A 123,141-nucleotide genomic window follows, 5' to 3' on the forward strand; every position below is an offset into this window, starting at 1 on the left:
TGCCACAACCTTCCTTATTTCCCCGGACGACGGGGTGCGGATAATGGCACCGCCACGCGCCAGTCCTCTGACTTCGTGTAGACGGACTCCTAGTGAAGGAGCAATCTCCTTCCGCACCTTTTCAGCCAGCTGCTGCCCCGAAATATTCGGGTCTGAGCTGTGAACCACAGCCGACCAGGTCTCGCGCGGCTTCCTCGGCATCGGGACCGGCACGGCAGGGGGCATGACAGAGGACACCGGCAGGCTGGGGTACGCAGTGGCATACACCGAGGGCATATGGGCGGCTCCATGTTGGATAGTCGGCGGTGGCGGCGGTGGCGGCGGTGGCGGCGTTGGCAGCGGCGTCCTCTTCATTTGCTTCCACCGGTCCTCCAAAATCGCATTGCGCACCGTGAGCGCCGAGATCAGGGCCTCGTACTTTGCGGCGACTCTGAGTAACTCCCTCGTTGAGCTTCGTCCCAGGCAGGTGGTGACGTCCAGCACGATCTCCGACCTAATTTTCGCGATCTCCGCGGAAATTCGGCCGAGGCCACCTCTCACGATCTCCATTGCCTCGAGCTCCTCTACGCATTCTCCTTCTCCGGTGGCAGCGGCGCCAGCAGCGGCGCCAGCTGCGACGCCGACGCAGGCATCGGCAGAGGAGGCAGCGGGGACAGTGCCAGCAGCGGGGACGATGGCAGCAACGGGAGCCGGCGGCGGCGGCATCTCCAGCGATGACAGCGTCTTCTCCACAAGTTGCTTCGGTCCACCACTGCCTCCGTCGATGGCCACATACTTGGCCTGTGAGGCATCCCTCGCAGCTGCACCTCTGCCACGCTTTCCCTTCGACCGACCCTGCCTATCACGGCTAACACTGCCGCTACGACTGCTCGCAGACTCACTGCCCGAGCATCCACCTGCCGTCTCCCATCGGAGATGGAGCCATTTTCCTCCTACCACCAAACTTACTCGAGCAAGTACACTTACCCGATACGCAAGTTTAGCCGGTACACACACCCGCTAGAACAGCTGACTGCGAGAGAGAAAGCTCGCTCTCGCCGCTTTTGCTCTCACGAAAGTTCTCGCGGCTGCACTCACCACGCGCACGTGTGGAAATTTTCCAAAAAGGAAAACGGCGATTTCCACTCTTACCGCTCACTTTTCAAAATTGTTTTTTACACAGGCGTCTTCCTTGCACTAAACTGCGAATTTTAGTCCAATTTCGAGCTCTGTACACCCAGAAATAACTTTGAAATGACCGTTTGATTGGGACCACGAGAAAACACACGTCCGTCGTTAATCCATTCATGCGCGTCACTAATTAGATGACGAGGCATTTGGCTACCTTAAGAGAGTCATAGTTACTCCCGCCGTTGACCCGCGCTTACTTGAATTTCTTCACTTTGACATTCAGAGCACTGGGCAGAAATCACATTGTGTCAACACCCGCTAGGGCCATCACAATGCTTTGTTTTAATTAGACAGTCGGATTCCCCAAGTCCGTGCCAGTTCTGAATTGATTGTTAATTGATAATCGTTATAATTAATAAGAACTAATTGGTTTAACCCAATTAGTATTCTTAAAAATTTTAGCAAGAAAGTTCCACAATTGGCTACGTAACTAAACTATCCGGGGAACAAGTAACTAACATAAATGCTAGAAACTCTATTTACCCAGAACGAGCACATAAACCATGTTATTGTTTCCCAATCAAGCCCGACTATCTCAATCTTCAGAGCCAATCCTTATCCCGAAGTTACGGATCTAATTTGCCGACTTCCCTTACCTACATTATTCTATCGACTAGAGACTCTTCACCTTGGAGACCAGCTGCGGATATTGGTACGGCCTGTTGAGAAGTTTGCGTGTCCCCACCATAAATTTTCAAGGTCCGAGGAGAAAATATCGACACAACAGTATATGTCATGCTCTTCTAGCCCATCTACCATATCTCTCTGCGAAAGACTTCCATGGTAGTACGGCTATAAAACAGAAAAGAAAACTCTTCCGATATCTCTCGACGGCTTCTTTATGGTCGTTCCTGTTGCCAGGATGAGCACGAGGCCCATATTTAATAACAAACGGATACTCAACAGGTTACGGAATTGGAACCGTATTCCCTTTCGTTCAAAATTATTCAAGTATATTAATTTAGCTAGATTTTATATAATATATATATTTGTTTGGCATTTGTATTTTACTTGAAAATTTTCGGCTTTCGCCTTGAACTTAGGACCGACTAACTCGTGATCAACCACTGTTCACACGAAACCCTTCTCCACTTCAGTCCTCCAAGGTCTCATTCGATTATTTGCTACTACCACCAAGATCTGTACCAATGGCAGCTCCATGCAGGCTTACGCCAAACACTTCTACGCATACCATTGTACCTTCCTACTCACTAAAGTTTCAAAATTTATATTACAAGTAATATAAATCATCTACTTTAGCGGTAATGTATAGGTATACAACTTAAGCGCCATCCATTTTAAGGGCTAGTTGCTTCGGCAGGTGAGTTGTTACACACTCCTTAGCGGATTTCGACTTCCATGATCACCGTCCTGCTGTTTTAAGCAACCAACGCCTTTCATGGTATCTGCATGAGTTGTTAATTTGGGCACCGTAACATTACGTTTGGTTCATCCCACAGCGCCAGTTCTGCTTACCAAAAGTGGCCCACTGGGCACATTATATCATAACCTTGAACTTCATATCAAGAAAGTTAAGGTTCTTACCCATTTAAAGTTTGAGAATAGGTTAAGATCGTTTCGACCCTAAGGCCTCTAATCATTCGCTTTACCAGATAAGATTATTTTATATAATATTAAAATGCACCAGCTATCCTGAGGGAAACTTCGGAAGGAACCAGCTACTAGATGGTTCGATTGGTCTTTCGCCCCTATACTCAATTCTGACAATCGATTTGCACGTCAGAACTGTTTCGGTCTTCCATCAGGGTTTCCCCTGACTTCAACCTGATCAAGTATAGTTCACCATCTTTCGGGTCACAGCATATATGCTCAAGGTACGTTCCAGTTAGAGGCATAAATAATATAAATATCATTATACATAACTATATAGAACGCCCCGGGATTGTGTTAATTAGCTATAAATAGTTAAAAAACTAATCCCATTATTAGTCAAGTTAATTACGCTATTAGGTTTATATCCCAATAACTTGCACATATGTTAGACTCCTTGGTCCGTGTTTCAAGACGGGTCCCGAAGGTATCCTGAATCTTTCGCATTGTTAATCCTACAAGTGCATATAATAAACACAAAAATCAATGATAATTATGCCATTATATAATTCCGAAAAATTAACGCACTGTATTCATATAAATCTATCAGCACTTTATCAAATTAATAACATTTATTCTGTGTTAAAATGCAAGCAAATTAATTTGAATAAACTATAAGTTATATTTTATGATAAATTTGGTATGCTAATAGATTACAATGTCCTTATATGGAAAAAATGCACACTATTATCATAATATTGTTTAAATATTACAATTCTAATGATGAATTTTCCATAACGGATATTCAGGTTCATCGGGCTTAACCTCTAAGCAGTTTCACGTACTGTTTAACTCTCTATTCAGAGTTCTTTTCAACTTTCCCTCACGGTACTTGTTTACTATCGGTCTCATGGTTATATTTAGTTTTAGATGGAGTTTACCACCCACTTAGTGCTGCACTATCAAGCAACACGACTCTTTGGAAACATCATCTAGTAATCATTAACGTTATACGGGCCTGGCACCCTCTATGGGTAAATGGCCTCATTTAAGAAGGACTTAAATCGTTAATTTCTCATACTAGAATATTGACGCTCCATACACTGCATCTCACATTTGCCATATAGACAAAGTGACTTAGTGCTGAACTGATTTCTTTTCGCTCGCCGCTACTAAGAAAATCCTTGTTAGTTTCTTTTCCTCCCCTAATTAATATGCTTAAATTCAGGGGGTAGTCCCATATGAGTTGAGGTTGTGTATAACTTTTATATGCAATTAATTCTTTATATATAATGATAAAACATTTTATTAAATTCGTTATATTAATAATATCTGTATATAAATGGCATTTGTTTGATTTAACGAATCAACGAAGAACAATAATATTGTCAACGGTTTTCTATTTTCTAATCATTAATAAGAGACAATTCTAGATAAATTTTTATGCTAGACATTTCTCAGTATCATTTGATTGAAAAAGAAAATATTTCTCTTCGTTTTTCACATTCAAATTATTTACTAATGTGAGATAATGTTTTTCATATATTTTTTTAATATTATGAATAAAATAATTAAATTATTATTATCCAATAATATACCATATGCTTATAAAATTTCATTATAAAATTTGTATAAGCAACTTAATTAGCATAGTCTTACAACCCTCAACCATATGTAGTCCAAGCAGCACTATAAAATTAATTAAAGTACATAACAGCATGGACTGCGATATGCGTTCAAAATGTCGATGTTCATGTGTCCTGCAGTTCACACGATGACGCACAGTTTGCTGCGTTCTTCATCGACCCATGAGCCGAGTGATCCACCGCTTAGAGTTTTATAAATTGGTTTCTTAATTTTGTCAAATATGTTTTTATTGAAAGAAATTAAAAATACACCATTTTACTGGCATATATCAATTCCTTCAATAAATTTATTTTTATACCTAAAACGAATGCTGCGAAATGTCTTAGTTTTATATAACCAATATATATCAAAGTATTTCTTTTTAAATTGCATTTATTGTAAATAAATATATATATATATATATATTAATACTTTTTTAGCGATATAAATTGAAATTTATATAAAACATTAACCTGTATAAAACCAGGTACAACATTGTACATTTTAGGTTGTTGCATTATCCAATGTATGCGCATAACTGAGATGAACAATACATATCGCAACGCGTGTATATTATGGTCCATATACACACAGTATTTTAATTGTGTTTATATACAATAATAATTTAATATTATTATTTTAATAATTCGATTTGCTTGTTCGAATTTTTATTTGTTTGTTTTGGCTGCTTATTATTTCTCTCATATGTATTAAATACAATATATAATTTTAATATTTGCATTATTTCGATTTGCTTGTTCGAAATTTCATTTGATCTATATTAGATCATATACATTTTGGCAATTCATATTTTATTTGTATTACTATAATGTATTTATTATAATATAAACAAATATTTTATTAACGGTAAGGATATACAATAATAATTTAATATTATTATTTTAATAATTCGATTTGCTTGTTCGAATTTTTATTTGTTTGCTTTGGCTGCTTATTATTTCTCTCATATGTATTAAATACAATATATAATTTTAATATTTGCATTATTTCGATTTGCTTGTTCGAAATTTTATTTGATCTATATTAGATCTCATATACATTTTGGCAATTCATATTTTATTTGTATTATTATAATGTATTTATTATAATATAAACAAATATTTTATTAACGGTAAGGATATACAATAATAATTTAATATTATTATTTTAATAATTCGATTTGCTTGTTCGAATTTTTATTTGTTTGCTTTGGCTGCTTATTAATTTCTCTCATATGTATTAAATACAATATATAATTTTAATATTTGCATTATTTCGATTTGCTTGTTCGAAATTTCATTTGATCTATAATAGATCTCATATACATTTTGGCAATTCATATTTTATTTGTAATACTATAATGTATTTATTATAATATAAACAAATATTTTATTAACGGTAAGGATATTAAAACATTAATGATCCTTCCGCAGGTTCACCTACGGAAACCTTGTTACGACTTTTACTTCCTCTAAATAATCAAGTTCGGTCAACTTTTGCGAAACAACCGTAACACGCAAGGCGTCACAGTGATCACGTCCGGAGACCTCACTAAATAATTCAATCGGTAGTAGCGACGGGCGGTGTGTACAAAGGGCAGGGACGTAATCAATGCGAGTTAATGACTCACACTTACTGGGAATTCCAAGTTCATGTGAACAGTTTCAGTTCACAATCCCAAGCATGAAAGTGGTTCAGCGGTTTACCCGGACCTCTCGGTCTAGGAAATACACGTTGATACTTTCATTGTAGCGCGCGTGCAGCCCAGGACATCTAAGGGCATCACAGACCTGTTATTGCTCAATCTCATTATTGCTAGACGCAATTTGTCCATTTAAGAAGCTAGTGTCCTTATAATGGGACAAACCAACAGGTACGGCTCCACTTATATAAACACATTCAAACACAATAAACATTTTACTGCCACCATGAATGAAGGCTATATAAGCTTCAACACCATAATCCTGAAGATATCTATTTAATATATTTGAGTCTCGTTCGTTATCGGAATTAACCAGACAAATCACTCCACGAACTAAGAACGGCCATGCACCACCACCCATAGATTCGAGAAAGAGCTATCAATCTGTCTTACACACTTATGTTCGGACCTGGTAAGTTTTCCCGTGTTGAGTCAAATTAAGCCGCAGGCTCCACTCCTGGTGGTGCCCTTCCGTCAATTCCTTTAAGTTTCAGCTTTGCAACCATACTTCCCCCGGAGCCCAAAAGCTTTGGTTTCCCGGGAAGCGACTGAGAGAGCCATAAAAGTAGCTACACCCAATTGCTAGCTGGCATCGTTTATGGTTAGAACTAGGGCGGTATCTGATCGCCTTCGAACCTCTAACTTTCGTTCTTGATTAATGAAAACATCTTTGGCAAATGCTTTCGCTTAAGTTAGTCTTACGACGGTCCAAGAATTTCACCTCTCGCGTCGTAATACTAATGCCCCCAAACTGCTTCTATTAATCATTACCTCTTGATCTGAAAACCAATGAAAGCAGAACAGAGGTCTTATTTCATTATCCCATGCACAGAATATTCAGGCATTTGAAGCCTGCTTTAAGCACTCTAATTTGTTCAAAGTAATTGTACCGGCCCACAATAACACTCGTTTAAGAGCACTAATGCAGGTTTTTAAATAGGAGGAACATATGAAAAAATACAAGTATCTAAGCACATGTAAGAACTCCACCGGTAATACGCTTACATACATAAAGGTATAGTACTAACCACAATTGTAAGTTGTACTACCCGTATGAAGCACAAGTTCAACTACGAACGTTTTAACCGCAACAACTTTAATATACGCTATTGGAGCTGGAATTACCGCGGCTGCTGGCACCAGACTTGCCCTCCAATTGGTCCTTGTTAAAGGATTTAAAGTGTACTCATTCCAATTACAGGGCCTCGGATATGAGTCCTGTATTGTTATTTTTCGTCACTACCTCCCCGAGCTGGGAGTGGGTAATTTACGCGCCTGCTGCCTTCCTTAGATGTGGTAGCCGTTTCTCAGGCTCCCTCTCCGGAATCGAACCCTGATTCCCCGTTACCCGTTGCAACCATGGTAGTCCTAGATACTACCATCAAAAGTTGATAGGGCAGACATTTGAAAGATCTGTCGTCGGTACAAGACCATACGATCTGCATGTTATCTAGAGTTCAACCAATATAACGATCTTGCGATCGCTTGGTTTTAGCCTAATAAAAGCACATGTTCCATAAGGTTCATGTTTTAATTGCATGTATTAGCTCTAGAATTACCACAGTTATCCAAGTAACTGTTAACGATCTAAGGAACCATAACTGATATAATGAGCCTTTTGCGGTTTCACTTTTAATTCGTGTGTACTTAGACATGCATGGCTTAATCTTTGAGACAAGCATATAACTACTGGCAGGATCAACCAGAATAATGTTTTTATTCATATTTCATTCATATTTTTTGAATAGAAATTAGCAATATATATGTTGTTATAGATTTTATTTCTATCGAATACGGCCATTTTTATATAGCATTCGTATACGTTTGTTTTCCAATTTATACTTGTTTCGCCACTAATAATAACAAGTTTTTATTGATGTCAAAAAGAATCATATTCTTTATAAACACAATATTTATTTTTCATATATTTTCTTTATATATGCACATTTCATTCTAAAATATCATTTTTGTTCGACATACATAATATATTGTATCCACACATGTACAATTTTTGTTTAACCAATATAAGATATTGAGTTAATCATTTGTATTTTGACGATAAATTTAAAATTTATCTATATATATCCATATAAGTCTCTGGTAATATATAAAATAGAACCGAGTGTATATATATAATTATTACTACTATATTTATTTCTTAAATAATATATACTTATATATTATTTATATATATACTCTTTATTATATATTATATAATTTCTTAAATAACTCTCTTAATAGCTATTTTTTATTATCAACAATATAAGTTGATATTAATATTGAAAATGTATTCATAATTACATTTTTATATTTCTTTGGTAGACTTTTATGTACTATTATTATTTAATAATACACATATAATATAAATCATGTTAGCCTACCTCCTAAAATTAACGATAAAATTCGGAAACAATTTGTTATTCTATGTACAATAGAAACTTGGCCTTTGTTTCAACGTTATTATCTTTGGGCTTAAAATATTAACCGCGGAGCCAAGTCTCGTATTCAAATAAATGAATAAAGAAACAAATTTGACGGATAATATCTTCTCTACTGACATATGTCAATAGCAGACGGCCGGCCCATTGACCATCCTATAGTAGTTTTTGGACACGCTGTCTCCCATTCGGGTATATTCAATTTACTTTGCCACTCACCCATATAGTGTTCTCTTATATAATAAGACAACGCACTTTTATATTCATTATATGGATATATTGCCTTCCTCATATTTGCCACACCACCTATAGTAGTTTTTGGACACGCTGTCTCCCATTCGGGTATATTCAATTTACTTTGCCACTCACCCATATAGTGTTCTCTTATATAATAAGAAAACGCACTTTTATTTTCATTATATGGATATATTGCCTTCCTCATATTTGCCACACCACCTATAGTAGTTTTTGGACACGCTGTCTCCCATTCGGGTATATTCAATTTACTTTGCCACTCACCCATATAGTGTTCTCTTATATAATAAGAAAACGCACTTTTATTTTCATTATATGGATATATTGCCTTCCTCATATTTGCCACACCACCTATAGTAGTTTTTGGACACGCTGTCTCCCATTCGGGTATATTCAATTCTCTTTGCCACTCACCCTTATAGTATTCTCTTATTTAATAAGAATACTAAAATACTTCTCATATTATAGATGTAATCTATTAACTTCTCAATATCCATACGGTTTATGTATGGTATTGACAAAATCCTATGCATTTGCATAAGATTTATTTTGCCACAATTTATAGTACTAGTGCCGCCCTCACTAGGTATAAATATCTCATTTCGCTAGTAGTGTATGGGCAAATTCTACTAGCTATTCTCATAAATATGTCACTTATATGCCATATCTATACAATTCATGCACTTTTATATGTATATTTGCTATATTATACATTATTATGCCTTATAGGTATTATACCTATAAGCCACATCCATACGATTGCTTAATATAAATATATGTATAATTTTTTATACATATTTTTTTTTTATTTATGTATGGTTTTTTATTCATATCCATATACTGTATTCACTTTTATATGGATATGATTGGCGTTTTATATAGTATTGACAAAATCATAAGTTTGACCAATACGAGGAGAGGTCCGCCAACGACCACCTCCCTATAGGTGTTTTTGGACACGCTGTCTCCCATTCGACTGCTTACTATACTAGGGGCTACCCGCTCCGTATGATATTCTCTCATATAACAAGAGAATGCAAGAAATATTCGTATTTTATGAATATAATCCATTTATTTTTCAATATCCATACGTTTTACTTAGTTTTTTGTACGGTATTGACAAAATCCTATGCATTTGCATAAGATTTATTTTGCCACAATTTATAGTACTAGTGCCGCCCTCACTAGGTATAAATATCTCATTTCGCTAGTAGTGTATGGGGAAATTCTACTAGCTATTCTCATAAATATGTCACTTATATGCCATATCTATACAATTCATGCACTTTTATATGTATATTTGCTATATTATACATTATTATGCCTTATAGGTATTATACCTATAAGCCACATCCATACGATTGCTTAATATAAATATATGTATAATTTTTTATACATATTTTTTTTTTATTTTTGTATGGTTTTTTATTCATATCCATATACTGTATTCAATTTTATATGGATATGATTGGCGTTTTATATAGTATTGACAAAATCATAAGTTTGACCAATACGAGGAGAGGTCCGCCAACGACCACCTCCCTATAGGTGTTTTTGGACACGCTGTCTCCCATTCGACTGCTTACTATACTAGGGGCTACCCGCTCCGTATGATATTCTCTCATATAACAAGAGAATGCAAGAAATATTCGTATTTTATGAATATAATCCATTTATTTTTCAATATCCATACGTTTTACTTAGTTTTTTGTACGGTATTGACAAAATCCTATGCATTTGCATAAGATTTATTTTGCCACAATTTATAGTACTAGTGCCGCCCTCACTAGGTATAAATATCTCATTTCGCTAGTAGTGTATGGGCAAATTCTACTAGCTATTCTCATAAATATGTCACTTATATGCCATATCTATACAATTCATGCACTTTTATATGTATATTTGCTATATTATACATTATTATGCCTTATAGGTATTATACCTATAAGCCACATCCATACGATTGCTTAATATAAATATATGTATAATTTTTTATACATATTTTTTTTTATTTATGTATGGTTTTTTATTCATATCCATATACTGTATTCACTTTTATATGGATATGATTGGCGTTTTATATAGTATTGACAAAATCATAAGTTTGACCAATACGAGGAGAGGTCCGCCAACGACCACCTCCCTATAGGTGTTTTTGGACACGCTGTCTCCCATTCGACTGCTTACTATACTAGGGGCTACCCGCTCCGTATGATATTCTCTCATATAACAAGAGAATGCAAGAAATATTCGTATTTTATGAATATAATCCATTTATTTTTCAATATCCATACGTTTTACTTAGTTTTTTGTACGGTATTGACAAAATCCTATGCATTTGCATAAGATTTATTTTGCCACAATTTATAGTACTAGTGCCGCCCTCACTAGGTATAAATATCTCATTTCGCTAGTAGTGTATGGGCAAATTCTACTAGCTATTCTCATAAATATGTCACTTATATGCCATATCTATACAATTCATGCACTTTTATATGTATATTTGCTATATTATACATTATTATGCCTTATAGGTATTATACCTATAAGCCACATCCATACGATTGCTTAATATAAATATATGTATAATTTTTTATACATATTTTTTTTTATTTATGTATGGTTTTTTATTCATATCCATATACTGTATTCACTTTTATATGGATATGATTGGCGTTTTATATAGTATTGACAAAATCATAAGTTTGACCAATACGAGGAGAGGTCCGCCAACGACCACCTCCCTATAGGTGTTTTTGGACACGCTGTCTCCCATTCGACTGCTTACTATACTAGGGGCTGCCCGCTCCGTATGATATTCTCTCGTATAACAAGAGAATGCAAGAAATATTCGTATTTTATGAATATAATCCATTTATTTTTCAATATCCATACGTTTTACTTAGTTTTTTGTACGGTATTGACAAAATCCTATGCATTTGCATAAGATTTATTTTGCCACAATTTATAGTACTAGTGCCGCCCTCACTAGGTATAAATATCTCATTTCGCTAGTAGTGTATGGGCAAATTCTACTAGCTATTCTCATAAATGCCTTCTTTATGCCATATCTATACAATTTATGCACTTTTATATGTATATTTGCTAATATTATACATTATTATGCCTTATAGGTATTATACCTATAAGCCATATACATACGATTTCATTTTTTTATTTATATATGGTTTTGTATTTATAACCATATACCGTATTTACTTTTATAAGGATATGATTGGCGTTTTATATAGTATTGACAAAATTATAAGTTTGACAAACACTTTTTTAAGTCTTTTAGTTAAAATTGTCATTTTTAATTGACTATCTAAACACTAGATATATTTGCACATGGAGCAAAGAGTATAAAAATTGGTCGCGTCACTAATAATATCGCGATACATTTTTACTACCATCAAAATACCACATACGTTTATATGTCCTCTTTATTTAATTTGGTTTCTAAACCTCAGGAATAGTTTTAATTATATGTGCGCTCTAAGTTGAATGAATTTCTTGAATCTCTTTACTTGAATTTCTAAGACTTAAAAATATTTATAAATAGATGTCCTATTGCATAATATTTTTTTATCGCTTCACTTATAAAATAACGATCCTGCCTTTCTACCTTTGAATAAACATTCATATAAACATGGAGAAAAAAACGTTCGCGTCACTAACAGTATGTGACGATAAAATTTTGCTAACATTAAAAGGAACATATTTTTATATGTCAACTCTTAGTTGAATTGGTCTATTGCTTAAGATTCTAGACCTTAGGAATATTTTTATATTATATGTTTGCCAATCTTCGCGTCACTAAAAAGATGACGATTCATATTGTTATTATTAGATGGTCGAGTTGTACTTATATTGATATGTTAATCAAATTGGTCTCTTACTTGAAAATCTAGACCTTAGGAATATTTTTATATTATATGTTTGCCAATCTTCGCGTCACTAATAAGATGACGATTCATATTATTATTAGATGGTCGAGTTGTACTTATATTGATATGTTAATCAAATTGGTCTCTTACTTGAAAATCTAGACCTTAGGAATATTTTTATATTATATGTTTGCCAATCTTCGCGTCACTAATAAGATGACGATTCATATTATTATTAGATGGTCGAGTTGTACTTATATTGATATGTTAATCAAATTGGTCTCTTACTTGAAAATCTAGACCTTAGGAATATTTTTATATTATATGTTTGCCAATCTTCGCGTCACTAATAAGATGACGATTCATATTGTTATTATTAGATGGTCGAGTTGTACTTATATTGATATGTTAATCAAATTGGTCTCTTACTTGAAAATCTAGACCTTAGGAATATTTTTATATTATATGTTTGCCAATCTTCGCGTCACTAATAAGATGACGATTCATATTGTTATTATTAGATGGTCGAGTTGTACTTATATTGATATGTTAATCAAATTGGTCTCTTACTTGAAAATCTAGACCTTAGGAATATTTTTATATTATATGTTTGCCAATCTTCGCGTCACTAATAAGATGACGATTCATATTGTTATTATTAGATGGTCGAGTTGTACTTATATTGATATGTTAATCAAATTGGTCTCTTACTTGAAAATCTAGACCTTAGGAATGTAATATATAAAGGATTAAAAATTCGCCACAAAGCCAAGCAAACAATCAATGCATACAAATAGATTGTTGGTTGAACTTTATATAAGAAGTTCAACACAACAAATAAATTATGCAATTTTATTATCGAATCATCAAGCAAAGGATAAGCTTCAGTGGATCGCAGTATGGCAGCTGCTCAACCACTTACAACACCTTGCCTGTTACAAAAGTCGTTTACAATTGATTCTAGGCTTTGTCATTGTATTAAATAATGCTTTTATATGTAACTAGCGCGGCATCAGGTGATCAAAGATCCTCCCAATTTACTATGTTACAAATTACATTGGCATCACATCCATTGTCGTTTAAAAAGTAAATTATAAACTTTAAATGGTTTAGAAGCCATACAATGCAAATTGCCCCTTATTTATCATTGCAGTCCAGCACGGATACGACCTTAGAGGCGTTCAGGCATAATCCAACGGACGTAGCGTCATACCACTGTTCGCTCGAACAAGTATTGTGCCATTGGTCCGTACCTGCGGTTCCTCTCGTACTACGCAGGAATGCTGTCGCAACAACGTTTTGTCATTAGTAGGGTAAAACTAACCTGTCTCACGACGGTCTAAACCCAGCTCACGTTCCCTTGCATGGGTGAACAATCCAACGCTTGGTGAATTTTGCTTCACAATGATAGGAAGAGCCGACATCGAAGGATCAAAAAGCGACGTCGCTATGAACGCTTGGCCGCCACAAGCCAGTTATCCCTATGGTAACTTTTCTGACACCTCTTGTTAAAAACTCTTTAAACCAAAAGGATCGATAGGCCGAGCTTTTGCTGTCCCTGTGTGTACTGAACACCGAGATCAAGTCAGCATTTGCCCTTTTGCTCTATGTGTGGTTTCTGTCCGCACTGAGCTGGCCTTGGGACACCTCCGTTATTATTTGAGAGATGTACCGCCCCAGTCAAACTCCCTACCTGGCAATGTCCTTGAATTGGATCATACCTGAGTAATTGGAGTTATACCAAATTTTCAAATCAAAAATACATAAATGCACCGTTTTATTAAAGAATTTGTTTGCGATTATATAACAAACTCGTGATACTTTGATCAAGAAGCTTGCATCAAAACCCAATACCATAAGATATAATAAATATATCCGTATAATGGCTAGGAAATGATACACGTTCCATTTAATCAAGTAAGTAAGGAAACAATAAGAGTAGTGGTATTTCATTGGCGATACCAAACCGAGGTCTAATATCTCCCACTTATTCTACACCTCTTATGTCTCCTTACACTGCCAGATTAGAGTCAAGCTCAAAAGGGTCTTCTTTCCCCGCTAATTATTCCAAGCCCGTTCCCTTGGCTGTGGTTTCGCTAGATAGTAGATAGGGACAGTAGGAATCTCGTTAATCCATTCATGCGCGTCACTAATTAGATGACGAGGCATTTGGCTACCTTAAGAGAGTCATAGTTACTCCCGCCGTTGACCCGCGCTTACTTGAATTTCTTCACTTTGACATTCAGAGCACTGGGCAGAAATCACATTGTGTCAACACCCGCTAGGGCCATCACAATGCTTTGTTTTAATTAGACAGTCGGATTCCCCAAGTCCGTGCCAGTTCTGAATTGATTGTTAATTGATAATCGTTATAATTAATAAGAACTAATTGGTTTAACCCAATTAGTATTCTTAAAAATTTTAGCAAGAAAGTTCCACAATTGGCTACGTAACTAAACTATCCGGGGAACAAGTAACTAACATAAATGCTAGAAACTCTATTTACCCAGAACGAGCACATAAACCATGTTATTGTTTCCCAATCAAGCCCGACTATCTCAATCTTCAGAGCCAATCCTTATCCCGAAGTTACGGATCTAATTTGCCGACTTCCCTTACCTACATTATTCTATCGACTAGAGACTCTTCACCTTGGAGACCAGCTGCGGATATTGGTACGGCCTGTTGAGAAGTTTGCGTGTCCCCACCATAAATTTTCAAGGTCCGAGGAGAAAATATCGACACAACAGTATATGTCATGCTCTTCTAGCCCATCTACCATATCTCTCTGCGAAAGACTTCCATGGTAGTACGGCTATAAAACAGAAAAGAAAACTCTTCCGATATCTCTCGACGGCTTCTTTATGGTCGTTCCTGTTGCCAGGATGAGCACGAGGCCCATATTTAATAACAAACGGATACTCAACAGGTTACGGAATTGGAACCGTATTCCCTTTCGTTCAAAATTATTCAAGTATATTAATTTAGCTAGATTTTATATAATATATATATTTGTTTGGCATTTGTATTTTACTTGAAAATTTTCGGCTTTCGCCTTGAACTTAGGACCGACTAACTCGTGATCAACCACTGTTCACACGAAACCCTTCTCCACTTCAGTCCTCCAAGGTCTCATTCGATTATTTGCTACTACCACCAAGATCTGTACCAATGGCAGCTCCATGCAGGCTTACGCCAAACACTTCTACGCATACCATTGTACCTTCCTACTCACTAAAGTTTCAAAATTTATATTACAAGTAATATAAATCATCTACTTTAGCGGTAATGTATAGGTATACAACTTAAGCGCCATCCATTTTAAGGGCTAGTTGCTTCGGCAGGTGAGTTGTTACACACTCCTTAGCGGATTTCGACTTCCATGATCACCGTCCTGCTGTTTTAAGCAACCAACGCCTTTCATGGTATCTGCATGAGTTGTTAATTTGGGCACCGTAACATTACGTTTGGTTCATCCCACAGCGCCAGTTCTGCTTACCAAAAGTGGCCCACTGGGCACATTATATCATAACCTTGAACTTCATATCAAGAAAGTTAAGGTTCTTACCCATTTAAAGTTTGAGAATAGGTTAAGATCGTTTCGACCCTAAGGCCTCTAATCATTCGCTTTACCAGATAAGATTATTTTATATAATATTAAAATGCACCAGCTATCCTGAGGGAAACTTCGGAAGGAACCAGCTACTAGATGGTTCGATTGGTCTTTCGCCCCTATACTCAATTCTGACAATCGATTTGCACGTCAGAACTGTTTCGGTCTTCCATCAGGGTTTCCCCTGACTTCAACCTGATCAAGTATAGTTCACCATCTTTCGGGTCACAGCATATATGCTCAAGGTACGTTCCAGTTAGAGGCATAAATAATATAAATATCATTATACATAACTATATAGAACGCCCCGGGATTGTGTTAATTAGCTATAAATAGTTAAAAAACTAATCCCATTATTAGTCAAGTTAATTACGCTATTAGGTTTATATCCCAATAACTTGCACATATGTTAGACTCCTTGGTCCGTGTTTCAAGACGGGTCCCGAAGGTATCCTGAATCTTTCGCATTGTTAATCCTACAAGTGCATATAATAAACACAAAAATCAATGATAATTATGCCATTATATAATTCCGAAAAATTAACGCACTGTATTCATATAAATCTATCAGCACTTTATCAAATTAATAACATTTATTCTGTGTTAAAATGCAAGCAAATTAATTTGAATAAACTATAAGTTATATTTTATGATAAATTTGGTATGCTAATAGATTACAATGTCCTTATATGGAAAAAATGCACACTATTATCATAATATTGTTTAAATATTACAATTCTAATGATGAATTTTCCATAACGGATATTCAGGTTCATCGGGCTTAACCTCTAAGCAGTTTCACGTACTGTTTAACTCTCTATTCAGAGTTCTTTTCAACTTTCCCTCACGGTACTTGTTTACTATCGGTCTCATGGTTATATTTAGTTTTAGATGGAGTTTACCACCCACTTAGTGCTGCACTATCAAGCAACACGACTCTTTGGAAACATCATCTAGTAATCATTAACGTTATACGGGCCTGGCACCCTCTATGGGTAAATGGCCTCATTTAAGAAGGACTTAAATCGTTAATTTCTCATACTAGAATATTGACGCTCCATACACTGCATCTCACATTTGCCATATAGACAAAGTGACTTAGTGCTGAACTGATTTCTTTTCGCTCGCCGCTACTAAGAAAATCCTTGTTAGTTTCTTTTCCTCCCCTAATTAATATGCTTAAATTCAGGGGGTAGTCCCATATGAGTTGAGGTTGTGTATAACTTTTATATGCAATTAATTCTTTATATATAATGATAAAACATTTTATTAAATTCGTTATATTAATAATATCTGTATATAAATGGCATTTGTTTGATTTAACGAATCAACGAAGAACAATAATATTGTCAACGGTTTTCTATTTTCTAATCATTAATAAGAGACAATTCTAGATAAATTTTTATGCTAGACATTTCTCAGTATCATTTGATTGAAAAAGAAAATATTTCTCTTCGTTTTTCACATTCAAATTATTTACTAATGTGAGATAATGTTTTTCATATATTTTTTAATATTATGAATAAAATAATTAAATTATTATTATCCAATAATATACCATATGCTTATAAAATTTCATTATAAAATTTGTATAAGCAACTTAATTAGCATAGTCTTACAACCCTCAACCATATGTAGTCCAAGCAGCACTATAAAATTAATTAAAGTACATAACAGCATGGACTGCGATATGCGTTCAAAATGTCGATGTTCATGTGTCCTGCAGTTCACACGATGACGCACAGTTTGCTGCGTTCTTCATCGACCCATGAGCCGAGTGATCCACCGCTTAGAGTTTTATAAATTGGTTTCTTAATTTTGTCAAATATGTTTTTATTGAAAGAAATTAAAAATACACCATTTTACTGGCATATATCAATTCCTTCAATAAATTTATTTTTATACCTAAAACGAATGCTGCGAAATGTCTTAGTTTTATATAACCAATATATATCAAAGTATTTCTTTTTAAATTGCATTTATTGTAAATAAATATATATATATATATATATTAATACTTTTTTAGCGATATAAATTGAAATTTATATAAAACATTAACCTGTATAAAACCAGGTACAACATTGTACATTTTAGGTTGTTGCATTATCCAATGTATGCGCATAACTGAGATGAACAATACATATCGCAACGCGTGTATATTATGGTCCATATACACACAGTATTTTAATTGTGTTTATATACAATAATAATTTAATATTATTATTTTAATAATTCGATTTGCTTGTTCGAATTTTTATTTGTTTGTTTTGGCTGCTTATTATTTCTCTCATATGTATTAAATACAATATATAATTTTAATATTTGCATTATTTCGATTTGCTTGTTCGAAATTTCATTTGATCTATATTAGATCATATACATTTTGGCAATTCATATTTTATTTGTATTACTATAATGTATTTATTATAATATAAACAAATATTTTATTAACGGTAAGGATATACAATAATAATTTAATATTATTATTTTAATAATTCGATTTGCTTGTTCGAATTTTTATTTGTTTGCTTTGGCTGCTTATTATTTCTCTCATATGTATTAAATACAATATATAATTTTAATATTTGCATTATTTCGATTTGCTTGTTCGAAATTTTATTTGATCTATATTAGATCTCATATACATTTTGGCAATTCATATTTTATTTGTATTATTATAATGTATTTATTATAATATAAACAAATATTTTATTAACGGTAAGGATATACAATAATAATTTAATATTATTATTTTAATAATTCGATTTGCTTGTTCGAATTTTTATTTGTTTGCTTTGGCTGCTTATTAATTTCTCTCATATGTATTAAATACAATATATAATTTTAATATTTGCATTATTTCGATTTGCTTGTTCGAAATTTCATTTGATCTATAATAGATCTCATATACATTTTGGCAATTCATATTTTATTTGTAATACTATAATGTATTTATTATAATATAAACAAATATTTTATTAACGGTAAGGATATTAAAACATTAATGATCCTTCCGCAGGTTCACCTACGGAAACCTTGTTACGACTTTTACTTCCTCTAAATAATCAAGTTCGGTCAACTTTTGCGAAACAACCGTAACACGCAAGGCGTCACAGTGATCACGTCCGGAGACCTCACTAAATAATTCAATCGGTAGTAGCGACGGGCGGTGTGTACAAAGGGCAGGGACGTAATCAATGCGAGTTAATGACTCACACTTACTGGGAATTCCAAGTTCATGTGAACAGTTTCAGTTCACAATCCCAAGCATGAAAGTGGTTCAGCGGTTTACCCGGACCTCTCGGTCTAGGAAATACACGTTGATACTTTCATTGTAGCGCGCGTGCAGCCCAGGACATCTAAGGGCATCACAGACCTGTTATTGCTCAATCTCATTATTGCTAGACGCAATTTGTCCATTTAAGAAGCTAGTGTCCTTATAATGGGACAAACCAACAGGTACGGCTCCACTTATATAAACACATTCAAACACAATAAACATTTTACTGCCACCATGAATGAAGGCTATATAAGCTTCAACACCATAATCCTGAAGATATCTATTTAATATATTTGAGTCTCGTTCGTTATCGGAATTAACCAGACAAATCACTCCACGAACTAAGAACGGCCATGCACCACCACCCATAGATTCGAGAAAGAGCTATCAATCTGTCTTACACACTTATGTTCGGACCTGGTAAGTTTTCCCGTGTTGAGTCAAATTAAGCCGCAGGCTCCACTCCTGGTGGTGCCCTTCCGTCAATTCCTTTAAGTTTCAGCTTTGCAACCATACTTCCCCCGGAGCCCAAAAGCTTTGGTTTCCCGGGAAGCGACTGAGAGAGCCATAAAAGTAGCTACACCCAATTGCTAGCTGGCATCGTTTATGGTTAGAACTAGGGCGGTATCTGATCGCCTTCGAACCTCTAACTTTCGTTCTTGATTAATGAAAACATCTTTGGCAAATGCTTTCGCTTAAGTTAGTCTTACGACGGTCCAAGAATTTCACCTCTCGCGTCGTAATACTAATGCCCCCAAACTGCTTCTATTAATCATTACCTCTTGATCTGAAAACCAATGAAAGCAGAACAGAGGTCTTATTTCATTATCCCATGCACAGAATATTCAGGCATTTGAAGCCTGCTTTAAGCACTCTAATTTGTTCAAAGTAATTGTACCGGCCCACAATAACACTCGTTTAAGAGCACTAATGCAGGTTTTTAAATAGGAGGAACATATGAAAAAATACAAGTATCTAAGCACATGTAAGAACTCCACCGGTAATACGCTTACATACATAAAGGTATAGTACTAACCACAATTGTAAGTTGTACTACCCGTATGAAGCACAAGTTCAACTACGAACGTTTTAACCGCAACAACTTTAATATACGCTATTGGAGCTGGAATTACCGCGGCTGCTGGCACCAGACTTGCCCTCCAATTGGTCCTTGTTAAAGGATTTAAAGTGTACTCATTCCAATTACAGGGCCTCGGATATGAGTCCTGTATTGTTATTTTTCGTCACTACCTCCCCGAGCTGGGAGTGGGTAATTTACGCGCCTGCTGCCTTCCTTAGATGTGGTAGCCGTTTCTCAGGCTCCCTCTCCGGAATCGAACCCTGATTCCCCGTTACCCGTTGCAACCATGGTAGTCCTAGATACTACCATCAAAAGTTGATAGGGCAGACATTTGAAAGATCTGTCGTCGGTACAAGACCATACGATCTGCATGTTATCTAGAGTTCAACCAATATAACGATCTTGCGATCGCTTGGTTTTAGCCTAATAAAAGCACATGTTCCATAAGGTTCATGTTTTAATTGCATGTATTAGCTCTAGAATTACCACAGTTATCCAAGTAACTGTTAACGATCTAAGGAACCATAACTGATATAATGAGCCTTTTGCGGTTTCACTTTTAATTCGTGTGTACTTAGACATGCATGGCTTAATCTTTGAGACAAGCATATAACTACTGGCAGGATCAACCAGAATAATGTTTTTATTCATATTTCATTCATATTTTTTGAATAGAAATTAGCAATATATATGTTGTTATAGATTTTATTTCTATCGAATACGGCCATTTTTATATAGCATTCGTATACGTTTGTTTTCCAATTTATACTTGTTTCGCCACTAATAATAACAAGTTTTTATTGATGTCAAAAAGAATCATATTCTTTATAAACACAATATTTATTTTTCATATATTTTCTTTATATATGCACATTTCATTCTAAAATATCATTTTTGTTCGACATACATAATATATTGTATCCACACATGTACAATTTTTGTTTAACCAATATAAGATATTGAGTTAATCATTTGTATTTTGACGATAAATTTAAAATTTATCTATATATATCCATATAAGTCTCTGGTAATATATAAAATAGAACCGAGTGTATATATATAATTATTACTACTATATTTATTTCTTAAATAATATATACTTATATATTATTTATATATATACTCTTTATTATATATTATATAATTTCTTAAATAACTCTCTTAATAGCTATTTTTTATTATCAACAATATAAGTTGATATTAATATTGAAAATGTATTCATAATTACATTTTTATATTTCTTTGGTAGACTTTTATGTACTATTATTATTTAATAATACACATATAATATAAATCATGTTAGCCTACCTCCTAAAATTAACGATAAAATTCGGAAACAATTTGTTATTCTATGTACAATGGAAACTTGGCCTTTGTTTCAACGTTATTATCTTTGGGCTTAAAATATTAACCGCGGAGCCAAGTCTCGTATTCAAATAAATGAATAAAGAAACAAATTTGACGGATAATATCTTCTCTACTGACATATGTCAATAGCAGACGGCCGGCCCATTGACCATCCTATAGTAGTTTTTGGACACGCTGTCTCCCATTCGGGTATATTCAATTTACTTTGCCACTCACCCATATAGTGTTCTCTTATATAATAAGACAACGCACTTTTATATTCATTATATGGATATATTGCCTTCCTCATATTTGCCACACCACCTATAGTAGTTTTTGGACACGCTGTCTCCCATTCGGGTATATTCAATTTACTTTGCCACTCACCCATATAGTGTTCTCTTATATAATAAGAAAACGCACTTTTATTTTCATTATATGGATATATTGCCTTCCTCATATTTGCCACACCACCTATAGTAGTTTTTGGACACGCTGTCTCCCATTCGGGTATATTCAATTTACTTTGCCACTCACCCATATAGTGTTCTCTTATATAATAAGAAAACGCACTTTTATTTTCATTATATGGATATATTGCCTTCCTCATATTTGCCACACCACCTATAGTAGTTTTTGGACACGCTGTCTCCCATTCGGGTATATTCAATTCTCTTTGCCACTCACCCTTATAGTATTCTCTTATTTAATAAGAATACTAAAATACTTCTCATATTATAGATGTAATCTATTAACTTCTCAATATCCATACGGTTTATGTATGGTATTGACAAAATCCTATGCATTTGCATAAGATTTATTTTGCCACAATTTATAGTACTAGTGCCGCCCTCACTAGGTATAAATATCTCATTTCGCTAGTAGTGTATGGGCAAATTCTACTAGCTATTCTCATAAATATGTCACTTATATGCCATATCTATACAATTCATGCACTTTTATATGTATATTTGCTATATTATACATTATTATGCCTTATAGGTATTATACCTATAAGCCACATCCATACGATTGCTTAATATAAATATATGTATAATTTTTTATACATATTTTTTTTTTATTTATGTATGGTTTTTTATTCATATCCATATACTGTATTCACTTTTATATGGATATGATTGGCGTTTTATATAGTATTGACAAAATCATAAGTTTGACCAATACGAGGAGAGGTCCGCCAACGACCACCTCCCTATAGGTGTTTTTGGACACGCTGTCTCCCATTCGACTGCTTACTATACTAGGGGCTACCCGCTCCGTATGATATTCTCTCATATAACAAGAGAATGCAAGAAATATTCGTATTTTATGAATATAATCCATTTATTTTTCAATATCCATACGTTTTACTTAGTTTTTTGTACGGTATTGACAAAATCCTATGCATTTGCATAAGATTTATTTTGCCACAATTTATAGTACTAGTGCCGCCCTCACTAGGTATAAATATCTCATTTCGCTAGTAGTGTATGGGCAAATTCTACTAGCTATTCTCATAAATATGTCACTTATATGCCATATCTATACAATTCATGCACTTTTATATGTATATTTGCTATATTATACATTATTATGCCTTATAGGTATTATACCTATAAGCCACATCCATACGATTGCTTAATATAAATATATGTATAATTTTTTATACATATTTTTTTTTTATTTTTGTATGGTTTTTTATTCATATCCATATACTGTATTCAATTTTATATGGATATGATTGGCGTTTTATATAGTATTGACAAAATCATAAGTTTGACCAATACGAGGAGAGGTCCGCCAACGACCACCTCCCTATAGGTGTTTTTGGACACGCTGTCTCCCATTCGACTGCTTACTATACTAGGGGCTACCCGCTCCGTATGATATTCTCTCATATAACAAGAGAATGCAAGAAATATTCGTATTTTATGAATATAATCCATTTATTTTTCAATATCCATACGTTTTACTTAGTTTTTTGTACGGTATTGACAAAATCCTATGCATTTGCATAAGATTTATTTTGCCACAATTTATAGTACTAGTGCCGCCCTCACTAGGTATAAATATCTCATTTCGCTAGTAGTGTATGGGCAAATTCTACTAGCTATTCTCATAAATATGTCACTTATATGCCATATCTATACAATTCATGCACTTTTATATGTATATTTGCTATATTATACATTATTATGCCTTATAGGTATTATACCTATAAGCCACATCCATACGATTGCTTAATATAAATATATGTATAATTTTTTATACATATTTTTTTTTATTTATGTATGGTTTTTTATTCATATCCATATACTGTATTCACTTTTATATGGATATGATTGGCGTTTTATATAGTATTGACAAAATCATAAGTTTGACCAATACGAGGAGAGGTCCGCCAACGACCACCTCCCTATAGGTGTTTTTGGACACGCTGTCTCCCATTCGACTGCTTACTATACTAGGGGCTACCCGCTCCGTATGATATTCTCTCATATAACAAGAGAATGCAAGAAATATTCGTATTTTATGAATATAATCCATTTATTTTTCAATATCCATACGTTTTACTTAGTTTTTTGTACGGTATTGACAAAATCCTATGCATTTGCATAAGATTTATTTTGCCACAATTTATAGTACTAGTGCCGCCCTCACTAGGTATAAATATCTCATTTCGCTAGTAGTGTATGGGCAAATTCTACTAGCTATTCTCATAAATATGTCACTTATATGCCATATCTATACAATTCATGCACTTTTATATGTATATTTGCTATATTATACATTATTATGCCTTATAGGTATTATACCTATAAGCCACATCCATACGATTGCTTAATATAAATATATGTATAATTTTTTATACATATTTTTTTTTATTTATGTATGGTTTTTTATTCATATCCATATACTGTATTCACTTTTATATGGATATGATTGGCGTTTTATATAGTATTGACAAAATCATAAGTTTGACCAATACGAGGAGAGGTCCGCCAACGACCACCTCCCTATAGGTGTTTTTGGACACGCTGTCTCCCATTCGACTGCTTACTATACTAGGGGCTGCCCGCTCCGTATGATATTCTCTCGTATAACAAGAGAATGCAAGAAATATTCGTATTTTATGAATATAATCCATTTATTTTTCAATATCCATACGTTTTACTTAGTTTTTTGTACGGTATTGACAAAATCCTATGCATTTGCATAAGATTTATTTTGCCACAATTTATAGTACTAGTGCCGCCCTCACTAGGTATAAATATCTCATTTCGCTAGTAGTGTATGGGCAAATTCTACTAGCTATTCTCATAAATGCCTTCTTTATGCCATATCTATACAATTTATGCACTTTTATATGTATATTTGCTAATATTATACATTATTATGCCTTATAGGTATTATACCTATAAGCCATATACATACGATTTCATTTTTTTATTTATATATGGTTTTGTATTTATAACCATATACCGTATTTACTTTTATAAGGATATGATTGGCGTTTTATATAGTATTGACAAAATTATAAGTTTGACAAACACTTTTTTAAGTCTTTTAGTTAAAATTGTCATTTTTAATTGACTATCTAAACACTAGATATATTTGCACATGGAGCAAAGAGTATAAAAATTGGTCGCGTCACTAATAATATCGCGATACATTTTTACTACCATCAAAATACCACATACGTTTATATGTCCTCTTTATTTAATTTGGTTTCTAAACCTCAGGAATAGTTTTAATTATATGTGCGCTCTAAGTTGAATGAATTTCTTGAATCTCTTTACTTGAATTTCTAAGACTTAAAAATATTTATAAATAGATGTCCTATTGCATAATATTTTTTTATCGCTTCACTTATAAAATAACGATCCTGCCTTTCTACCTTTGAATAAACATTCATATAAACATGGAGAAAAAAACGTTCGCGTCACTAACAGTATGTGACGATAAAATTTTGCTAACATTAAAAGGAACATATTTTTATATGTCAACTCTTAGTTGAATTGGTCTATTGCTTAAGATTCTAGACCTTAGGAATATTTTTATATTATATGTTTGCCAATCTTCGCGTCACTAAAAAGATGACGATTCATATTGTTATTATTAGATGGTCGAGTTGTACTTATATTGATATGTTAATCAAATTGGTCTCTTACTTGAAAATCTAGACCTTAGGAATATTTTTATATTATATGTTTGCCAATCTTCGCGTCACTAATAAGATGACGATTCATATTGTTATTATTAGATGGTCGAGTTGTACTTATATTGATATGTTAATCAAATTGGTCTCTTACTTGAAAATCTAGACCTTAGGAATGTAATATATAAAGGATTAAAAATTCGCCACAAAGCCAAGCAAACAATCAATGCATACAAATAGATTGTTGGTTGAACTTTATATAAGAAGTTCAACACAACAAATAAATTATGCAATTTTATTATCGAATCATCAAGCAAAGGATAAGCTTCAGTGGATCGCAGTATGGCAGCTGCTCAACCACTTACAACACCTTGCCTGTTACAAAAGTCGTTTACAATTGATTCTAGGCTTTGTCATTGTATTAAATAATGCTTTTATATGTAACTAGCGCGGCATCAGGTGATCAAAGATCCTCCCAATTTACTATGTTACAAATTACATTGGCATCACATCCATTGTCGTTTAAAAAGTAAATTATAAACTTTAAATGGTTTAGAAGCCATACAATGCAAATTGCCCCTTATTTATCATTGCAGTCCAGCACGGATACGACCTTAGAGGCGTTCAGGCATAATCCAACGGACGTAGCGTCATACCACTGTTCGCTCGAACAAGTATTGTGCCATTGGTCCGTACCTGCGGTTCCTCTCGTACTACGCAGGAATGCTGTCGCAACAACGTTTTGTCATTAGTAGGGTAAAACTAACCTGTCTCACGACGGTCTAAACCCAGCTCACGTTCCCTTGCATGGGTGAACAATCCAACGCTTGGTGAATTTTGCTTCACAATGATAGGAAGAGCCGACATCGAAGGATCAAAAAGCGACGTCGCTATGAACGCTTGGCCGCCACAAGCCAGTTATCCCTATGGTAACTTTTCTGACACCTCTTGTTAAAAACTCTTTAAACCAAAAGGATCGATAGGCCGAGCTTTTGCTGTCCCTGTGTGTACTGAACACCGAGATCAAGTCAGCATTTGCCCTTTTGCTCTATGTGTGGTTTCTGTCCGCACTGAGCTGGCCTTGGGACACCTCCGTTATTATTTGAGAGATGTACCGCCCCAGTCAAACTCCCTACCTGGCAATGTCCTTGAATTGGATCATACCTGAGTAATTGGAGTTATACCAAATTTTCAAATCAAAAATACATAAATGCACCGTTTTATTAAAGAATTTGTTTGCGATTATATAACAAACTCGTGATACTTTGATCAAGAAGCTTGCATCAAAACCCAATACCATAAGATATAATAAATATATCCGTATAATGGCTAGGAAATGATACACGTTCCATTTAATCAAGTAAGTAAGGAAACAATAAGAGTAGTGGTATTTCATTGGCGATACCAAACCGAGGTCTAATATCTCCCACTTATTCTACACCTCTTATGTCTCCTTACACTGCCAGATTAGAGTCAAGCTCAAAAGGGTCTTCTTTCCCCGCTAATTATTCCAAGCCCGTTCCCTTGGCTGTGGTTTCGCTAGATAGTAGATAGGGACAGGTGTGTCTCGGATCCCTCCGAACTTATTTAACGTGACGTGTTCCGCACTGAAGGGATTACAGCCACGGCATTCTAATATACCCACAAGGGAGTATATAATGCAAGGGTCTGGGTTAAGCGCCAAACCAACGCCCTGGACTAGAAGCTATAGCTATGTACATAGCAACCACCCCAGTAGCAATTTAAGTACTTGCTTGTCGGGCAAGCACTCCCCCTTGCATAGGGGCGAGATCTATCTAAAATCTCTACTGTTCTTTGGGTCGCAGCACCCGAGTTGTATTAACGCAACATCCACGTCGAGCCCGGGGACTCTACCCGCGATATAGGTGTCAACCACAGCCACCACGAAACTCCCACTAGGGGGCCGACCTCAATGAGTAGCCTTGGAGAACCACTCAACCCGTGGCACCGAAATTTCAGGCTCGGTGGGCCTCACCCCTTCAGCTCCGACAAGCTCGGATGGGGCAACCATGTCATATTAGTCGCCTCCTACGACAAGCAATGACAAGCTGTGGCAGTATTCTTCGCCGTTGCCACACGGCAAGGGGGTTTTGGGACTATTGTCCCGGCGCCTGCGGTTCATCCCTCGTCGCTTCCATCCTACGCCTCGAGAAGGCAGCATCAGCAAAAGCTCCTAGGAGACGCATCCGTTCTGGGGTCTCGACTACTCCTGCGACGTTCCATCGTTCTTGGACTCGAACAATGCCAAGGGCATCCAAGTCACGCAAATCGCTATAGAGGCGGCACTCACATAGTACGTGAAGCCAGTCCTCACTCTCCTCTCCACATGAGCATGCGGTTGTGGTGCTGAGGGTTCTACCATGGAGGAAAGCGTTGAACGACCCGTGTCCTGTCAGCAAGAATCCGGCTCTTAAGGTGAAGACAAAGTCCTTCCTCTTGTAGACGAACGCTGCCTCTGGGAAAAACTGGCGAGTCACAAAACCGTGAGCCGCTTGGTCCCATCTGAGTTGCCACTCATTTAGCAGACATTCGTCTAGCAGAGCCATCTTGGATTTCCAGTCCAACACAGACAAGTCCTGTCCATAGAGCCAGTCGCTCTCGTCCAGGGGAACGTGCTTTCTGAGCTTAAACTTCACTGCCATCCTGTGAGCATCTAAATCCATTGGAGGAGCACCAGCAAGCACCTGCAGTGCCACCGTGGACACTGTGCGGCATACCGGTAGGCATCCTAATAGGATGGTCCTCTGGCACGAGGTGAGGAGTCTTAAGGACTTGCCCTTGCTCGCCGCCTTGTACCAGACCGAGGCACCGAAGAGTGCACAGGGGACCATGAGTCCGCTGTATATCGTCCTCTTAGCACGGGAGCTGAGCCCCCAATCGACTCGGAGCACCCGTGCTAGCCCTCCGGCAACTCCAGCCAGCCGATCTCTGAGAGCAGAGATATGCGGGAGAAAGCTCATCCGCTCGCCGACTAAGATGCCAAGGTACCGGCATTTGGTGACGTATGGCAGGCTTGCTCCAGCAAACCGTACCGTCGGTCTCCTAGTGTCTGAAAGATTCCCTTTCAGCAACATGATTGCCGTCTTGCTGGTTGACACACTCACTCCAACCTCAGCTCCCCAGGCTCCCACGATGTCCATCAACTGCTCACCCTTTCGCTCCAGATCGGCACGGGAATTCCCATCGACGAAAAGTAGCAAGTCATCTGCAAACGCGCTCAGAGCACAATGTGGCTCCAGGCGCTGAAGCAGCACATCCATCAGTAGGTTCCAAATAAATGGACCACTGACGGACCCTTGCGGGCAGCCCCGTGTAACCGACACTGTGGCCGCTTCGTAACTGCTGATGATACTGGCACTTCGACCGGAGAAATAACTTTTCCACAAGTCTATCTCTCGACAGCCGACGTCGATAAGCCGATCCAGCACCGCGTTCCACTCAACATTGTCGAAGGCACCCTTGAAATCAACAAAGATTCCCAGCACCCTCCTCTCGCGGCTGGTGGAAACGGTGTTTTTAGCGTGCATCCACGCATCCTCAACGCAGCGTCCAGGCCGAAATCCAAATTGCCATCTGCAGCCATCCGGTAGCACATCCTTCAGTCGATTCACCATGATCCCTTCCAGCACCTTTCCGAACACTGGCAAAAGGCATATGCCACGATAAGAGGCAGGATCGCTCCTGTCCTTATCTGGCCCCTTTACCAGCGGTATCACTCTCGGGTGTTTCCACTCGGCAGGAAAATATCCTTCCGAGAGGCATCGAGAGTACAACTTCGTCAGGTGCTGAGGGATAGCACGCCATACCTCCTTGACGATCCCACCCGTGATGCCGTCCATTCCCGGCGATCGCCGGCTTCTCAGCTTCGCGACGCTGGTTGCCACCTCGAAGGCTTCGAGGGTCGGTGGAGCAGCAGGAGTTATACCCTCACGCACTGTGGATTCCGCAACAGGGAAGAAGTTGCGGAGGAGTATATCTGCGCAGTCGTGCCATGTCGTAAGTAGCGCGCCGTTCGACCTAAGACATCCAAGATCGGTTGTCTTTTTCCGGCCTCGGCATATTCGGTAGGCGTGCCCCCATGGATCATCCTTGTGCCGTCCCACGAAGTCCCGCCAGTTTTGTTCCTTTGTCATCAGGATAAGCTTCTTATACTGGCCTGAGGCAAGCCTTAATCCAGCGGCAAGTCGCTCAACATCGCCGGTGCCACTCCGACGAGCTGCCTGCAGCCTGCGCCTCAGTCTCCTGACCTCTTGGCGCTTGGTACTCAGTTCAGGATTCCACCATATTACGTTTCCCCTTGCTGCAGGTATCCTGCGCCCTATTACCCTGTCGCACACTTCGTGTACGATGGAGCGAAGGGCTGACACATGATCATCCAACGGCGATTCCTCCAGTTCCTCGAGACATTCAGCTACATCCCTTAGTTCTACTCTGAATCTTCGCCAACTTGCATTGGAGAGCCTCCATTGCGGTACCGGAGCTAGGCTCTCAACAGTACTGCTTGGATCTGGAGTAACCTCAACAGTGATGATGTTGTGGTCACTCAGCTCCCAGAAGTCAACTCTCCATTCGTATATTGCCCACACACGCGCTGCTTCGTTGGTGAAGGTCACGTCGATATCACTTCTGGAGCGGTGATTATCGAACGTGAACACCTGGCTGGCCGTATTAAGCACACAGACACCGCTTGCGATGATCCACTCGTCCATGTGCTGTCCCCGTTCGCGATTCAGACGGTCTCCAGAGTTAGCTGGAGTTTTGCTGAACCACATCGGGGAAACCGCATTCGCATCAAGTCCGAGGATTGTCGGTGTCCTGCTGGCTAGCAGCAGAACCGTATCCAGGTAGTCAGTGTAGGGCTGCAGGGCAGCTGAGTACTGGCAGTATACGGAGGACAGAAAAATGGTGCCGTATTTTCCTGTGACACTCACGCACACTCCATAATCCGTCGTCAATGTCTCGATGGGCATGCAGATGGCAGACGGGTCGTCCACGATGATGGCAGCTTTCTTCCTTTTGTCAGCGAAGATTCTCATGCCTCCAGGGAGTCCAGTGAGACGCTTGCCTGCGTCCACATAGGGCTCCTGAATGAGTGCGAACAGGTGGCCAGCATCTCTCATCCGCTTTGCAAGCTCGATGACAGCGCAACGGCCTCGACCACAATTCGCTTGGATGAAGCTGAACATGTTAATGTCTAGCTTGCACCCTGGCTAGCACAGCGCTATATATCGGGCATCCACCCGAGAGCATATAGTGCCCCGAGGGTAGCCCTTTATGGCGGCAGTTACGGCAGTCCACCGCATTTTTGCACTTCGCCGCGACGTGGTCGTTCTGTCCGCACTGGCGGCAGACCTGGTTTTCTCTAGCGTACCGACACTCGCTGACTTTGTGGTCAAAACCAAGGCATCGGTGGCACGCATAGGTGCGCACTTGAGAGCGGCAGCGGTAAGAGAACCACTTGATATACACCCTCCCGCTTTCGAGAACGGCCAACGCCTGATCATCTACTTCCAGCGTCACGTTTATAGTGGCGCTGTTAGCTGCTGACCAGGGCTTGGTCGCCAGGACTACCGCCTTCTGGAACTCCTTCAGCGACATCTCCTCGAAGTTTTTCTCTTTTAACTCCATCATGAACTCATCCGGCGTCACAGTGGTGTCCACATCCTGTACCGTCACCCTGGGTTTTGCGGCAGTGTTTTTGGACACCTTAAGGCCCACCTCAGCGAATTTTGCGGAGGCAACGATTTTCGACATCTCCGCCTGCGATGGCGTGCGAATAATCGCGCCGCCCCGCTTCAACTCTCGCACCTCATGCACTCTGACGCCCAAAGCAGGCGCTACCTCTTTGCGGACCTTGTCCGCAATTTGCCTCCCTGATAAGGCCGGATCATCACATGCAACGACTGCCGACCAGGTCTCCCGGATTTTCCGCGGTGCGGCTACAGGGGCATAGGGGGCGACAGGGGCAGCAGGTGAGGCGATAAGGTGCGCGCCTCTAGCAGCGGCGGCTGCGTATGAGACGGCCGAGGCAACCGGTGTCTGCTTCTTAAGGCGGTCCTCAAGCACTCCAATCCGTATAAGGAGGGCTGCAACAACCTCCTCGTAGCGGTTGGCTACGGACTGCACCTTCACATTTGTGGCCGGGTTGGCATAGGAGACCATGAACATCCTACCGATCTCCGATCGGATGTCCCCCATCTCGGCAGCGACGGCACCATTACCTCTCCACTCCCTATCCGAGAAGGATTTTAGAGGACTGGCTGGTGCAACGAAGGTCTTCTCGTGTTCAGCATAGGATGCAGCAGCGGCGGGGGCTGCGGGAGCGGCAGGGGCTGCGGCAAGGGCAGCGACAGGGGCAGCGGCAGCGGCAGCAGCAGGGGCAGCGGCAGCGGCAGCGGCAGGGGCTGTCGCAGTGTCAGCGGCAGTTGCATCCAGTGCCATCAACTTGCACCTAGAGGCGTCCCTCAGCGGCGCTTTATTGCGCTTACCTCTGGGTCGTCCTCTGCCCCCACTGCTTCCCCTACTACTAGCACTCTCACTGCCAGAATCTCCAACATCCATTTTGGGTGGCGCCATCCGCCGGTTATCGGCAGTTCCAACCCAAAAGCTTTTCCACCAAGGACTTACCCCTTTATTATCAGCTGGTCGGAAAGCTCTATCAGCTGATCAGCTGATAAAAGTTTAGCGATGACACAAACCGCACAGCTGTTTTAGGCAAAATGTGCCTAAATAAGCCTAACGCCTCTCTCAAGAGAGCGCCTCTCTCGTGACACACGTGGCGCAATGGAAAATTTCCAATGGGAAAAACCCAATTTCACCCGGTTTCACCACTTTTACACAGGGAAAACACGCGCACTGGGTTCGCAGGCACAAAACACGAATTTTCGTGCTGTTTCTAGCTTCGTATCTGGTCTCTATCAGTCAATATTGGCTACACTCGCGGAGCGTACGGAAAACACGTCTGTTCGCACGAGCAATCTAACACCGACTCGTGAGTAGATAGGGACAGTAGGAATCTCGTTAATCCATTCATGCGCGTCACTAATTAGATGACGAGGCATTTGGCTACCTTAAGAGAGTCATAGTTACTCCCGCCGTTGACCCGCGCTTACTTGAATTTCTTCACTTTGACATTCAGAGCACTGGGCAGAAATCACATTGTGTCAACACCCGCTAGGGCCATCACAATGCTTTGTTTTAATTAGACAGTCGGATTCCCCAAGTCCGTGCCAGTTCTGAATTGATTGTTAATTGATAATCGTTATAATTAATAAGAACTAATTGGTTTAACCCAATTAGTATTCTTAAAAATTTTAGCAAGAAAGTTCCACAATTGGCTACGTAACTAAACTATCCGGGGAACAAGTAACTAACATAAATGCTAGAAACTCTATTTACCCAGAACGAGCACATAAACCATGTTATTGTTTCCCAATCAAGCCCGACTATCTCAATCTTCAGAGCCAATCCTTATCCCGAAGTTACGGATCTAATTTGCCGACTTCCCTTACCTACATTATTCTATCGACTAGAGACTCTTCACCTTGGAGACCAGCTGCGGATATTGGTACGGCCTGTTGAGAAGTTTGCGTGTCCCCACCATAAATTTTCAAGGTCCGAGGAGAAAATATCGACACAACAGTATATGTCATGCTCTTCTAGCCCATCTACCATATCTCTCTGCGAAAGACTTCCATGGTAGTACGGCTATAAAACAGAAAAGAAAACTCTTCCGATATCTCTCGACGGCTTCTTTATGGTCGTTCCTGTTGCCAGGATGAGCACGAGGCCCATATTTAATAACAAACGGATACTCAACAGGTTACGGAATTGGAACCGTATTCCCTTTCGTTCAAAATTATTCAAGTATATTAATTTAGCTAGATTTTATATAATATATATATTTGTTTGGCATTTGTATTTTACTTGAAAATTTTCGGCTTTCGCCTTGAACTTAGGACCGACTAACTCGTGATCAACCACTGTTCACACGAAACCCTTCTCCACTTCAGTCCTCCAAGGTCTCATTCGATTATTTGCTACTACCACCAAGATCTGTACCAATGGCAGCTCCATGCAGGCTTACGCCAAACACTTCTACGCATACCATTGTACCTTCCTACTCACTAAAGTTTCAAAATTTATATTACAAGTAATATAAATCATCTACTTTAGCGGTAATGTATAGGTATACAACTTAAGCGCCATCCATTTTAAGGGCTAGTTGCTTCGGCAGGTGAGTTGTTACACACTCCTTAGCGGATTTCGACTTCCATGATCACCGTCCTGCTGTTTTAAGCAACCAACGCCTTTCATGGTATCTGCATGAGTTGTTAATTTGGGCACCGTAACATTACGTTTGGTTCATCCCACAGCGCCAGTTCTGCTTACCAAAAGTGGCCCACTGGGCACATTATATCATAACCTTGAACTTCATATCAAGAAAGTTAAGGTTCTTACCCATTTAAAGTTTGAGAATAGGTTAAGATCGTTTCGACCCTAAGGCCTCTAATCATTCGCTTTACCAGATAAGATTATTTTATATAATATTAAAATGCACCAGCTATCCTGAGGGAAACTTCGGAAGGAACCAGCTACTAGATGGTTCGATTGGTCTTTCGCCCCTATACTCAATTCTGACAATCGATTTGCACGTCAGAACTGTTTCGGTCTTCCATCAGGGTTTCCCCTGACTTCAACCTGATCAAGTATAGTTCACCATCTTTCGGGTCACAGCATATATGCTCAAGGTACGTTCCAGTTAGAGGCATAAATAATATAAATATCATTATACATAACTATATAGAACGCCCCGGGATTGTGTTAATTAGCTATAAATAGTTAAAAAACTAATCCCATTATTAGTCAAGTTAATTACGCTATTAGGTTTATATCCCAATAACTTGCACATATGTTAGACTCCTTGGTCCGTGTTTCAAGACGGGTCCCGAAGGTATCCTGAATCTTTCGCATTGTTAATCCTACAAGTGCATATAATAAACACAAAAATCAATGATAATTATGCCATTATATAATTCCGAAAAATTAACGCACTGTATTCATATAAATCTATCAGCACTTTATCAAATTAATAACATTTATTCTGTGTTAAAATGCAAGCAAATTAATTTGAATAAACTATAAGTTATATTTTATGATAAATTTGGTATGCTAATAGATTACAATGTCCTTATATGGAAAAAATGCACACTATTATCATAATATTGTTTAAATATTACAATTCTAATGATGAATTTTCCATAACGGATATTCAGGTTCATCGGGCTTAACCTCTAAGCAGTTTCACGTACTGTTTAACTCTCTATTCAGAGTTCTTTTCAACTTTCCCTCACGGTACTTGTTTACTATCGGTCTCATGGTTATATTTAGTTTTAGATGGAGTTTACCACCCACTTAGTGCTGCACTATCAAGCAACACGACTCTTTGGAAACATCATCTAGTAATCATTAACGTTATACGGGCCTGGCACCCTCTATGGGTAAATGGCCTCATTTAAGAAGGACTTAAATCGTTAATTTCTCATACTAGAATATTGACGCTCCATACACTGCATCTCACATTTGCCATATAGACAAAGTGACTTAGTGCTGAACTGATTTCTTTTCGCTCGCCGCTACTAAGAAAATCCTTGTTAGTTTCTTTTCCTCCCCTAATTAATATGCTTAAATTCAGGGGGTAGTCCCATATGAGTTGAGGTTGTGTATAACTTTTATATGCAATTAATTCTTTATATATAATGATAAAACATTTTATTAAATTCGTTATATTAATAATATCTGTATATAAATGGCATTTGTTTGATTTAACGAATCAACGAAGAACAATAATATTGTCAACGGTTTTCTATTTTCTAATCATTAATAAGAGACAATTCTAGATAAATTTTTATGCTAGACATTTCTCAGTATCATTTGATTGAAAAAGAAAATATTTCTCTTCGTTTTTCACATTCAAATTATTTACTAATGTGAGATAATGTTTTTCATATATTTTTTAATATTATGAATAAAATAATTAAATTATTATTATCCAATAATATACCATATGCTTATAAAATTTCATTATAAAATTTGTATAAGCAACTTAATTAGCATAGTCTTACAACCCTCAACCATATGTAGTCCAAGCAGCACTATAAAATTAATTAAAGTACATAACAGCATGGACTGCGATATGCGTTCAAAATGTCGATGTTCATGTGTCCTGCAGTTCACACGATGACGCACAGTTTGCTGCGTTCTTCATCGACCCATGAGCCGAGTGATCCACCGCTTAGAGTTTTATAAATTGGTTTCTTAATTTTGTCAAATATGTTTTTATTGAAAGAAATTAAAAATACACCATTTTACTGGCATATATCAATTCCTTCAATAAATTTATTTTTATACCTAAAACGAATGCTGCGAAATGTCTTAGTTTTATATAACCAATATATATCAAAGTATTTCTTTTTAAATTGCATTTATTGTAAATAAATATATATATATATATATATTAATACTTTTTTAGAGATATAAATTGAAATTTATATAAAACATTAACCTGTATAAAACCAGGTACAACATTGTACATTTTAGGTTGTTGCATTATCCAATGTATGCGCATAACTGAGATGAACAATACATATCGCAACGCGTGTATATTATGGTCCATATACACACAGTATTTTAATTGTGTTTATATACAATAATAATTTAATATTATTATTTTAATAATTCGATTTGCTTGTTCGAATTTTTATTTGTTTGTTTTGGCTGCTTATTATTTCTCTCATATGTATTAAATACAATATATAATTTTAATATTTGCATTATTTCGATTTGCTTGTTCGAAATTTCATTTGATCTATATTAGATCATATACATTTTGGCAATTCATATTTTATTTGTATTACTATAATGTATTTATTATAATATAAACAAATATTTTATTAACGGTAAGGATATACAATAATAATTTAATATTATTATTTTAATAATTCGATTTGCTTGTTCGAATTTTTATTTGTTTGCTTTGGCTGCTTATTATTTCTCTCATATGTATTAAATACAATATATAATTTTAATATTTGCATTATTTCGATTTGCTTGTTCGAAATTTTATTTGATCTATATTAGATCTCATATACATTTTGGCAATTCATATTTTATTTGTATTATTATAATGTATTTATTATAATATAAACAAATATTTTATTAACGGTAAGGATATACAATAATAATTTAATATTATTATTTTAATAATTCGATTTGCTTGTTCGAATTTTTATTTGTTTGCTTTGGCTGCTTATTATTTCTCTCATATGTATTAAATACAATATATAATTTTAATATTTGCATTATTTCGATTTGCTTGTTCGAAATTTTATTTGATCTATATTAGATCTCATATACATTTTGGCAATTCATATTTTATTTGTATTATTATAATGTATTTATTATAATATAAACAAATATTTTATTAACGGTAAGGATATACAATAATAATTTAATATTATTATTTTAATAATTCGATTTGCTTGTTCGAATTTTTATTTGTTTGCTTTGGCTGCTTATTAATTTCTCTCATATGTATTAAATACAATATATAATTTTAATATTTGCATTATTTCGATTTGCTTGTTCGAAATTTCATTTGATCTATAATAGATCTCATATACATTTTGGCAATTCATATTTTATTTGTAATACTATAATGTATTTATTATAATATAAACAAATATTTTATTAACGGTAAGGATATTAAAACATTAATGATCCTTCCGCAGGTTCACCTACGGAAACCTTGTTACGACTTTTACTTCCTCTAAATAATCAAGTTCGGTCAACTTTTGCGAAACAACCGTAACACGCAAGGCGTCACAGTGATCACGTCCGGAGACCTCACTAAATAATTCAATCGGTAGTAGCGACGGGCGGTGTGTACAAAGGGCAGGGACGTAATCAATGCGAGTTAATGACTCACACTTACTGGGAATTCCAAGTTCATGTGAACAGTTTCAGTTCACAATCCCAAGCATGAAAGTGGTTCAGCGGTTTACCCGGACCTCTCGGTCTAGGAAATACACGTTGATACTTTCATTGTAGCGCGCGTGCAGCCCAGGACATCTAAGGGCATCACAGACCTGTTATTGCTCAATCTCATTATTGCTAGACGCAATTTGTCCATTTAAGAAGCTAGTGTCCTTATAATGGGACAAACCAACAGGTACGGCTCCACTTATATAAACACATTCAAACACAATAAACATTTTACTGCCACCATGAATGAAGGCTATATAAGCTTCAACACCATAATCCTGAAGATATCTATTTAATATATTTGAGTCTCGTTCGTTATCGGAATTAACCAGACAAATCACTCCACGAACTAAGAACGGCCATGCACCACCACCCATAGATTCGAGAAAGAGCTATCAATCTGTCTTACACACTTATGTTCGGACCTGGTAAGTTTTCCCGTGTTGAGTCAAATTAAGCCGCAGGCTCCACTCCTGGTGGTGCCCTTCCGTCAATTCCTTTAAGTTTCAGCTTTGCAACCATACTTCCCCCGGAGCCCAAAAGCTTTGGTTTCCCGGGAAGCGACTGAGAGAGCCATAAAAGTAGCTACACCCAATTGCTAGCTGGCATCGTTTATGGTTAGAACTAGGGCGGTATCTGATCGCCTTCGAACCTCTAACTTTCGTTCTTGATTAATGAAAACATCTTTGGCAAATGCTTTCGCTTAAGTTAGTCTTACGACGGTCCAAGAATTTCACCTCTCGCGTCGTAATACTAATGCCCCCAAACTGCTTCTATTAATCATTACCTCTTGATCTGAAAACCAATGAAAGCAGAACAGAGGTCTTATTTCATTATCCCATGCACAGAATATTCAGGCATTTGAAGCCTGCTTTAAGCACTCTAATTTGTTCAAAGTAATTGTACCGGCCCACAATAACACTCGTTTAAGAGCACTAATGCAGGTTTTTAAATAGGAGGAACATATGAAAAAATACAAGTATCTAAGCACATGTAAGAACTCCACCGGTAATACGCTTACATACATAAAGGTATAGTACTAACCACAATTGTAAGTTGTACTACCCGTATGAAGCACAAGTTCAACTACGAACGTTTTAACCGCAACAACTTTAATATACGCTATTGGAGCTGGAATTACCGCGGCTGCTGGCACCAGACTTGCCCTCCAATTGGTCCTTGTTAAAGGATTTAAAGTGTACTCATTCCAATTACAGGGCCTCGGATATGAGTCCTGTATTGTTATTTTTCGTCACTACCTCCCCGAGCTGGGAGTGGGTAATTTACGCGCCTGCTGCCTTCCTTAGATGTGGTAGCCGTTTCTCAGGCTCCCTCTCCGGAATCGAACCCTGATTCCCCGTTACCCGTTGCAACCATGGTAGTCCTAGATACTACCATCAAAAGTTGATAGGGCAGACATTTGAAAGATCTGTCGTCGGTACAAGACCATACGATCTGCATGTTATCTAGAGTTCAACCAATATAACGATCTTGCGATCGCTTGGTTTTAGCCTAATAAAAGCACATGTTCCATAAGGTTCATGTTTTAATTGCATGTATTAGCTCTAGAATTACCACAGTTATCCAAGTAACTGTTAACGATCTAAGGAACCATAACTGATATAATGAGCCTTTTGCGGTTTCACTTTTAATTCGTGTGTACTTAGACATGCATGGCTTAATCTTTGAGACAAGCATATAACTACTGGCAGGATCAACCAGAATAATGTTTTTATTCATATTTCATTCATATTTTTTGAATAGAAATTAGCAATATATATGTTGTTATAGATTTTATTTCTATCGAATACGGCCATTTTTATATAGCATTCGTATACGTTTGTTTTCCAATTTATACTTGTTTCGCCACTAATAATAACAAGTTTTTATTGATGTCAAAAAGAATCATATTCTTTATAAACACAATATTTATTTTTCATATATTTTCTTTATATATGCACATTTCATTCTAAAATATCATTTTTGTTCGACATACATAATATATTGTATCCACACATGTACAATTTTTGTTTAACCAATATAAGATATTGAGTTAATCATTTGTATTTTGACGATAAATTTAAAATTTATCTATATATATCCATATAAGTCTCTGGTAATATATAAAATAGAACCGAGTGTATATATATAATTATTACTACTATATTTATTTCTTAAATAATATATACTTATATATTATTTATATATATACTCTTTATTATATATTATATAATTTCTTAAATAACTCTCTTAATAGCTATTTTTTATTATCAACAATATAAGTTGATATTAATATTGAAAATGTATTCATAATTACATTTTTATATTTCTTTGGTAGACTTTTATGTACTATTATTATTTAATAATACACATATAATATAAATCATGTTAGCCTACCTCCTAAAATTAACGATAAAATTCGGAAACAATTTGTTATTCTATGTACAATAGAAACTTGGCCTTTGTTTCAACGTTATTATCTTTGGGCTTAAAATATTAACCGCGGAGCCAAGTCTCGTATTCAAATAAATGAATAAAGAAACAAATTTGACGGATAATATCTTCTCTACTGACATATGTCAATAGCAGACGGCCGGCCCATTGACCATCCTATAGTAGTTTTTGGACACGCTGTCTCCCATTCGGGTATATTCAATTTACTTTGCCACTCACCCATATAGTGTTCTCTTATATAATAAGACAACGCACTTTTATATTCATTATATGGATATATTGCCTTCCTCATATTTGCCACACCACCTATAGTAGTTTTTGGACACGCTGTCTCCCATTCGGGTATATTCAATTTACTTTGCCACTCACCCATATAGTGTTCTCTTATATAATAAGAAAACGCACTTTTATTTTCATTATATGGATATATTGCCTTCCTCATATTTGCCACACCACCTATAGTAGTTTTTGGACACGCTGTCTCCCATTCGGGTATATTCAATTTACTTTGCCACTCACCCATATAGTGTTCTCTTATATAATAAGAAAACGCACTTTTATTTTCATTATATGGATATATTGCCTTCCTCATATTTGCCACACCACCTATAGTAGTTTTTGGACACGCTGTCTCCCATTCGGGTATATTCAATTCTCTTTGCCACTCACCCTTATAGTATTCTCTTATTTAATAAGAATACTAAAATACTTCTCATATTATAGATGTAATCTATTAACTTCTCAATATCCATACGGTTTATGTATGGTATTGACAAAATCCTATGCATTTGCATAAGATTTATTTTGCCACAATTTATAGTACTAGTGCCGCCCTCACTAGGTATAAATATCTCATTTCGCTAGTAGTGTATGGGCAAATTCTACTAGCTATTCTCATAAATATGTCACTTATATGCCATATCTATACAATTCATGCACTTTTATATGTATATTTGCTATATTATACATTATTATGCCTTATAGGTATTATACCTATAAGCCACATCCATACGATTGCTTAATATAAATATATGTATAATTTTTTATACATATTTTTTTTTTATTTATGTATGGTTTTTTATTCATATCCATATACTGTATTCACTTTTATATGGATATGATTGGCGTTTTATATAGTATTGACAAAATCATAAGTTTGACCAATACGAGGAGAGGTCCGCCAACGACCACCTCCCTATAGGTGTTTTTGGACACGCTGTCTCCCATTCGACTGCTTACTATACTAGGGGCTACCCGCTCCGTATGATATTCTCTCATATAACAAGAGAATGCAAGAAATATTCGTATTTTATGAATATAATCCATTTATTTTTCAATATCCATACGTTTTACTTAGTTTTTTGTACGGTATTGACAAAATCCTATGCATTTGCATAAGATTTATTTTGCCACAATTTATAGTACTAGTGCCGCCCTCACTAGGTATAAATATCTCATTTCGCTAGTAGTGTATGGGCAAATTCTACTAGCTATTCTCATAAATATGTCACTTATATGCCATATCTATACAATTCATGCACTTTTATATGTATATTTGCTATATTATACATTATTATGCCTTATAGGTATTATACCTATAAGCCACATCCATACGATTGCTTAATATAAATATATGTATAATTTTTTATACATATTTTTTTTTTATTTTTGTATGGTTTTTTATTCATATCCATATACTGTATTCAATTTTATATGGATATGATTGGCGTTTTATATAGTATTGACAAAATCATAAGTTTGACCAATACGAGGAGAGGTCCGCCAACGACCACCTCCCTATAGGTGTTTTTGGACACGCTGTCTCCCATTCGACTGCTTACTATACTAGGGGCTACCCGCTCCGTATGATATTCTCTCATATAACAAGAGAATGCAAGAAATATTCGTATTTTATGAATATAATCCATTTATTTTTCAATATCCATACGTTTTACTTAGTTTTTTGTACGGTATTGACAAAATCCTATGCATTTGCATAAGATTTATTTTGCCACAATTTATAGTACTAGTGCCGCCCTCACTAGGTATAAATATCTCATTTCGCTAGTAGTGTATGGGCAAATTCTACTAGCTATTCTCATAAATATGTCACTTATATGCCATATCTATACAATTCATGCACTTTTATATGTATATTTGCTATATTATACATTATTATGCCTTATAGGTATTATACCTATAAGCCACATCCATACGATTGCTTAATATAAATATATGTATAATTTTTTATACATATTTTTTTTTATTTATGTATGGTTTTTTATTCATATCCATATACTGTATTCACTTTTATATGGATATGATTGGCGTTTTATATAGTATTGACAAAATCATAAGTTTGACCAATACGAGGAGAGGTCCGCCAACGACCACCTCCCTATAGGTGTTTTTGGACACGCTGTCTCCCATTCGACTGCTTACTATACTAGGGGCTACCCGCTCCGTATGATATTCTCTCATATAACAAGAGAATGCAAGAAATATTCGTATTTTATGAATATAATCCATTTATTTTTCAATATCCATACGTTTTACTTAGTTTTTTGTACGGTATTGACAAAATCCTATGCATTTGCATAAGATTTATTTTGCCACAATTTATAGTACTAGTGCCGCCCTCACTAGGTATAAATATCTCATTTCGCTAGTAGTGTATGGGCAAATTCTACTAGCTATTCTCATAAATATGTCACTTATATGCCATATCTATACAATTCATGCACTTTTATATGTATATTTGCTATATTATACATTATTATGCCTTATAGGTATTATACCTATAAGCCACATCCATACGATTGCTTAATATAAATATATGTATAATTTTTTATACATATTTTTTTTTATTTATGTATGGTTTTTTATTCATATCCATATACTGTATTCACTTTTATATGGATATGATTGGCGTTTTATATAGTATTGACAAAATCATAAGTTTGACCAATACGAGGAGAGGTCCGCCAACGACCACCTCCCTATAGGTGTTTTTGGACACGCTGTCTCCCATTCGACTGCTTACTATACTAGGGGCTGCCCGCTCCGTATGATATTCTCTCGTATAACAAGAGAATGCAAGAAATATTCGTATTTTATGAATATAATCCATTTATTTTTCAATATCCATACGTTTTACTTAGTTTTTTGTACGGTATTGACAAAATCCTATGCATTTGCATAAGATTTATTTTGCCACAATTTATAGTACTAGTGCCGCCCTCACTAGGTATAAATATCTCATTTCGCTAGTAGTGTATGGGCAAATTCTACTAGCTATTCTCATAAATGCCTTCTTTATGCCATATCTATACAATTTATGCACTTTTATATGTATATTTGCTAATATTATACATTATTATGCCTTATAGGTATTATACCTATAAGCCATATACATACGATTTCATTTTTTTATTTATATATGGTTTTGTATTTATAACCATATACCGTATTTACTTTTATAAGGATATGATTGGCGTTTTATATAGTATTGACAAAATTATAAGTTTGACAAACACTTTTTTAAGTCTTTTAGTTAAAATTGTCATTTTTAATTGACTATCTAAACACTAGATATATTTGCACATGGAGCAAAGAGTATAAAAATTGGTCGCGTCACTAATAATATCGCGATACATTTTTACTACCATCAAAATACCACATACGTTTATATGTCCTCTTTATTTAATTTGGTTTCTAAACCTCAGGAATAGTTTTAATTATATGTGCGCTCTAAGTTGAATGAATTTCTTGAATCTCTTTACTTGAATTTCTAAGACTTAAAAATATTTATAAATAGATGTCCTATTGCATAATATTTTTTTATCGCTTCACTTATAAAATAACGATCCTGCCTTTCTACCTTTGAATAAACATTCATATAAACATGGAGAAAAAAACGTTCGCGTCACTAACAGTATGTGACGATAAAATTTTGCTAACATTAAAAGGAACATATTTTTATATGTCAACTCTTAGTTGAATTGGTCTATTGCTTAAGATTCTAGACCTTAGGAATATTTTTATATTATATGTTTGCCAATCTTCGCGTCACTAAAAAGATGACGATTCATATTGTTATTATTAGATGGTCGAGTTGTACTTATATTGATATGTTAATCAAATTGGTCTCTTACTTGAAAATCTAGACCTTAGGAATATTTTTATATTATATGTTTGCCAATCTTCGCGTCACTAATAAGATGACGATTCATATTATTATTAGATGGTCGAGTTGTACTTATATTGATATGTTAATCAAATTGGTCTCTTACTTGAAAATCTAGACCTTAGGAATATTTTTATATTATATGTTTGCCAATCTTCGCGTCACTAATAAGATGACGATTCATATTATTATTAGATGGTCGAGTTGTACTTATATTGATATGTTAATCAAATTGGTCTCTTACTTGAAAATCTAGACCTTAGGAATATTTTTATATTATATGTTTGCCAATCTTCGCGTCACTAATAAGATGACGATTCATATTGTTATTATTAGATGGTCGAGTTGTACTTATATTGATATGTTAATCAAATTGGTCTCTTACTTGAAAATCTAGACCTTAGGAATATTTTTATATTATATGTTTGCCAATCTTCGCGTCACTAATAAGATGACGATTCATATTGTTATTATTAGATGGTCGAGTTGTACTTATATTGATATGTTAATCAAATTGGTCTCTTACTTGAAAATCTAGACCTTAGGAATATTTTTATATTATATGTTTGCCAATCTTCGCGTCACTAATAAGATGACGATTCATATTGTTATTATTAGATGGTCGAGTTGTACTTATATTGATATGTTAATCAAATTGGTCTCTTACTTGAAAATCTAGACCTTAGGAATGTAATATATAAAGGATTAAAAATTCGCCACAAAGCCAAGCAAACAATCAATGCATACAAATAGATTGTTGGTTGAACTTTATATAAGAAGTTCAACACAACAAATAAATTATGCAATTTTATTATCGAATCATCAAGCAAAGGATAAGCTTCAGTGGATCGCAGTATGGCAGCTGCTCAACCACTTACAACACCTTGCCTGTTACAAAAGTCGTTTACAATTGATTCTAGGCTTTGTCATTGTATTAAATAATGCTTTTATATGTAACTAGCGCGGCATCAGGTGATCAAAGATCCTCCCAATTTACTATGTTACAAATTACATTGGCATCACATCCATTGTCGTTTAAAAAGTAAATTATAAACTTTAAATGGTTTAGAAGCCATACAATGCAAATTGCCCCTTATTTATCATTGCAGTCCAGCACGGATACGACCTTAGAGGCGTTCAGGCATAATCCAACGGACGTAGCGTCATACCACTGTTCGCTCGAACAAGTATTGTGCCATTGGTCCGTACCTGCGGTTCCTCTCGTACTACGCAGGAATGCTGTCGCAACAACGTTTTGTCATTAGTAGGGTAAAACTAACCTGTCTCACGACGGTCTAAACCCAGCTCACGTTCCCTTGCATGGGTGAACAATCCAACGCTTGGTGAATTTTGCTTCACAATGATAGGAAGAGCCGACATCGAAGGATCAAAAAGCGACGTCGCTATGAACGCTTGGCCGCCACAAGCCAGTTATCCCTATGGTAACTTTTCTGACACCTCTTGTTAAAAACTCTTTAAACCAAAAGGATCGATAGGCCGAGCTTTTGCTGTCCCTGTGTGTACTGAACACCGAGATCAAGTCAGCATTTGCCCTTTTGCTCTATGTGTGGTTTCTGTCCGCACTGAGCTGGCCTTGGGACACCTCCGTTATTATTTGAGAGATGTACCGCCCCAGTCAAACTCCCTACCTGGCAATGTCCTTGAATTGGATCATACCTGAGTAATTGGAGTTATACCAAATTTTCAAATCAAAAATACATAAATGCACCGTTTTATTAAAGAATTTGTTTGCGATTATATAACAAACTCGTGATACTTTGATCAAGAAGCTTGCATCAAAACCCAATACCATAAGATATAATAAATATATCCGTATAATGGCTAGGAAATGATACACGTTCCATTTAATCAAGTAAGTAAGGAAACAATAAGAGTAGTGGTATTTCATTGGCGATACCAAACCGAGGTCTAATATCTCCCACTTATTCTACACCTCTTATGTCTCCTTACACTGCCAGATTAGAGTCAAGCTCAAAAGGGTCTTCTTTCCCCGCTAATTATTCCAAGCCCGTTCCCTTGGCTGTGGTTTCGCTAGATAGTAGATAGGGACAGTAGGAATCTCGTTAATCCATTCATGCGCGTCACTAATTAGATGACGAGGCATTTGGCTACCTTAAGAGAGTCATAGTTACTCCCGCCGTTGACCCGCGCTTACTTGAATTTCTTCACTTTGACATTCAGAGCACTGGGCAGAAATCACATTGTGTCAACACCCGCTAGGGCCATCACAATGCTTTGTTTTAATTAGACAGTCGGATTCCCCAAGTCCGTGCCAGTTCTGAATTGATTGTTAATTGATAATCGTTATAATTAATAAGAACTAATTGGTTTAACCCAATTAGTATTCTTAAAAATTTTAGCAAGAAAGTTCCACAATTGGCTACGTAACTAAACTATCCGGGGAACAAGTAACTAACATAAATGCTAGAAACTCTATTTACCCAGAACGAGCACATAAACCATGTTATTGTTTCCCAATCAAGCCCGACTATCTCAATCTTCAGAGCCAATCCTTATCCCGAAGTTACGGATCTAATTTGCCGACTTCCCTTACCTACATTATTCTATCGACTAGAGACTCTTCACCTTGGAGACCAGCTGCGGATATTGGTACGGCCTGTTGAGAAGTTTGCGTGTCCCCACCATAAATTTTCAAGGTCCGAGGAGAAAATATCGACACAACAGTATATGTCATGCTCTTCTAGCCCATCTACCATATCTCTCTGCGAAAGACTTCCATGGTAGTACGGCTATAAAACAGAAAAGAAAACTCTTCCGATATCTCTCGACGGCTTCTTTATGGTCGTTCCTGTTGCCAGGATGAGCACGAGGCCCATATTTAATAACAAACGGATACTCAACAGGTTACGGAATTGGAACCGTATTCCCTTTCGTTCAAAATTATTCAAGTATATTAATTTAGCTAGATTTTATATAATATATATATTTGTTTGGCATTTGTATTTTACTTGAAAATTTTCGGCTTTCGCCTTGAACTTAGGACCGACTAACTCGTGATCAACCACTGTTCACACGAAACCCTTCTCCACTTCAGTCCTCCAAGGTCTCATTCGATTATTTGCTACTACCACCAAGATCTGTACCAATGGCAGCTCCATGCAGGCTTACGCCAAACACTTCTACGCATACCATTGTACCTTCCTACTCACTAAAGTTTCAAAATTTATATTACAAGTAATATAAATCATCTACTTTAGCGGTAATGTATAGGTATACAACTTAAGCGCCATCCATTTTAAGGGCTAGTTGCTTCGGCAGGTGAGTTGTTACACACTCCTTAGCGGATTTCGACTTCCATGATCACCGTCCTGCTGTTTTAAGCAACCAACGCCTTTCATGGTATCTGCATGAGTTGTTAATTTGGGCACCGTAACATTACGTTTGGTTCATCCCACAGCGCCAGTTCTGCTTACCAAAAGTGGCCCACTGGGCACATTATATCATAACCTTGAACTTCATATCAAGAAAGTTAAGGTTCTTACCCATTTAAAGTTTGAGAATAGGTTAAGATCGTTTCGACCCTAAGGCCTCTAATCATTCGCTTTACCAGATAAGATTATTTTATATAATATTAAAATGCACCAGCTATCCTGAGGGAAACTTCGGAAGGAACCAGCTACTAGATGGTTCGATTGGTCTTTCGCCCCTATACTCAATTCTGACAATCGATTTGCACGTCAGAACTGTTTCGGTCTTCCATCAGGGTTTCCCCTGACTTCAACCTGATCAAGTATAGTTCACCATCTTTCGGGTCACAGCATATATGCTCAAGGTACGTTCCAGTTAGAGGCATAAATAATATAAATATCATTATACATAACTATATAGAACGCCCCGGGATTGTGTTAATTAGCTATAAATAGTTAAAAAACTAATCCCATTATTAGTCAAGTTAATTACGCTATTAGGTTTATATCCCAATAACTTGCACATATGTTAGACTCCTTGGTCCGTGTTTCAAGACGGGTCCCGAAGGTATCCTGAATCTTTCGCATTGTTAATCCTACAAGTGCATATAATAAACACAAAAATCAATGATAATTATGCCATTATATAATTCCGAAAAATTAACGCACTGTATTCATATAAATCTATCAGCACTTTATCAAATTAATAACATTTATTCTGTGTTAAAATGCAAGCAAATTAATTTGAATAAACTATAAGTTATATTTTATGATAAATTTGGTATGCTAATAGATTACAATGTCCTTATATGGAAAAAATGCACACTATTATCATAATATTGTTTAAATATTACAATTCTAATGATGAATTTTCCATAACGGATATTCAGGTTCATCGGGCTTAACCTCTAAGCAGTTTCACGTACTGTTTAACTCTCTATTCAGAGTTCTTTTCAACTTTCCCTCACGGTACTTGTTTACTATCGGTCTCATGGTTATATTTAGTTTTAGATGGAGTTTACCACCCACTTAGTGCTGCACTATCAAGCAACACGACTCTTTGGAAACATCATCTAGTAATCATTAACGTTATACGGGCCTGGCACCCTCTATGGGTAAATGGCCTCATTTAAGAAGGACTTAAATCGTTAATTTCTCATACTAGAATATTGACGCTCCATACACTGCATCTCACATTTGCCATATAGACAAAGTGACTTAGTGCTGAACTGATTTCTTTTCGCTCGCCGCTACTAAGAAAATCCTTGTTAGTTTCTTTTCCTCCCCTAATTAATATGCTTAAATTCAGGGGGTAGTCCCATATGAGTTGAGGTTGTGTATAACTTTTATATGCAATTAATTCTTTATATATAATGATAAAACATTTTATTAAATTCGTTATATTAATAATATCTGTATATAAATGGCATTTGTTTGATTTAACGAATCAACGAAGAACAATAATATTGTCAACGGTTTTCTATTTTCTAATCATTAATAAGAGACAATTCTAGATAAATTTTTATGCTAGACATTTCTCAGTATCATTTGATTGAAAAAGAAAATATTTCTCTTCGTTTTTCACATTCAAATTATTTACTAATGTGAGATAATGTTTTTCATATATTTTTTAATATTATGAATAAAATAATTAAATTATTATTATCCAATAATATACCATATGCTTATAAAATTTCATTATAAAATTTGTATAAGCAACTTAATTAGCATAGTCTTACAACCCTCAACCATATGTAGTCCAAGCAGCACTATAAAATTAATTAAAGTACATAACAGCATGGACTGCGATATGCGTTCAAAATGTCGATGTTCATGTGTCCTGCAGTTCACACGATGACGCACAGTTTGCTGCGTTCTTCATCGACCCATGAGCCGAGTGATCCACCGCTTAGAGTTTTATAAATTGGTTTCTTAATTTTGTCAAATATGTTTTTATTGAAAGAAATTAAAAATACACCATTTTACTGGCATATATCAATTCCTTCAATAAATTTATTTTTATACCTAAAACGAATGCTGCGAAATGTCTTAGTTTTATATAACCAATATATATCAAAGTATTTCTTTTTAAATTGCATTTATTGTAAATAAATATATATATATATATATATTAATACTTTTTTAGAGATATAAATTGAAATTTATATAAAACATTAACCTGTATAAAACCAGGTACAACATTGTACATTTTAGGTTGTTGCATTATCCAATGTATGCGCATAACTGAGATGAACAATACATATCGCAACGCGTGTATATTATGGTCCATATACACACAGTATTTTAATTGTGTTTATATACAATAATAATTTAATATTATTATTTTAATAATTCGATTTGCTTGTTCGAATTTTTATTTGTTTGTTTTGGCTGCTTATTATTTCTCTCATATGTATTAAATACAATATATAATTTTAATATTTGCATTATTTCGATTTGCTTGTTCGAAATTTCATTTGATCTATATTAGATCATATACATTTTGGCAATTCATATTTTATTTGTATTACTATAATGTATTTATTATAATATAAACAAATATTTTATTAACGGTAAGGATATACAATAATAATTTAATATTATTATTTTAATAATTCGATTTGCTTGTTCGAATTTTTATTTGTTTGCTTTGGCTGCTTATTATTTCTCTCATATGTATTAAATACAATATATAATTTTAATATTTGCATTATTTCGATTTGCTTGTTCGAAATTTTATTTGATCTATATTAGATCTCATATACATTTTGGCAATTCATATTTTATTTGTATTATTATAATGTATTTATTATAATATAAACAAATATTTTATTAACGGTAAGGATATACAATAATAATTTAATATTATTATTTTAATAATTCGATTTGCTTGTTCGAATTTTTATTTGTTTGCTTTGGCTGCTTATTATTTCTCTCATATGTATTAAATACAATATATAATTTTAATATTTGCATTATTTCGATTTGCTTGTTCGAAATTTTATTTGATCTATATTAGATCTCATATACATTTTGGCAATTCATATTTTATTTGTATTATTATAATGTATTTATTATAATATAAACAAATATTTTATTAACGGTAAGGATATACAATAATAATTTAATATTATTATTTTAATAATTCGATTTGCTTGTTCGAATTTTTATTTGTTTGCTTTGGCTGCTTATTAATTTCTCTCATATGTATTAAATACAATATATAATTTTAATATTTGCATTATTTCGATTTGCTTGTTCGAAATTTCATTTGATCTATAATAGATCTCATATACATTTTGGCAATTCATATTTTATTTGTAATACTATAATGTATTTATTATAATATAAACAAATATTTTATTAACGGTAAGGATATTAAAACATTAATGATCCTTCCGCAGGTTCACCTACGGAAACCTTGTTACGACTTTTACTTCCTCTAAATAATCAAGTTCGGTCAACTTTTGCGAAACAACCGTAACACGCAAGGCGTCACAGTGATCACGTCCGGAGACCTCACTAAATAATTCAATCGGTAGTAGCGACGGGCGGTGTGTACAAAGGGCAGGGACGTAATCAATGCGAGTTAATGACTCACACTTACTGGGAATTCCAAGTTCATGTGAACAGTTTCAGTTCACAATCCCAAGCATGAAAGTGGTTCAGCGGTTTACCCGGACCTCTCGGTCTAGGAAATACACGTTGATACTTTCATTGTAGCGCGCGTGCAGCCCAGGACATCTAAGGGCATCACAGACCTGTTATTGCTCAATCTCATTATTGCTAGACGCAATTTGTCCATTTAAGAAGCTAGTGTCCTTATAATGGGACAAACCAACAGGTACGGCTCCACTTATATAAACACATTCAAACACAATAAACATTTTACTGCCACCATGAATGAAGGCTATATAAGCTTCAACACCATAATCCTGAAGATATCTATTTAATATATTTGAGTCTCGTTCGTTATCGGAATTAACCAGACAAATCACTCCACGAACTAAGAACGGCCATGCACCACCACCCATAGATTCGAGAAAGAGCTATCAATCTGTCTTACACACTTATGTTCGGACCTGGTAAGTTTTCCCGTGTTGAGTCAAATTAAGCCGCAGGCTCCACTCCTGGTGGTGCCCTTCCGTCAATTCCTTTAAGTTTCAGCTTTGCAACCATACTTCCCCCGGAGCCCAAAAGCTTTGGTTTCCCGGGAAGCGACTGAGAGAGCCATAAAAGTAGCTACACCCAATTGCTAGCTGGCATCGTTTATGGTTAGAACTAGGGCGGTATCTGATCGCCTTCGAACCTCTAACTTTCGTTCTTGATTAATGAAAACATCTTTGGCAAATGCTTTCGCTTAAGTTAGTCTTACGACGGTCCAAGAATTTCACCTCTCGCGTCGTAATACTAATGCCCCCAAACTGCTTCTATTAATCATTACCTCTTGATCTGAAAACCAATGAAAGCAGAACAGAGGTCTTATTTCATTATCCCATGCACAGAATATTCAGGCATTTGAAGCCTGCTTTAAGCACTCTAATTTGTTCAAAGTAATTGTACCGGCCCACAATAACACTCGTTTAAGAGCACTAATGCAGGTTTTTAAATAGGAGGAACATATGAAAAAATACAAGTATCTAAGCACATGTAAGAACTCCACCGGTAATACGCTTACATACATAAAGGTATAGTACTAACCACAATTGTAAGTTGTACTACCCGTATGAAGCACAAGTTCAACTACGAACGTTTTAACCGCAACAACTTTAATATACGCTATTGGAGCTGGAATTACCGCGGCTGCTGGCACCAGACTTGCCCTCCAATTGGTCCTTGTTAAAGGATTTAAAGTGTACTCATTCCAATTACAGGGCCTCGGATATGAGTCCTGTATTGTTATTTTTCGTCACTACCTCCCCGAGCTGGGAGTGGGTAATTTACGCGCCTGCTGCCTTCCTTAGATGTGGTAGCCGTTTCTCAGGCTCCCTCTCCGGAATCGAACCCTGATTCCCCGTTACCCGTTGCAACCATGGTAGTCCTAGATACTACCATCAAAAGTTGATAGGGCAGACATTTGAAAGATCTGTCGTCGGTACAAGACCATACGATCTGCATGTTATCTAGAGTTCAACCAATATAACGATCTTGCGATCGCTTGGTTTTAGCCTAATAAAAGCACATGTTCCATAAGGTTCATGTTTTAATTGCATGTATTAGCTCTAGAATTACCACAGTTATCCAAGTAACTGTTAACGATCTAAGGAACCATAACTGATATAATGAGCCTTTTGCGGTTTCACTTTTAATTCGTGTGTACTTAGACATGCATGGCTTAATCTTTGAGACAAGCATATAACTACTGGCAGGATCAACCAGAATAATGTTTTTATTCATATTTCATTCATATTTTTTGAATAGAAATTAGCAATATATATGTTGTTATAGATTTTATTTCTATCGAATACGGCCATTTTTATATAGCATTCGTATACGTTTGTTTTCCAATTTATACTTGTTTCGCCACTAATAATAACAAGTTTTTATTGATGTCAAAAAGAATCATATTCTTTATAAACACAATATTTATTTTTCATATATTTTCTTTATATATGCACATTTCATTCTAAAATATCATTTTTGTTCGACATACATAATATATTGTATCCACACATGTACAATTTTTGTTTAACCAATATAAGATATTGAGTTAATCATTTGTATTTTGACGATAAATTTAAAATTTATCTATATATATCCATATAAGTCTCTGGTAATATATAAAATAGAACCGAGTGTATATATATAATTATTACTACTATATTTATTTCTTAAATAATATATACTTATATATTATTTATATATATACTCTTTATTATATATTATATAATTTCTTAAATAACTCTCTTAATAGCTATTTTTTATTATCAACAATATAAGTTGATATTAATATTGAAAATGTATTCATAATTACATTTTTATATTTCTTTGGTAGACTTTTATGTACTATTATTATTTAATAATACACATATAATATAAATCATGTTAGCCTACCTCCTAAAATTAACGATAAAATTCGGAAACAATTTGTTATTCTATGTACAATAGAAACTTGGCCTTTGTTTCAACGTTATTATCTTTGGGCTTAAAATATTAACCGCGGAGCCAAGTCTCGTATTCAAATAAATGAATAAAGAAACAAATTTGACGGATAATATCTTCTCTACTGACATATGTCAATAGCAGACGGCCGGCCCATTGACCATCCTATAGTAGTTTTTGGACACGCTGTCTCCCATTCGGGTATATTCAATTTACTTTGCCACTCACCCATATAGTGTTCTCTTATATAATAAGACAACGCACTTTTATATTCATTATATGGATATATTGCCTTCCTCATATTTGCCACACCACCTATAGTAGTTTTTGGACACGCTGTCTCCCATTCGGGTATATTCAATTTACTTTGCCACTCACCCATATAGTGTTCTCTTATATAATAAGAAAACGCACTTTTATTTTCATTATATGGATATATTGCCTTCCTCATATTTGCCACACCACCTATAGTAGTTTTTGGACACGCTGTCTCCCATTCGGGTATATTCAATTTACTTTGCCACTCACCCATATAGTGTTCTCTTATATAATAAGAAAACGCACTTTTATTTTCATTATATGGATATATTGCCTTCCTCATATTTGCCACACCACCTATAGTAGTTTTTGGACACGCTGTCTCCCATTCGGGTATATTCAATTCTCTTTGCCACTCACCCTTATAGTATTCTCTTATTTAATAAGAATACTAAAATACTTCTCATATTATAGATGTAATCTATTAACTTCTCAATATCCATACGGTTTATGTATGGTATTGACAAAATCCTATGCATTTGCATAAGATTTATTTTGCCACAATTTATAGTACTAGTGCCGCCCTCACTAGGTATAAATATCTCATTTCGCTAGTAGTGTATGGGCAAATTCTACTAGCTATTCTCATAAATATGTCACTTATATGCCATATCTATACAATTCATGCACTTTTATATGTATATTTGCTATATTATACATTATTATGCCTTATAGGTATTATACCTATAAGCCACATCCATACGATTGCTTAATATAAATATATGTATAATTTTTTATACATATTTTTTTTTTATTTATGTATGGTTTTTTATTCATATCCATATACTGTATTCACTTTTATATGGATATGATTGGCGTTTTATATAGTATTGACAAAATCATAAGTTTGACCAATACGAGGAGAGGTCCGCCAACGACCACCTCCCTATAGGTGTTTTTGGACACGCTGTCTCCCATTCGACTGCTTACTATACTAGGGGCTACCCGCTCCGTATGATATTCTCTCATATAACAAGAGAATGCAAGAAATATTCGTATTTTATGAATATAATCCATTTATTTTTCAATATCCATACGTTTTACTTAGTTTTTTGTACGGTATTGACAAAATCCTATGCATTTGCATAAGATTTATTTTGCCACAATTTATAGTACTAGTGCCGCCCTCACTAGGTATAAATATCTCATTTCGCTAGTAGTGTATGGGCAAATTCTACTAGCTATTCTCATAAATATGTCACTTATATGCCATATCTATACAATTCATGCACTTTTATATGTATATTTGCTATATTATACATTATTATGCCTTATAGGTATTATACCTATAAGCCACATCCATACGATTGCTTAATATAAATATATGTATAATTTTTTATACATATTTTTTTTTTATTTTTGTATGGTTTTTTATTCATATCCATATACTGTATTCAATTTTATATGGATATGATTGGCGTTTTATATAGTATTGACAAAATCATAAGTTTGACCAATACGAGGAGAGGTCCGCCAACGACCACCTCCCTATAGGTGTTTTTGGACACGCTGTCTCCCATTCGACTGCTTACTATACTAGGGGCTACCCGCTCCGTATGATATTCTCTCATATAACAAGAGAATGCAAGAAATATTCGTATTTTATGAATATAATCCATTTATTTTTCAATATCCATACGTTTTACTTAGTTTTTTGTACGGTATTGACAAAATCCTATGCATTTGCATAAGATTTATTTTGCCACAATTTATAGTACTAGTGCCGCCCTCACTAGGTATAAATATCTCATTTCGCTAGTAGTGTATGGGCAAATTCTACTAGCTATTCTCATAAATATGTCACTTATATGCCATATCTATACAATTCATGCACTTTTATATGTATATTTGCTATATTATACATTATTATGCCTTATAGGTATTATACCTATAAGCCACATCCATACGATTGCTTAATATAAATATATGTATAATTTTTTATACATATTTTTTTTTATTTATGTATGGTTTTTTATTCATATCCATATACTGTATTCACTTTTATATGGATATGATTGGCGTTTTATATAGTATTGACAAAATCATAAGTTTGACCAATACGAGGAGAGGTCCGCCAACGACCACCTCCCTATAGGTGTTTTTGGACACGCTGTCTCCCATTCGACTGCTTACTATACTAGGGGCTACCCGCTCCGTATGATATTCTCTCATATAACAAGAGAATGCAAGAAATATTCGTATTTTATGAATATAATCCATTTATTTTTCAATATCCATACGTTTTACTTAGTTTTTTGTACGGTATTGACAAAATCCTATGCATTTGCATAAGATTTATTTTGCCACAATTTATAGTACTAGTGCCGCCCTCACTAGGTATAAATATCTCATTTCGCTAGTAGTGTATGGGCAAATTCTACTAGCTATTCTCATAAATATGTCACTTATATGCCATATCTATACAATTCATGCACTTTTATATGTATATTTGCTATATTATACATTATTATGCCTTATAGGTATTATACCTATAAGCCACATCCATACGATTGCTTAATATAAATATATGTATAATTTTTTATACATATTTTTTTTTATTTATGTATGGTTTTTTATTCATATCCATATACTGTATTCACTTTTATATGGATATGATTGGCGTTTTATATAGTATTGACAAAATCATAAGTTTGACCAATACGAGGAGAGGTCCGCCAACGACCACCTCCCTATAGGTGTTTTTGGACACGCTGTCTCCCATTCGACTGCTTACTATACTAGGGGCTGCCCGCTCCGTATGATATTCTCTCGTATAACAAGAGAATGCAAGAAATATTCGTATTTTATGAATATAATCCATTTATTTTTCAATATCCATACGTTTTACTTAGTTTTTTGTACGGTATTGACAAAATCCTATGCATTTGCATAAGATTTATTTTGCCACAATTTATAGTACTAGTGCCGCCCTCACTAGGTATAAATATCTCATTTCGCTAGTAGTGTATGGGCAAATTCTACTAGCTATTCTCATAAATGCCTTCTTTATGCCATATCTATACAATTTATGCACTTTTATATGTATATTTGCTAATATTATACATTATTATGCCTTATAGGTATTATACCTATAAGCCATATACATACGATTTCATTTTTTTATTTATATATGGTTTTGTATTTATAACCATATACCGTATTTACTTTTATAAGGATATGATTGGCGTTTTATATAGTATTGACAAAATTATAAGTTTGACAAACACTTTTTTAAGTCTTTTAGTTAAAATTGTCATTTTTAATTGACTATCTAAACACTAGATATATTTGCACATGGAGCAAAGAGTATAAAAATTGGTCGCGTCACTAATAATATCGCGATACATTTTTACTACCATCAAAATACCACATACGTTTATATGTCCTCTTTATTTAATTTGGTTTCTAAACCTCAGGAATAGTTTTAATTATATGTGCGCTCTAAGTTGAATGAATTTCTTGAATCTCTTTACTTGAATTTCTAAGACTTAAAAATATTTATAAATAGATGTCCTATTGCATAATATTTTTTTATCGCTTCACTTATAAAATAACGATCCTGCCTTTCTACCTTTGAATAAACATTCATATAAACATGGAGAAAAAAACGTTCGCGTCACTAACAGTATGTGACGATAAAATTTTGCTAACATTAAAAGGAACATATTTTTATATGTCAACTCTTAGTTGAATTGGTCTATTGCTTAAGATTCTAGACCTTAGGAATATTTTTATATTATATGTTTGCCAATCTTCGCGTCACTAAAAAGATGACGATTCATATTGTTATTATTAGATGGTCGAGTTGTACTTATATTGATATGTTAATCAAATTGGTCTCTTACTTGAAAATCTAGACCTTAGGAATATTTTTATATTATATGTTTGCCAATCTTCGCGTCACTAATAAGATGACGATTCATATTATTATTAGATGGTCGAGTTGTACTTATATTGATATGTTAATCAAATTGGTCTCTTACTTGAAAATCTAGACCTTAGGAATATTTTTATATTATATGTTTGCCAATCTTCGCGTCACTAATAAGATGACGATTCATATTATTATTAGATGGTCGAGTTGTACTTATATTGATATGTTAATCAAATTGGTCTCTTACTTGAAAATCTAGACCTTAGGAATATTTTTATATTATATGTTTGCCAATCTTCGCGTCACTAATAAGATGACGATTCATATTGTTATTATTAGATGGTCGAGTTGTACTTATATTGATATGTTAATCAAATTGGTCTCTTACTTGAAAATCTAGACCTTAGGAATATTTTTATATTATATGTTTGCCAATCTTCGCGTCACTAATAAGATGACGATTCATATTGTTATTATTAGATGGTCGAGTTGTACTTATATTGATATGTTAATCAAATTGGTCTCTTACTTGAAAATCTAGACCTTAGGAATATTTTTATATTATATGTTTGCCAATCTTCGCGTCACTAATAAGATGACGATTCATATTGTTATTATTAGATGGTCGAGTTGTACTTATATTGATATGTTAATCAAATTGGTCTCTTACTTGAAAATCTAGACCTTAGGAATGTAATATATAAAGGATTAAAAATTCGCCACAAAGCCAAGCAAACAATCAATGCATACAAATAGATTGTTGGTTGAACTTTATATAAGAAGTTCAACACAACAAATAAATTATGCAATTTTATTATCGAATCATCAAGCAAAGGATAAGCTTCAGTGGATCGCAGTATGGCAGCTGCTCAACCACTTACAACACCTTGCCTGTTACAAAAGTCGTTTACAATTGATTCTAGGCTTTGTCATTGTATTAAATAATGCTTTTATATGTAACTAGCGCGGCATCAGGTGATCAAAGATCCTCCCAATTTACTATGTTACAAATTACATTGGCATCACATCCATTGTCGTTTAAAAAGTAAATTATAAACTTTAAATGGTTTAGAAGCCATACAATGCAAATTGCCCCTTATTTATCATTGCAGTCCAGCACGGATACGACCTTAGAGGCGTTCAGGCATAATCCAACGGACGTAGCGTCATACCACTGTTCGCTCGAACAAGTATTGTGCCATTGGTCCGTACCTGCGGTTCCTCTCGTACTACGCAGGAATGCTGTCGCAACAACGTTTTGTCATTAGTAGGGTAAAACTAACCTGTCTCACGACGGTCTAAACCCAGCTCACGTTCCCTTGCATGGGTGAACAATCCAACGCTTGGTGAATTTTGCTTCACAATGATAGGAAGAGCCGACATCGAAGGATCAAAAAGCGACGTCGCTATGAACGCTTGGCCGCCACAAGCCAGTTATCCCTATGGTAACTTTTCTGACACCTCTTGTTAAAAACTCTTTAAACCAAAAGGATCGATAGGCCGAGCTTTTGCTGTCCCTGTGTGTACTGAACACCGAGATCAAGTCAGCATTTGCCCTTTTGCTCTATGTGTGGTTTCTGTCCGCACTGAGCTGGCCTTGGGACACCTCCGTTATTATTTGAGAGATGTACCGCCCCAGTCAAACTCCCTACCTGGCAATGTCCTTGAATTGGATCATACCTGAGTAATTGGAGTTATACCAAATTTTCAAATCAAAAATACATAAATGCACCGTTTTATTAAAGAATTTGTTTGCGATTATATAACAAACTCGTGATACTTTGATCAAGAAGCTTGCATCAAAACCCAATACCATAAGATATAATAAATATATCCGTATAATGGCTAGGAAATGATACACGTTCCATTTAATCAAGTAAGTAAGGAAACAATAAGAGTAGTGGTATTTCATTGGCGATACCAAACCGAGGTCTAATATCTCCCACTTATTCTACACCTCTTATGTCTCCTTACACTGCCAGATTAGAGTCAAGCTCAAAAGGGTCTTCTTTCCCCGCTAATTATTCCAAGCCCGTTCCCTTGGCTGTGGTTTCGCTAGATAGTAGATAGGGACAGTAGGAATCTCGTTAATCCATTCATGCGCGTCACTAATTAGATGACGAGGCATTTGGCTACCTTAAGAGAGTCATAGTTACTCCCGCCGTTGACCCGCGCTTACTTGAATTTCTTCACTTTGACATTCAGAGCACTGGGCAGAAATCACATTGTGTCAACACCCGCTAGGGCCATCACAATGCTTTGTTTTAATTAGACAGTCGGATTCCCCAAGTCCGTGCCAGTTCTGAATTGATTGTTAATTGATAATCGTTATAATTAATAAGAACTAATTGGTTTAACCCAATTAGTATTCTTAAAAATTTTAGCAAGAAAGTTCCACAATTGGCTACGTAACTAAACTATCCGGGGAACAAGTAACTAACATAAATGCTAGAAACTCTATTTACCCAGAACGAGCACATAAACCATGTTATTGTTTCCCAATCAAGCCCGACTATCTCAATCTTCAGAGCCAATCCTTATCCCGAAGTTACGGATCTAATTTGCCGACTTCCCTTACCTACATTATTCTATCGACTAGAGACTCTTCACCTTGGAGACCAGCTGCGGATATTGGTACGGCCTGTTGAGAAGTTTGCGTGTCCCCACCATAAATTTTCAAGGTCCGAGGAGAAAATATCGACACAACAGTATATGTCATGCTCTTCTAGCCCATCTACCATATCTCTCTGCGAAAGACTTCCATGGTAGTACGGCTATAAAACAGAAAAGAAAACTCTTCCGATATCTCTCGACGGCTTCTTTATGGTCGTTCCTGTTGCCAGGATGAGCACGAGGCCCATATTTAATAACAAACGGATACTCAACAGGTTACGGAATTGGAACCGTATTCCCTTTCGTTCAAAATTATTCAAGTATATTAATTTAGCTAGATTTTATATAATATATATATTTGTTTGGCATTTGTATTTTACTTGAAAATTTTCGGCTTTCGCCTTGAACTTAGGACCGACTAACTCGTGATCAACCACTGTTCACACGAAACCCTTCTCCACTTCAGTCCTCCAAGGTCTCATTCGATTATTTGCTACTACCACCAAGATCTGTACCAATGGCAGCTCCATGCAGGCTTACGCCAAACACTTCTACGCATACCATTGTACCTTCCTACTCACTAAAGTTTCAAAATTTATATTACAAGTAATATAAATCATCTACTTTAGCGGTAATGTATAGGTATACAACTTAAGCGCCATCCATTTTAAGGGCTAGTTGCTTCGGCAGGTGAGTTGTTACACACTCCTTAGCGGATTTCGACTTCCATGATCACCGTCCTGCTGTTTTAAGCAACCAACGCCTTTCATGGTATCTGCATGAGTTGTTAATTTGGGCACCGTAACATTACGTTTGGTTCATCCCACAGCGCCAGTTCTGCTTACCAAAAGTGGCCCACTGGGCACATTATATCATAACCTTGAACTTCATATCAAGAAAGTTAAGGTTCTTACCCATTTAAAGTTTGAGAATAGGTTAAGATCGTTTCGACCCTAAGGCCTCTAATCATTCGCTTTACCAGATAAGATTATTTTATATAATATTAAAATGCACCAGCTATCCTGAGGGAAACTTCGGAAGGAACCAGCTACTAGATGGTTCGATTGGTCTTTCGCCCCTATACTCAATTCTGACAATCGATTTGCACGTCAGAACTGTTTCGGTCTTCCATCAGGGTTTCCCCTGACTTCAACCTGATCAAGTATAGTTCACCATCTTTCGGGTCACAGCATATATGCTCAAGGTACGTTCCAGTTAGAGGCATAAATAATATAAATATCATTATACATAACTATATAGAACGCCCCGGGATTGTGTTAATTAGCTATAAATAGTTAAAAAACTAATCCCATTATTAGTCAAGTTAATTACGCTATTAGGTTTATATCCCAATAACTTGCACATATGTTAGACTCCTTGGTCCGTGTTTCAAGACGGGTCCCGAAGGTATCCTGAATCTTTCGCATTGTTAATCCTACAAGTGCATATAATAAACACAAAAATCAATGATAATTATGCCATTATATAATTCCGAAAAATTAACGCACTGTATTCATATAAATCTATCAGCACTTTATCAAATTAATAACATTTATTCTGTGTTAAAATGCAAGCAAATTAATTTGAATAAACTATAAGTTATATTTTATGATAAATTTGGTATGCTAATAGATTACAATGTCCTTATATGGAAAAAATGCACACTATTATCATAATATTGTTTAAATATTACAATTCTAATGATGAATTTTCCATAACGGATATTCAGGTTCATCGGGCTTAACCTCTAAGCAGTTTCACGTACTGTTTAACTCTCTATTCAGAGTTCTTTTCAACTTTCCCTCACGGTACTTGTTTACTATCGGTCTCATGGTTATATTTAGTTTTAGATGGAGTTTACCACCCACTTAGTGCTGCACTATCAAGCAACACGACTCTTTGGAAACATCATCTAGTAATCATTAACGTTATACGGGCCTGGCACCCTCTATGGGTAAATGGCCTCATTTAAGAAGGACTTAAATCGTTAATTTCTCATACTAGAATATTGACGCTCCATACACTGCATCTCACATTTGCCATATAGACAAAGTGACTTAGTGCTGAACTGATTTCTTTTCGCTCGCCGCTACTAAGAAAATCCTTGTTAGTTTCTTTTCCTCCCCTAATTAATATGCTTAAATTCAGGGGGTAGTCCCATATGAGTTGAGGTTGTGTATAACTTTTATATGCAATTAATTCTTTATATATAATGATAAAACATTTTATTAAATTCGTTATATTAATAATATCTGTATATAAATGGCATTTGTTTGATTTAACGAATCAACGAAGAACAATAATATTGTCAACGGTTTTCTATTTTCTAATCATTAATAAGAGACAATTCTAGATAAATTTTTATGCTAGACATTTCTCAGTATCATTTGATTGAAAAAGAAAATATTTCTCTTCGTTTTTCACATTCAAATTATTTACTAATGTGAGATAATGTTTTTCATATATTTTTTAATATTATGAATAAAATAATTAAATTATTATTATCCAATAATATACCATATGCTTATAAAATTTCATTATAAAATTTGTATAAGCAACTTAATTAGCATAGTCTTACAACCCTCAACCATATGTAGTCCAAGCAGCACTATAAAATTAATTAAAGTACATAACAGCATGGACTGCGATATGCGTTCAAAATGTCGATGTTCATGTGTCCTGCAGTTCACACGATGACGCACAGTTTGCTGCGTTCTTCATCGACCCATGAGCCGAGTGATCCACCGCTTAGAGTTTTATAAATTGGTTTCTTAATTTTGTCAAATATGTTTTTATTGAAAGAAATTAAAAATACACCATTTTACTGGCATATATCAATTCCTTCAATAAATTTATTTTTATACCTAAAACGAATGCTGCGAAATGTCTTAGTTTTATATAACCAATATATATCAAAGTATTTCTTTTTAAATTGCATTTATTGTAAATAAATATATATATATATATATTAATACTTTTTTAGCGATATAAATTGAAATTTATATAAAACATTAACCTGTATAAAACCAGGTACAACATTGTACATTTTAGGTTGTTGCATTATCCAATGTATGCGCATAACTGAGATGAACAATACATATCGCAACGCGTGTATATTATGGTCCATATACACACAGTATTTTAATTGTGTTTATATACAATAATAATTTAATATTATTATTTTAATAATTCGATTTGCTTGTTCGAATTTTTATTTGTTTGTTTTGGCTGCTTATTATTTCTCTCATATGTATTAAATACAATATATAATTTTAATATTTGCATTATTTCGATTTGCTTGTTCGAAATTTCATTTGATCTATATTAGATCATATACATTTTGGCAATTCATATTTTATTTGTATTACTATAATGTATTTATTATAATATAAACAAATATTTTATTAACGGTAAGGATATACAATAATAATTTAATATTATTATTTTAATAATTCGATTTGCTTGTTCGAATTTTTATTTGTTTGCTTTGGCTGCTTATTATTTCTCTCATATGTATTAAATACAATATATAATTTTAATATTTGCATTATTTCGATTTGCTTGTTCGAAATTTTATTTGATCTATATTAGATCTCATATACATTTTGGCAATTCATATTTTATTTGTATTATTATAATGTATTTATTATAATATAAACAAATATTTTATTAACGGTAAGGATATACAATAATAATTTAATATTATTATTTTAATAATTCGATTTGCTTGTTCGAATTTTTATTTGTTTGCTTTGGCTGCTTATTAATTTCTCTCATATGTATTAAATACAATATATAATTTTAATATTTGCATTATTTCGATTTGCTTGTTCGAAATTTCATTTGATCTATAATAGATCTCATATACATTTTGGCAATTCATATTTTATTTGTAATACTATAATGTATTTATTATAATATAAACAAATATTTTATTAACGGTAAGGATATTAAAACATTAATGATCCTTCCGCAGGTTCACCTACGGAAACCTTGTTACGACTTTTACTTCCTCTAAATAATCAAGTTCGGTCAACTTTTGCGAAACAACCGTAACACGCAAGGCGTCACAGTGATCACGTCCGGAGACCTCACTAAATAATTCAATCGGTAGTAGCGACGGGCGGTGTGTACAAAGGGCAGGGACGTAATCAATGCGAGTTAATGACTCACACTTACTGGGAATTCCAAGTTCATGTGAACAGTTTCAGTTCACAATCCCAAGCATGAAAGTGGTTCAGCGGTTTACCCGGACCTCTCGGTCTAGGAAATACACGTTGATACTTTCATTGTAGCGCGCGTGCAGCCCAGGACATCTAAGGGCATCACAGACCTGTTATTGCTCAATCTCATTATTGCTAGACGCAATTTGTCCATTTAAGAAGCTAGTGTCCTTATAATGGGACAAACCAACAGGTACGGCTCCACTTATATAAACACATTCAAACACAATAAACATTTTACTGCCACCATGAATGAAGGCTATATAAGCTTCAACACCATAATCCTGAAGATATCTATTTAATATATTTGAGTCTCGTTCGTTATCGGAATTAACCAGACAAATCACTCCACGAACTAAGAACGGCCATGCACCACCACCCATAGATTCGAGAAAGAGCTATCAATCTGTCTTACACACTTATGTTCGGACCTGGTAAGTTTTCCCGTGTTGAGTCAAATTAAGCCGCAGGCTCCACTCCTGGTGGTGCCCTTCCGTCAATTCCTTTAAGTTTCAGCTTTGCAACCATACTTCCCCCGGAGCCCAAAAGCTTTGGTTTCCCGGGAAGCGACTGAGAGAGCCATAAAAGTAGCTACACCCAATTGCTAGCTGGCATCGTTTATGGTTAGAACTAGGGCGGTATCTGATCGCCTTCGAACCTCTAACTTTCGTTCTTGATTAATGAAAACATCTTTGGCAAATGCTTTCGCTTAAGTTAGTCTTACGACGGTCCAAGAATTTCACCTCTCGCGTCGTAATACTAATGCCCCCAAACTGCTTCTATTAATCATTACCTCTTGATCTGAAAACCAATGAAAGCAGAACAGAGGTCTTATTTCATTATCCCATGCACAGAATATTCAGGCATTTGAAGCCTGCTTTAAGCACTCTAATTTGTTCAAAGTAATTGTACCGGCCCACAATAACACTCGTTTAAGAGCACTAATGCAGGTTTTTAAATAGGAGGAACATATGAAAAAATACAAGTATCTAAGCACATGTAAGAACTCCACCGGTAATACGCTTACATACATAAAGGTATAGTACTAACCACAATTGTAAGTTGTACTACCCGTATGAAGCACAAGTTCAACTACGAACGTTTTAACCGCAACAACTTTAATATACGCTATTGGAGCTGGAATTACCGCGGCTGCTGGCACCAGACTTGCCCTCCAATTGGTCCTTGTTAAAGGATTTAAAGTGTACTCATTCCAATTACAGGGCCTCGGATATGAGTCCTGTATTGTTATTTTTCGTCACTACCTCCCCGAGCTGGGAGTGGGTAATTTACGCGCCTGCTGCCTTCCTTAGATGTGGTAGCCGTTTCTCAGGCTCCCTCTCCGGAATCGAACCCTGATTCCCCGTTACCCGTTGCAACCATGGTAGTCCTAGATACTACCATCAAAAGTTGATAGGGCAGACATTTGAAAGATCTGTCGTCGGTACAAGACCATACGATCTGCATGTTATCTAGAGTTCAACCAATATAACGATCTTGCGATCGCTTGGTTTTAGCCTAATAAAAGCACATGTTCCATAAGGTTCATGTTTTAATTGCATGTATTAGCTCTAGAATTACCACAGTTATCCAAGTAACTGTTAACGATCTAAGGAACCATAACTGATATAATGAGCCTTTTGCGGTTTCACTTTTAATTCGTGTGTACTTAGACATGCATGGCTTAATCTTTGAGACAAGCATATAACTACTGGCAGGATCAACCAGAATAATGTTTTTATTCATATTTCATTCATATTTTTTGAATAGAAATTAGCAATATATATGTTGTTATAGATTTTATTTCTATCGAATACGGCCATTTTTATATAGCATTCGTATACGTTTGTTTTCCAATTTATACTTGTTTCGCCACTAATAATAACAAGTTTTTATTGATGTCAAAAAGAATCATATTCTTTATAAACACAATATTTATTTTTCATATATTTTCTTTATATATGCACATTTCATTCTAAAATATCATTTTTGTTCGACATACATAATATATTGTATCCACACATGTACAATTTTTGTTTAACCAATATAAGATATTGAGTTAATCATTTGTATTTTGACGATAAATTTAAAATTTATCTATATATATCCATATAAGTCTCTGGTAATATATAAAATAGAACCGAGTGTATATATATAATTATTACTACTATATTTATTTCTTAAATAATATATACTTATATATTATTTATATATATACTCTTTATTATATATTATATAATTTCTTAAATAACTCTCTTAATAGCTATTTTTTATTATCAACAATATAAGTTGATATTAATATTGAAAATGTATTCATAATTACATTTTTATATTTCTTTGGTAGACTTTTATGTACTATTATTATTTAATAATACACATATAATATAAATCATGTTAGCCTACCTCCTAAAATTAACGATAAAATTCGGAAACAATTTGTTATTCTATGTACAATAGAAACTTGGCCTTTGTTTCAACGTTATTATCTTCGGGCTTAAAATATTAACCGCGGAGCCAAGTCTCGTATTCAAATAAATGAATAAAGAAACAAATTTGACGGATAATATCTTCTCTACTGACATATGTCAATAGCAGACGGCCGGCCCATTGACCATCCTATAGTAGTTTTTGGACACGCTGTCTCCCATTCGGGTATATTCAATTTACTTTGCCACTCACCCATATAGTGTTCTCTTATATAATAAGACAACGCACTTTTATATTCATTATATGGATATATTGCCTTCCTCATATTTGCCACACCACCTATAGTAGTTTTTGGACACGCTGTCTCCCATTCGGGTATATTCAATTTACTTTGCCACTCACCCATATAGTGTTCTCTTATATAATAAGAAAACGCACTTTTATTTTCATTATATGGATATATTGCCTTCCTCATATTTGCCACACCACCTATAGTAGTTTTTGGACACGCTGTCTCCCATTCGGGTATATTCAATTTACTTTGCCACTCACCCATATAGTGTTCTCTTATATAATAAGAAAACGCACTTTTATTTTCATTATATGGATATATTGCCTTCCTCATATTTGCCACACCACCTATAGTAGTTTTTGGACACGCTGTCTCCCATTCGGGTATATTCAATTCTCTTTGCCACTCACCCTTATAGTATTCTCTTATTTAATAAGAATACTAAAATACTTCTCATATTATAGATGTAATCTATTAACTTCTCAATATCCATACGGTTTATGTATGGTATTGACAAAATCCTATGCATTTGCATAAGATTTATTTTGCCACAATTTATAGTACTAGTGCCGCCCTCACTAGGTATAAATATCTCATTTCGCTAGTAGTGTATGGGCAAATTCTACTAGCTATTCTCATAAATATGTCACTTATATGCCATATCTATACAATTCATGCACTTTTATATGTATATTTGCTATATTATACATTATTATGCCTTATAGGTATTATACCTATAAGCCACATCCATACGATTGCTTAATATAAATATATGTATAATTTTTTATACATATTTTTTTTTATTTATGTATGGTTTTTTATTCATATCCATATACTGTATTCACTTTTATATGGATATGATTGGCGTTTTATATAGTATTGACAAAATCATAAGTTTGACCAATACGAGGAGAGGTCCGCCAACGACCACCTCCCTATAGGTGTTTTTGGACACGCTGTCTCCCATTCGACTGCTTACTATACTAGGGGCTACCCGCTCCGTATGATATTCTCTCATATAACAAGAGAATGCAAGAAATATTCGTATTTTATGAATATAATCCATTTATTTTTCAATATCCATACGTTTTACTTAGTTTTTTGTACGGTATTGACAAAATCCTATGCATTTGCATAAGATTTATTTTGCCACAATTTATAGTACTAGTGCCGCCCTCACTAGGTATAAATATCTCATTTCGCTAGTAGTGTATGGGGAAATTCTACTAGCTATTCTCATAAATATGTCACTTATATGCCATATCTATACAATTCATGCACTTTTATATGTATATTTGCTATATTATACATTATTATGCCTTATAGGTATTATACCTATAAGCCACATCCATACGATTGCTTAATATAAATATATGTATAATTTTTTATACATATTTTTTTTTTATTTTTGTATGGTTTTTTATTCATATCCATATACTGTATTCAATTTTATATGGATATGATTGGCGTTTTATATAGTATTGACAAAATCATAAGTTTGACCAATACGAGGAGAGGTCCGCCAACGACCACCTCCCTATAGGTGTTTTTGGACACGCTGTCTCCCATTCGACTGCTTACTATACTAGGGGCTACCCGCTCCGTATGATATTCTCTCATATAACAAGAGAATGCAAGAAATATTCGTATTTTATGAATATAATCCATTTATTTTTCAATATCCATACGTTTTACTTAGTTTTTTGTACGGTATTGACAAAATCCTATGCATTTGCATAAGATTTATTTTGCCACAATTTATAGTACTAGTGCCGCCCTCACTAGGTATAAATATCTCATTTCGCTAGTAGTGTATGGGCAAATTCTACTAGCTATTCTCATAAATATGTCACTTATATGCCATATCTATACAATTCATGCACTTTTATATGTATATTTGCTATATTATACATTATTATGCCTTATAGGTATTATACCTATAAGCCACATCCATACGATTGCTTAATATAAATATATGTATAATTTTTTATACATATTTTTTTTTATTTATGTATGGTTTTTTATTCATATCCATATACTGTATTCACTTTTATATGGATATGATTGGCGTTTTATATAGTATTGACAAAATCATAAGTTTGACCAATACGAGGAGAGGTCCGCCAACGACCACCTCCCTATAGGTGTTTTTGGACACGCTGTCTCCCATTCGACTGCTTACTATACTAGGGGCTACCCGCTCCGTATGATATTCTCTCATATAACAAGAGAATGCAAGAAATATTCGTATTTTATGAATATAATCCATTTATTTTTCAATATCCATACGTTTTACTTAGTTTTTTGTACGGTATTGACAAAATCCTATGCATTTGCATAAGATTTATTTTGCCACAATTTATAGTACTAGTGCCGCCCTCACTAGGTATAAATATCTCATTTCGCTAGTAGTGTATGGGCAAATTCTACTAGCTATTCTCATAAATATGTCACTTATATGCCATATCTATACAATTCATGCACTTTTATATGTATATTTGCTATATTATACATTATTATGCCTTATAGGTATTATACCTATAAGCCACATCCATACGATTGCTTAATATAAATATATGTATAATTTTTTATACATATTTTTTTTTATTTATGTATGGTTTTTTATTCATATCCATATACTGTATTCACTTTTATATGGATATGATTGGCGTTTTATATAGTATTGACAAAATCATAAGTTTGACCAATACGAGGAGAGGTCCGCCAACGACCACCTCCCTATAGGTGTTTTTGGACACGCTGTCTCCCATTCGACTGCTTACTATACTAGGGGCTGCCCGCTCCGTATGATATTCTCTCGTATAACAAGAGAATGCAAGAAATATTCGTATTTTATGAATATAATCCATTTATTTTTCAATATCCATACGTTTTACTTAGTTTTTTGTACGGTATTGACAAAATCCTATGCATTTGCATAAGATTTATTTTGCCACAATTTATAGTACTAGTGCCGCCCTCACTAGGTATAAATATCTCATTTCGCTAGTAGTGTATGGGCAAATTCTACTAGCTATTCTCATAAATGCCTTCTTTATGCCATATCTATACAATTTATGCACTTTTATATGTATATTTGCTAATATTATACATTATTATGCCTTATAGGTATTATACCTATAAGCCATATACATACGATTTCATTTTTTTATTTATATATGGTTTTGTATTTATAACCATATACCGTATTTACTTTTATAAGGATATGATTGGCGTTTTATATAGTATTGACAAAATTATAAGTTTGACAAACACTTTTTTAAGTCTTTTAGTTAAAATTGTCATTTTTAATTGACTATCTAAACACTAGATATATTTGCACATGGAGCAAAGAGTATAAAAATTGGTCGCGTCACTAATAATATCGCGATACATTTTTACTACCATCAAAATACCACATACGTTTATATGTCCTCTTTATTTAATTTGGTTTCTAAACCTCAGGAATAGTTTTAATTATATGTGCGCTCTAAGTTGAATGAATTTCTTGAATCTCTTTACTTGAATTTCTAAGACTTAAAAATATTTATAAATAGATGTCCTATTGCATAATATTTTTTTATCGCTTCACTTATAAAATAACGATCCTGCCTTTCTACCTTTGAATAAACATTCATATAAACATGGAGAAAAAAACGTTCGCGTCACTAACAGTATGTGACGATAAAATTTTGCTAACATTAAAAGGAACATATTTTTATATGTCAACTCTTAGTTGAATTGGTCTATTGCTTAAGATTCTAGACCTTAGGAATATTTTTATATTATATGTTTGCCAATCTTCGCGTCACTAAAAAGATGACGATTCATATTGTTATTATTAGATGGTCGAGTTGTACTTATATTGATATGTTAATCAAATTGGTCTCTTACTTGAAAATCTAGACCTTAGGAATATTTTTATATTATATGTTTGCCAATCTTCGCGTCACTAATAAGATGACGATTCATATTATTATTAGATGGTCGAGTTGTACTTATATTGATATGTTAATCAAATTGGTCTCTTACTTGAAAATCTAGACCTTAGGAATATTTTTATATTATATGTTTGCCAATCTTCGCGTCACTAATAAGATGACGATTCATATTATTATTAGATGGTCGAGTTGTACTTATATTGATATGTTAATCAAATTGGTCTCTTACTTGAAAATCTAGACCTTAGGAATATTTTTATATTATATGTTTGCCAATCTTCGCGTCACTAATAAGATGACGATTCATATTGTTATTATTAGATGGTCGAGTTGTACTTATATTGATATGTTAATCAAATTGGTCTCTTACTTGAAAATCTAGACCTTAGGAATATTTTTATATTATATGTTTGCCAATCTTCGCGTCACTAATAAGATGACGATTCATATTGTTATTATTAGATGGTCGAGTTGTACTTATATTGATATGTTAATCAAATTGGTCTCTTACTTGAAAATCTAGACCTTAGGAATATTTTTATATTATATGTTTGCCAATCTTCGCGTCACTAATAAGATGACGATTCATATTGTTATTATTAGATGGTCGAGTTGTACTTATATTGATATGTTAATCAAATTGGTCTCTTACTTGAAAATCTAGACCTTAGGAATGTAATATATAAAGGATTAAAAATTCGCCACAAAGCCAAGCAACAATCAATGCATACAAATAGATTGTTGGTTGAACTTTATATAAGAAGTTCAACACAACAAATAAATTATGCAATTTTATTATCGAATCATCAAGCAAAGGATAAGCTTCAGTGGATCGCAGTATGGCAGCTGCTCAACCACTTACAACACCTTGCCTGTTACAAAAGTCGTTTACAATTGATTCTAGGCTTTGTCATTGTATTAAATAATGCTTTTATATGTAACTAGCGCGGCATCAGGTGATCAAAGATCCTCCCAATTTACTATGTTACAAATTACATTGGCATCACATCCATTGTCGTTTAAAAAGTAAATTATAAACTTTAAATGGTTTAGAAGCCATACAATGCAAATTGCCCCTTATTTATCATTGCAGTCCAGCACGGATACGACCTTAGAGGCGTTCAGGCATAATCCAACGGACGTAGCGTCATACCACTGTTCGCTCGAACAAGTATTGTGCCATTGGTCCGTACCTGCGGTTCCTCTCGTACTACGCAGGAATGCTGTCGCAACAACGTTTTGTCATTAGTAGGGTAAAACTAACCTGTCTCACGACGGTCTAAACCCAGCTCACGTTCCCTTGCATGGGTGAACAATCCAACGCTTGGTGAATTTTGCTTCACAATGATAGGAAGAGCCGACATCGAAGGATCAAAAAGCGACGTCGCTATGAACGCTTGGCCGCCACAAGCCAGTTATCCCTATGGTAACTTTTCTGACACCTCTTGTTAAAAACTCTTTAAACCAAAAGGATCGATAGGCCGAGCTTTTGCTGTCCCTGTGTGTACTGAACACCGAGATCAAGTCAGCATTTGCCCTTTTGCTCTATGTGTGGTTTCTGTCCGCACTGAGCTGGCCTTGGGACACCTCCGTTATTATTTGAGAGATGTACCGCCCCAGTCAAACTCCCTACCTGGCAATGTCCTTGAATTGGATCATACCTGAGTAATTGGAGTTATACCAAATTTTCAAATCAAAAATACATAAATGCACCGTTTTATTAAAGAATTTGTTTGCGATTATATAACAAACTCGTGATACTTTGATCAAGAAGCTTGCATCAAAACCCAATACCATAAGATATAATAAATATATCCGTATAATGGCTAGGAAATGATACACGTTCCATTTAATCAAGTAAGTAAGGAAACAATAAGAGTAGTGGTATTTCATTGGCGATACCAAACCGAGGTCTAATATCTCCCACTTATTCTACACCTCTTATGTCTCCTTACACTGCCAGATTAGAGTCAAGCTCAAAAGGGTCTTCTTTCCCCGCTAATTATTCCAAGCCCGTTCCCTTGGCTGTGGTTTCGCTAGATAGTAGATAGGGACAGTGGGAATCGGATCCCTCCGAACTTATTTAACGTGGCGTGTTCCACACTAAAGGGATTACAACCACGGCACTCACATATGCCCACTTTGGAGCATATAGTGCAGCGGGTCTAGGTTAAGCGCCAGACCAACGCCCCGGACTAGAAGCTATAGCTATGTACATAGCAACCACCCCAGTAGCAATTTAAGTACTTGCTTGTCGGGCAAGCACTTCCCCTTGCGTTGGGGCGAGATCTATCTAAAATCTCTACTGTTCTTTGGGTCGCAGCACCCGAGTTGTATAAACGCAACATCCACGTCGAGCCCGGGGACTCTACCCGCGATATAGGTGTCAACCACAGCCACCACGAAACTCCCACAAGGGGGCCGACCTCAATGAGCAGCCTTGGATAACTGCTCAACCCGTGGTACCGAAAATTACAGGCTCGGTGGGCCTCACCCCTTCAGCTCCGACAAGCTCGGATGGGGCAACCATGTCATATTAGTCGCCTCCTACGACAAGCAATGACAGACTGTGGCAGTATTCTTCGCTGCTACCACACGGCAGGGATGAGGACTAAGAGTCCCTCCTCCGGTTGAACGCCTCCTCGGCAAACGCTGTAAGCCTTCTGGTCTTCTCCTGATCCGCTAGTATGCCATCGAATCCAATCCATCTTTCGCCAACTTGCTGCACACCAAGTCCATCGAGGTCTCGCAAATCTTCATAGTTCGGGCAGTCGCATAGAACATGTTGCCAGTCCTCATATGGGTCGCCACATGAGCATGCGGCAGTGCCCGACGCTCTGACACCAAACAGAAATGCGTTTAGCGATCCATGTCCTGTAAGCAAGAATCCGGTACGCATCGTGAATCCAAAGTTAGGATCGCGATAGGCAAATTCGACATCCGGGATGAACTTGTAGGTCACCCGGCCGGATGACTCTACGCTATCCCATCTGTCTTGCCACGCGTGCAGTATGCACTGCTCAGTACGCACCTTCATCTGCCCTCGGCTAAGACTTGTGAGGTCCTCGCCATAACACAGATCGTACTCCTCCAACGGGTATCCACGCTTAAGCTTGTATTTGGCTGCCACTTGCTTGGCGACCAAATCAAGCGGGGGAGCGCCAGCAAGAACCTGCAGTGCCACAGTAGACACTGTTCGGCAAACCGGGAGGCTACCAAGCAGGATGAGCCTCTGGCAAGAAAGAAGTCGCTTCCTGGCCACTACTTCCTGCGTCGTATCGACATACCATATCGGGGCACCAAATAGCACACAGGGTACCATGAGTCCGGCATAGATGGTCCGCTTGGCTCGAGGACTGAATCCCCAGTCTGCTCGAAGCACACGCGCCAATGCTCCAACGACTCCGGTCATTCGCTGCTTGAGCGAGGTGAAGTGCTTGGAGAATTTCAAGCCTTCTTCGACCGTGATGCCAAGATACCGGCAGCTGCTTACATACGGCAAGCTTGCTCCAGCAAGCTTGACCGCTGGGGGCCGACTAAGCACACCCGAAGGATTACGTGCCAAAGGTGGGCGGGCGTTCTCCTTAAGCAGCATTATCACCGTCTTGCTGGTGGAGACGGCAACGCCGACTTCCATCCCCCACGCTTCTACGATGGACATTAGCTGCGCTCCTTTTGTCTCTAGCACGCTTCGGGATTCTCCCTCGACGAGAAGCAGCAGGTCATCCGCGTACGCGCTCAAGGCGCAGTACGACTCAAGGCGTCGGAGCAGAACGTCCATCAGCAAGTCCCATATAAATGGGCCGCTGATTGATCCCTGCGGACAGCCTCTAGTTACGGGAACATTAACTGCCTCGTAACTGCTTCGGATCACTGCGCTTCTGCCTGAGAAAAAGCTCTGCCACAAGCCCATCTCTCGGCATCCCAGTTCGGCTAATCGGCGCAATGCAGCACTCCATTCCACGTTGTCAAAGGCTCCCTTGAAGTCCACGAAAATTCCGAGCACGTATTTCGCCGGGCTGGCATGAACACTGCTCTTAACGTGCATCCAAGCGTCCTCCACACAACGTCCTTGGCGAAATCCGAATTGCCATCTACAGCCTTCCGGAAGAACTTCCCTCACACGATCCACCATAATGGCCTCGAGCACCTTGCCAAAAACCGGCAGCAGGCAAATTCCGCGATATGACGACGGTTCGCACTTGTCCTTGTCGGGTCCCTTGAGCAGTGCCACTACACGTGGACATTTCCACTCTGCGGGGAAGTACCCCGACCGGACGCAGTTTGAATACAGCACCGTCAGATGCTGAGGTATGGCACGCCACACAGCCTTGCAAATCGTCCCGTTGATACCGTCCATGCCAGGCGAGCGCTTGCTCTTCAACCTGGCGACACAAGCATCAACTTCCGAGACATTCAAGGGCGGTGGGATTTCCTCCACGGGGGCAATCGGTGCGTCAGACTCCGCAGCTGGGAAAAAGTTGCGGAGGAGCACTCGCGCACAGTCACTCCAATTGGTGACCAGCTCGCCATTCACGCGGAGGCACCCAATCTCCGTCCGTCTCTTGCGACCTCGGCACATCTTGTAGACGCGCCCCCAGGGATCGTGCGAGTTTTCTCCCACGATGCGTCTCCAGCTGTTCTCCTTGGTCCTCACGATAAGCTTCCTGTAGTCGGCTGTGGCAAGCCTCAGCTCCACTACAGTCAGCTCGGCCACGTCATCATGCTGATGGCGTCTGGCATCCTGAAGACGGCGCCTGAGTCTCCTGACTTGGCGGCGCTTTGCGCAAAGGTCAGCGGTCCACCAACTTACCCTCGTTCTCGGCTGTCCGGGCGTTCTCCTTCCCAACGCAAGGTCGCACACATCGTGCACCATCCTGCGGAGTCTAGACACTTGTTGGTCCAGCGGCAATCCTTGGAAGTCTTCCGGAATCTCGGCTGCCCTATTCACCAATTCCTGTTCGAACAGACGCCAACGTGCATTGGAGAAGTTCCAGGACGGTACCGGAGATAATCTCCCAACGGCATTCGCGGTCGAGGTGCTGGCCACAACGGAAATTACGTTGTGGTCACTCAATTCCCACTCGTCCACTCTCCACTCATATGTGGCTAGCATATGTCCTGCTGAGTTGGCGAATGTCACGTCGATATCGCTGTGCGATCTTATGTTATCGAACGTGTAGCTTTGACTAGGTTGGTTCAAGACCACCGCTCCCTTCGTCAGCATCCACTCGGACAGCAGCTCACCCCGGGAGTAGTTAGTTAGTCCCTCCGGTCGAGGAGGGAGTTTACTAAACCACATGGGGGACGCTGCGTTCGCGTCAAGTCCGAAGATTGCTGGAGTACTGCTGGCCAGCAGCAGGACAGAATCCAAGTACCTTAGGTACGACTGGAGGTTGTAGCTGTATTCATCCGGTTGCGGATGGCAATGTCCTTGAATTGGATCATACCTGAGTAATTGGAGTTATACCAAATTTTCAAATCAAAAATACATAAATGCACCGTTTTATTAAAGAATTTGTTTGCGATTATATAACAAACTCGTGATACTTTGATCAAGAAGCTTGCATCAAAACCCAATACCATAAGATATAATAAATATATCCGTATAATGGCTAGGAAATGATACACGTTCCATTTAATCAAGTAAGTAAGGAAACAATAAGAGTAGTGGTATTTCATTGGCGATACCAAACCGAGGTCTAATATCTCCCACTTATTCTACACCTCTTATGTCTCCTTACACTGCCAGATTAGAGTCAAGCTCAAAAGGGTCTTCTTTCCCCGCTAATTATTCCAAGCCCGTTCCCTTGGCTGTGGTTTCGCTAGATAGTAGATAGGGACAGTAGGAATCTCGTTAATCCATTCATGCGCGTCACTAATTAGATGACGAGGCATTTGGCTACCTTAAGAGAGTCATAGTTACTCCCGCCGTTGACCCGCGCTTACTTGAATTTCTTCACTTTGACATTCAGAGCACTGGGCAGAAATCACATTGTGTCAACACCCGCTAGGGCCATCACAATGCTTTGTTTTAATTAGACAGTCGGATTCCCCAAGTCCGTGCCAGTTCTGAATTGATTGTTAATTGATAATCGTTATAATTAATAAGAACTAATTGGTTTAACCCAATTAGTATTCTTAAAAATTTTAGCAAGAAAGTTCCACAATTGGCTACGTAACTAAACTATCCGGGGAACAAGTAACTAACATAAATGCTAGAAACTCTATTTACCCAGAACGAGCACATAAACCATGTTATTGTTTCCCAATCAAGCCCGACTATCTCAATCTTCAGAGCCAATCCTTATCCCGAAGTTACGGATCTAATTTGCCGACTTCCCTTACCTACATTATTCTATCGACTAGAGACTCTTCACCTTGGAGACCAGCTGCGGATATTGGTACGGCCTGTTGAGAAGTTTGCGTGTCCCCACCATAAATTTTCAAGGTCCGAGGAGAAAATATCGACACAACAGTATATGTCATGCTCTTCTAGCCCATCTACCATATCTCTCTGCGAAAGACTTCCATGGTAGTACGGCTATAAAACAGAAAAGAAAACTCTTCCGATATCTCTCGACGGCTTCTTTATGGTCGTTCCTGTTGCCAGGATGAGCACGAGGCCCATATTTAATAACAAACGGATACTCAACAGGTTACGGAATTGGAACCGTATTCCCTTTCGTTCAAAATTATTCAAGTATATTAATTTAGCTAGATTTTATATAATATATATATTTGTTTGGCATTTGTATTTTACTTGAAAATTTTCGGCTTTCGCCTTGAACTTAGGACCGACTAACTCGTGATCAACCACTGTTCACACGAAACCCTTCTCCACTTCAGTCCTCCAAGGTCTCATTCGATTATTTGCTACTACCACCAAGATCTGTACCAATGGCAGCTCCATGCAGGCTTACGCCAAACACTTCTACGCATACCATTGTACCTTCCTACTCACTAAAGTTTCAAAATTTATATTACAAGTAATATAAATCATCTACTTTAGCGGTAATGTATAGGTATACAACTTAAGCGCCATCCATTTTAAGGGCTAGTTGCTTCGGCAGGTGAGTTGTTACACACTCCTTAGCGGATTTCGACTTCCATGATCACCGTCCTGCTGTTTTAAGCAACCAACGCCTTTCATGGTATCTGCATGAGTTGTTAATTTGGGCACCGTAACATTACGTTTGGTTCATCCCACAGCGCCAGTTCTGCTTACCAAAAGTGGCCCACTGGGCACATTATATCATAACCTTGAACTTCATATCAAGAAAGTTAAGGTTCTTACCCATTTAAAGTTTGAGAATAGGTTAAGATCGTTTCGACCCTAAGGCCTCTAATCATTCGCTTTACCAGATAAGATTATTTTATATAATATTAAAATGCACCAGCTATCCTGAGGGAAACTTCGGAAGGAACCAGCTACTAGATGGTTCGATTGGTCTTTCGCCCCTATACTCAATTCTGACAATCGATTTGCACGTCAGAACTGTTTCGGTCTTCCATCAGGGTTTCCCCTGACTTCAACCTGATCAAGTATAGTTCACCATCTTTCGGGTCACAGCATATATGCTCAAGGTACGTTCCAGTTAGAGGCATAAATAATATAAATATCATTATACATAACTATATAGAACGCCCCGGGATTGTGTTAATTAGCTATAAATAGTTAAAAAACTAATCCCATTATTAGTCAAGTTAATTACGCTATTAGGTTTATATCCCAATAACTTGCACATATGTTAGACTCCTTGGTCCGTGTTTCAAGACGGGTCCCGAAGGTATCCTGAATCTTTCGCATTGTTAATCCTACAAGTGCATATAATAAACACAAAAATCAATGATAATTATGCCATTATATAATTCCGAAAAATTAACGCACTGTATTCATATAAATCTATCAGCACTTTATCAAATTAATAACATTTATTCTGTGTTAAAATGCAAGCAAATTAATTTGAATAAACTATAAGTTATATTTTATGATAAATTTGGTATGCTAATAGATTACAATGTCCTTATATGGAAAAAATGCACACTATTATCATAATATTGTTTAAATATTACAATTCTAATGATGAATTTTCCATAACGGATATTCAGGTTCATCGGGCTTAACCTCTAAGCAGTTTCACGTACTGTTTAACTCTCTATTCAGAGTTCTTTTCAACTTTCCCTCACGGTACTTGTTTACTATCGGTCTCATGGTTATATTTAGTTTTAGATGGAGTTTACCACCCACTTAGTGCTGCACTATCAAGCAACACGACTCTTTGGAAACATCATCTAGTAATCATTAACGTTATACGGGCCTGGCACCCTCTATGGGTAAATGGCCTCATTTAAGAAGGACTTAAATCGTTAATTTCTCATACTAGAATATTGACGCTCCATACACTGCATCTCACATTTGCCATATAGACAAAGTGACTTAGTGCTGAACTGATTTCTTTTCGCTCGCCGCTACTAAGAAAATCCTTGTTAGTTTCTTTTCCTCCCCTAATTAATATGCTTAAATTCAGGGGGTAGTCCCATATGAGTTGAGGTTGTGTATAACTTTTATATGCAATTAATTCTTTATATATAATGATAAAACATTTTATTAAATTCGTTATATTAATAATATCTGTATATAAATGGCATTTGTTTGATTTAACGAATCAACGAAGAACAATAATATTGTCAACGGTTTTCTATTTTCTAATCATTAATAAGAGACAATTCTAGATAAATTTTTATGCTAGACATTTCTCAGTATCATTTGATTGAAAAAGAAAATATTTCTCTTCGTTTTTCACATTCAAATTATTTACTAATGTGAGATAATGTTTTTCATATATTTTTTAATATTATGAATAAAATAATTAAATTATTATTATCCAATAATATACCATATGCTTATAAAATTTCATTATAAAATTTGTATAAGCAACTTAATTAGCATAGTCTTACAACCCTCAACCATATGTAGTCCAAGCAGCACTATAAAATTAATTAAAGTACATAACAGCATGGACTGCGATATGCGTTCAAAATGTCGATGTTCATGTGTCCTGCAGTTCACACGATGACGCACAGTTTGCTGCGTTCTTCATCGACCCATGAGCCGAGTGATCCACCGCTTAGAGTTTTATAAATTGGTTTCTTAATTTTGTCAAATATGTTTTTATTGAAAGAAATTAAAAATACACCATTTTACTGGCATATATCAATTCCTTCAATAAATTTATTTTTATACCTAAAACGAATGCTGCGAAATGTCTTAGTTTTATATAACCAATATATATCAAAGTATTTCTTTTTAAATTGCATTTATTGTAAATAAATATATATATATATATATTAATACTTTTTTAGCGATATAAATTGAAATTTATATAAAACATTAACCTGTATAAAACCAGGTACAACATTGTACATTTTAGGTTGTTGCATTATCCAATGTATGCGCATAACTGAGATGAACAATACATATCGCAACGCGTGTATATTATGGTCCATATACACACAGTATTTTAATTGTGTTTATATACAATAATAATTTAATATTATTATTTTAATAATTCGATTTGCTTGTTCGAATTTTTATTTGTTTGTTTTGGCTGCTTATTATTTCTCTCATATGTATTAAATACAATATATAATTTTAATATTTGCATTATTTCGATTTGCTTGTTCGAAATTTCATTTGATCTATATTAGATCATATACATTTTGGCAATTCATATTTTATTTGTATTACTATAATGTATTTATTATAATATAAACAAATATTTTATTAACGGTAAGGATATACAATAATAATTTAATATTATTATTTTAATAATTCGATTTGCTTGTTCGAATTTTTATTTGTTTGCTTTGGCTGCTTATTATTTCTCTCATATGTATTAAATACAATATATAATTTTAATATTTGCATTATTTCGATTTGCTTGTTCGAAATTTTATTTGATCTATATTAGATCTCATATACATTTTGGCAATTCATATTTTATTTGTATTATTATAATGTATTTATTATAATATAAACAAATATTTTATTAACGGTAAGGATATACAATAATAATTTAATATTATTATTTTAATAATTCGATTTGCTTGTTCGAATTTTTATTTGTTTGCTTTGGCTGCTTATTAATTTCTCTCATATGTATTAAATACAATATATAATTTTAATATTTGCATTATTTCGATTTGCTTGTTCGAAATTTCATTTGATCTATAATAGATCTCATATACATTTTGGCAATTCATATTTTATTTGTAATACTATAATGTATTTATTATAATATAAACAAATATTTTATTAACGGTAAGGATATTAAAACATTAATGATCCTTCCGCAGGTTCACCTACGGAAACCTTGTTACGACTTTTACTTCCTCTAAATAATCAAGTTCGGTCAACTTTTGCGAAACAACCGTAACACGCAAGGCGTCACAGTGATCACGTCCGGAGACCTCACTAAATAATTCAATCGGTAGTAGCGACGGGCGGTGTGTACAAAGGGCAGGGACGTAATCAATGCGAGTTAATGACTCACACTTACTGGGAATTCCAAGTTCATGTGAACAGTTTCAGTTCACAATCCCAAGCATGAAAGTGGTTCAGCGGTTTACCCGGACCTCTCGGTCTAGGAAATACACGTTGATACTTTCATTGTAGCGCGCGTGCAGCCCAGGACATCTAAGGGCATCACAGACCTGTTATTGCTCAATCTCATTATTGCTAGACGCAATTTGTCCATTTAAGAAGCTAGTGTCCTTATAATGGGACAAACCAACAGGTACGGCTCCACTTATATAAACACATTCAAACACAATAAACATTTTACTGCCACCATGAATGAAGGCTATATAAGCTTCAACACCATAATCCTGAAGATATCTATTTAATATATTTGAGTCTCGTTCGTTATCGGAATTAACCAGACAAATCACTCCACGAACTAAGAACGGCCATGCACCACCACCCATAGATTCGAGAAAGAGCTATCAATCTGTCTTACACACTTATGTTCGGACCTGGTAAGTTTTCCCGTGTTGAGTCAAATTAAGCCGCAGGCTCCACTCCTGGTGGTGCCCTTCCGTCAATTCCTTTAAGTTTCAGCTTTGCAACCATACTTCCCCCGGAGCCCAAAAGCTTTGGTTTCCCGGGAAGCGACTGAGAGAGCCATAAAAGTAGCTACACCCAATTGCTAGCTGGCATCGTTTATGGTTAGAACTAGGGCGGTATCTGATCGCCTTCGAACCTCTAACTTTCGTTCTTGATTAATGAAAACATCTTTGGCAAATGCTTTCGCTTAAGTTAGTCTTACGACGGTCCAAGAATTTCACCTCTCGCGTCGTAATACTAATGCCCCCAAACTGCTTCTATTAATCATTACCTCTTGATCTGAAAACCAATGAAAGCAGAACAGAGGTCTTATTTCATTATCCCATGCACAGAATATTCAGGCATTTGAAGCCTGCTTTAAGCACTCTAATTTGTTCAAAGTAATTGTACCGGCCCACAATAACACTCGTTTAAGAGCACTAATGCAGGTTTTTAAATAGGAGGAACATATGAAAAAATACAAGTATCTAAGCACATGTAAGAACTCCACCGGTAATACGCTTACATACATAAAGGTATAGTACTAACCACAATTGTAAGTTGTACTACCCGTATGAAGCACAAGTTCAACTACGAACGTTTTAACCGCAACAACTTTAATATACGCTATTGGAGCTGGAATTACCGCGGCTGCTGGCACCAGACTTGCCCTCCAATTGGTCCTTGTTAAAGGATTTAAAGTGTACTCATTCCAATTACAGGGCCTCGGATATGAGTCCTGTATTGTTATTTTTCGTCACTACCTCCCCGAGCTGGGAGTGGGTAATTTACGCGCCTGCTGCCTTCCTTAGATGTGGTAGCCGTTTCTCAGGCTCCCTCTCCGGAATCGAACCCTGATTCCCCGTTACCCGTTGCAACCATGGTAGTCCTAGATACTACCATCAAAAGTTGATAGGGCAGACATTTGAAAGATCTGTCGTCGGTACAAGACCATACGATCTGCATGTTATCTAGAGTTCAACCAATATAACGATCTTGCGATCGCTTGGTTTTAGCCTAATAAAAGCACATGTTCCATAAGGTTCATGTTTTAATTGCATGTATTAGCTCTAGAATTACCACAGTTATCCAAGTAACTGTTAACGATCTAAGGAACCATAACTGATATAATGAGCCTTTTGCGGTTTCACTTTTAATTCGTGTGTACTTAGACATGCATGGCTTAATCTTTGAGACAAGCATATAACTACTGGCAGGATCAACCAGAATAATGTTTTTATTCATATTTCATTCATATTTTTTGAATAGAAATTAGCAATATATATGTTGTTATAGATTTTATTTCTATCGAATACGGCCATTTTTATATAGCATTCGTATACGTTTGTTTTCCAATTTATACTTGTTTCGCCACTAATAATAACAAGTTTTTATTGATGTCAAAAAGAATCATATTCTTTATAAACACAATATTTATTTTTCATATATTTTCTTTATATATGCACATTTCATTCTAAAATATCATTTTTGTTCGACATACATAATATATTGTATCCACACATGTACAATTTTTGTTTAACCAATATAAGATATTGAGTTAATCATTTGTATTTTGACGATAAATTTAAAATTTATCTATATATATCCATATAAGTCTCTGGTAATATATAAAATAGAACCGAGTGTATATATATAATTATTACTACTATATTTATTTCTTAAATAATATATACTTATATATTATTTATATATATACTCTTTATTATATATTATATAATTTCTTAAATAACTCTCTTAATAGCTATTTTTTATTATCAACAATATAAGTTGATATTAATATTGAAAATGTATTCATAATTACATTTTTATATTTCTTTGGTAGACTTTTATGTACTATTATTATTTAATAATACACATATAATATAAATCATGTTAGCCTACCTCCTAAAATTAACGATAAAATTCGGAAACAATTTGTTATTCTATGTACAATAGAAACTTGGCCTTTGTTTCAACGTTATTATCTTTGGGCTTAAAATATTAACCGCGGAGCCAAGTCTCGTATTCAAATAAATGAATAAAGAAACAAATTTGACGGATAATATCTTCTCTACTGACATATGTCAATAGCAGACGGCCGGCCCATTGACCATCCTATAGTAGTTTTTGGACACGCTGTCTCCCATTCGGGTATATTCAATTTACTTTGCCACTCACCCATATAGTGTTCTCTTATATAATAAGACAACGCACTTTTATATTCATTATATGGATATATTGCCTTCCTCATATTTGCCACACCACCTATAGTAGTTTTTGGACACGCTGTCTCCCATTCGGGTATATTCAATTTACTTTGCCACTCACCCATATAGTGTTCTCTTATATAATAAGAAAACGCACTTTTATTTTCATTATATGGATATATTGCCTTCCTCATATTTGCCACACCACCTATAGTAGTTTTTGGACACGCTGTCTCCCATTCGGGTATATTCAATTTACTTTGCCACTCACCCATATAGTGTTCTCTTATATAATAAGAAAACGCACTTTTATTTTCATTATATGGATATATTGCCTTCCTCATATTTGCCACACCACCTATAGTAGTTTTTGGACACGCTGTCTCCCATTCGGGTATATTCAATTCTCTTTGCCACTCACCCTTATAGTATTCTCTTATTTAATAAGAATACTAAAATACTTCTCATATTATAGATGTAATCTATTAACTTCTCAATATCCATACGGTTTATGTATGGTATTGACAAAATCCTATGCATTTGCATAAGATTTATTTTGCCACAATTTATAGTACTAGTGCCGCCCTCACTAGGTATAAATATCTCATTTCGCTAGTAGTGTATGGGCAAATTCTACTAGCTATTCTCATAAATATGTCACTTATATGCCATATCTATACAATTCATGCACTTTTATATGTATATTTGCTATATTATACATTATTATGCCTTATAGGTATTATACCTATAAGCCACATCCATACGATTGCTTAATATAAATATATGTATAATTTTTTATACATATTTTTTTTTTATTTATGTATGGTTTTTTATTCATATCCATATACTGTATTCACTTTTATATGGATATGATTGGCGTTTTATATAGTATTGACAAAATCATAAGTTTGACCAATACGAGGAGAGGTCCGCCAACGACCACCTCCCTATAGGTGTTTTTGGACACGCTGTCTCCCATTCGACTGCTTACTATACTAGGGGCTACCCGCTCCGTATGATATTCTCTCATATAACAAGAGAATGCAAGAAATATTCGTATTTTATGAATATAATCCATTTATTTTTCAATATCCATACGTTTTACTTAGTTTTTTGTACGGTATTGACAAAATCCTATGCATTTGCATAAGATTTATTTTGCCACAATTTATAGTACTAGTGCCGCCCTCACTAGGTATAAATATCTCATTTCGCTAGTAGTGTATGGGGAAATTCTACTAGCTATTCTCATAAATATGTCACTTATATGCCATATCTATACAATTCATGCACTTTTATATGTATATTTGCTATATTATACATTATTATGCCTTATAGGTATTATACCTATAAGCCACATCCATACGATTGCTTAATATAAATATATGTATAATTTTTTATACATATTTTTTTTTTATTTTTGTATGGTTTTTTATTCATATCCATATACTGTATTCAATTTTATATGGATATGATTGGCGTTTTATATAGTATTGACAAAATCATAAGTTTGACCAATACGAGGAGAGGTCCGCCAACGACCACCTCCCTATAGGTGTTTTTGGACACGCTGTCTCCCATTCGACTGCTTACTATACTAGGGGCTACCCGCTCCGTATGATATTCTCTCATATAACAAGAGAATGCAAGAAATATTCGTATTTTATGAATATAATCCATTTATTTTTCAATATCCATACGTTTTACTTAGTTTTTTGTACGGTATTGACAAAATCCTATGCATTTGCATAAGATTTATTTTGCCACAATTTATAGTACTAGTGCCGCCCTCACTAGGTATAAATATCTCATTTCGCTAGTAGTGTATGGGCAAATTCTACTAGCTATTCTCATAAATATGTCACTTATATGCCATATCTATACAATTCATGCACTTTTATATGTATATTTGCTATATTATACATTATTATGCCTTATAGGTATTATACCTATAAGCCACATCCATACGATTGCTTAATATAAATATATGTATAATTTTTTATACATATTTTTTTTTATTTATGTATGGTTTTTTATTCATATCCATATACTGTATTCACTTTTATATGGATATGATTGGCGTTTTATATAGTATTGACAAAATCATAAGTTTGACCAATACGAGGAGAGGTCCGCCAACGACCACCTCCCTATAGGTGTTTTTGGACACGCTGTCTCCCATTCGACTGCTTACTATACTAGGGGCTACCCGCTCCGTATGATATTCTCTCATATAACAAGAGAATGCAAGAAATATTCGTATTTTATGAATATAATCCATTTATTTTTCAATATCCATACGTTTTACTTAGTTTTTTGTACGGTATTGACAAAATCCTATGCATTTGCATAAGATTTATTTTGCCACAATTTATAGTACTAGTGCCGCCCTCACTAGGTATAAATATCTCATTTCGCTAGTAGTGTATGGGCAAATTCTACTAGCTATTCTCATAAATATGTCACTTATATGCCATATCTATACAATTCATGCACTTTTATATGTATATTTGCTATATTATACATTATTATGCCTTATAGGTATTATACCTATAAGCCACATCCATACGATTGCTTAATATAAATATATGTATAATTTTTTATACATATTTTTTTTTATTTATGTATGGTTTTTTATTCATATCCATATACTGTATTCACTTTTATATGGATATGATTGGCGTTTTATATAGTATTGACAAAATCATAAGTTTGACCAATACGAGGAGAGGTCCGCCAACGACCACCTCCCTATAGGTGTTTTTGGACACGCTGTCTCCCATTCGACTGCTTACTATACTAGGGGCTGCCCGCTCCGTATGATATTCTCTCGTATAACAAGAGAATGCAAGAAATATTCGTATTTTATGAATATAATCCATTTATTTTTCAATATCCATACGTTTTACTTAGTTTTTTGTACGGTATTGACAAAATCCTATGCATTTGCATAAGATTTATTTTGCCACAATTTATAGTACTAGTGCCGCCCTCACTAGGTATAAATATCTCATTTCGCTAGTAGTGTATGGGCAAATTCTACTAGCTATTCTCATAAATGCCTTCTTTATGCCATATCTATACAATTTATGCACTTTTATATGTATATTTGCTAATATTATACATTATTATGCCTTATAGGTATTATACCTATAAGCCATATACATACGATTTCATTTTTTTATTTATATATGGTTTTGTATTTATAACCATATACCGTATTTACTTTTATAAGGATATGATTGGCGTTTTATATAGTATTGACAAAATTATAAGTTTGACAAACACTTTTTTAAGTCTTTTAGTTAAAATTGTCATTTTTAATTGACTATCTAAACACTAGATATATTTGCACATGGAGCAAAGAGTATAAAAATTGGTCGCGTCACTAATAATATCGCGATACATTTTTACTACCATCAAAATACCACATACGTTTATATGTCCTCTTTATTTAATTTGGTTTCTAAACCTCAGGAATAGTTTTAATTATATGTGCGCTCTAAGTTGAATGAATTTCTTGAATCTCTTTACTTGAATTTCTAAGACTTAAAAATATTTATAAATAGATGTCCTATTGCATAATATTTTTTTATCGCTTCACTTATAAAATAACGATCCTGCCTTTCTACCTTTGAATAAACATTCATATAAACATGGAGAAAAAAACGTTCGCGTCACTAACAGTATGTGACGATAAAATTTTGCTAACATTAAAAGGAACATATTTTTATATGTCAACTCTTAGTTGAATTGGTCTATTGCTTAAGATTCTAGACCTTAGGAATATTTTTATATTATATGTTTGCCAATCTTCGCGTCACTAAAAAGATGACGATTCATATTGTTATTATTAGATGGTCGAGTTGTACTTATATTGATATGTTAATCAAATTGGTCTCTTACTTGAAAATCTAGACCTTAGGAATATTTTTATATTATATGTTTGCCAATCTTCGCGTCACTAATAAGATGACGATTCATATTATTATTAGATGGTCGAGTTGTACTTATATTGATATGTTAATCAAATTGGTCTCTTACTTGAAAATCTAGACCTTAGGAATATTTTTATATTATATGTTTGCCAATCTTCGCGTCACTAATAAGATGACGATTCATATTATTATTAGATGGTCGAGTTGTACTTATATTGATATGTTAATCAAATTGGTCTCTTACTTGAAAATCTAGACCTTAGGAATATTTTTATATTATATGTTTGCCAATCTTCGCGTCACTAATAAGATGACGATTCATATTGTTATTATTAGATGGTCGAGTTGTACTTATATTGATATGTTAATCAAATTGGTCTCTTACTTGAAAATCTAGACCTTAGGAATATTTTTATATTATATGTTTGCCAATCTTCGCGTCACTAATAAGATGACGATTCATATTGTTATTATTAGATGGTCGAGTTGTACTTATATTGATATGTTAATCAAATTGGTCTCTTACTTGAAAATCTAGACCTTAGGAATATTTTTATATTATATGTTTGCCAATCTTCGCGTCACTAATAAGATGACGATTCATATTGTTATTATTAGATGGTCGAGTTGTACTTATATTGATATGTTAATCAAATTGGTCTCTTACTTGAAAATCTAGACCTTAGGAATGTAATATATAAAGGATTAAAAATTCGCCACAAAGCCAAGCAAACAATCAATGCATACAAATAGATTGTTGGTTGAACTTTATATAAGAAGTTCAACACAACAAATAAATTATGCAATTTTATTATCGAATCATCAAGCAAAGGATAAGCTTCAGTGGATCGCAGTATGGCAGCTGCTCAACCACTTACAACACCTTGCCTGTTACAAAAGTCGTTTACAATTGATTCTAGGCTTTGTCATTGTATTAAATAATGCTTTTATATGTAACTAGCGCGGCATCAGGTGATCAAAGATCCTCCCAATTTACTATGTTACAAATTACATTGGCATCACATCCATTGTCGTTTAAAAAGTAAATTATAAACTTTAAATGGTTTAGAAGCCATACAATGCAAATTGCCCCTTATTTATCATTGCAGTCCAGCACGGATACGACCTTAGAGGCGTTCAGGCATAATCCAACGGACGTAGCGTCATACCACTGTTCGCTCGAACAAGTATTGTGCCATTGGTCCGTACCTGCGGTTCCTCTCGTACTACGCAGGAATGCTGTCGCAACAACGTTTTGTCATTAGTAGGGTAAAACTAACCTGTCTCACGACGGTCTAAACCCAGCTCACGTTCCCTTGCATGGGTGAACAATCCAACGCTTGGTGAATTTTGCTTCACAATGATAGGAAGAGCCGACATCGAAGGATCAAAAAGCGACGTCGCTATGAACGCTTGGCCGCCACAAGCCAGTTATCCCTATGGTAACTTTTCTGACACCTCTTGTTAAAAACTCTTTAAACCAAAAGGATCGATAGGCCGAGCTTTTGCTGTCCCTGTGTGTACTGAACACCGAGATCAAGTCAGCATTTGCCCTTTTGCTCTATGTGTGGTTTCTGTCCGCACTGAGCTGGCCTTGGGACACCTCCGTTATTATTTGAGAGATGTACCGCCCCAGTCAAACTCCCTACCTGGCAATGTCCTTGAATTGGATCATACCTGAGTAATTGGAGTTATACCAAATTTTCAAATCAAAAATACATAAATGCACCGTTTTATTAAAGAATTTGTTTGCGATTATATAACAAACTCGTGATACTTTGATCAAGAAGCTTGCATCAAAACCCAATACCATAAGATATAATAAATATATCCGTATAATGGCTAGGAAATGATACACGTTCCATTTAATCAAGTAAGTAAGGAAACAATAAGAGTAGTGGTATTTCATTGGCGATACCAAACCGAGGTCTAATATCTCCCACTTATTCTACACCTCTTATGTCTCCTTACACTGCCAGATTAGAGTCAAGCTCAAAAGGGTCTTCTTTCCCCGCTAATTATTCCAAGCCCGTTCCCTTGGCTGTGGTTTCGCTAGATAGTAGATAGGGACAGTAGGAATCTCGTTAATCCATTCATGCGCGTCACTAATTAGATGACGAGGCATTTGGCTACCTTAAGAGAGTCATAGTTACTCCCGCCGTTGACCCGCGCTTACTTGAATTTCTTCACTTTGACATTCAGAGCACTGGGCAGAAATCACATTGTGTCAACACCCGCTAGGGCCATCACAATGCTTTGTTTTAATTAGACAGTCGGATTCCCCAAGTCCGTGCCAGTTCTGAATTGATTGTTAATTGATAATCGTTATAATTAATAAGAACTAATTGGTTTAACCCAATTAGTATTCTTAAAAATTTTAGCAAGAAAGTTCCACAATTGGCTACGTAACTAAACTATCCGGGGAACAAGTAACTAACATAAATGCTAGAAACTCTATTTACCCAGAACGAGCACATAAACCATGTTATTGTTTCCCAATCAAGCCCGACTATCTCAATCTTCAGAGCCAATCCTTATCCCGAAGTTACGGATCTAATTTGCCGACTTCCCTTACCTACATTATTCTATCGACTAGAGACTCTTCACCTTGGAGACCAGCTGCGGATATTGGTACGGCCTGTTGAGAAGTTTGCGTGTCCCCACCATAAATTTTCAAGGTCCGAGGAGAAAATATCGACACAACAGTATATGTCATGCTCTTCTAGCCCATCTACCATATCTCTCTGCGAAAGACTTCCATGGTAGTACGGCTATAAAACAGAAAAGAAAACTCTTCCGATATCTCTCGACGGCTTCTTTATGGTCGTTCCTGTTGCCAGGATGAGCACGAGGCCCATATTTAATAACAAACGGATACTCAACAGGTTACGGAATTGGAACCGTATTCCCTTTCGTTCAAAATTATTCAAGTATATTAATTTAGCTAGATTTTATATAATATATATATTTGTTTGGCATTTGTATTTTACTTGAAAATTTTCGGCTTTCGCCTTGAACTTAGGACCGACTAACTCGTGATCAACCACTGTTCACACGAAACCCTTCTCCACTTCAGTCCTCCAAGGTCTCATTCGATTATTTGCTACTACCACCAAGATCTGTACCAATGGCAGCTCCATGCAGGCTTACGCCAAACACTTCTACGCATACCATTGTACCTTCCTACTCACTAAAGTTTCAAAATTTATATTACAAGTAATATAAATCATCTACTTTAGCGGTAATGTATAGGTATACAACTTAAGCGCCATCCATTTTAAGGGCTAGTTGCTTCGGCAGGTGAGTTGTTACACACTCCTTAGCGGATTTCGACTTCCATGATCACCGTCCTGCTGTTTTAAGCAACCAACGCCTTTCATGGTATCTGCATGAGTTGTTAATTTGGGCACCGTAACATTACGTTTGGTTCATCCCACAGCGCCAGTTCTGCTTACCAAAAGTGGCCCACTGGGCACATTATATCATAACCTTGAACTTCATATCAAGAAAGTTAAGGTTCTTACCCATTTAAAGTTTGAGAATAGGTTAAGATCGTTTCGACCCTAAGGCCTCTAATCATTCGCTTTACCAGATAAGATTATTTTATATAATATTAAAATGCACCAGCTATCCTGAGGGAAACTTCGGAAGGAACCAGCTACTAGATGGTTCGATTGGTCTTTCGCCCCTATACTCAATTCTGACAATCGATTTGCACGTCAGAACTGTTTCGGTCTTCCATCAGGGTTTCCCCTGACTTCAACCTGATCAAGTATAGTTCACCATCTTTCGGGTCACAGCATATATGCTCAAGGTACGTTCCAGTTAGAGGCATAAATAATATAAATATCATTATACATAACTATATAGAACGCCCCGGGATTGTGTTAATTAGCTATAAATAGTTAAAAAACTAATCCCATTATTAGTCAAGTTAATTACGCTATTAGGTTTATATCCCAATAACTTGCACATATGTTAGACTCCTTGGTCCGTGTTTCAAGACGGGTCCCGAAGGTATCCTGAATCTTTCGCATTGTTAATCCTACAAGTGCATATAATAAACACAAAAATCAATGATAATTATGCCATTATATAATTCCGAAAAATTAACGCACTGTATTCATATAAATCTATCAGCACTTTATCAAATTAATAACATTTATTCTGTGTTAAAATGCAAGCAAATTAATTTGAATAAACTATAAGTTATATTTTATGATAAATTTGGTATGCTAATAGATTACAATGTCCTTATATGGAAAAAATGCACACTATTATCATAATATTGTTTAAATATTACAATTCTAATGATGAATTTTCCATAACGGATATTCAGGTTCATCGGGCTTAACCTCTAAGCAGTTTCACGTACTGTTTAACTCTCTATTCAGAGTTCTTTTCAACTTTCCCTCACGGTACTTGTTTACTATCGGTCTCATGGTTATATTTAGTTTTAGATGGAGTTTACCACCCACTTAGTGCTGCACTATCAAGCAACACGACTCTTTGGAAACATCATCTAGTAATCATTAACGTTATACGGGCCTGGCACCCTCTATGGGTAAATGGCCTCATTTAAGAAGGACTTAAATCGTTAATTTCTCATACTAGAATATTGACGCTCCATACACTGCATCTCACATTTGCCATATAGACAAAGTGACTTAGTGCTGAACTGATTTCTTTTCGCTCGCCGCTACTAAGAAAATCCTTGTTAGTTTCTTTTCCTCCCCTAATTAATATGCTTAAATTCAGGGGGTAGTCCCATATGAGTTGAGGTTGTGTATAACTTTTATATGCAATTAATTCTTTATATATAATGATAAAACATTTTATTAAATTCGTTATATTAATAATATCTGTATATAAATGGCATTTGTTTGATTTAACGAATCAACGAAGAACAATAATATTGTCAACGGTTTTCTATTTTCTAATCATTAATAAGAGACAATTCTAGATAAATTTTTATGCTAGACATTTCTCAGTATCATTTGATTGAAAAAGAAAATATTTCTCTTCGTTTTTCACATTCAAATTATTTACTAATGTGAGATAATGTTTTTCATATATTTTTTAATATTATGAATAAAATAATTAAATTATTATTATCCAATAATATACCATATGCTTATAAAATTTCATTATAAAATTTGTATAAGCAACTTAATTAGCATAGTCTTACAACCCTCAACCATATGTAGTCCAAGCAGCACTATAAAATTAATTAAAGTACATAACAGCATGGACTGCGATATGCGTTCAAAATGTCGATGTTCATGTGTCCTGCAGTTCACACGATGACGCACAGTTTGCTGCGTTCTTCATCGACCCATGAGCCGAGTGATCCACCGCTTAGAGTTTTATAAATTGGTTTCTTAATTTTGTCAAATATGTTTTTATTGAAAGAAATTAAAAATACACCATTTTACTGGCATATATCAATTCCTTCAATAAATTTATTTTTATACCTAAAACGAATGCTGCGAAATGTCTTAGTTTTATATAACCAATATATATCAAAGTATTTCTTTTTAAATTGCATTTATTGTAAATAAATATATATATATATATATATTAATACTTTTTTAGCGATATAAATTGAAATTTATATAAAACATTAACCTGTATAAAACCAGGTACAACATTGTACATTTTAGGTTGTTGCATTATCCAATGTATGCGCATAACTGAGATGAACAATACATATCGCAACGCGTGTATATTATGGTCCATATACACACAGTATTTTAATTGTGTTTATATACAATAATAATTTAATATTATTATTTTAATAATTCGATTTGCTTGTTCGAATTTTTATTTGTTTGTTTTGGCTGCTTATTATTTCTCTCATATGTATTAAATACAATATATAATTTTAATATTTGCATTATTTCGATTTGCTTGTTCGAAATTTCATTTGATCTATATTAGATCATATACATTTTGGCAATTCATATTTTATTTGTATTACTATAATGTATTTATTATAATATAAACAAATATTTTATTAACGGTAAGGATATACAATAATAATTTAATATTATTATTTTAATAATTCGATTTGCTTGTTCGAATTTTTATTTGTTTGCTTTGGCTGCTTATTATTTCTCTCATATGTATTAAATACAATATATAATTTTAATATTTGCATTATTTCGATTTGCTTGTTCGAAATTTTATTTGATCTATATTAGATCTCATATACATTTTGGCAATTCATATTTTATTTGTATTATTATAATGTATTTATTATAATATAAACAAATATTTTATTAACGGTAAGGATATACAATAATAATTTAATATTATTATTTTAATAATTCGATTTGCTTGTTCGAATTTTTATTTGTTTGCTTTGGCTGCTTATTATTTCTCTCATATGTATTAAATACAATATATAATTTTAATATTTGCATTATTTCGATTTGCTTGTTCGAAATTTTATTTGATCTATATTAGATCTCATATACATTTTGGCGATTCATATTTTATTTGTATTATTATAATGTATTTATTATAATATAAACAAATATTTTATTAACGGTAAGGATATACAATAATAATTTAATATTATTATTTTAATAATTCGATTTGCTTGTTCGAATTTTTATTTGTTTGCTTTGGCTGCTTATTAATTTCTCTCATATGTATTAAATACAATATATAATTTTAATATTTGCATTATTTCGATTTGCTTGTTCGAAATTTCATTTGATCTATAATAGATCTCATATACATTTTGGCAATTCATATTTTATTTGTAATACTATAATGTATTTATTATAATATAAACAAATATTTTATTAACGGTAAGGATATTAAAACATTAATGATCCTTCCGCAGGTTCACCTACGGAAACCTTGTTACGACTTTTACTTCCTCTAAATAATCAAGTTCGGTCAACTTTTGCGAAACAACCGTAACACGCAAGGCGTCACAGTGATCACGTCCGGAGACCTCACTAAATAATTCAATCGGTAGTAGCGACGGGCGGTGTGTACAAAGGGCAGGGACGTAATCAATGCGAGTTAATGACTCACACTTACTGGGAATTCCAAGTTCATGTGAACAGTTTCAGTTCACAATCCCAAGCATGAAAGTGGTTCAGCGGTTTACCCGGACCTCTCGGTCTAGGAAATACACGTTGATACTTTCATTGTAGCGCGCGTGCAGCCCAGGACATCTAAGGGCATCACAGACCTGTTATTGCTCAATCTCATTATTGCTAGACGCAATTTGTCCATTTAAGAAGCTAGTGTCCTTATAATGGGACAAACCAACAGGTACGGCTCCACTTATATAAACACATTCAAACACAATAAACATTTTACTGCCACCATGAATGAAGGCTATATAAGCTTCAACACCATAATCCTGAAGATATCTATTTAATATATTTGAGTCTCGTTCGTTATCGGAATTAACCAGACAAATCACTCCACGAACTAAGAACGGCCATGCACCACCACCCATAGATTCGAGAAAGAGCTATCAATCTGTCTTACACACTTATGTTCGGACCTGGTAAGTTTTCCCGTGTTGAGTCAAATTAAGCCGCAGGCTCCACTCCTGGTGGTGCCCTTCCGTCAATTCCTTTAAGTTTCAGCTTTGCAACCATACTTCCCCCGGAGCCCAAAAGCTTTGGTTTCCCGGGAAGCGACTGAGAGAGCCATAAAAGTAGCTACACCCAATTGCTAGCTGGCATCGTTTATGGTTAGAACTAGGGCGGTATCTGATCGCCTTCGAACCTCTAACTTTCGTTCTTGATTAATGAAAACATCTTTGGCAAATGCTTTCGCTTAAGTTAGTCTTACGACGGTCCAAGAATTTCACCTCTCGCGTCGTAATACTAATGCCCCCAAACTGCTTCTATTAATCATTACCTCTTGATCTGAAAACCAATGAAAGCAGAACAGAGGTCTTATTTCATTATCCCATGCACAGAATATTCAGGCATTTGAAGCCTGCTTTAAGCACTCTAATTTGTTCAAAGTAATTGTACCGGCCCACAATAACACTCGTTTAAGAGCACTAATGCAGGTTTTTAAATAGGAGGAACATATGAAAAAATACAAGTATCTAAGCACATGTAAGAACTCCACCGGTAATACGCTTACATACATAAAGGTATAGTACTAACCACAATTGTAAGTTGTACTACCCGTATGAAGCACAAGTTCAACTACGAACGTTTTAACCGCAACAACTTTAATATACGCTATTGGAGCTGGAATTACCGCGGCTGCTGGCACCAGACTTGCCCTCCAATTGGTCCTTGTTAAAGGATTTAAAGTGTACTCATTCCAATTACAGGGCCTCGGATATGAGTCCTGTATTGTTATTTTTCGTCACTACCTCCCCGAGCTGGGAGTGGGTAATTTACGCGCCTGCTGCCTTCCTTAGATGTGGTAGCCGTTTCTCAGGCTCCCTCTCCGGAATCGAACCCTGATTCCCCGTTACCCGTTGCAACCATGGTAGTCCTAGATACTACCATCAAAAGTTGATAGGGCAGACATTTGAAAGATCTGTCGTCGGTACAAGACCATACGATCTGCATGTTATCTAGAGTTCAACCAATATAACGATCTTGCGATCGCTTGGTTTTAGCCTAATAAAAGCACATGTTCCATAAGGTTCATGTTTTAATTGCATGTATTAGCTCTAGAATTACCACAGTTATCCAAGTAACTGTTAACGATCTAAGGAACCATAACTGATATAATGAGCCTTTTGCGGTTTCACTTTTAATTCGTGTGTACTTAGACATGCATGGCTTAATCTTTGAGACAAGCATATAACTACTGGCAGGATCAACCAGAATAATGTTTTTATTCATATTTCATTCATATTTTTTGAATAGAAATTAGCAATATATATGTTGTTATAGATTTTATTTCTATCGAATACGGCCATTTTTATATAGCATTCGTATACGTTTGTTTTCCAATTTATACTTGTTTCGCCACTAATAATAACAAGTTTTTATTGATGTCAAAAAGAATCATATTCTTTATAAACACAATATTTATTTTTCATATATTTTCTTTATATATGCACATTTCATTCTAAAATATCATTTTTGTTCGACATACATAATATATTGTATCCACACATGTACAATTTTTGTTTAACCAATATAAGATATTGAGTTAATCATTTGTATTTTGACGATAAATTTAAAATTTATCTATATATATCCATATAAGTCTCTGGTAATATATAAAATAGAACCGAGTGTATATATATAATTATTACTACTATATTTATTTCTTAAATAATATATACTTATATATTATTTATATATATACTCTTTATTATATATTATATAATTTCTTAAATAACTCTCTTAATAGCTATTTTTTATTATCAACAATATAAGTTGATATTAATATTGAAAATGTATTCATAATTACATTTTTATATTTCTTTGGTAGACTTTTATGTACTATTATTATTTAATAATACACATATAATATAAATCATGTTAGCCTACCTCCTAAAATTAACGATAAAATTCGGAAACAATTTGTTATTCTATGTACAATAGAAACTTGGCCTTTGTTTCAACGTTATTATCTTTGGGCTTAAAATATTAACCGCGGAGCCAAGTCTCGTATTCAAATAAATGAATAAAGAAACAAATTTGACGGATAATATCTTCTCTACTGACATATGTCAATAGCAGACGGCCGGCCCATTGACCATCCTATAGTAGTTTTTGGACACGCTGTCTCCCATTCGGGTATATTCAATTTACTTTGCCACTCACCCATATAGTGTTCTCTTATATAATAAGACAACGCACTTTTATATTCATTATATGGATATATTGCCTTCCCCATATTTGCCACACCACCTATAGTAGTTTTTGGACACGCTGTCTCCCATTCGGGTATATTCAATTTACTTTGCCACTCACCCATATAGTGTTCTCTTATATAATAAGAAAACGCACTTTTATTTTCATTATATGGATATATTGCCTTCCTCATATTTGCCACACCACCTATAGTAGTTTTTGGACACGCTGTCTCCCATTCGGGTATATTCAATTTACTTTGCCACTCACCCATATAGTGTTCTCTTATATAATAAGAAAACGCACTTTTATTTTCATTATATGGATATATTGCCTTCCTCATATTTGCCACACCACCTATAGTAGTTTTTGGACACGCTGTCTCCCATTCGGGTATATTCAATTCTCTTTGCCACTCACCCTTATAGTATTCTCTTATTTAATAAGAATACTAAAATACTTCTCATATTATAGATGTAATCTATTAACTTCTCAATATCCATACGGTTTATGTATGGTATTGACAAAATCCTATGCATTTGCATAAGATTTATTTTGCCACAATTTATAGTACTAGTGCCGCCCTCACTAGGTATAAATATCTCATTTCGCTAGTAGTGTATGGGCAAATTCTACTAGCTATTCTCATAAATATGTCACTTATATGCCATATCTATACAATTCATGCACTTTTATATGTATATTTGCTATATTATACATTATTATGCCTTATAGGTATTATACCTATAAGCCACATCCATACGATTGCTTAATATAAATATATGTATAATTTTTTATACATATTTTTTTTTATTTATGTATGGTTTTTTATTCATATCCATATACTGTATTCACTTTTATATGGATATGATTGGCGTTTTATATAGTATTGACAAAATCATAAGTTTGACCAATACGAGGAGAGGTCCGCCAACGACCACCTCCCTATAGGTGTTTTTGGACACGCTGTCTCCCATTCGACTGCTTACTATACTAGGGGCTACCCGCTCCGTATGATATTCTCTCATATAACAAGAGAATGCAAGAAATATTCGTATTTTATGAATATAATCCATTTATTTTTCAATATCCATACGTTTTACTTAGTTTTTTGTACGGTATTGACAAAATCCTATGCATTTGCATAAGATTTATTTTGCCACAATTTATAGTACTAGTGCCGCCCTCACTAGGTATAAATATCTCATTTCGCTAGTAGTGTATGGGCAAATTCTACTAGCTATTCTCATAAATATGTCACTTATATGCCATATCTATACAATTCATGCACTTTTATATGTATATTTGCTATATTATACATTATTATGCCTTATAGGTATTATACCTATAAGCCACATCCATACGATTGCTTAATATAAATATATGTATAATTTTTTATACATATTTTTTTTTATTTATGTATGGTTTTTTATTCATATCCATATACTGTATTCACTTTTATATGGATATGATTGGCGTTTTATATAGTATTGACAAAATCATAAGTTTGACCAATACGAGGAGAGGTCCGCCAACGACCACCTCCCTATAGGTGTTTTTGGACACGCTGTCTCCCATTCGACTGCTTACTATACTAGGGGCTGCCCGCTCCGTATGATATTCTCTCGTATAACAAGAGAATGCAAGAAATATTCGTATTTTATGAATATAATCCATTTATTTTTCAATATCCATACGTTTTACTTAGTTTTTTGTACGGTATTGACAAAATCCTATGCATTTGCATAAGATTTATTTTGCCACAATTTATAGTACTAGTGCCGCCCTCACTAGGTATAAATATCTCATTTCGCTAGTAGTGTATGGGCAAATTCTACTAGCTATTCTCATAAATGCCTTCTTTATGCCATATCTATACAATTTATGCACTTTTATATGTATATTTGCTAATATTATACATTATTATGCCTTATAGGTATTATACCTATAAGCCATATACATACGATTTCATTTTTTTATTTATATATGGTTTTGTATTTATAACCATATACCGTATTTACTTTTATAAGGATATGATTGGCGTTTTATATAGTATTGACAAAATTATAAGTTTGACAAACACTTTTTTAAGTCTTTTAGTTAAAATTGTCATTTTTAATTGACTATCTAAACACTAGATATATTTGCACATGGAGCAAAGAGTATAAAAATTGGTCGCGTCACTAATAATATCGCGATACATTTTTACTACCATCAAAATACCACATACGTTTATATGTCCTCTTTATTTAATTTGGTTTCTAAACCTCAGGAATAGTTTTAATTATATGTGCGCTCTAAGTTGAATGAATTTCTTGAATCTCTTTACTTGAATTTCTAAGACTTAAAAATATTTATAAATAGATGTCCTATTGCATAATATTTTTTTATCGCTTCACTTATAAAATAACGATCCTGCCTTTCTACCTTTGAATAAACATTCATATAAACATGGAGAAAAAAACGTTCGCGTCACTAACAGTATGTGACGATAAAATTTTGCTAACATTAAAAGGAACATATTTTTATATGTCAACTCTTAGTTGAATTGGTCTATTGCTTAAGATTCTAGACCTTAGGAATATTTTTATATTATATGTTTGCCAATCTTCGCGTCACTAAAAAGATGACGATTCATATTGTTATTATTAGATGGTCGAGTTGTACTTATATTGATATGTTAATCAAATTGGTCTCTTACTTGAAAATCTAGACCTTAGGAATATTTTTATATTATATGTTTGCCAATCTTCGCGTCACTAATAAGATGACGATTCATATTATTATTAGATGGTCGAGTTGTACTTATATTGATATGTTAATCAAATTGGTCTCTTACTTGAAAATCTAGACCTTAGGAATATTTTTATATTATATGTTTGCCAATCTTCGCGTCACTAATAAGATGACGATTCATATTATTATTAGATGGTCGAGTTGTACTTATATTGATATGTTAATCAAATTGGTCTCTTACTTGAAAATCTAGACCTTAGGAATATTTTTATATTATATGTTTGCCAATCTTCGCGTCACTAATAAGATGACGATTCATATTGTTATTATTAGATGGTCGAGTTGTACTTATATTGATATGTTAATCAAATTGGTCTCTTACTTGAAAATCTAGACCTTAGGAATATTTTTATATTATATGTTTGCCAATCTTCGCGTCACTAATAAGATGACGATTCATATTGTTATTATTAGATGGTCGAGTTGTACTTATATTGATATGTTAATCAAATTGGTCTCTTACTTGAAAATCTAGACCTTAGGAATATTTTTATATTATATGTTTGCCAATCTTCGCGTCACTAATAAGATGACGATTCATATTGTTATTATTAGATGGTCGAGTTGTACTTATATTGATATGTTAATCAAATTGGTCTCTTACTTGAAAATCTAGACCTTAGGAATGTAATATATAAAGGATTAAAAATTCGCCACAAAGCCAAGCAAACAATCAATGCATACAAATAGATTGTTGGTTGAACTTTATATAAGAAGTTCAACACAACAAATAAATTATGCAATTTTATTATCGAATCATCAAGCAAAGGATAAGCTTCAGTGGATCGCAGTATGGCAGCTGCTCAACCACTTACAACACCTTGCCTGTTACAAAAGTCGTTTACAATTGATTCTAGGCTTTGTCATTGTATTAAATAATGCTTTTATATGTAACTAGCGCGGCATCAGGTGATCAAAGATCCTCCCAATTTACTATGTTACAAATTACATTGGCATCACATCCATTGTCGTTTAAAAAGTAAATTATAAACTTTAAATGGTTTAGAAGCCATACAATGCAAATTGCCCCTTATTTATCATTGCAGTCCAGCACGGATACGACCTTAGAGGCGTTCAGGCATAATCCAACGGACGTAGCGTCATACCACTGTTCGCTCGAACAAGTATTGTGCCATTGGTCCGTACCTGCGGTTCCTCTCGTACTACGCAGGAATGCTGTCGCAACAACGTTTTGTCATTAGTAGGGTAAAACTAACCTGTCTCACGACGGTCTAAACCCAGCTCACGTTCCCTTGCATGGGTGAACAATCCAACGCTTGGTGAATTTTGCTTCACAATGATAGGAAGAGCCGACATCGAAGGATCAAAAAGCGACGTCGCTATGAACGCTTGGCCGCCACAAGCCAGTTATCCCTATGGTAACTTTTCTGACACCTCTTGTTAAAAACTCTTTAAACCAAAAGGATCGATAGGCCGAGCTTTTGCTGTCCCTGTGTGTACTGAACACCGAGATCAAGTCAGCATTTGCCCTTTTGCTCTATGTGTGGTTTCTGTCCGCACTGAGCTGGCCTTGGGACACCTCCGTTATTATTTGAGAGATGTACCGCCCCAGTCAAACTCCCTACCTGGCAATGTCCTTGAATTGGATCATACCTGAGTAATTGGAGTTATACCAAATTTTCAAATCAAAAATACATAAATGCACCGTTTTATTAAAGAATTTGTTTGCGATTATATAACAAACTCGTGATACTTTGATCAAGAAGCTTGCATCAAAACCCAATACCATAAGATATAATAAATATATCCGTATAATGGCTAGGAAATGATACACGTTCCATTTAATCAAGTAAGTAAGGAAACAATAAGAGTAGTGGTATTTCATTGGCGATACCAAACCGAGGTCTAATATCTCCCACTTATTCTACACCTCTTATGTCTCCTTACACTGCCAGATTAGAGTCAAGCTCAAAAGGGTCTTCTTTCCCCGCTAATTATTCCAAGCCCGTTCCCTTGGCTGTGGTTTCGCTAGATAGTAGATAGGGACAGTAGGAATCTCGTTAATCCATTCATGCGCGTCACTAATTAGATGACGAGGCATTTGGCTACCTTAAGAGAGTCATAGTTACTCCCGCCGTTGACCCGCGCTTACTTGAATTTCTTCACTTTGACATTCAGAGCACTGGGCAGAAATCACATTGTGTCAACACCCGCTAGGGCCATCACAATGCTTTGTTTTAATTAGACAGTCGGATTCCCCAAGTCCGTGCCAGTTCTGAATTGATTGTTAATTGATAATCGTTATAATTAATAAGAACTAATTGGTTTAACCCAATTAGTATTCTTAAAAATTTTAGCAAGAAAGTTCCACAATTGGCTACGTAACTAAACTATCCGGGGAACAAGTAACTAACATAAATGCTAGAAACTCTATTTACCCAGAACGAGCACATAAACCATGTTATTGTTTCCCAATCAAGCCCGACTATCTCAATCTTCAGAGCCAATCCTTATCCCGAAGTTACGGATCTAATTTGCCGACTTCCCTTACCTACATTATTCTATCGACTAGAGACTCTTCACCTTGGAGACCAGCTGCGGATATTGGTACGGCCTGTTGAGAAGTTTGCGTGTCCCCACCATAAATTTTCAAGGTCCGAGGAGAAAATATCGACACAACAGTATATGTCATGCTCTTCTAGCCCATCTACCATATCTCTCTGCGAAAGACTTCCATGGTAGTACGGCTATAAAACAGAAAAGAAAACTCTTCCGATATCTCTCGACGGCTTCTTTATGGTCGTTCCTGTTGCCAGGATGAGCACGAGGCCCATATTTAATAACAAACGGATACTCAACAGGTTACGGAATTGGAACCGTATTCCCTTTCGTTCAAAATTATTCAAGTATATTAATTTAGCTAGATTTTATATAATATATATATTTGTTTGGCATTTGTATTTTACTTGAAAATTTTCGGCTTTCGCCTTGAACTTAGGACCGACTAACTCGTGATCAACCACTGTTCACACGAAACCCTTCTCCACTTCAGTCCTCCAAGGTCTCATTCGATTATTTGCTACTACCACCAAGATCTGTACCAATGGCAGCTCCATGCAGGCTTACGCCAAACACTTCTACGCATACCATTGTACCTTCCTACTCACTAAAGTTTCAAAATTTATATTACAAGTAATATAAATCATCTACTTTAGCGGTAATGTATAGGTATACAACTTAAGCGCCATCCATTTTAAGGGCTAGTTGCTTCGGCAGGTGAGTTGTTACACACTCCTTAGCGGATTTCGACTTCCATGATCACCGTCCTGCTGTTTTAAGCAACCAACGCCTTTCATGGTATCTGCATGAGTTGTTAATTTGGGCACCGTAACATTACGTTTGGTTCATCCCACAGCGCCAGTTCTGCTTACCAAAAGTGGCCCACTGGGCACATTATATCATAACCTTGAACTTCATATCAAGAAAGTTAAGGTTCTTACCCATTTAAAGTTTGAGAATAGGTTAAGATCGTTTCGACCCTAAGGCCTCTAATCATTCGCTTTACCAGATAAGATTATTTTATATAATATTAAAATGCACCAGCTATCCTGAGGGAAACTTCGGAAGGAACCAGCTACTAGATGGTTCGATTGGTCTTTCGCCCCTATACTCAATTCTGACAATCGATTTGCACGTCAGAACTGTTTCGGTCTTCCATCAGGGTTTCCCCTGACTTCAACCTGATCAAGTATAGTTCACCATCTTTCGGGTCACAGCATATATGCTCAAGGTACGTTCCAGTTAGAGGCATAAATAATATAAATATCATTATACATAACTATATAGAACGCCCCGGGATTGTGTTAATTAGCTATAAATAGTTAAAAAACTAATCCCATTATTAGTCAAGTTAATTACGCTATTAGGTTTATATCCCAATAACTTGCACATATGTTAGACTCCTTGGTCCGTGTTTCAAGACGGGTCCCGAAGGTATCCTGAATCTTTCGCATTGTTAATCCTACAAGTGCATATAATAAACACAAAAATCAATGATAATTATGCCATTATATAATTCCGAAAAATTAACGCACTGTATTCATATAAATCTATCAGCACTTTATCAAATTAATAACATTTATTCTGTGTTAAAATGCAAGCAAATTAATTTGAATAAACTATAAGTTATATTTTATGATAAATTTGGTATGCTAATAGATTACAATGTCCTTATATGGAAAAAATGCACACTATTATCATAATATTGTTTAAATATTACAATTCTAATGATGAATTTTCCATAACGGATATTCAGGTTCATCGGGCTTAACCTCTAAGCAGTTTCACGTACTGTTTAACTCTCTATTCAGAGTTCTTTTCAACTTTCCCTCACGGTACTTGTTTACTATCGGTCTCATGGTTATATTTAGTTTTAGATGGAGTTTACCACCCACTTAGTGCTGCACTATCAAGCAACACGACTCTTTGGAAACATCATCTAGTAATCATTAACGTTATACGGGCCTGGCACCCTCTATGGGTAAATGGCCTCATTTAAGAAGGACTTAAATCGTTAATTTCTCATACTAGAATATTGACGCTCCATACACTGCATCTCACATTTGCCATATAGACAAAGTGACTTAGTGCTGAACTGATTTCTTTTCGCTCGCCGCTACTAAGAAAATCCTTGTTAGTTTCTTTTCCTCCCCTAATTAATATGCTTAAATTCAGGGGGTAGTCCCATATGAGTTGAGGTTGTGTATAACTTTTATATGCAATTAATTCTTTATATATAATGATAAAACATTTTATTAAATTCGTTATATTAATAATATCTGTATATAAATGGCATTTGTTTGATTTAACGAATCAACGAAGAACAATAATATTGTCAACGGTTTTCTATTTTCTAATCATTAATAAGAGACAATTCTAGATAAATTTTTATGCTAGACATTTCTCAGTATCATTTGATTGAAAAAGAAAATATTTCTCTTCGTTTTTCACATTCAAATTATTTACTAATGTGAGATAATGTTTTTCATATATTTTTTAATATTATGAATAAAATAATTAAATTATTATTATCCAATAATATACCATATGCTTATAAAATTTCATTATAAAATTTGTATAAGCAACTTAATTAGCATAGTCTTACAACCCTCAACCATATGTAGTCCAAGCAGCACTATAAAATTAATTAAAGTACATAACAGCATGGACTGCGATATGCGTTCAAAATGTCGATGTTCATGTGTCCTGCAGTTCACACGATGACGCACAGTTTGCTGCGTTCTTCATCGACCCATGAGCCGAGTGATCCACCGCTTAGAGTTTTATAAATTGGTTTCTTAATTTTGTCAAATATGTTTTTATTGAAAGAAATTAAAAATACACCATTTTACTGGCATATATCAATTCCTTCAATAAATTTATTTTTATACCTAAAACGAATGCTGCGAAATGTCTTAGTTTTATATAACCAATATATATCAAAGTATTTCTTTTTAAATTGCATTTATTGTAAATAAATATATATATATATATATATTAATACTTTTTTAGCGATATAAATTGAAATTTATATAAAACATTAACCTGTATAAAACCAGGTACAACATTGTACATTTTAGGTTGTTGCATTATCCAATGTATGCGCATAACTGAGATGAACAATACATATCGCAACGCGTGTATATTATGGTCCATATACACACAGTATTTTAATTGTGTTTATATACAATAATAATTTAATATTATTATTTTAATAATTCGATTTGCTTGTTCGAATTTTTATTTGTTTGTTTTGGCTGCTTATTATTTCTCTCATATGTATTAAATACAATATATAATTTTAATATTTGCATTATTTCGATTTGCTTGTTCGAAATTTCATTTGATCTATATTAGATCATATACATTTTGGCAATTCATATTTTATTTGTATTACTATAATGTATTTATTATAATATAAACAAATATTTTATTAACGGTAAGGATATACAATAATAATTTAATATTATTATTTTAATAATTCGATTTGCTTGTTCGAATTTTTATTTGTTTGCTTTGGCTGCTTATTATTTCTCTCATATGTATTAAATACAATATATAATTTTAATATTTGCATTATTTCGATTTGCTTGTTCGAAATTTTATTTGATCTATATTAGATCTCATATACATTTTGGCAATTCATATTTTATTTGTATTATTATAATGTATTTATTATAATATAAACAAATATTTTATTAACGGTAAGGATATACAATAATAATTTAATATTATTATTTTAATAATTCGATTTGCTTGTTCGAATTTTTATTTGTTTGCTTTGGCTGCTTATTATTTCTCTCATATGTATTAAATACAATATATAATTTTAATATTTGCATTATTTCGATTTGCTTGTTCGAAATTTTATTTGATCTATATTAGATCTCATATACATTTTGGCAATTCATATTTTATTTGTATTATTATAATGTATTTATTATAATATAAACAAATATTTTATTAACGGTAAGGATATACAATAATAATTTAATATTATTATTTTAATAATTCGATTTGCTTGTTCGAATTTTTATTTGTTTGCTTTGGCTGCTTATTAATTTCTCTCATATGTATTAAATACAATATATAATTTTAATATTTGCATTATTTCGATTTGCTTGTTCGAAATTTCATTTGATCTATAATAGATCTCATATACATTTTGGCAATTCATATTTTATTTGTAATACTATAATGTATTTATTATAATATAAACAAATATTTTATTAACGGTAAGGATATTAAAACATTAATGATCCTTCCGCAGGTTCACCTACGGAAACCTTGTTACGACTTTTACTTCCTCTAAATAATCAAGTTCGGTCAACTTTTGCGAAACAACCGTAACACGCAAGGCGTCACAGTGATCACGTCCGGAGACCTCACTAAATAATTCAATCGGTAGTAGCGACGGGCGGTGTGTACAAAGGGCAGGGACGTAATCAATGCGAGTTAATGACTCACACTTACTGGGAATTCCAAGTTCATGTGAACAGTTTCAGTTCACAATCCCAAGCATGAAAGTGGTTCAGCGGTTTACCCGGACCTCTCGGTCTAGGAAATACACGTTGATACTTTCATTGTAGCGCGCGTGCAGCCCAGGACATCTAAGGGCATCACAGACCTGTTATTGCTCAATCTCATTATTGCTAGACGCAATTTGTCCATTTAAGAAGCTAGTGTCCTTATAATGGGACAAACCAACAGGTACGGCTCCACTTATATAAACACATTCAAACACAATAAACATTTTACTGCCACCATGAATGAAGGCTATATAAGCTTCAACACCATAATCCTGAAGATATCTATTTAATATATTTGAGTCTCGTTCGTTATCGGAATTAACCAGACAAATCACTCCACGAACTAAGAACGGCCATGCACCACCACCCATAGATTCGAGAAAGAGCTATCAATCTGTCTTACACACTTATGTTCGGACCTGGTAAGTTTTCCCGTGTTGAGTCAAATTAAGCCGCAGGCTCCACTCCTGGTGGTGCCCTTCCGTCAATTCCTTTAAGTTTCAGCTTTGCAACCATACTTCCCCCGGAGCCCAAAAGCTTTGGTTTCCCGGGAAGCGACTGAGAGAGCCATAAAAGTAGCTACACCCAATTGCTAGCTGGCATCGTTTATGGTTAGAACTAGGGCGGTATCTGATCGCCTTCGAACCTCTAACTTTCGTTCTTGATTAATGAAAACATCTTTGGCAAATGCTTTCGCTTAAGTTAGTCTTACGACGGTCCAAGAATTTCACCTCTCGCGTCGTAATACTAATGCCCCCAAACTGCTTCTATTAATCATTACCTCTTGATCTGAAAACCAATGAAAGCAGAACAGAGGTCTTATTTCATTATCCCATGCACAGAATATTCAGGCATTTGAAGCCTGCTTTAAGCACTCTAATTTGTTCAAAGTAATTGTACCGGCCCACAATAACACTCGTTTAAGAGCACTAATGCAGGTTTTTAAATAGGAGGAACATATGAAAAAATACAAGTATCTAAGCACATGTAAGAACTCCACCGGTAATACGCTTACATACATAAAGGTATAGTACTAACCACAATTGTAAGTTGTACTACCCGTATGAAGCACAAGTTCAACTACGAACGTTTTAACCGCAACAACTTTAATATACGCTATTGGAGCTGGAATTACCGCGGCTGCTGGCACCAGACTTGCCCTCCAATTGGTCCTTGTTAAAGGATTTAAAGTGTACTCATTCCAATTACAGGGCCTCGGATATGAGTCCTGTATTGTTATTTTTCGTCACTACCTCCCCGAGCTGGGAGTGGGTAATTTACGCGCCTGCTGCCTTCCTTAGATGTGGTAGCCGTTTCTCAGGCTCCCTCTCCGGAATCGAACCCTGATTCCCCGTTACCCGTTGCAACCATGGTAGTCCTAGATACTACCATCAAAAGTTGATAGGGCAGACATTTGAAAGATCTGTCGTCGGTACAAGACCATACGATCTGCATGTTATCTAGAGTTCAACCAATATAACGATCTTGCGATCGCTTGGTTTTAGCCTAATAAAAGCACATGTTCCATAAGGTTCATGTTTTAATTGCATGTATTAGCTCTAGAATTACCACAGTTATCCAAGTAACTGTTAACGATCTAAGGAACCATAACTGATATAATGAGCCTTTTGCGGTTTCACTTTTAATTCGTGTGTACTTAGACATGCATGGCTTAATCTTTGAGACAAGCATATAACTACTGGCAGGATCAACCAGAATAATGTTTTTATTCATATTTCATTCATATTTTTTGAATAGAAATTAGCAATATATATGTTGTTATAGATTTTATTTCTATCGAATACGGCCATTTTTATATAGCATTCGTATACGTTTGTTTTCCAATTTATACTTGTTTCGCCACTAATAATAACAAGTTTTTATTGATGTCAAAAAGAATCATATTCTTTATAAACACAATATTTATTTTTCATATATTTTCTTTATATATGCACATTTCATTCTAAAATATCATTTTTGTTCGACATACATAATATATTGTATCCACACATGTACAATTTTTGTTTAACCAATATAAGATATTGAGTTAATCATTTGTATTTTGACGATAAATTTAAAATTTATCTATATATATCCATATAAGTCTCTGGTAATATATAAAATAGAACCGAGTGTATATATATAATTATTACTACTATATTTATTTCTTAAATAATATATACTTATATATTATTTATATATATACTCTTTATTATATATTATATAATTTCTTAAATAACTCTCTTAATAGCTATTTTTTATTATCAACAATATAAGTTGATATTAATATTGAAAATGTATTCATAATTACATTTTTATATTTCTTTGGTAGACTTTTATGTACTATTATTATTTAATAATACACATATAATATAAATCATGTTAGCCTACCTCCTAAAATTAACGATAAAATTCGGAAACAATTTGTTATTCTATGTACAATAGAAACTTGGCCTTTGTTTCAACGTTATTATCTTTGGGCTTAAAATATTAACCGCGGAGCCAAGTCTCGTATTCAAATAAATGAATAAAGAAACAAATTTGACGGATAATATCTTCTCTACTGACATATGTCAATAGCAGACGGCCGGCCCATTGACCATCCTATAGTAGTTTTTGGACACGCTGTCTCCCATTCGGGTATATTCAATTTACTTTGCCACTCACCCATATAGTGTTCTCTTATATAATAAGACAACGCACTTTTATATTCATTATATGGATATATTGCCTTCCTCATATTTGCCACACCACCTATAGTAGTTTTTGGACACGCTGTCTCCCATTCGGGTATATTCAATTTACTTTGCCACTCACCCATATAGTGTTCTCTTATATAATAAGAAAACGCACTTTTATTTTCATTATATGGATATATTGCCTTCCTCATATTTGCCACACCACCTATAGTAGTTTTTGGACACGCTGTCTCCCATTCGGGTATATTCAATTTACTTTGCCACTCACCCATATAGTGTTCTCTTATATAATAAGAAAACGCACTTTTATTTTCATTATATGGATATATTGCCTTCCTCATATTTGCCACACCACCTATAGTAGTTTTTGGACACGCTGTCTCCCATTCGGGTATATTCAATTCTCTTTGCCACTCACCCTTATAGTATTCTCTTATTTAATAAGAATACTAAAATACTTCTCATATTATAGATGTAATCTATTAACTTCTCAATATCCATACGGTTTATGTATGGTATTGACAAAATCCTATGCATTTGCATAAGATTTATTTTGCCACAATTTATAGTACTAGTGCCGCCCTCACTAGGTATAAATATCTCATTTCGCTAGTAGTGTATGGGCAAATTCTACTAGCTATTCTCATAAATATGTCACTTATATGCCATATCTATACAATTCATGCACTTTTATATGTATATTTGCTATATTATACATTATTATGCCTTATAGGTATTATACCTATAAGCCACATCCATACGATTGCTTAATATAAATATATGTATAATTTTTTATACATATTTTTTTTTTATTTATGTATGGTTTTTTATTCATATCCATATACTGTATTCACTTTTATATGGATATGATTGGCGTTTTATATAGTATTGACAAAATCATAAGTTTGACCAATACGAGGAGAGGTCCGCCAACGACCACCTCCCTATAGGTGTTTTTGGACACGCTGTCTCCCATTCGACTGCTTACTATACTAGGGGCTACCCGCTCCGTATGATATTCTCTCATATAACAAGAGAATGCAAGAAATATTCGTATTTTATGAATATAATCCATTTATTTTTCAATATCCATACGTTTTACTTAGTTTTTTGTACGGTATTGACAAAATCCTATGCATTTGCATAAGATTTATTTTGCCACAATTTATAGTACTAGTGCCGCCCTCACTAGGTATAAATATCTCATTTCGCTAGTAGTGTATGGGCAAATTCTACTAGCTATTCTCATAAATATGTCACTTATATGCCATATCTATACAATTCATGCACTTTTATATGTATATTTGCTATATTATACATTATTATGCCTTATAGGTATTATACCTATAAGCCACATCCATACGATTGCTTAATATAAATATATGTATAATTTTTTATACATATTTTTTTTTTATTTTTGTATGGTTTTTTATTCATATCCATATACTGTATTCAATTTTATATGGATATGATTGGCGTTTTATATAGTATTGACAAAATCATAAGTTTGACCAATACGAGGAGAGGTCCGCCAACGACCACCTCCCTATAGGTGTTTTTGGACACGCTGTCTCCCATTCGACTGCTTACTATACTAGGGGCTACCCGCTCCGTATGATATTCTCTCATATAACAAGAGAATGCAAGAAATATTCGTATTTTATGAATATAATCCATTTATTTTTCAATATCCATACGTTTTACTTAGTTTTTTGTACGGTATTGACAAAATCCTATGCATTTGCATAAGATTTATTTTGCCACAATTTATAGTACTAGTGCCGCCCTCACTAGGTATAAATATCTCATTTCGCTAGTAGTGTATGGGCAAATTCTACTAGCTATTCTCATAAATATGTCACTTATATGCCATATCTATACAATTCATGCACTTTTATATGTATATTTGCTATATTATACATTATTATGCCTTATAGGTATTATACCTATAAGCCACATCCATACGATTGCTTAATATAAATATATGTATAATTTTTTATACATATTTTTTTTTATTTATGTATGGTTTTTTATTCATATCCATATACTGTATTCACTTTTATATGGATATGATTGGCGTTTTATATAGTATTGACAAAATCATAAGTTTGACCAATACGAGGAGAGGTCCGCCAACGACCACCTCCCTATAGGTGTTTTTGGACACGCTGTCTCCCATTCGACTGCTTACTATACTAGGGGCTACCCGCTCCGTATGATATTCTCTCATATAACAAGAGAATGCAAGAAATATTCGTATTTTATGAATATAATCCATTTATTTTTCAATATCCATACGTTTTACTTAGTTTTTTGTACGGTATTGACAAAATCCTATGCATTTGCATAAGATTTATTTTGCCACAATTTATAGTACTAGTGCCGCCCTCACTAGGTATAAATATCTCATTTCGCTAGTAGTGTATGGGCAAATTCTACTAGCTATTCTCATAAATATGTCACTTATATGCCATATCTATACAATTCATGCACTTTTATATGTATATTTGCTATATTATACATTATTATGCCTTATAGGTATTATACCTATAAGCCACATCCATACGATTGCTTAATATAAATATATGTATAATTTTTTATACATATTTTTTTTTATTTATGTATGGTTTTTTATTCATATCCATATACTGTATTCACTTTTATATGGATATGATTGGCGTTTTATATAGTATTGACAAAATCATAAGTTTGACCAATACGAGGAGAGGTCCGCCAACGACCACCTCCCTATAGGTGTTTTTGGACACGCTGTCTCCCATTCGACTGCTTACTATACTAGGGGCTGCCCGCTCCGTATGATATTCTCTCGTATAACAAGAGAATGCAAGAAATATTCGTATTTTATGAATATAATCCATTTATTTTTCAATATCCATACGTTTTACTTAGTTTTTTGTACGGTATTGACAAAATCCTATGCATTTGCATAAGATTTATTTTGCCACAATTTATAGTACTAGTGCCGCCCTCACTAGGTATAAATATCTCATTTCGCTAGTAGTGTATGGGCAAATTCTACTAGCTATTCTCATAAATGCCTTCTTTATGCCATATCTATACAATTTATGCACTTTTATATGTATATTTGCTAATATTATACATTATTATGCCTTATAGGTATTATACCTATAAGCCATATACATACGATTTCATTTTTTTATTTATATATGGTTTTGTATTTATAACCATATACCGTATTTACTTTTATAAGGATATGATTGGCGTTTTATATAGTATTGACAAAATTATAAGTTTGACAAACACTTTTTTAAGTCTTTTAGTTAAAATTGTCATTTTTAATTGACTATCTAAACACTAGATATATTTGCACATGGAGCAAAGAGTATAAAAATTGGTCGCGTCACTAATAATATCGCGATACATTTTTACTACCATCAAAATACCACATACGTTTATATGTCCTCTTTATTTAATTTGGTTTCTAAACCTCAGGAATAGTTTTAATTATATGTGCGCTCTAAGTTGAATGAATTTCTTGAATCTCTTTACTTGAATTTCTAAGACTTAAAAATATTTATAAATAGATGTCCTATTGCATAATATTTTTTTATCGCTTCACTTATAAAATAACGATCCTGCCTTTCTACCTTTGAATAAACATTCATATAAACATGGAGAAAAAAACGTTCGCGTCACTAACAGTATGTGACGATAAAATTTTGCTAACATTAAAAGGAACATATTTTTATATGTCAACTCTTAGTTGAATTGGTCTATTGCTTAAGATTCTAGACCTTAGGAATATTTTTATATTATATGTTTGCCAATCTTCGCGTCACTAAAAAGATGACGATTCATATTGTTATTATTAGATGGTCGAGTTGTACTTATATTGATATGTTAATCAAATTGGTCTCTTACTTGAAAATCTAGACCTTAGGAATATTTTTATATTATATGTTTGCCAATCTTCGCGTCACTAATAAGATGACGATTCATATTATTATTAGATGGTCGAGTTGTACTTATATTGATATGTTAATCAAATTGGTCTCTTACTTGAAAATCTAGACCTTAGGAATATTTTTATATTATATGTTTGCCAATCTTCGCGTCACTAATAAGATGACGATTCATATTATTATTAGATGGTCGAGTTGTACTTATATTGATATGTTAATCAAATTGGTCTCTTACTTGAAAATCTAGACCTTAGGAATATTTTTATATTATATGTTTGCCAATCTTCGCGTCACTAATAAGATGACGATTCATATTGTTATTATTAGATGGTCGAGTTGTACTTATATTGATATGTTAATCAAATTGGTCTCTTACTTGAAAATCTAGACCTTAGGAATATTTTTATATTATATGTTTGCCAATCTTCGCGTCACTAATAAGATGACGATTCATATTGTTATTATTAGATGGTCGAGTTGTACTTATATTGATATGTTAATCAAATTGGTCTCTTACTTGAAAATCTAGACCTTAGGAATATTTTTATATTATATGTTTGCCAATCTTCGCGTCACTAATAAGATGACGATTCATATTGTTATTATTAGATGGTCGAGTTGTACTTATATTGATATGTTAATCAAATTGGTCTCTTACTTGAAAATCTAGACCTTAGGAATGTAATATATAAAGGATTAAAAATTCGCCACAAAGCCAAGCAAACAATCAATGCATACAAATAGATTGTTGGTTGAACTTTATATAAGAAGTTCAACACAACAAATAAATTATGCAATTTTATTATCGAATCATCAAGCAAAGGATAAGCTTCAGTGGATCGCAGTATGGCAGCTGCTCAACCACTTACAACACCTTGCCTGTTACAAAAGTCGTTTACAATTGATTCTAGGCTTTGTCATTGTATTAAATAATGCTTTTATATGTAACTAGCGCGGCATCAGGTGATCAAAGATCCTCCCAATTTACTATGTTACAAATTACATTGGCATCACATCCATTGTCGTTTAAAAAGTAAATTATAAACTTTAAATGGTTTAGAAGCCATACAATGCAAATTGCCCCTTATTTATCATTGCAGTCCAGCACGGATACGACCTTAGAGGCGTTCAGGCATAATCCAACGGACGTAGCGTCATACCACTGTTCGCTCGAACAAGTATTGTGCCATTGGTCCGTACCTGCGGTTCCTCTCGTACTACGCAGGAATGCTGTCGCAACAACGTTTTGTCATTAGTAGGGTAAAACTAACCTGTCTCACGACGGTCTAAACCCAGCTCACGTTCCCTTGCATGGGTGAACAATCCAACGCTTGGTGAATTTTGCTTCACAATGATAGGAAGAGCCGACATCGAAGGATCAAAAAGCGACGTCGCTATGAACGCTTGGCCGCCACAAGCCAGTTATCCCTATGGTAACTTTTCTGACACCTCTTGTTAAAAACTCTTTAAACCAAAAGGATCGATAGGCCGAGCTTTTGCTGTCCCTGTGTGTACTGAACACCGAGATCAAGTCAGCATTTGCCCTTTTGCTCTATGTGTGGTTTCTGTCCGCACTGAGCTGGCCTTGGGACACCTCCGTTATTATTTGAGAGATGTACCGCCCCAGTCAAACTCCCTACCTGGCAATGTCCTTGAATTGGATCATACCTGAGTAATTGGAGTTATACCAAATTTTCAAATCAAAAATACATAAATGCACCGTTTTATTAAAGAATTTGTTTGCGATTATATAACAAACTCGTGATACTTTGATCAAGAAGCTTGCATCAAAACCCAATACCATAAGATATAATAAATATATCCGTATAATGGCTAGGAAATGATACACGTTCCATTTAATCAAGTAAGTAAGGAAACAATAAGAGTAGTGGTATTTCATTGGCGATACCAAACCGAGGTCTAATATCTCCCACTTATTCTACACCTCTTATGTCTCCTTACACTGCCAGATTAGAGTCAAGCTCAAAAGGGTCTTCTTTCCCCGCTAATTATTCCAAGCCCGTTCCCTTGGCTGTGGTTTCGCTAGATAGTAGATAGGGACAGTAGGAATCTCGTTAATCCATTCATGCGCGTCACTAATTAGATGACGAGGCATTTGGCTACCTTAAGAGAGTCATAGTTACTCCCGCCGTTGACCCGCGCTTACTTGAATTTCTTCACTTTGACATTCAGAGCACTGGGCAGAAATCACATTGTGTCAACACCCGCTAGGGCCATCACAATGCTTTGTTTTAATTAGACAGTCGGATTCCCCAAGTCCGTGCCAGTTCTGAATTGATTGTTAATTGATAATCGTTATAATTAATAAGAACTAATTGGTTTAACCCAATTAGTATTCTTAAAAATTTTAGCAAGAAAGTTCCACAATTGGCTACGTAACTAAACTATCCGGGGAACAAGTAACTAACATAAATGCTAGAAACTCTATTTACCCAGAACGAGCACATAAACCATGTTATTGTTTCCCAATCAAGCCCGACTATCTCAATCTTCAGAGCCAATCCTTATCCCGAAGTTACGGATCTAATTTGCCGACTTCCCTTACCTACATTATTCTATCGACTAGAGACTCTTCACCTTGGAGACCAGCTGCGGATATTGGTACGGCCTGTTGAGAAGTTTGCGTGTCCCCACCATAAATTTTCAAGGTCCGAGGAGAAAATATCGACACAACAGTATATGTCATGCTCTTCTAGCCCATCTACCATATCTCTCTGCGAAAGACTTCCATGGTAGTACGGCTATAAAACAGAAAAGAAAACTCTTCCGATATCTCTCGACGGCTTCTTTATGGTCGTTCCTGTTGCCAGGATGAGCACGAGGCCCATATTTAATAACAAACGGATACTCAACAGGTTACGGAATTGGAACCGTATTCCCTTTCGTTCAAAATTATTCAAGTATATTAATTTAGCTAGATTTTATATAATATATATATTTGTTTGGCATTTGTATTTTACTTGAAAATTTTCGGCTTTCGCCTTGAACTTAGGACCGACTAACTCGTGATCAACCACTGTTCACACGAAACCCTTCTCCACTTCAGTCCTCCAAGGTCTCATTCGATTATTTGCTACTACCACCAAGATCTGTACCAATGGCAGCTCCATGCAGGCTTACGCCAAACACTTCTACGCATACCATTGTACCTTCCTACTCACTAAAGTTTCAAAATTTATATTACAAGTAATATAAATCATCTACTTTAGCGGTAATGTATAGGTATACAACTTAAGCGCCATCCATTTTAAGGGCTAGTTGCTTCGGCAGGTGAGTTGTTACACACTCCTTAGCGGATTTCGACTTCCATGATCACCGTCCTGCTGTTTTAAGCAACCAACGCCTTTCATGGTATCTGCATGAGTTGTTAATTTGGGCACCGTAACATTACGTTTGGTTCATCCCACAGCGCCAGTTCTGCTTACCAAAAGTGGCCCACTGGGCACATTATATCATAACCTTGAACTTCATATCAAGAAAGTTAAGGTTCTTACCCATTTAAAGTTTGAGAATAGGTTAAGATCGTTTCGACCCTAAGGCCTCTAATCATTCGCTTTACCAGATAAGATTATTTTATATAATATTAAAATGCACCAGCTATCCTGAGGGAAACTTCGGAAGGAACCAGCTACTAGATGGTTCGATTGGTCTTTCGCCCCTATACTCAATTCTGACAATCGATTTGCACGTCAGAACTGTTTCGGTCTTCCATCAGGGTTTCCCCTGACTTCAACCTGATCAAGTATAGTTCACCATCTTTCGGGTCACAGCATATATGCTCAAGGTACGTTCCAGTTAGAGGCATAAATAATATAAATATCATTATACATAACTATATAGAACGCCCCGGGATTGTGTTAATTAGCTATAAATAGTTAAAAAACTAATCCCATTATTAGTCAAGTTAATTACGCTATTAGGTTTATATCCCAATAACTTGCACATATGTTAGACTCCTTGGTCCGTGTTTCAAGACGGGTCCCGAAGGTATCCTGAATCTTTCGCATTGTTAATCCTACAAGTGCATATAATAAACACAAAAATCAATGATAATTATGCCATTATATAATTCCGAAAAATTAACGCACTGTATTCATATAAATCTATCAGCACTTTATCAAATTAATAACATTTATTCTGTGTTAAAATGCAAGCAAATTAATTTGAATAAACTATAAGTTATATTTTATGATAAATTTGGTATGCTAATAGATTACAATGTCCTTATATGGAAAAAATGCACACTATTATCATAATATTGTTTAAATATTACAATTCTAATGATGAATTTTCCATAACGGATATTCAGGTTCATCGGGCTTAACCTCTAAGCAGTTTCACGTACTGTTTAACTCTCTATTCAGAGTTCTTTTCAACTTTCCCTCACGGTACTTGTTTACTATCGGTCTCATGGTTATATTTAGTTTTAGATGGAGTTTACCACCCACTTAGTGCTGCACTATCAAGCAACACGACTCTTTGGAAACATCATCTAGTAATCATTAACGTTATACGGGCCTGGCACCCTCTATGGGTAAATGGCCTCATTTAAGAAGGACTTAAATCGTTAATTTCTCATACTAGAATATTGACGCTCCATACACTGCATCTCACATTTGCCATATAGACAAAGTGACTTAGTGCTGAACTGATTTCTTTTCGCTCGCCGCTACTAAGAAAATCCTTGTTAGTTTCTTTTCCTCCCCTAATTAATATGCTTAAATTCAGGGGGTAGTCCCATATGAGTTGAGGTTGTGTATAACTTTTATATGCAATTAATTCTTTATATATAATGATAAAACATTTTATTAAATTCGTTATATTAATAATATCTGTATATAAATGGCATTTGTTTGATTTAACGAATCAACGAAGAACAATAATATTGTCAACGGTTTTCTATTTTCTAATCATTAATAAGAGACAATTCTAGATAAATTTTTATGCTAGACATTTCTCAGTATCATTTGATTGAAAAAGAAAATATTTCTCTTCGTTTTTCACATTCAAATTATTTACTAATGTGAGATAATGTTTTTCATATATTTTTTAATATTATGAATAAAATAATTAAATTATTATTATCCAATAATATACCATATGCTTATAAAATTTCATTATAAAATTTGTATAAGCAACTTAATTAGCATAGTCTTACAACCCTCAACCATATGTAGTCCAAGCAGCACTATAAAATTAATTAAAGTACATAACAGCATGGACTGCGATATGCGTTCAAAATGTCGATGTTCATGTGTCCTGCAGTTCACACGATGACGCACAGTTTGCTGCGTTCTTCATCGACCCATGAGCCGAGTGATCCACCGCTTAGAGTTTTATAAATTGGTTTCTTAATTTTGTCAAATATGTTTTTATTGAAAGAAATTAAAAATACACCATTTTACTGGCATATATCAATTCCTTCAATAAATTTATTTTTATACCTAAAACGAATGCTGCGAAATGTCTTAGTTTTATATAACCAATATATATCAAAGTATTTCTTTTTAAATTGCATTTATTGTAAATAAATATATATATATATATATTAATACTTTTTTAGCGATATAAATTGAAATTTATATAAAACATTAACCTGTATAAAACCAGGTACAACATTGTACATTTTAGGTTGTTGCATTATCCAATGTATGCGCATAACTGAGATGAACAATACATATCGCAACGCGTGTATATTATGGTCCATATACACACAGTATTTTAATTGTGTTTATATACAATAATAATTTAATATTATTATTTTAATAATTCGATTTGCTTGTTCGAATTTTTATTTGTTTGTTTTGGCTGCTTATTATTTCTCTCATATGTATTAAATACAATATATAATTTTAATATTTGCATTATTTCGATTTGCTTGTTCGAAATTTCATTTGATCTATATTAGATCATATACATTTTGGCAATTCATATTTTATTTGTATTACTATAATGTATTTATTATAATATAAACAAATATTTTATTAACGGTAAGGATATACAATAATAATTTAATATTATTATTTTAATAATTCGATTTGCTTGTTCGAATTTTTATTTGTTTGCTTTGGCTGCTTATTATTTCTCTCATATGTATTAAATACAATATATAATTTTAATATTTGCATTATTTCGATTTGCTTGTTCGAAATTTTATTTGATCTATATTAGATCTCATATACATTTTGGCAATTCATATTTTATTTGTATTATTATAATGTATTTATTATAATATAAACAAATATTTTATTAACGGTAAGGATATACAATAATAATTTAATATTATTATTTTAATAATTCGATTTGCTTGTTCGAATTTTTATTTGTTTGCTTTGGCTGCTTATTAATTTCTCTCATATGTATTAAATACAATATATAATTTTAATATTTGCATTATTTCGATTTGCTTGTTCGAAATTTCATTTGATCTATAATAGATCTCATATACATTTTGGCAATTCATATTTTATTTGTAATACTATAATGTATTTATTATAATATAAACAAATATTTTATTAACGGTAAGGATATTAAAACATTAATGATCCTTCCGCAGGTTCACCTACGGAAACCTTGTTACGACTTTTACTTCCTCTAAATAATCAAGTTCGGTCAACTTTTGCGAAACAACCGTAACACGCAAGGCGTCACAGTGATCACGTCCGGAGACCTCACTAAATAATTCAATCGGTAGTAGCGACGGGCGGTGTGTACAAAGGGCAGGGACGTAATCAATGCGAGTTAATGACTCACACTTACTGGGAATTCCAAGTTCATGTGAACAGTTTCAGTTCACAATCCCAAGCATGAAAGTGGTTCAGCGGTTTACCCGGACCTCTCGGTCTAGGAAATACACGTTGATACTTTCATTGTAGCGCGCGTGCAGCCCAGGACATCTAAGGGCATCACAGACCTGTTATTGCTCAATCTCATTATTGCTAGACGCAATTTGTCCATTTAAGAAGCTAGTGTCCTTATAATGGGACAAACCAACAGGTACGGCTCCACTTATATAAACACATTCAAACACAATAAACATTTTACTGCCACCATGAATGAAGGCTATATAAGCTTCAACACCATAATCCTGAAGATATCTATTTAATATATTTGAGTCTCGTTCGTTATCGGAATTAACCAGACAAATCACTCCACGAACTAAGAACGGCCATGCACCACCACCCATAGATTCGAGAAAGAGCTATCAATCTGTCTTACACACTTATGTTCGGACCTGGTAAGTTTTCCCGTGTTGAGTCAAATTAAGCCGCAGGCTCCACTCCTGGTGGTGCCCTTCCGTCAATTCCTTTAAGTTTCAGCTTTGCAACCATACTTCCCCCGGAGCCCAAAAGCTTTGGTTTCCCGGGAAGCGACTGAGAGAGCCATAAAAGTAGCTACACCCAATTGCTAGCTGGCATCGTTTATGGTTAGAACTAGGGCGGTATCTGATCGCCTTCGAACCTCTAACTTTCGTTCTTGATTAATGAAAACATCTTTGGCAAATGCTTTCGCTTAAGTTA

The 123,141-nt window shown here is 34.9% G+C and overlaps 23 non-coding genes and 2 pseudogenes across 23 annotated transcripts; all 25 read right to left on the minus strand.

Annotated features, from left to right (window-relative positions):
* LOC127012347 (large subunit ribosomal RNA) lies at positions 1 to 3,976 on the minus strand (annotated as a pseudogene; the record flags this gene model as incomplete).
* Positions 3,977 to 4,379: 403 nt separating this feature from the next.
* Positions 4,380 to 4,558, minus strand: LOC127012325 (5.8S ribosomal RNA). The gene has a single exon (XR_007765826.1). It is a non-coding gene; the product is annotated as a 5.8S ribosomal RNA (ribosomal RNA).
* Positions 4,559 to 5,763: 1,205 nt separating this feature from the next.
* Positions 5,764 to 7,758, minus strand: LOC127012330 (small subunit ribosomal RNA). The gene has a single exon (XR_007765831.1). It is a non-coding gene; the product is annotated as a small subunit ribosomal RNA (ribosomal RNA).
* Positions 7,759 to 13,487: 5,729 nt separating this feature from the next.
* On the minus strand, positions 13,488 to 17,458 carry LOC127012339 (large subunit ribosomal RNA). Its single transcript, XR_007765841.1, has one exon. It is a non-coding gene; the product is annotated as a large subunit ribosomal RNA (ribosomal RNA).
* A 402-nt stretch (positions 17,459 to 17,860) lies between these two features.
* LOC127012336 (5.8S ribosomal RNA) lies at positions 17,861 to 18,039 on the minus strand. The gene has a single exon (XR_007765838.1). It is a non-coding gene; the product is annotated as a 5.8S ribosomal RNA (ribosomal RNA).
* A 1,205-nt stretch (positions 18,040 to 19,244) lies between these two features.
* LOC127012331 (small subunit ribosomal RNA) lies at positions 19,245 to 21,239 on the minus strand. The gene has a single exon (XR_007765832.1). It is a non-coding gene; the product is annotated as a small subunit ribosomal RNA (ribosomal RNA).
* A 5,171-nt stretch (positions 21,240 to 26,410) lies between these two features.
* Positions 26,411 to 35,851, minus strand: LOC127012345 (large subunit ribosomal RNA; annotated as a pseudogene).
* A 402-nt stretch (positions 35,852 to 36,253) lies between these two features.
* LOC127012346 (5.8S ribosomal RNA) lies at positions 36,254 to 36,432 on the minus strand. The gene has a single exon (XR_007765847.1). It is a non-coding gene; the product is annotated as a 5.8S ribosomal RNA (ribosomal RNA).
* A 1,470-nt stretch (positions 36,433 to 37,902) lies between these two features.
* On the minus strand, positions 37,903 to 39,897 carry LOC127012332 (small subunit ribosomal RNA). Its single transcript, XR_007765833.1, has one exon. It is a non-coding gene; the product is annotated as a small subunit ribosomal RNA (ribosomal RNA).
* A 5,729-nt stretch (positions 39,898 to 45,626) lies between these two features.
* LOC127012340 (large subunit ribosomal RNA) lies at positions 45,627 to 49,597 on the minus strand. The gene has a single exon (XR_007765842.1). It is a non-coding gene; the product is annotated as a large subunit ribosomal RNA (ribosomal RNA).
* A 402-nt stretch (positions 49,598 to 49,999) lies between these two features.
* LOC127012348 (5.8S ribosomal RNA) lies at positions 50,000 to 50,178 on the minus strand. The gene has a single exon (XR_007765848.1). It is a non-coding gene; the product is annotated as a 5.8S ribosomal RNA (ribosomal RNA).
* Positions 50,179 to 51,648: 1,470 nt separating this feature from the next.
* LOC127012333 (small subunit ribosomal RNA) lies at positions 51,649 to 53,643 on the minus strand. Its single transcript, XR_007765834.1, has one exon. It is a non-coding gene; the product is annotated as a small subunit ribosomal RNA (ribosomal RNA).
* Positions 53,644 to 59,372: 5,729 nt separating this feature from the next.
* Positions 59,373 to 63,343, minus strand: LOC127012341 (large subunit ribosomal RNA). The gene has a single exon (XR_007765843.1). It is a non-coding gene; the product is annotated as a large subunit ribosomal RNA (ribosomal RNA).
* Positions 63,344 to 63,745: 402 nt separating this feature from the next.
* LOC127012349 (5.8S ribosomal RNA) lies at positions 63,746 to 63,924 on the minus strand. The gene has a single exon (XR_007765849.1). It is a non-coding gene; the product is annotated as a 5.8S ribosomal RNA (ribosomal RNA).
* A 1,203-nt stretch (positions 63,925 to 65,127) lies between these two features.
* On the minus strand, positions 65,128 to 67,122 carry LOC127012334 (small subunit ribosomal RNA). The gene has a single exon (XR_007765836.1). It is a non-coding gene; the product is annotated as a small subunit ribosomal RNA (ribosomal RNA).
* Positions 67,123 to 81,011: 13,889 nt separating this feature from the next.
* Positions 81,012 to 81,190, minus strand: LOC127012326 (5.8S ribosomal RNA). Its single transcript, XR_007765827.1, has one exon. It is a non-coding gene; the product is annotated as a 5.8S ribosomal RNA (ribosomal RNA).
* Positions 81,191 to 82,393: 1,203 nt separating this feature from the next.
* On the minus strand, positions 82,394 to 84,388 carry LOC127012335 (small subunit ribosomal RNA). Its single transcript, XR_007765837.1, has one exon. It is a non-coding gene; the product is annotated as a small subunit ribosomal RNA (ribosomal RNA).
* Positions 84,389 to 90,117: 5,729 nt separating this feature from the next.
* LOC127012342 (large subunit ribosomal RNA) lies at positions 90,118 to 94,088 on the minus strand. Its single transcript, XR_007765844.1, has one exon. It is a non-coding gene; the product is annotated as a large subunit ribosomal RNA (ribosomal RNA).
* Positions 94,089 to 94,490: 402 nt separating this feature from the next.
* On the minus strand, positions 94,491 to 94,669 carry LOC127012327 (5.8S ribosomal RNA). The gene has a single exon (XR_007765828.1). It is a non-coding gene; the product is annotated as a 5.8S ribosomal RNA (ribosomal RNA).
* Positions 94,670 to 96,139: 1,470 nt separating this feature from the next.
* LOC127012337 (small subunit ribosomal RNA) lies at positions 96,140 to 98,134 on the minus strand. The gene has a single exon (XR_007765839.1). It is a non-coding gene; the product is annotated as a small subunit ribosomal RNA (ribosomal RNA).
* A 4,525-nt stretch (positions 98,135 to 102,659) lies between these two features.
* On the minus strand, positions 102,660 to 106,630 carry LOC127012343 (large subunit ribosomal RNA). Its single transcript, XR_007765845.1, has one exon. It is a non-coding gene; the product is annotated as a large subunit ribosomal RNA (ribosomal RNA).
* Positions 106,631 to 107,032: 402 nt separating this feature from the next.
* LOC127012328 (5.8S ribosomal RNA) lies at positions 107,033 to 107,211 on the minus strand. Its single transcript, XR_007765829.1, has one exon. It is a non-coding gene; the product is annotated as a 5.8S ribosomal RNA (ribosomal RNA).
* Positions 107,212 to 108,681: 1,470 nt separating this feature from the next.
* Positions 108,682 to 110,676, minus strand: LOC127012338 (small subunit ribosomal RNA). Its single transcript, XR_007765840.1, has one exon. It is a non-coding gene; the product is annotated as a small subunit ribosomal RNA (ribosomal RNA).
* Positions 110,677 to 116,405: 5,729 nt separating this feature from the next.
* LOC127012344 (large subunit ribosomal RNA) lies at positions 116,406 to 120,376 on the minus strand. Its single transcript, XR_007765846.1, has one exon. It is a non-coding gene; the product is annotated as a large subunit ribosomal RNA (ribosomal RNA).
* A 402-nt stretch (positions 120,377 to 120,778) lies between these two features.
* LOC127012329 (5.8S ribosomal RNA) lies at positions 120,779 to 120,957 on the minus strand. Its single transcript, XR_007765830.1, has one exon. It is a non-coding gene; the product is annotated as a 5.8S ribosomal RNA (ribosomal RNA).
* Positions 120,958 to 123,141: the final 2,184 nt, after the last annotated feature.

This window comes from Drosophila biarmipes, unplaced genomic scaffold, assembly GCF_025231255.1.
Source record: "Drosophila biarmipes strain raj3 unplaced genomic scaffold, RU_DBia_V1.1 ptg000051l, whole genome shotgun sequence".
Classification (NCBI taxonomy): Eukaryota; Metazoa; Arthropoda; class Insecta; order Diptera; family Drosophilidae; genus Drosophila; species Drosophila biarmipes.